Genomic DNA, 144,179 nt, shown 5'->3' on the forward strand with positions numbered 1-144,179 from the left:
ATTATATCTACGTCATGCATAAAATAAGATTCAGTTGTACAGTTGGGATATAACTGAAATGATTCAGTGAGGAGTTTTTCGATGGCAAGTGAACAGCAAATCCGTGTCAAACTGACTTAAACACAAAGGGAAATGTTTAGGCTGACACGTGAAAAGCCCAGTGGGAGATTTGGTTTTGGGCATGGCGGGATTCAGGGCTCAGAGACGACTATGAAGTTTCTGCTTCTTTTCTTCGCTCTCTGCTCTGCCTTTGGCTGCTTTGGTGCTACTCACGTGTTGCACATAGAGGCAGCATCTCCAGAGAACATGCATCCAAATTCTTGATTGGCGGAAGGAAACAAAGCTCTGTTCCAGTGCTCACCATGAAACTCTCGTTGGCCTAGTCTCATAGCAACTGCTGGTCCTTGACTACAGCTTATGCCTAGGTCATGAAAGACTCTTGGAATCTCAAGTGTTTCACTAGAATAACATAGACTGAGAGTGAGGGAGCAAGGGAAAGAAGAAAGGATGCGTCTTCAGAAGGAAGGAGAAGGATGGTTACCAGAAGAGAACGGATGAATAATATGTGGCCAAAAGAACAGTCCCATAATTCATACACCTTAACATTTAGAACTCACCTGTATTGTTTCCTGGGGCTTTTGTCACAAAGTACCACAGACTGGATGCCTCAAACAGAACGTTGTGTTCTCACAGTTGCGGAGGCTGGAACCTGAAGATCAAAGCAGGGTTGGTCTCTTCTGAGTGTTGTGAAAGAGAATCCGTTCCTTGACTCTCTCCTAGCTCCTGGTGGTTTGCGGGCAATCTTTGGCTTGTATGGAGATGCACCACCCTGATCTCTGCCTTCATTTTCACTTGGTGTTCTGTGTCCAAATATCCCCTTTGTGTAAGGATACGTCATATTAGATTAGGGATCCAGCACCTCAGTATGACCTCACCTTAATAATTATATCTGCAATGATTCTATTTCCAGATACCATCGCATTTTGAGGTACTGGAGGGTTGGGACTTCAACATGTGAATTGTGTGCGTGGGTGGGGGGGTTAGTTCAACGTATAATAGGTTTTCCCACACTTAATGTTTCTGGCCTCATCTAAGACCCATCTAGTCTGAGTTTGAATGATGAATCTGGCTGCCTCTTTCTTTCCAGTGTATGGGTTAGGAGGTTGGATGAGGTGACCTCTAGGGTCCCTTCATGAAAGTGTTTGGGGGGCTAGGGATCCATCCTGCTGCCTGAATGTATACCACAGAGCCCCACCACTGACTAGTCACTTGGGCAAGTGACTTAACCTCTGCAAACCTCTACTAGACTTAACCAGTAAAATGAGGATAACAGTCCTTTACTCATTGGGTTGTTGTCAGCCAGGCTCATAGCACTCAGTAAATGTTAGGGACTCGTCCATCTCTTCAAACATGTGAGGACCGAAGAGTCAGAAGAACCTGCTGTGACCTCAGTGTTCTCACCTTTTGTGATGATTCAAACTCAACGACCTCTCTCGGAGTTTGTCCCAGAAGTTTCAAAGGGGGAGGGGTGCCTTTTTCTCCAGCAAACCGGAACTCAAATCCAGTCCAGGGAACACCAAGTATTTCTCTTTCTCCTCCAAAGCCAGATGCTGTAAATTCTGAGCAGACTCCTCCCAGACGATGTGATTACGAAATACCTGTTTCTTTTATGTCCCATTTATCTGTCTCTCTGACATTTCCTTTTTTCTCTTACAACTTGATCTTTGCCACCATCTATCAGATGTGGTCTGGAAGCAGTCATTTTATTTACAATCTCTCTCTTTTTGGCTCTAGAAATTTGGGGAAATGGAACAGCTGTCTGCTGCCTTTCAAGGCTCCACATCTTTTAGTTCTTTCATACTTTTTCTACAGGGCCTGATTTAGCTTGTCTAAATGCTTATTGAATAAGAACCAGAACTTTAAGTTCTTACAGGCAGCAGAAGCTATTTGATATAGGGGTATTAGGTCTTCCCTGAAGGTCAAAGCAACCAGTATAGATCACCTTTTAAAAACGTGGTCACTTTCACTTAGCAAATATTTCCTAAGTGCTGACTCTGTGCCAGGTGCTGTTCTGAGCACCAGGGTCCCTTACCCTTGAGGACTGTACATTCTAGGGACATTCATTCATGCAGAAAATAGACAATGAGAACCTACTACATGTCAGGGATTGTCATTCATTAAACAATACAGATACCGTCCCTGCATTGATGGCTATGTTGTGTGTGTGTGTGCACTTTTGTGTGTGGAAAAGAGGGGACAGAAGACAATACACACAAGTACATTTTTATTGTAGTAAAAGGTAATAAGCACTATGAAAAAAATATAGCAGAGTAAGGGGGATTAGGAGTGGTGGGGGGGTTGCTTTTAGTTTTTAATTTTTAATTTTATTAAAAACATTTTAATATAATTTATTGTCAAATTGGCTTACATACAAGACCCAGTGCTCATCCCAACAAGTGCATTTTTCAGTAGGGTGGTCAGAGTATGTTTCTTTGAGAGGATGCTACCTAAGCAAAGACTTGAAGGCAAGGTGAGAGAAAGGTGAGGAAGAGAGCCGAAACGTTTGGAGGGAGAGCAAGGCCAAAGGCATGAGTGTGGCCAGCTTTTTCAAGGGTAGCAAGGAGGCTAGTTTAGCTGGAGCAGAGCAAGCAAGATGAGAACAGAAGGAAGTGAGGTTAGGGGCAAATCAAGCAGAGCTTTTAGCTTGAGTGACACGAGGAACCATCAGAAAGTGCTAAGCAGAGTAGCAAACCGATCTCAGACTTCAAAGGATTGAAACGCTGGCTGCAGTGTTTCCGCTGGACTGTGCAGGTGCTGGGTGGCAGCAGGGAGGCCCGTGTGATCAATCACACAAGTGCGTCAGACCAGAGCAGGGACAGGTGGGGTGGGATCAGAGATTTATTTTGAAGACAGGCCAACACGATTTTTTGACCGACTGGATGTGGCGTTTGAACGGAGAAGGCAGGGATGACTCCACGGTGTTGTCCTGAGCACGTGAAAGAATGGAGTAGCCACTGAGATGGCCAAGACTGATGGAGCACAGTTTTTGTTTTGGTGAGTTGGGCCGGGAGCGTGGTTCAGATATGTTAAGTTTGAGGTGCCCGTTGCTCTTCAGGTGGAGTGGCTAGGTGGATTTTGAAGTTGCCCGAAGAAGCGATTTTGGGGGACATCTCTAAAGGCTCAGCGAGACCCCGCAGCGGTACTATCGGAACTGACCTCGTTTCCCCTCCTCTCTGCCTTCCTAAGGGCAGGAACATCCCTGGAGGGTAGTTCTTCGCGCCCCAGCCCCTTTAGCCTGCAAAGCCCCCTTTTTTTCCTCTTTGGGAAAAGGCGAGAAAAACCAACAGAAATGATGCTCCGTGGCACGGCCCCCACCCCTTAACCCGCCGCAGGGGAAGAGGCAAGGCCTGCTGGGGTGGAAACCCGGCCACACTTCCTGCTTCCCGCCTCCCTGACAGCAAGCCTTGGAGCGGCAGGCTTGTGGGCGGGGCCCTCGGGCGGGCGGGGCCGCGGCGCGAGCGCACGCCACAGAAGGGGGCGTGGCCCCTCGGCTCGCGCGCTTGCAGCCGGCGCGCCTGCCTCGCTCCTTCCTGCTCTTCCCAGGGTGATCAGCTGGTCTGCGCTCCCCTGACGTGGGCCGGGGCACGTCACCGCCGAATGGCAGCCTCCAGAAAGGCACCGCGAGTAAGGTGAGGGACTCTGCCGGGGAGCCGGCGTCTGGGCAGCGCGTGATTCCGGGCGCCGGGCGCGCATGTGGCACCCCGGAGGGCTGGAACTAGAGGGTGAGAAGCGGCAGGCGGCCCATCACAGTCCGGCGAGGGCCCTGGCTTTCGGGAGACCCCCAAGCGGGAGCAGGGGGAGGGAGCCATGCAACCGGGCAAGTTCCGTTTCGTTTCAGGAGGGCTGCGGGCACCCTCGGGCAGCCTGGTCCCGGTTCCCGGATGAGCGTGTCCGCGGAGCGGCATCGCTGGGTCGGAGGGGCGGTGGCCGTGTCCCACCTCTCCCCCTGGCCCAGCGGGAAGGCCTAGGCTGTTGCAGGAACTTGGCCCCTCCAGGCGCCTCCAGGTGTCCTGGGAAGTGGAAGAGCCCCTGCTCTCGCCCTCTTCCCGGGGAATATAATTCTCAAATTACAACCCTTGCAATACTGATACCGGCAATTCGCCTTACTGATCGCAGCCGCCACGAAGATGGGGAGCCGCAGGCCCATCCCCACCCAATTGGTTTCAGAGACTGTGTAAGGGAATACTTCGGCATAATCTCTAGAAAGATCCCACCAGTAACCTGCCCTGGGCCCTCCCTGGGCACAGGGAGGTGAGAAGGATAATCTCCTGGTCTCAAACACATTTCAGTTATACTCCCCCCCCCCCCCCCCCCAACCAGGGTATACTTATTGCAGCAGCTAACAAAGTGGGAGACTGAGAAACGTTCAGAGATCACAAAGGCCGGAAGCCAAATTCCCTGCCATGCACATGGGATCAGCCATCCTCAGACCAGTTGAGACTTGACTAAATACACCTGGCAGCATGGCCGGGCCCACTTGCTGAACGCGGACCATGGCTTGTACTTGTGATTGTGAGTGGACAGATCCAGAGCTGACCTTGACCTGGCCTTGGGCTTTCTATGGCATGCTTGGGATGAGTAGAAAAGCAGACCTGGCTTGTGGAAGGATGTGGGGCCTTGTGGCAAACCTGGTGTGGAAGGAGTTGCCAGTATGTTAAGTGTTGGAAATGGGGTTAGGTTAATGTGAGTTAGGTCCTAGACCCATAAGTAGCTTTGAGGACCAAGATTAGATTATAGAATCACAACATTTTAGGGGCAGAAGGGTCTTTTGGCATCAGTTGGCAAAGCCTCCACACACAGAAGGCAACTGAGAGACTGAGAAGGGACATTTGCCCCAGGCCCCTCCCCTAGTGGCAGAATTTGAGTGCTATTCAGTATAAAAATGAGAACTTGCATTTCAGGTAAAATTGATTTAGGTAAAAAAGGGGTTGAGCTGACTTCTAGTGCAGCTCAGTCCAGGAGACCCACACTGGCATGAGACTTGGCCTCTTTTTTTTGTATCTCTTGACTCTGTTTTTTTTTTTTTTTTTCGTAGTTTTATTTTTTATTTTTTTAAATTTACATCCAAATTAGTTAGCATATAGTGCAACAATGATTTCAGGAGTAGATTCCTTAGTGCCTCTTACCCATTTAGCCCATCCTCCCTCCCACAACCCCTCCAGTAACCCTGTTCTCCATATTTATGAGTCTCTTCTGTTTTGTCCACCTCCCTGTTTTTATATTATTTTTATTTCCCTTCCCTTATGTTCATCTTTTTTTTTCTCTTAAAGTCCTCATATGAGTGAAGGCATGTGAGTTAAGGCATATGAGTTTTGTCTTTCTCTAATTTCACTTAGCATAATACCCTCCAGTTCCATCCATGTAGTTGCAAATGGCAAGATTTCATTCTTTTTGATTACCGAGTAATACTCCATTGTATGTATATACCACATCTTCTTTATTCATTCATCCATCGATGGACATTCGGGCTCTTTCCACACTTTGGCTATTGTTGATAGTGCTGCTATAAACATCGGGGTGCATGTGTCCCTTCGAAACAGCACACCTGTATCCCTTGGATAAATGCCTAGTAGTGCAATTGCTGGTCGTAGGGTAGTTCTATTTTTAGTTTTTCGAGGAACCTCCATACTGTTTTCCAGAGTGGCTGCACCAGCTTGCATTCCCATCTTGGCTCTGTTTTCTTAAGTGTTGGCTTCGTTCTCAGGCAGACTTTGTCCTTATGGAAGGTATGATGGTTCTAAGCTGGCAGCCCCAGCAGAAATAGAGACTTCTTTCCTAATGGCTAAAGCACAAATCCCAGATCTGATTTCCAGTAGGCTGACTTGACCTAATGTTTATCCCTGAACTAGTCGTTGTGATCACAGGGATAGATTGCCCAGGCGTGGGTCCCAGAAGTTGGTGGGTGAGGGGATGAGATTCATACCAATTCTGTGGACTGAAAATGGACATGAGACTGTCTTAGATGGAAACCATTGTGCTTTGACCAAAGGAAGGAGGGAGGGATGGATTTGGGGTAGGAAAAGGCCACATTTCCCACTTCTGCATCTTAAAATTTATTTCAGTCTACCCTTACCTTATTAGACGTGATTGAGCATCTTTTTTTTTTTAAGTTTATTTTATTTATTTTGAGAGAGAGAGAGAGAGGAAGAGAGAGAGAGAGAGAGAGAGAGAGAGCGAAGGCACGGAGGCGGGGCAGAGAGAGAGAGAGAGAGAGAGAGAGAGATTGATTCTCCAAGCAGGCCCCGCACCATTAGCACAGAGCCTGACATGGGGCTTGAACCCACGAACCGTGACATCATGACCTGAACTGTAACCAAGAGCTGGATGCTTAACTGACTGAGCCACCCAGGTGCCCCATGTTGTGATTGAGGATCTTGATCCTTGTTTTGTCCCATCCTGAATGATAATTGTGCGTGATTCTCATCACCGACCCGGGAAAGGGGGAGAGTAAGCGCAACCCTGCTGGCGTTTCTTTATAAAATGGGAGAAAGATGTGCCCCTCCCATCTTATGCGAAGATTGAACAGGAAGTTCTCTGCACGCTTTTCCCCCTTACCCACCTCTTGGCACATCACGATATTGAGAACGTATAGGTCGAGGAAGCTCTGTGTTGGAAGTTGGGAGGCCTGGACTGTAGTTCTAGACTAGCTCTGTCACCCAGCTAGCTGTGAGGCTTTGAGCAAGTCATTTGGTCTCTGTTTCTCAGTTCCTTTGTCTAGAGGAGGAAGCTGAGTTGGATGGTCCCTGAAGTGCATTGTACCTCTAACATTTAAGGGTAGCCCTGTTTCAACTGAGAGCCTGAGAATGTATCTGTCCAGGTAAGTGAAGGGTGGCTGGATCTTGGATCCTGCAGACATCAGGGTGTGACAGGAACAGAACAACTGTAATGTTTAGCTGCTTTGTGGCCCCTTTGATCCTGCCAGGAAGGTGGAGGTAGTGATGCTCAGAGAGCGAGCTTGAATTGAAAATCTGTGAGCTTTGCCCGTCAGACCCGACTTCTTGTCTTGGCTTCGCAGCTACTGAGTATGTGGCCTGTGGCAAGTTATCTTTGTGCCTTCTCTTGTAAAAAGTGAAAGAATAGAGCTACTTCTGAGTCACTTCCCTCCAGCCCTCTTGTCCTGTGCCCTGATTAACTTCGAATGTATAGAGAAACTGACTTCCTTGGCTCACCATCTGCTAAATGGGTATATGAAGTCAAGGGGAATCAGGTGAGACTGTGACATAGATCTCTGTCCAAGAAAAAGAGGTTTCTTACCTTGTAAAATACTATAGCAGCTTTATTGAGATATAATTCATGTACCACATTATTCACCTATTTAAGACATACATTTTGGGGCACCTGGGTGGCTCAGTTCGTTAAGCGTCTGACTTCGACTCAGGTCACGATCTCGCGGTTCATGAGTTCGAGCCCCGCGTCGGGCTCTCTGCGACAGCACAGAGCCTGCTTCAGATTCTGTGTCTCCCTCTTTCTCTGTCCCTCCCCGCCGCTCGCTCTGTCTGTCTCTCTCAAAGATAAAATAAAACACTAAAAAAATAAAATAAAACATACATTTCAGTGATTTTTTGAATAATCCTAGAGTTGTATAACCAACACTGCACTCAGTTTTAGAACATCCTTACCCCCTGCCAGAGGAAACCCTGTACACATTGGTAGGTGCTCCTCATTTTCTCCAACTTCACCCCACTGGTAGGCAGTTGCCAATCTACTTTCTGTCTCTATGGATTTGCCTATTCTGGACATACAACATACGGTCTTCTGTGACCAGCTTTTTTCACTTAGCATAAAATGTTTTCAGAGTTTACTATGCTGTACCAAGTCATCAGTACTTGATTCCTTTTTATTGCCAAATAATATTCCATTGTATGGATAGACCAGGTATTTATCCTTTCATCAGTTGATGGACATTTCGGTTGTTTCTACTTTGTGGCTATTATGAACATGCCGCTATGAAGATTCATATACAAGATTTTATGTGGGCTTGTGTTTTTAATTTTTCATACCTAGGAGTGGAATTGCTGGGTCATAGGATAATAATAATAATTATTATTTACTAAATGTTTATTTATTAATTTTGAGAGAGAGTGTTGAGAGAGCACATGTATATGTGAGTGGGGGAGAGGAGAGAGAGAGGGAGAGGGGATCCCAGCAGGTTCTGAGCTGTCAGTGCAGAGCCCTATGTGGGGGCTCTAGCCCAGGAACCATGAGATCATGACCTGAGCTGAGATCAGGGGTCAGACCCTCAACTGACTGAGCCACCAGGCGCCCCATTATAGGATAATTCTATATTTCACCTTTTGAGGAATGCTGGACTGTTTTCCAAAGTCACTACACCATTTTATATTCCCACCAGCAATGTCTGAGGGTTCCAATTTTTTCACATCCTTTCCTACACTTGTTATTTCTGTTCTTTTTGATTATAACCTTCCTAGTGGATGTGAACTTATATCTCATTGTGATTTTGATTGGCATTTCTCTAACGGATAAAGATACTGAAAATCTTTTCATGTGCTCATTCACTCTTTGAATATCTTCTTAGGAAAAATGTGTGTTTGAAAATGTCTGTTCAGATGCCGTTGACCATTTTAAAATTGGGTTGTCATGGGGTGGCTGGGTGGCTCAATTGGGTCAGCATCCAACTCGTGATTTAGGCTCAGGTTGTGATCTCACTGTTGTGGGATCGAGCCCCACATTGGGCTCTGTGATGGATGTGAAGCTTGCTTGGGATTCTCTCCCTCTGCTCCTTTCATGTATGTTCTCTTTCTCTCTCTCTCTCTCTCTCTCTCTCAAAAAAAAAAAAAATTGGGTTGTCTTTTTTTGTTTTAATTTTTTAAAATGTTTATTTATTTTTGAGAGAGAGAGAGAGAGAGAGAGAGAAAGAGCAAGCAGGGGAGGGTCAGAGAGAGAGGCAGACACAGAATCCAAAGCAGGCTTCAGGGTTTGAACTGTCAGCACAGAGCCCCACTCAGCACAGAGCCCGACGTGGGGCTCAAACTCACAAACTATGAGATCGTGACCCGAGCCGATGTTGGCTGCTTAACCGACTGAGCCACCCAGGCGCCCCTGGGGTGGCCTTTTTATTGTTGAGTTGCAATAGTTCTTTTTTAAAATTTATTTTATTTTAATTTGTTATTATTATTATATCTTAGAGAGAGTGTGAGTAGGGGAGAGGGGCACAGGGAGAGTGCGAAAGAAACTCTTAAATAGGCTCCACACTCGGTGTGGAGCCTGACACGGGGCTCTATCCCACGCCCTGAGCAGAAATCAAGAGTTGGGTGTTCCACCGACTGAGGCACCCAGGTGTCTCGCAATACTCTGGATGTTAGCCTCTTATCAGATATGAGTTGCAAATATTTTCTCTCATTTTATCAGTTGTCTTTTCACTCTCTCTCTCTCTCTCTCTCTCTCTCTCTCTCTTTTTAACCATTTTATTTTAAGTAGCCTTCATACCCAATGTGGGGCTCAACTCATGACCCTGAGGTCAAGAGTCTCATGCTGTACCCACTGAGCCAGCCAGGTGCCCTGTCTTTTCACTTTCTTGATGGTATCCTCTGAAGTAAAAAAGTCTTTAATAAAGTCCAGTGTATCTTTTTCCTTCGGTTGCTTATACTTTTGATGTCGTATCTAAGAAATCATTGCCTAATCCAAGGTCAGGCAGATTTGTGCTTGTGTATTCTTCCAAGAAAACATTTATGTCTGTGATCCATTTTAAGTTAATTTTCATTTTTGGTGTGAGGGTAGGGGTTCAGTTTCGTTCTTTTGCATGTGGATTCCCCGTTGTCCTAGCATTATTTGTTGAAGACACTCTTTTTTTTTTTTTTCCCCTCCATTGAATAGTTTTGGCACTGTTGTCAAAAACTGGCAATAAGTGTGAGAGTTTATTTCTGAACTAATTCTGTCTCATTGATCTATATGCCAGTACCTTATGCCAATACCACACTGTCTTGATTACTGTAGTTTTATTAGTTTTGAAATCAGGAAGGATGAATCCTCCAGTGTTGTTCTTTTTCAAGATTGATGTGGCTATTCTGGATTCCATGCATTTCCATATGAATTTTAGGATTTGCTTGTCAATTTCTGCACATACAAGCTAGCTGAAATTTGATAGGGATTTACCTCTAGATTATTTTGGGGGAGGATTGCAATTTTAACAATACTGAGTCTTCCAATCCGTGAACATAGAATGTCTTTCCATTTATTTAGGTTTATTTTAATTTCTTTCACAATGTTTTGTAGTTTTCAGAGTATAAGCTTTGCATCTGTTTTGTTAAATATATTCCTAGGTACTCATTCTTTTGATGCTGTTGTAAATGAACTTTTCTTAGTTTTATTTTTGGATTGTTCATTGCAAGTATATAGAAATACAATTGGGGCGCCTGGGTGGCGCAGTCGGTTAAGCGTCCGACTTCGGCCAGGTCACGATCTCGCGGTCTGTGAGTTCGAGCCCCGCGTCAGGCTCTGGGCTGATGGCTCGGAGCCTGGAGCCTGTTTCTGATTCTGTGTCTCCCTCTCTCTCTGCCCCTCCCCCGTTCATGCTCTGTCTCTCTCTGTCCCAAAAATAAATAAAAAACGTTGAAAAAAAAATTTAAAAAAAAAAAAAAAAAAAAAGAAATACAATTGATTGCTGTATATTGATTTGGTATCCTGCAGTCTTGATTGCAGTCTTCTTTGTTCTAATTCTTTTGTGTAGGTTCTTCAAGATTTTCTATATTGAAGATACTGCTATTTGCAAGTAGAGATAATTTTACTTCTTTTCTAATCTTGATGCCTTCTATTTCGCTTTTTGCCTAATTGCCCTGGATAGAACCTCCAGTATAGTGTTGACTAAAGTAGCAAGATTGGACATCTTTGTCCTGTTCTTTATCTTAGAAAGTGTTCAATCTTTTAACATTAAAGATGATGTTAGCTGTTGGGGCGCCTGGGTGGCTCAGTCGATTAAGTGTCCAACTTTGGCTCAGGTCATGATCTCGCGGTTCATGGGTTCAAGCCCCGCGTTAGGCTCTGTGCTGAACACTTGCTCAGGGCCTGGAGCCTGCTTCAGATTGTGTGTCTCCCTCTCTCTCCGCCCCTTCCCTACTCGTACTCTGTCTCTGTCTCTGTCTCTTTCTTTCCCCAAAATAAGTAAACATTAAAAAATTAAAAAAAAAAAAAAAAGAAAGATGATGTTAGCTGTGGATTTTTGTAATATTCTTGATCAGGTTGAAGAATTTCTCTTCTAGTTTACTGAGTACTTTTATCATGAAGAGGTGTTGGCTTTTGTCAAAATGCTTTTTCTGTGTCTTCTGATGTCATCATGCAGTTTTTATTCTTTATTGATACTGTGTATTACATTAATTTTTGTATGTTGAACCCATCTTGCATTTATGGGATAAATCCCACTTGGTGATGGTATATGATCTTTTTTATATGTTAATGTATTCAGTTTCGCTAGTATTTTGCTGAGGATATTTGCACTTAGATTTATAAGAAATATTGACGTCTTTTTAATGAAAGAATATATGATCCTCAATAAAGAACATCTCATTCTGTCCAACAAGATTAAAGTAGCAGCCATCAGAGAGTAGGCCTGGAAAGATTGGTGAAAATGTCTGGTCTTCTTGTTCTGGCTATGTGGTGAATTGAGCTAATGTGGGCTCCTGTCCCTCTACTAATACATAAAAATGTAAAATTATGACAAAATTACCTTTAAGTTTAAAACTGAATAAAATCCAAACCCTTTGTATGACCTACAGCAGGCTCCTTGTTGCCTCTGTTCTTGTCTCCTAACCACTTACCTCCCCACCTGCCAGCACACACGGTCACACCACACTGGCCTCCTTGCTTTCTCCGATGTATACCAGGCATACTCCTGCCTTAGGGATTTTGCACTTACTAGTCCCCTTCTCTAGAATGTTCTCAGACATTCACATGGCTTGATCTGTCACTTTTTTTTTTTTAGGACTGCTAAAATGTCATCTGTTAGCAGAGAGACCTTGCCTAGCAACCCCGTATAAAATCACCTTTCCCTTTCCCTCTCTGACACTCTTCCCCTTGCCCCGCTTTACTTTTCTTCACAGAACTCCCTGACAGACTGTGTTCTTGTTTTGTGTCTAATGCTTCTCCTCCTGGATCCTCTTCGTTCTGCATCCTCGAGCCCCTATCCCCCTACCCATGTAAACCTCCTGAGGTCAGAGATGTTGTCTGTTTTGTTCATTGTTGTGTCTAGAGTAGGGCCTCAATTATAGAAAAGTCTTGAAAGAAAGAGAAATTGTCAGGTGCCAGAAATTTAGGGGAACTTAAAGCTTGAATGGTATCTGGTAAGCCGAGCCTGGGGAGGTTATCAGACTCTATAGGCCTTCTTACCTGGGGTCCAGGGCATCAGACTATCCCTATATGGGGATAGGAGATTTGTGTGTAAATCTCCCAGCTAAGAAATTAAAGTGGAGATTAATCTCATAAGCAAACAACAGTGACAGTGGTGCTGGTACCACCAGGACATTTCACAGATAAAATAGTTTCTACTGAAGATAAGCTCTTAATAAAAGATTACAAAACACACAAGGAATAACTTACTAAGAGGGAGCCAGCAGGCCCAGCAAACTTGAAGTTTACTATCCCAAGACCTTCTTTTTTTAATTTAATTTTTAATTTTTTAAAATTTACCTCCAAGTTAGTTAGCATGTAGCGTAATAATGGTTTCAGAATCATTATATAGAATTTAGTGATTCATTACTTACATATAACACCCAGTGCTCATCCCAGCAAGTGTCCTCCTTAATGCCCCTTGCCCATTTAGCTCATCCCCCCACCCAAGATGCCTCCAGCAATCCTCAGTTTGTTCTATTAAAGAGTCTCTTATGGTTTATCTCCCTCCCTGTTTTTAATATTATTTTTGCTTCCCTTCCTTGATGTTCGTCTGTTTGTATCTTAAATTTCACACATGAGAAGTCATATGTTATTTGTCTTTCTCTGACTGACCAATTTCGCTTAGCATAATACACTCTAGTTCCATCCATGTTGTTGCAAATGGCAAGATTTCATTCTTTTTGATTGCCTAGTAATACTCCATTGTATATATATACCACATCTTATTTATCCATTCATCCATCGATGGGCATTTGGGCTCTTTCCATACTTTGGCTATTGTCGATAGTGCTGCTATAAACATTGATATGTATGTGCCTCTTTGAAACAGCACTCCTGTGTCCTTTGGGTAAATACCTAGTAGTGCAGTTGCTGGGTCGTAGGGTAGTTCTATTTTTAACTTTTTGAGAAACCTCCACACTGTTTTCCAGAGTGGCTGGACCAGTTTGCATTCCCACCAGCAGTGCAAAAGAGATCCTCTTTCTCTGCATCCTCGCCAACATCTGAGTTGTTGCCTGAGTTGTTAATGTTAGCCATTCTGACAGGTGTGAAGTGGTATCTCATTGTGGGTTTGATTTGTAATTCCCTGATGATGAGTAATGTTGAGCATTTTTTCATGTGTTGGTTGGCCATCTGGATGTCTTCTTTGGAGAAGTGTCTGTTCCTGTCTTTTGCCCATTTCTTCACTGGATGATTTGTTTTTTGGGTGTTGAGTTTGAGAAGTTCTTTACAGATTTTGGATACTAACCCTTTGTCTGACATGTCATTTGCAAATAATCTTCTTCCATTCTGTTGGTTGCTTTTTAGTTTTGCTGATTGTTTCCTTGGCTGTGCAGAAGCTTTTTATCTTGATGAGGTCCCAGTAGTTCATTTTTGCTTTTGTTTCCCTTGCCTCCAGAGACGTGTTGAGTAAGAAGTTGCTGCAGCTGAGGTCAAAGAGGTTTTTTGCCTGCTTTCTCCTCTAGGATTTTGATGGTTTCCTGTCTTACGTTTAGGTCTCTCATCCGTTTTGAGTTTATTTTTGTGTGTGGTGTAAGAAAGGGGTCCAGGTTCATTCTTCTGCATGTCGCTGTCCAGTTTTCCCAACACTATTTGCTGAAGAGACTGTATTTTTTCCATTGGATATTATTTCCTGCTTTGTCAAAGATTAGTTGGTTCTAAGACCTTCTACGTCTGAAATGAATTCTAAAGTAAGGGCCCCAAATAATTGAAGTTAAGAGAAGGAATAGAAACCATAGTGAAAGAATGGGACACCATGAAGAAAGAGCAGGCAAATTAAAAAACAAAAGAAAACAAAAACCAGGAGTGCCTGGGTGGCTCAGTCATTGAGTGTCTGACTCTTGATTTCGGCTCAGGTCATGATCCTAGGGTCATGGGATTGGGCTCCATGGTGAGCGTGGAGCCTGCTTAAGATTCTCTTTCTCTCCTTCTGTTCTCTCCTGCCCTCTCTCTCTCTAAAAACAAACAAACAAACAAAACCCCAAACAAACCAAATAGAATTTGTACATGTGAAAAATATAGTTGTTGCCAATAAAATCTTTTTAGACTAGTTAGGAGATTAGACATAACTGAAGAGAATTCATGAATTAAGAGGTTAGATCTGACAAGGTTTGCCTGCTATGGTGCTGTTCTAGCTGCAGGTTTTATCTGAAACTTTTACTTAATTTCGTTTTGATATCGGGGTGAGAGTCCTTCTGACTCATGAAGGAAAATTGCTAAGTCAAGTAGATATCCTCTCTAAATAAGCCTTGCCACATATCCTATGGTCAAAGTCTGCAATATCCTGTTCTTTCTCTTCTTAAGGGCGAATCACCAGGATTTTCAGCTGAAAAATTTAAGAATAATTGAGCCTAACGAGGTGGCATACTCTGGTGACCCAGGCACCGAAACAGGTAATAATTTTGCCTATTAATTAGATGGAACATCTCAAAAGAATTAAATTTTTTTTTTTTTTTTACATTTATTTATTTTTTGAGAGACATAGAGCACAAGTTGGGGAGGGGCAGAGAGAGAAGGAGACACAGAATCCGAAGCAGGCTCCAGGCTCTGAGCTGTCAGCACAGAGCCTGACGCGGGGTTCGAACTCACAAACTGTGAGATCATGACCTGAGCTGAAGTCGGACGCCCAACTGACTGAGCCACCCAGGCACCCCTCAAAAGAATTTTAGGTCCCCATACTCTAACTCCAAGTGGGAGAGAAGAGGGGGTAAAGGATTAATAATTGCTCATGGTTGGGACTAATTGGGTAGATATATATGTGGAAATTAAAAACCATTTTGTCTTTTGGCTTCTGGATAGTTGGTTACTATTTCTGTCTATATTTACCACTTTTTTAGGTAACACATTAGAGAATTTTAGTTTTTGTATTTCCTGTTTCTGGGGATTGGGTGGTGGTGGAAGAGGAGATAGGTTATTTTTTGGAAATGGCCTCTTCTGGTTTTTCTACTCTCTATTGTAAACTTTTATTGACTACCTTAGAGAGTGGCCTCCAATTTTTGTCTTAAGATTATGAAATGAGAAAAGTTTATAGTATAGTACTCTACTGTATACATTGAATGTACATTCAGGAAAATCTTTTTGGGAGAAATTTCTGGAACCATACTGTTTTCCCAAAACTGGCTGATTATATTGTTGGGTTGCCAGAATCCTGAATTCTGAAAACTGGTATTTAAGTGCATTTCTATCCCTTGAAAGCTAACGCTTTTCTGAGGACCACCCAGGAGAACCACAGCATTTCCTTTTAGTTGACTGAAAAAAATTGATCACCTGAAGCACATAAGCCGTGACTGGTCTCTTTTTGGAAGAGCAGTGCTATAATTGCATGCAGTTAGGTCCCTTTTCTTTAAAAATATAGATAAATGTATCCAACACATTTTGGGTCACATTCAGAAGGAGGGGAGGAAGAAGGAAGAAGGAATGAGAAATAAGTAAGTAAAGGGAAAAAGTGATCGAATGATCCAATTTAGAGTTTAAAGAGAACTTCTCTTTATTATGTATGAAGAAAGAGAGGTCCAGGGAACATCAGTTGTCTGAGGTTGCTGATCCCAGCTGGAAACTAGAACCCACTTGTTTGACTCCATTGGTGTTAGAATACTTTGAAGAGAGCCTCTATTACGTCCCCTAGATAATATGTTATAGTAGAGCATAGACTTGGGAATTAGATAGATATTGGGTGTTGGTGCCTGATGATCCAGTTGTCTGGGGCAAGTATTTAACTCCTGTTCCTTTATAAAATGGGAATAGCGAAACCTCCCTTGGAGGGTTATTGTGAGAACTAACCACTAATGTGTGTAAAGCCCTAACCACTAATGTGTGTAAAGCCCTAACCACTAATGTGTGTAAAGCCCTCAGTCCTCACTCCGCAGTGAGACAGAGAAGGAAGCCACTGCCTCTAAAGCTGTTGATGCTGGAAGAGCAGCCTGGCATCTTTGCATGTGTTAAGATGCTGAAATCGGAGTAAACCAGCTCCTTCTATTCTTACAACAAGGCATGTAGGAAACCCAGCTGGTGCTTCAGATCCAGACTCAAATAATATTTCTTGAGCTTTTATAATGTACTAGATGCTGTGCATGGTGCTCTAACACATGATGTCAAGTTAAATTCTTCTAGCCACCCAGTGAGGTAAATATGGTGTGCTTTTCATGTACTTCTAAGCAGTGAAGTTTTGTTTATGATAAAGGCTGAAGGTTTAGAAACTTATTTCTAAAAGCAGGCCCGCATGTACAAGAGACTTTTAAGTGAGTCATTCTCTTTAAAGCATGATTTAAAAATACCTGGCAGCGTATGGGCTAATGTTACATCATGGTCTAGGCTTGTTGCTCTTGGCTTCTTTCTTCCCTGCACACCCTGATTAACTCTTGGCTGCTTCTAAATTTCTAAAAGTAATGGAATGTGGAGTGAGCAGATGCTGTAATATGACATCTAAGATCCTAGCTTTCTTCTTTCACTGAAGATTCATTGCTGTTGGTTATACTGAGTCTGGTTGATAAAAGATCATGACATAAAGTTGTGACCTTGACTCAGCCATCTTTGAGTGAGCATATGTACGTGTTAGGTGGTGGGCTAGATACATGGATTCGGGAATGAGGATGGCATGGTCCCTCTCTTAGGGAGAAGCAATATATATGCCTGTTGCGCTATTTATCACATTGCCTTCGTAGTTAGTTAATGTGTATCTCTCTCTATTAATTGCACACACATAACATTTACTGTGTGTGCGACACTGTTTCTAAGTGCTTTGTATATAGTAACCTATCTAACCCTCATAAAAGTCACCTGGCGAGGGTAACCAGCCGAGGCTCTCATCTCCTCCATCTTGGCCGCGTTTTCAAGTGCTGCCACCTCCATGGCTGGGTCTTGTAATTCTATAAGCTTCGTCCCCTCCTCGGCTAGCTGCACACCCATTCAGTTGCTTTCAGGGCCTGTTGTGCTTGCGGCCACAGCTGCTCCAGCCATCTTGGTGCCTGGAAGCCGCCTCCAATGCCCCAGCCCATCGCTTTAAGTCATTGCCTATCACTATCTTCTTCACCTTTGCTGTGGCTGCCGCTGCCACTTACCATGTCCTGACTGTGGGTTGCGGTCTGGGGAGCGCTTTCTTTGTGTCTGATATGGGTGACAAAGAAGTGGCTGCATCTGACCAAGGACACCAACCAAATGTGAAGGAAGAGGAGAAGGGAGCAGGGAAGGTGGTGACGGCAGGTGGCATTGTGTAGGGAAGTGCGGGGTGTGGAGTAGAGAAAGGCCTGTGGTGCTGATGTTTCCGAGGAGGCCGGTCAAGAGGGGAAAGGTGAGGATGAGGCAGAGATGGTGATGAAGGTCAGAATCTGGTGGTGAGGAGGCAGGTTATGGTGACCATGAGGCAGAGGATGTCCTTGGCCAGTTCCATTTTGCCTGTGATGATTTTCAGTTTGGAATTGAGGATTTTGTGCTTGCCGTTAGTTCTGTTGACTTTATTGATGAAGTCAGTGACTGATAAGGTTGATATGTACTCTGGTCTGTGCTATAAACTCCCAGTCAGTGCCATCAAAATCTTTAAGTCAGAATGTGCCCAAATAGAAGCCAAATCCTATAAGGAAATTGAAGATCTTGACAGAAAATACATTGGCTGCTATCATGTATTTGCTTTTTTTAGAATTCCAGATGCCCAGGCTGTACTCCAGACTAATTAAATTAGAAGTCCCCCAGGTAGTTCTGTTGTGCGGCCAAGGTGGAAATACTGCTCCGAGGAAGTCTGCATTTTGACTTGACTCTTTTTAATGTCAACTTGCTCAGAAATATGGTTTGAAGCCCCTGAAAGATGTCACAGTAAAGTTTCAGATGCTGGGAAGCTTACAAGGTTGCAGTAGGCTTCATTTTGAACTCAATGGAGGTGTTGACATATAAACTTAGGTCGGATCAGATAATTATGATCCTTCTTAGATAGAAGAGAAATTACAGGTTAAACAGATTAGACCAAAGGAAAGGATGACTCTCTGAAAAGTATTCAGAGGCAGCTATAATGCAAGGAACATGGGAATGTTTGAATTGTGAATAGGACTGTTTCCAGTGACTCTGTCATTAAGTACTTGCTGTCCTGTGGAGACTCCTGAGATGGAGCCCTGGTGCCGGTGGTCGATGCTACCCTGGCAAATTAAGAATGGAGCACTTCTTCAGTGAGTCCCAAGATCAACATGGTACCTCACAGGGGAGTCTATTGGAGGTAACTGTAATGACTGAGACTTCTGTAGCCCCAGATGCTGGTGATGATGGAGAAGAAGCAGATAAAAATGTGGAAGACAAACCTAAACAGATCCACATCTAGCAGAGTTCAAGCCACACTGAGTCAGGCTGTCAGTCCTTGACCATACTGGTCGTATAATGGCTCCAATGTCACTCTTCATTACTTCCAACATTGTATGTTAGGACATGTATAGTTAAGTAAAATATTTTTTATGTGTTTAAAAAATGGGTCGGCAAAATACGGAACACTGGAGACACCAAATGTTGGTGAGGGAGTAGAGCAGCAGGAACTTTCATTCATTAATGGTGGGAGTGCAAAATGGTATAGCCACTTTGAAGACAAGTTTGGCAGTTTCTTACAAAACCAAATGTATTCTTACCTTAGGATCCAGTGGTCATTCTCCTTGGTATTTACCCAAAGGAGTTGGAAACTTAAGTCCATGCAAAAACCTGTACATGGATGTTTATGGCAGCTTCGTACACAACAGCCACAACTTGGAAGCAGCCATGACGACCTTCGGTAGCTGGATGTATACATAACCTGCGGTACATCCAGACAATGGGATATTATTCATCACTAAAAAGAAATGAGCTATCAAGAAAAGATGTGGAAGAACCTTAAATATATATTGCTAAGTGAAAGAAGCCAATCTGAAAAGGCTATGTGTTGTGTGATTCCAGCCGTCTGAATTTCTGGAAATGTTAAAACTGTGCAGACAGTAAAAAGATTGGTCACTGCCGGGGATTGGGGGGCAGTGAGGCAGAGGGATAAAAAGACCGAGCAGAGAGGATTTTTAGGGCAATGAAAAGTATTAAGCGGTTTCGTATTATGCTATAATGCTAGATACGTGACATGCATTTGTCAAAACCTGTAGAATGTACCACACCAAGAGTGAATCCTAAAATGAACTGTGGGCTTAGGGGGATAATAATGTGTCTTTGTAGGTTTATCAGTGGTAACCAATGTACCACTCTGGTGGGTGATCTTTTTTTGTTTTTTAAATTCAATTTATTTTATTTTTTTTCCCAAGTTTTTATTTAAGTTCCAGTGAGGTACCATACAGTGTAATTTTAGTTTCAGATGTACGGTTTAGTGATTCAACACTTACTTACAGTACCCAGTGCTCATCATGAGTGCCCTCCTTAATCCCCATCACTTATTTAACCTATGATCCCACCCTGCCTTCCCCCGGCCTCCCCTCTGGTCACCATCAGTTTTTTCTCTATAGTTAGGAGTCTGTTTCTTGGTATTCCTCTTTTCTCCACTATGTACGTTTGTTTTGTTTCTTAAATTCCACATATGAGTGAAATCATATGGTTGTTGTCTTTCTCTGACTGACTTAATTCACTTAGCATAATGCTTTCTGGCTCCATTGGTGGGGAATCTTGGTTGTGGGGGAGGCTGTGTGTATGTTGGAAAAGAGAGGTATATGGGAACTCTCTGTGTTTTCTGCTCAGTTTTGCTGTGAATCTGTAACTGTTCTAAAAAAGTAAAATCTATTTTAAAAATGAGCTGGAAAAACTCATTATTCTACTTGAATTCTAATAGTGTGGTTTTGTGCCAGTATATGGGGTGTGGAAAAATATGTATGGTCCCTGTTTTATAATTGACTTTTTGTGAAGTTGTTTTGTTATATGCCCATGGGACTATAACTATATGACTAGTCATTATCTAGTCATATATCTATAGTTATCTTATGTATGAGTTATCAGAACCGTTCGCTGATGTCAGTAGTGTTTGAGAAAAGTTTTTTGAAAAACCAGCTGAAATGATTTGAAAGTTTGCATTATGTCCTTTATCACATAGAAATTGTCTCTTGTACTCATCAGGAGGCAAGAATACATTTTTGATTTGAGTATTTCTTTTGATGATTTCTTTACTAGAAATTAGTGAAAGTATGAAGTGTAAGAATTTCTAGTAAGACTACATTTAACATTTTCTTTTTAAAATGATTTTCATATTTGTTTCAGTTTTGTATTTTCTTGAGCTGGTGACTCCAGCTCTAGTCTTATTGGGATAGACTGTTAGGGACCCCTGGGACTTTTTCAGGGCTCGTTTGGAAAACCCTGGGTCTACTGTGCAACCACCATATTTTAGAGAGGTGAACACAGACACTGAGACCCCACTCCCCTTCTCTCTGAGGTTGCACACCCAGTTGACAGTAGGTATTCACTAGATCACGTGACTTAGACTTTTAACTTGTAGTGGACTGATCTCCTAATCTGTGGTTGGCTAACAAAAATATTGTAATATGATATTTTAAGTTTATTTATTTATTTTGAGAGAGAGAGAGAGAGCACGAGTTGGGTAGGAGCAGGGAGAGGGAGAGAGAATTCCAAGCAGGCTCCGTGCTGTCAGCGCAGAGCCTGATTTCACAAACCATGAGATCATGACCTGAGCTGAGATCAAGAATCAGACGCTTAACCGACTGAGCCACCCAGGCGCCCCTAAAATGTACTTCTTTTAATGTGGTCAAGCTTAAGCAGTAAAACATCAGAAAAAGAAAAGAAAAATCACTCCAAGTCCCTCTCTCCAAAGGTAGCCACTAATTAACACTTGGGTGACTGGCCTTCTAGAAACTTCTCTCTGAATATACACATACAGATTTCCAGATAAGAACAATCTGTACATCTTTTTTTGTAATTTGTTTTTAATCAACCACCAGTGGTTTTGGTGTCTTTGCCAGTTAAATATAGGTCAGTGTAATTTTTTTTTGGTCTGTAATTTTTAACGATTTTGTAGTGTCCTGTTGTATATATTATAGTTCATTTACCCAATTGTGTATTTTCCTCCACATTTTTTTTTTTTTATTATCAACAAAGATAGACAGGTATCTTTGTGCATCTGTTTATCTCTTTAGAATATAGTCCTGGAAGTGGAAGAGGTAACTGGTCAATTTGGAAATGAGTATCAGTAGCTCAACTTTCCATGCCGCAAATGGCTATTGGGAAGTGGTATTTAAGAACTGTACACTGTAGAGTTCCTGGGACCTTTGGTGTTGGTGTGGTGGGGGGTGGTCAGTTTGAAAATGCAGCTAGGGTGGGGCAGCTGGCAGGCCCATCCCTAGGGCTGCCTTTGAACTAGTCACTGAGTTGCCCGGGGCAAGCTGGTTTTGGAACAAACTCTCCTGTTGTTGCAGACGGCAGAATGGCTCCAAAGGTAACCTCAGAGCTGCTTCGGCAGCTGAGACAAGCCATGAGGAACACGGAGTATGTGACAGAACCGATCCAGGCCTACATCATCCCATCAGGAGACGCCCACCAGGTACTAAGTGGAGATGGGCCAGGGTTGGATCTCATCAGCCTGTCCTCTGTTGTCATTCTTTTCCTCCACCCCCAGTGTGTTTGTAGGATTCTAGCTGTCAGTCCACAACCGAGTGTGTCCTCCAGGGCTTGGCACCAGGGACCTGTGTCTAGTAGGGTCTCACTGAATGCTTGTTGCTTTGGCCCTGGCTTCCTTATTTCCAGTGAATATAGCCAGCTTTTAATAACTTGTGGAAGCATTAATGGACAAATGAAGGGGCAGAGATCTGGACCTTTCTTTTGCTGACACACCTAACCTCCTCTCCTCTGCCACACCCTATCCCTAGCAGAATTGTCTGTTCTGCCTCCCTTCTCCTCTCCCCATGCAGACTGTCCTGTCCCTCTGACATGGCCAGAAGAGCAGCCAGAAAGTTGTCACGGATCTCTACCCTAGCAGGTTTTAAGGGTAGTTCTGAATAACACCCTCCTTCCCCCCGCAACCACTACCTTTGATGGAAGTAACTCAGTAAGTGACCTTTACCTCTGAAAACACTGGTGAGCTAAATATGGGAGAATCGGGTTTGGAGAGGTGGAGATTGCATGTGGTGGGGCTGAAGGGCAGGGGGTGAAAGCATTCTAGTATCTACTCTTTTAGGTCATTCAGTCAGCAAGTGTTGGAATGCCTGTACCATGGTCATGGTCCTGCAGGGTTACAGAGATGAATTTAATATTGAATTCCTGCCCTCACTACGCTGATGGTTTAGTAGAGAGATGAGACAGTATACAAAGTACTGTTCTGCCATAGAGTCATCTATACATATATATTTTTTATAACCTTTGCTTACGTGCGAGGCACTGCCTTAGGTGTGGTATGTGACACAAAGATTAGAATGGTCCTGCTCCCAAGAACATACGGTTGAGTAATGGAGTAAAGATACATACACATGTGTCTGTATTACAAGGTGGAATGTGGAAATGCCATCAAGAAAATATGGGCAAGGCGCTTTGCAAGTTTAGGGTTGAGAGGGAAAGATGACTGAGGGCTTTATGAGCAGGGAAGGCATTTGAACTGGATGTTGAAGGATGGGTAGAGTTGGATAAATAGAGGAAGGACGGAGAGGGTTCTAGGCAGGAAGATTAGTGGGAGCAAAGGCCGAGGAGCAGGGCAGGGAAGGTTGGAGTGCTTTTGAGAAACAACATGGCAAGTGCCCCTGGCAGAAGCCCAGGCAGGTAATAAGCGATAGTGGGAATACAGCTGGTGTTCTCTGATCCCTCAGGGGCAGGTAACAGAAACCGCCCTGAGGTCCTTTGAGCAATAAAAGGCTTTATAAGGGTTTATGGGCAGGGCCACTGCGCTGGCAGAACTCTAGGTTGTGAACGGTGGTCTCTGGAGTTGTGCGATGTCAGGGCCTCAGATGGGGCGGCTCGTGGAACCTGAGGGCAGGAATGCAGCTGGCCAAGAACAACCGAGATGGGAAGGGTTTCAGTTCTTGCCATAGATCAGTTTCTCCCTTTCTTAGGGAACATGGTAGACAGTAAACAGGGACCAACCAATAGTTCCCACATTTATATCTTTTGATCTTTTACTTTCAAGATACCAGATTGAGCTAGAACCTTAATCCCAAGTCCAGAGTCCTGGTTGAGAACTTGATTAGCATAGTAGCTTGGTGTTTATCATTGGGGTGTGTGTGTGTGTGTGTGTGTGTGTGTGTGTGTGTGTGTGTACACACACGTGTGGTATGGCATGTGGTACAGACATGACTGATGATGACTGATAAGGGTCTATCATGATGGAGGGGTGGCACAAAAGAGTATTACTGTAAGTTGAGCAAAGTTCTCAAAAGATGTTCACTTTAACTGGCCGCTTTTCTGCCCCTCCTCAAGGGTGCCAGACCACATGGTTGTGACAATATCAGGCCAGTGTTAACCTGGGACAGCATGAAGATTGGACCCCTGCCTGGAAACATAAGATTTCCTGGCCTCAGGAACCAATGAAGGGCTGAAGTAAATAACCAAAGGGATTGGATAATTAGAGGCAACAGCATGCAGTTCGGTGTACTTTGATGTTTAGAGCGGTATTCCCCAAACAGTATTCTGTAGTATTCCTGTTGTGTCTCATAAGGTGTTCTGCAAAAAGTGTATTCAGTGGTTAAGAATATAGTGAAATGAGCTAAACAGTTTCTATCTTTACGATAACAAAGTTCAACATAAAATTTATCATCCTATTTTCAAGTATGCAGTACAGTGGGTTAACTATATGCACATTGTTGTGTAATAGATCTCTAGAACTTTTTCATCTTACAGAACTGAAACTCTATACCCATTGAACAACCCCCCAGTCCCACCTCCCACTACTCACACTTACCACTCTCCACTCTACTTTCTAAGAGATGACTACTTTATATACCTCCCGTAAGTGGAATCATACAGTATTGTCTTTTTGTGACTGGCTTATTTCACTTTGCATAATGTTTTTTAGGTTCATCCATGGTGTAGCTTATGATAGGATTTCCTTTCTAAAGGCTGAATGATAATTCATTGTATGTATATACCACCTTATTTTTAAAGTTTATTTTTATTTTGAGGGAGCAGAGAGAGAGAGAGAGAGAGAGAGAGAAAGAGAGTGAGTGAGAGAGCACACACGAACAAGTGGAGGAGGAGCAGAGAGAAGGAAAGACAGAATCCCAAGCAGGTTCGACACTGTCTGCACAAAGCCCAGTGTGGCGTTTGAACCTAGGGACCGCGAGATCATGACCTCAGCCAAGATCAAGAGTTGGACGCTTAACTGATTTAGCCACCCAGGTGTCCCTATACCACATTTTGTTTTTATATGCCACATTTGAAAAAAATCTTTTCATCTGTTCGTGAACATTTGGGTTGCATCCAGTTCTTGGCTTTTGTGAATGATGCAGGGAACATGGGTGTGTAAATGTCTCTTTGGGATACAGTTTCAGGTCTTTTGGATATATACCCAGAAGTGGGATCTCTGGATCATATAGTAATTCTATTTATTTTTTGTTTTTTATAATTTTTTTAATCTTTATTTTTGAGAGAGAGAGAGAGGATGAGTGGGGGAGTGGGAACAGAGAGAGAGAGAGAGAGAGAGAAAGAGAGAGACACAGAATCCAAAGCAGGCTCCAGGCTCTGACCTGTCAGCACAGAACCCAACACAAGGCTCAAACTCACGATCCGTGAGTTAGTGACCTGAGCTGAAGTCAGGTGCCCCTAGTTTTTTTTTTTTTTTTTTTTTTTTTAAGTAAACTCTTAACTTCTTAACCCCAATGTGGGATTGAAGTCATGACCCCAAGATCAAGGGTGACATGCTCTACAGACTGAGCAAGCCAGGTGCCCCAGTAATTCTCATTTTTTGAGGAGCCTCCATACTGCTTTCCATGGTGGCTGTGCCATTTTACATTTTCACCAACAGTGCACAAGGGTTGCCAACACTTATTTTCTGTTTTTTTCCCCCCATAGTGGAATCCTAACAGATACGAGGTAATATTGCATTTTTTTTTCATTGTGGTTTTGATTTGCATTTTCCTGATGGTTAGTGATGTTGAGCATCTTTTCATATGTTTCTTGGCCCTCTGTATGTCTCTTTTGGAGAAACGTCTGTTTGAGTCCTTTGCCCATTTGACCAGTTTCTTAACTGCAGGACTTCTCGGGGCCTTTAGATGCTAATGTGCACTGTAAAGTTGCACTTTAATGTGCAACTCTAAGGAGAGGAAGAAGTATTCAGCATTTCCTAGACTTAAATTAAATGTCCATGGATTTCCCACAGTCATCTTAGGGGTAGGGTAAGGGACTCAGTGTTCCATGGAATTCCTTGCTCCATTGATCCACAACAACACTTTTCATGCCATGATGGGTTAGAACTGGATTGAAGAGGTGAGGGGAAAGGGAGATCCTTGTGTCGAGAGAGGAAGCCACTGAAGACTAGGGTTCTGCCTGCAAAAGTGGATGAAGAGGGAGGCGAGAGAGTGCGAGATGTGAGTATAGGAGAAGTAGAAGATTCAGTCGGAACGGGGGTGGCATGTGAGGAAGCCAGGGTGGCGGGTATGTTACTGTTAGATTTAGTAGACGTTGGGGGGGGCAGGGGAGGTGGGTGCAGTTTAGGGTGGGGGTTGGTGACAATTCTTCCTTTCACCTGTGTCCTCTAGAATGGACTAACAAGATTCACCACCTTCGTGGGAACCAAAGTTTCCTGTTGGCTAAGGGCTAGATGAGTAAGTAGTTTGGCCCCACACAACCTGAGCCTGAGTCCTGGTAGGAGATACGGGTAGCAGGCACCCCAGCATTTAGGAAGGGCAGACTCTAGCCTTGTCCCTGAGGAGGTCCTTTCTTTCCCCTCCTGTCCAGGCTCCTCTGATGGGTCTTCCCTGTCTCCAGTCAGTCCCAGGCTCTAGCCTCTGGACTTGGGCTTCACGTCACATGGATTCCGTGCCGACGCACCAGTGATATTTTTCATTTTCTGCATCTCAAGCATCAGGCAGTTGCCCTGGACTGATTTGGTTGCTGCTCTTGTATCTCCATATTGAGCAGGATGCTGGTTCCTGCGGTGGGAGCACATTATATGGCAGTTGGTGTGGGGTCTTCTGTGAGTTCCTGGATCAGTCTGGCTTCTCCAGACAGAACCAGTAAAATTATATAGAGATGTCCGTGTGTGTAGAGGGACGTATCATGAGGGAGGGCTCCCACAGTAGTTCCCCTGGTTCTCAGACCTTTGGGTTTGAGCTGGAACCACACCACTGGCGTTCTGCTTCCCCCAGCTTGTGGTTACCCAGTGCTGGATGTCCCTGTCTGAGTTAAAGGCCCGAGAATCAGGAATGCTGATGTCCGAGGGCGGGAGAAGATGAATGCCTCCGCTCAAACGAGGGAGCAAATTTGACTTTCCTCTACTCTTTTGATCTCTTCAGACCCTCAGTGGATTGGATGATGATTGCATTGGTAGGATGATCTTTAGTCCGTCTACCGATGCAAAATTTTTTTTTTAAGTTTATTTATTTTAAGAGAGAGAGAGAGAGAGAGGATCCCAAGCAGGCTCCATGCTCTCAGCCTGGAGCCCGATGTGGGGCTCAGTCTCATGAACTGTGAGATCATGACCTGAGCCGAAACCAAGAGTCGGACATTCAACCAGCTGAGCTACCCAGGTGCTGCATACTGGCGCAAATGTTATCTCTTCCAGGAACCACCTTACAGACACAGCCAGAAATAATGTCTTGCCAGCTAGCTATCTGGAGATGGTCTGAAGTCAAGTGGCTCATAAAATTAACCATCACAGTCCCCTAGCACTGTTGTCTGAAATTGGGTCTCTCCTCTGAGAGAGTCTCACAGGCCGTCATAGAGCCCCAGCCAAAGATTCCTAACAGTTTGGGGCGCCTGGGTGGCCCAGCTGGTTAAGCGTCTGACTCTTGCTCTCACCTTGGGTCTTGATCTCAGGGTCAAGAGTTCAAGCCCCATATTGGGCTCTGCACTGGGTGTGAAGCCTGCTTAAAAAAGAAAAAAAAAAAAAAAAAAAAAAAGAAAAAAAAAGAAAGGACTCCTTACAGTTCACCTCAGGGAGGGGCCTCAGGTGTGTGAAAGACTGGATCCATGAGTGTTATTTGAATTAAAAGTTGAAAGTTTCTGGGTAAGGGGTGTGGCAAGCTTTGCACTGTTGGTATTTCAGTTTGTTTTATTCTGCCTGGAGTTAGAATATAATCTATCTGTTTACTAGCAGGGGATTTTCTTGTAGCCAAGACAGGCCAAGTTTATCTTGATAACCTTGGTTCTGGGTGCTGTTCGTCAGCCAGTTTGGGTTTTTGATTTTTGGTTTTGGTCATTATAAAGCTGTTTCTGGTCCAATGGCCTGATAAACTTGTCTTCGTTGCTAAACTTTGGGAATGGCAGTGAGGTTGGCCAAACGGCAGGTGATGTAACAGGCTCTCATCAGCCCTTCATCTCCTGCTAATGGTCCCGGAATATCAGAATTGGATGGCTTCTCCCTGGATGAGTAACTGAGAGTCAGGAATTGAGGCTTCTGTCAGACAAGTCGGGACCCATTGAGGGATTCTGAACAAGAGAATGGCGGGATTTTGAACAAGAGAAGGACCAGGGGTTAGTATGGATTGGAGAAGGGAGATACTGGAGACTGAGAAGCCATTGGGAGGCCATTGCAGGATCCCAGAGTCAGGATACAGAGGGCTGGGACGTGATGCCGGCCTTAGGAGCAGAGAAGAGGGGAAGGATTGGAGGAGAAGCCATAGAACACAGACTGAGTGTGGACCTGACAGGCAGATGGCAGAGGGGTTTGGGAAGGTTGGAACCTGAGAGGGTTTGTGATGCTGTCCAGAGAAGCAAATGAGAAGTCCCGAGTGCCTTTCTCGGTTCCTGTGGAGAGGTGGGGCAGAGTTGGGGTGACTGCTAAGTGGGACTCTGGGGCCTTGCCAGGACTGTGAGGACAAGAAGGAAGGCTCGGCTTTGTGTGTGACCTGCTGCAGCAGCCTTCTCGGTAATAGAGAGGCTGCTGTTCTCTGTGGCTCTTGTTCCTAATTGTTTCATTTCAGGCTAGATTCAGAGTTGATGGAATTTCTCCTACGGGTGGGGAAGGGAGGGTGTTGGAGAATGAAGGAAAATCTTGAATTCTGTCCTTTGTGTACTTTCCAAAACACAAATACACACACCCACGCACTGTTCCGTGCTAGAGAGAAAATGCACCCCAAATGCGTAATTACACGGGGACCTGGCACTCCAGGGGTCTGGTCCTCACTGTCCTCTGCAACTCTGAGGGGTTCTTTCTCTGTAAATCCAGAATAAGGGTTGCAGTATCATGAGTTTGGGCCCAGGGAGACTTTTGAGGTGAGGAATTGTCCATTCTTTCTGGTAATCTGGATGCTTTCATGTACCATCTAAGTCAAACATTGGGATTTGTTGGCGCCATTGGCCCCACGTCAGGAGAATCATTGGTTGGGGCCAGAGCTGTGCCAGCTCTGCCTTTAAGAAATCCAAATTCTTTATCCTTCCCATCTGTAAGGCTTTATATTCTGTTCCTGGGGGTAGTTTAATCGAAGGGTCATGTTCTGTCAGAGGTGACTGTGCCAACTTGAGTTTTTGGCTATTTTTATGGTTCTTCCTTCTGGAAGACTTGAATCAGATTTTCCTAAACTCTGTCCTACTCCCCTTCTTCCTGGAGTTGGCTTCCTGTTTTGTATTTCTTAAACAGACTCTCTCCTAGGGTGGAGCAGTGATTTTTATCACAGAGTGATTTTATCCACTGTATTAATTAGAGTAATGCTAGCTATGGTAACAGATCTCAACGTTTCAGTGGCCGGGTACTGTGGAACCTTAACGCTTGTTTATGTAGCAGTCTGGAATGGGTGTTCTTGGTTGGTGGCTGACTTTCTTCCACTAGTAAGAGAGCGATTCGGAGCTCCAGGCTCTTTCCATCCTCTGATGCCACCATTCCGGCTGGTGGAAGGGGGAGGAGTGTGGAGAGGGCACACCCAGTTTTTACTCTCCTGACCCAGACATCACCTCGACCCCACATTCCATTTATGAGAACTACTCACGTGAGCCCACTTAGATGCAAGGGGGCATGGGAAATGAAGTCCTAGATGGAAATACAGTTGTTGGCAATATAGTAGGGGTTTAGTAAATGTAGCTGCTAGTATCTGTTATCACCCAAGGCAGGGCATGGACAAATGTCAGTGTGGATGCTTCTGTAAAATTCTGATGTGGGAGGTCTCTGAGTGGAGTGGGTCAGAAAACTTTGTGGAAGAGGGCATATTTGAGCTGGATTTTGAGAGATGGCTAAGGCTTTTTTTTTTTTTTTCTTCTTCTTCTTTTCTGGTTTACAGATGTGCCTTATTTGGCTGTGTATTATTTACATTGTTTGAATTAGATGTCAACACTTAAAAGTTGGGTGATCTCTCATGAACACATATATTTAGCCTCTCCTGAATTACTGAGGGTTGGCAACATGTGGCCTGCATTCCGGCATAACAGAATTCAGAGCTGAGAAGAGCTGCTCTCTCTGGAAGAGTCACTTCCTTGTCCTGCTTTACTTGTTTAGTTTACTTGCCTGTACCCTAACACATTTAATGAGTTTGAAACCCCAGTTAATGATCCCTCCGTCTTGATAATGTATTAGTTTCCTGCTGCCGCTGTAACAAATTACCACAAACTTAGTGTCTTACAATAATACAAATCTATTATCTTTCAGTTCTGGAGGTCTGGAGTCTACAGTGGGTCAGTAGGGCTATGTTTTTTTTCTGGAGGCTCCAGAGGAAGATCTTATTTCCTTGCCTTTTCCAGTTTCTAGAGGCTATCTGCATTTCTTGGGTTGTGTCCCTTCTTACATCTTCAAAGAGATGGCTAAGGTTTTAACTAGGTTGAAGGACAAAGGTTCATGTTTCCTTCTGCTTGTTCATTTATTCAGCACATGTTGGTTAAGGACCTACTGTGTGTTACCTATACCATGATAGGTTACCTATACCTATACCATGATAGGGACAGGGACAGTGATGAACAAAGACAAATACCCCCATCTCATGCAACTTGTATTTTGGGGCAAGATAATACCGTAATGGTATAAAAAAAGCTCAAGAAGAGAAGCATCTAGAAAAACGTGGTATACAGAGAGGTAAAGGCCAGGTGGCCACTTTGGATAGTCCAGGCAAGCCCCTCTGCGGAGGTGACATCTGATCTGCAGTGTAATGGTGAGAAGGAGCTGGCCATGCCACGATCAGAAAGGGACTTTGATAGGCACAAGGAAAAGCATGTGCAAAGGCCCTGAAGTAGGAATGAGCTTTGGAAGTACAAAATACAGAAAGCAGGCGATGTGGCTTGAACATCTCGGGTGGCTGGGAGAGTGGAGGGGAGTTCTGAGAGGACAGCAGCGTCCGATCAAGCAGTGCATTGGGGATGGGCTGCGGTTTGGGTTCTATCCTAAGTATGACGGGAAGCTATGGTGAGTTTTGAGCAGGGTGCTAACATGGTGCATACAGACATTTTGGAAGGCTCACTCTGTGTGTGTGAAGAATGGATTGTAGGGTTCGTGGTCCACGGGGAGATGGTGGAGGCTTGGATTGAATGCTGGTCTCAGGTGGAGAGAAATGGTGGTTTTGGAGAGAAAGCTGATAGCTGTGCTTCCTTGTGCCTTTTCCCCCGTATGCTAAGGCTTTGGCTTGTTTTAGACCTTTTGCTGTTCTCTGGGGAGAGTGTTCTTGGGTTTTGCCAGCTTCATTGCTGGGGGAAGAGTGGGAGGCCCAGGCCCAGTGCTTGTCTGGCCTCTCTGCCTAGCCTGTTGGTGTGGAGGTGACAGCTTTGGTCAGTGACGGCTTTCTGGCATGTTGACTACTTAGGTCATGTCTAGACATTTTTGCCCAGACCTCATCTTGATCCCAAACCAAACATGTCCACCTGCCGTTAATTCCACCTCCTTTTGGAGAAACCTGCCTCCTGCCTTTGCCAATGGGCAGCTGCTTTGAGAGGCCCTGTCCCTCCTCTCGGGCTTGCCCCAGTAGGGGTGGGACATTCCTTGAGAGCTGATCCCTGAGTGGAGACTAGCCGGGCCGAGATGAGCAATACCTTCTCTGCCAGCCCTTTGCTGGCAATCTCGCTGTGTGTCACAGGTGGATGAGCCTCAAGCAGGGGACCCTCCTCATCCATCAGGAGCATCTCCTGTGTCTTCTCCATTGTGTACTGTGATTTTTAGTATAAGAGTTATTTTTGTTTACTTAGTTTTCCCGGCCTCTTGGATGCTTTTTCAGCATTTAGGAAGAAACTGATACTATCTGTTCCATTGCATATATGCAGCACTCTCAGGTTTCTGGTGAGTTTTCTGTTTTAAACATTAACTTACTGTTCCTCACAGCAATCCTAGGAGAAGGGTGGGAACTCCTCCCTACCCTCCGTTTTTGCTTTACTTCCCTTTAGTTTTGCACCCAGTGATTGCTGGGTTTATAATCAAATGAGAAGTCTCCAGTTCATAAATGCTGCTGGCGGCCGTTTCCTTCTGCATTCTTCGTGCTGCCTGTTAAGTGTTCCTCTATGGCTTGGGGATAAAACATGCGCCTGGTGTTGCTTTCAGCGGTGTGAAGGGACCTGTTTTAGAAATGAACAACTGAGCCTGAGAGACACAGTGAGACTTGTTGCAGAGAGCTGGGCCTGCTGGAGGCCAGGTGTGACCTAGACCTGTCACGGCTCTCTGCACTGGCCCTCCGGCATCTCCGTGGGTAGTGTGCCTGTGCCTGGTTTGAGGCTGTGACTGCAGCTGCCCTGGTGAAAGGGGCAGGAGCAGAACATCGACGGCTTCTCACCCCTTCATCGTGTTGACCTAAAAACGCCTTGGTCCGGCAGCCCCGTTCTCCATCCTCAGCATTCTGAGCCCTGCCGGGTCCTTTAGCTCGGGAGAAACCTGCTAATGGTACAAGGAGCAGCAGCTGTGGAGGTGCGTGTGCCAGATCCGGGCCGTGCTGTTGGCCTGTGAGTGGGCAAGCTGCTTAGAGAGTCTGTCTTCACACTTCGCTATGTCCTGGAGAGGGAGAATGTGTCCCGTGGGAGCAGCATGGCCTGGCGCTTCAGAGCCCAAGTTCAAATCCTGCCTCTGCTACTTGCGTGACCTTGGGGAGATTCCTTCGTTCTCTGTGTGTCATGCATGGGCTGTCACCAGAAGTGGCATGCCACGGCCCTGTGCCCTCTGCACAGGAATGAGAACCTTCTGTGTTCCGCAGTCTCTAACCCCTTCCGCTTAGAGGCAGGGGGATGGGCAAGACCTGGTTTGGGACATGACGTTTTCTTTTGCTGAAGCCTCCTGGATATGAGGAAGCATTTCCATTTATTCCCCAACAGGAAGGGACGGGGTCTGCGTGGGAGCGATTGGGGCTGCTACCTTGGAGAAGAACACACACTTCAGGAAGTTCAGAAACAAGCCAATGCCAAAGAGATCTAAGTGAGAGAACTATTGGCGCCTAAAACAGAAATTCAGCCTTTCTTTTCAGAAAAATAACAGATGCCTAAATGCCAGTGGCAAGGAAGGGAGAAGGCTACTGGTTTGTTTTTCAAGATCTCAGTGAGGAAAGAGCAGTTTTGATCTGTTTCATCCTGACTCTGTTTGTTCTGCAGAAGAAGAAATGGAGGCTGGCAGGAGCAGCTCTTTTAGCCCTTAATTAATTGGGGTCTTCTGGATGGTGCGCTAATTTTTTTCATGTTCAGCTTGACTTTTCAGCTAGACTGTTCCTCGAAGGTCCGCCAGCCTTCGTGTCCCTGCGGGGCCTCGCACATAGCTGAGCACATGGAGCGCAGTTGGCCCGTGACTGGTTGAGGTCCAGTCCGCCCTCCCTTTTGTTTTCCAGAGCGAGTACATTGCTCCGTGTGACTGTCGGCGGGCCTTCGTCTCTGGATTTGATGGCTCTGCGGGTGAGTTGCTAACTTCTCTGTCTGTTCTTTCTGTACTCTTGTTCACTTCCCAAAAATGACGGGGCCAGGCTTCAGCCTGTGATAGGACCCAAAAGAGAATGCAAGCCGGACACTCGCCCTTGAACCTCTGCAGAAAGGTGTGAATTCCCAGCATCCCCCAGTTCCCTGAGGTCAGCCTTTAGTGGCCCTTTTCTCTACGCTTTTGCTATTAAAGTTTTATTGTATTTATTTATTTATTTGCTATTACAGTTTTAAATAATTTTCGTTTAAAAAAGGTTTTTGAACTTTTCATTGAAAATAATATACGTACAGAAAACTGTATTAATTAAACTGAAGATACCTGTGTCAACGGCACTCTGTAAGTAATGGTCACTAACTGTACCCCAGAACCCTCACCTTAGCTTGCTGGTCCTGTGTAATTCTCCAAGTGCTTGCTTGGCTTCTGGGTAATTTCACTTTCAGTGTAAATAATAAAGGTGGGGACACCTGGGTGGCTCAGTCAGTTAAGTGTCCGACTTCGGCTCAGGTCATTATCTCACGGTTCATGGGTTTGTGCCCCGTGTCAGGCTTTGTGCTGACAGCTCAGAGCCTGGAGCCTGCTTGGGATTCTGTGTCTGCCTCTCTCTCTGGCCCTCCCCCACTTAGGCTCTCTCTCCCTCTCAAAAATAAATAAACATTAAAAAACTTAAATAATAAAGGTGAACATTGAGCTACATTGGTGCCCTGCCCTAACTTTTCCAAAACTGCCCTGTCCTTGAGTTTTAGGGTGATTTTTCCCCCTTCAGACTCCCATCATTAGGCTAGTTAGACTTGGCAAGAACCACTTCCTTTTGTGTATGTGCTTGTGTTGGCTGGCCCCTTAGGATTGCTTTTGGCTGGCACCTCTGCTGAAAGCCTTGAGTTCTGCCAGGCCTGTAGGAACTGAGGGCAGGTAGGGGTGGGAGATGTCAACCCCTGCTGGTGACCAGTGAGTCACCGTGAATATGTAGAGTCCAGTGGGTTTCTCAGAAAAGGTGAGACCATTCCTCTGGAGTAGAGCAGATCACTGTGCTGGAATCGTTTTCACCTCCGTGTTGTTGATTATGAGGCCATTTTGACCATAGGTGCACAGTCCTCTGTTCCGTTGGCCTTGACTCGAGCTGTGCAAATGGGGTACTGTGCAGGGACCAGGCCTCAGGCAGCCTTCAGAGCTTGGCCCACAGCTTGTTCTCAGTGGCTTTGTGTTCTTTTGCCTGGAGCTTTCTCTGGAGTCAAAGGCCCATCTGCGCCGCTGGAGTGAGGGGTGGTGGGAGGCTGGGCCCCAGGGCTCACTGTGCTTGCCTGCCTTCCACCACCGTGTGCAGCTTCTGCGTGGTTGTCAGAAACGTTTCTCTTTTGTTTGTTTACTCCCCTGCTGCAGGCACAGCCATCATTACGGAAGAGCATGCGGCCATGTGGACCGACGGACGTTACTTTCTCCAGGCTGCCAAGCAGATGGACAGCAACTGGACGCTCATGAAGATGGGTGTGTAGAGACATGGCCAGCCCAACTTCAGTTGGCCAGCTTTGGGAAGGGACCCTAGGGTTTTATGAGGTCATGGACCCTTTTGAGGGTATCTTAGTCAGCTTTGGCTGCCATAACAAAATACCAGAGACGAGGTGGCCTAAACAGCACAAGTTTGTTTTCTCAGTTCCGAAGGCTGGAAGTCTAAGATCAGGGTGTCAGTATAGTCAGGTTCTGGTGTCAGCCCTCCTCCTGATTTGCAGACGGCTGCCTTCTCACTGTGTCCTCACACGGCAGAGAGATAGATCTCTTTTCTTCTTTTTAAAGGGCCACCAATCCTATCAGATTAGAATTCCACCTTTTTGACTTCATTTAATCTTAATTACCTCCTAAAATCCTTCTGTCCAGATACAGTCACATTGAGGTTGGGGCTTCAACATGTGAATTTGGGGGACACCATCCATGTCATGGCACCAGAAAACCCTCTTTCTCTCACATTTACATGCACATACACACACACAAGCATGCATTCGGGGCTGTGGGGCTGTTATAAATGAACAGGCTAGTGACCTTTAAACTTTCTGATCGCATGCCTCCGTTAATGGCTCATGCACCCTCAACATATATGTATACTTGTTTATGTGTTTAGATATACGTGCTGCTGTCCATCTCATTTCAAATGTGAACAAAAATTAATTTCTTTGTTTTTTAGAAAAAATGAATACAAATAGACCTCCTAAAATTTTCTGTTTGCACCCTGGTGGATCAGTCAGTGTACCCCTGGGGTATGGGCATCTCTCCTTGGAGCCCACATCTCCAGCTGTCAGGTCTGTTAGCACTTTGCGGGGGGCACAGTGTCAGAAGAGCAAATTCTGCTCATTCCTTCAAGTAGGTATTTGGTTTCCCCGGGGAATGAATCTTCCTTCTTTCCAAGTCTGTCTCTAGTTTGCCGGAGCCCCTCTTTCCTCAGGCATTTCTCCTGCATAGGGAAATTCTGGTGGGTTTGGTTGGGGAGTGATTCATCCCTGGGGTTTTGCCAGATATCTGTCTGCTAGGAAATAGCATGACTTCATCCTATAAAAGTCATACGAGGGGCATTAAAAGAAACTTCGTTAGTAAGTGGCTTTTTAGTGGTTTGGGAAAAAAATAGCCAAGAATCAAATAGCAAAATAACAGCTTAGTGCCAGCTTTTAGGCAGTTTTTGGAATTGAAGTTCGTGAGCTCATTTCTTTATAAATCTTTGAACTTCCCCTCTGTGGTTATGTGGTTATCAGCAGTCCGTAGGGAAAATAGTGAAGATAAGTACTGGTTTAGAATATATGAACTTTCACTCTAAATATACATGTATTTCACCAAGCTGTTAAGTTTTTAGTAAAAATCTCATCAGTTAAGAAGCACGCATCCAAACATAGAAGGTATTGGCTTGGATTAAAGAAAAACTGGAATATCAAAAATAACTTCAGTTCCTTTCTTGGAGCTTGTTTGGTGTCCTATGACGAATCGCTCGGAAGAAATGGGAAGGGCTGTTTGCTCTTGGGAGTTGGAAAGCCAGGGAGCCATTGTAAAGATGATGGTGACGGGTACCTGTGTGTTCCTGTCTTAATCTTTGGAAAGATTTCTTTGCTGCAAAGGCTTGTGTTCAGCCCTCCAGTCAGGCCTGGTTGAGGGGCAGGAGCCTTCTCTCTGCCACCCTGCCTTCCAGTGAGGGGAGAGTACCATGGCGTGTGTTTCTCTTACCTGGTGTGGGATGTGAGGGAGGCCCCCAGCTCCCAGCCTTCACCAGTCACCACCCAAGTGCTCTTCAAGTGACCACTGGTGGTAAAGTGACTGATGGCGGAGAAGATGTTGTTTGCAGTGACACGTGTACCTATGTTGCAGTGATTCCCCGGGTGCTGTTTTGACCAGGAGTCGAATGAAAATCTTGCCTTTTCTTTTTGTTGTCTTCTTATTTTATCGTATGCTTCCGTCTTAATAGACCTGGGTGTTAAGGGGCACCTGGGTGACTCAGTTAAGCGTCTGAGTCTTGATTTCGGCTCAGGTCCCGATTTTGCGGTTCATGAGATCGAGCCCCGCATTGGGCTCTGCGCCAACAGCACAGACCCTGCTTGGGACTCTCGCTCTCCCTGTCTGCCCCTCCCCCCGCTTGTGCATTCCCTCCTCTCTCTCTCTCTCTCTCTCTTTCTCAAAAAAAAAAAAAAAGAAAAAGAAAAACACACCATCTTATACTTCTTGCAGCCTTCCAGGATTAAGGGAAGTTCAGATTTTTTCACGTGCCACCCATCTACCTTAGAGAAGGTGCTTAATAAAGGCCCTGTTATCATGATGTTGGTGAATTGCTTCCTTCTGGGTAGGACCGTGAGCTTGGTTCCACTGGGAATTGTTTCTTCTCTGTTCTTCCCTCTGTAGGTCTGAAGGACACACCCACTCAGGAAGACTGGCTGGTGAGTGTACTTCCTGAAGGATCCAGGGTTGGTGTGGACCCACTGATCATTCCTACTGGTGAGTGAGCTGGGGTCCTTCCAGCTTGGGTGAGGAAGTGGGTTCTAGATGCCTCTCCATTGTCCTTCTTTGTTTGTGGGACGTGGATCCTCTGGGGGCTCGGCGTGACTTGACGTCATGGTAAAGATCAAGGTGAGGAGAGGAGTTCTGGCAGAGAGGCAGGGGAAGGCGGTTGGTGGTGAAGATCACCTCTTTGCTGTTCTGCGTCCTACGCACCCAGCGCTAGGCCACGGGAGGATCGCCTTTCAGAAGGCGCTGGCTCTCAAGGCTCTGCTGCCTGCCTTGGCCGAGATGGCGTTCAGTTCATGCATGGCTGGGCCACGTGTATTTCTCCCCAGATTACTGGAAGAAGATGGCCAAGGTTCTGAGAAGTGCAGGCCACCACCTCATTCCTGTCAAAGAGAACCTTGTGGACAAAATCTGGACAGACCGTCCTGAGCGCCCGTGCAAGCCCCTCCTCACCCTGGGCCTCGATTACACAGGTCAGAACTGTGCTGCATGCAGCAGGGCCCCCAGCCATCGTCCCTTCCACCTGTCACCTTTGTCTTCATCGCTGTCCTGAATCAGAGTTGAGCTTGAGCTCACGGGAGGATTCTGCCCCATGCTGGCACTGGCACTGGTGGGGTATTTCATGAAGGCAGGAGCTTTATTTGTTTCCAGGGTTGGCACCTACTTACCACCTACTTTGCATAATTTATTCTTGCCCTGCTCTTCTGGGCAGACCTTTGGCTGCTGCTAAGATGGCTTTTTTTACTACGCTGTTGCTCGCTGCCTCTCATGTGTCTGATATTGGAAACAGGGCTGAGGGGTTTCTAGCTTCCATTTCCTTTTCTTTTGCCCACGTTTGTAGATTTACTTCCTCAGGCCCCCCACCCCCCACCCCATCTCGTACCTTCTGCTTTAGCGGCTTGGGGGCATGGGTTTCTTAGGCCTGTATGATAGTGGTCGGTGTGGAGCAAGTTCTGCGAACCATTTGTGGGAGCTGAAAGTGTGGATTTATGAGTGAGGGATACACAGAGAGGCCAGGGAGGTGGGGCTGAAGGGGAGGGAGTCGTGTGGTAGAAACAGCAGAGTAGAGGTGGATGGGGGATGTCTGGAATGTAGGCAGATTGCCCAGAGGGGTCCTGGGAAGAAAGCATTACAGCCCAGACTCTTGCCAAGTTTTAAACAGCATTCCCGAGCTGATCTTCAAAGCGTTGTTGGTTGTGGGGGCAGCCCCCAGCTTGCTCTCCTTGTGATGCCCTCACTGGAGGGTAGCTCAGATTCAGGGGGATAGGTCCAGGGAGTGGCCCAGGGTCAGCTAGACATTTTCCATTCGCATGTTTTGAGTTTTTTAGAAGCTGAATCAGAGGCGCTGACCTATTACTTGTAGGAGAGGGGAGAGCAGACGTTGGGGGTAAGATTTGTGTTCAACAAACACGAGTACCTACTATGTGCAGGACACTGTGCCAGGTGCTGGGTGAATAAGACAGAGGGTCGTCCTGTTCCCAGGTGGCTGTAACCGGAGTTGAAAGTACCGTTTCGTGGTGGGGATGGTGGTGGTCGTGGTGGTGATGGGGTGAGCTTCCCCAGGGCTACCATTCCATCTGGAGAGCCACAGGGAGGCCCTGGCTATGACAGGGCAAGTGTGATTTAGAAGTAGTGGTCCCAGTGAGTCAGATTGCAGGGAGTACCTAGGTCTTAGCACCAAAGGGCGAGTCTCTCGGCTCCAAGAATGTAAAGTGGGTGGTATTCCCCCGGCCTGTAAGACTGGGTGAGTTTTCCCTCCTGGGCAGTATGTTCTCGTAGCTCCCTGTGCCTCTGCTGTTGTGCCAGTTCTTACACGGAAGTGTAACTGTTGCTGGTTTAATTATTTGCCTTCCCATCTAGGTTGTAAGCCCCCTGAGGGCAGGGACTGGGTATAACTCAGAGCTGTAGCCACGGTGACCAGCACAGTGCCTGGCAGATACCTATGCCTGGGAAGTCTAGGTGCTTCATAGACATTTGTTGGATGAACAAATGTATTAATTTTGTCGGTGAGGCAGTCAGGGCTCTTGAAAGTCAACAGGTTTGGACAGAGGCTTAAATCCAGGCCTCCTGTTTGCTCAACCAACATGCTCCCTATAACAGGTGGTGCTGGCTCAGAATGTTTGGGATGGGTTCTTTCAGTTGGCTCCCGTGGGTCCCTGGAACCAGGGCCAGAGCCGCAAGCACGTTTGTTTCTTGCAGGCATCTCCTGGAAGGACAAGGTTGCAGACCTTCGGTTGAAAATGGCCGAGAGGAACGTCGTGTGGTTTGTGGTCACTGCCCTGGATGAGATTGCGTGTGAGTGCTCTGGCTTTACTGTTTGGGCATGTTACCCGGTCTCTCCCTTGGTTCTCTGGGAATCTGTGTGTTCATGCAGATCAGCTTTCTGAGTGGCCAGGGAATAAACAAAAGACTTAAGTCATCAATGGGTATATGATGCACCAAGTAGGATGGAGAAAGAATTATAGAGATGGGAGAGGGGAATGTAGCTTTGCCCAAAGTGTTTTTACAGCCAGGGGCTGATGTTAAATCTATGGTGGATGTCCACCTCTGACCAGTCTCTTCAGGACTGGGACACCTCTGAGGAAGGACATTCCTTCCTAACACTTAATGTCTGTGAGTATTTGTGTGTCTGTCAATATTCATGTCTCTTTATAGCTGTAGAAGTGGCACCATAGGAGATTATTTTTTTCTCTATACTTTTTCTTTAGGCCCCTGTGTTCTTCACAGTGAGAATGTTCTAGAAATATTTCTCTTTTAAAAAAATTTTTGTTTTTATTTACTTATTTAGAAAGAGAGAGAGAGAGAGAGCAAGCAAGGGAAGGGCAGAGAGAGAGGGATAGAATCCCAAGCAGGCTCCACACTGTCAGCGCACAGCCTGATATGGGGCTTGAACTCATGAACCATGAGAACATGACCTGAGCCAAGATCAAGAGTTGGAAGCTTATGGGGTACCTGGGTGGCTCAGTTGGTTAAGTGTTGACTTTAGCTCAGGTCATGACCCTGTGGTTTGTGAGTTCGAGCCCCATGTCGGGCTCTGTGCTGACAGCTCGGAGCCTGGAGACTGCTTCAGATTGTGTGTCTCTCTCTGCCCCTCCCCTACTCGTGTTCTGTTTCTCTCTGTCTCTGTCTCTCTCAAAAATAAATAAACATAAAAAAAATACAAATAAATTAAAAGAGTTGGGGGGCGCCTGGGTGGCTCAGTCGGTTAAGCGGCCGACTTCGGCTCAGGTCACGATCTCGCGGTCCGTGAGTTCGAGCCCCGCGTCGGGCTCTGGGCTGATGGCTCGGAGCCTGGAGCCTGCTTCCGATTCTGTGTCTCCCACTCTCTCTGACCCTCCCCCGTTCATGCTCTGTCTCTCTCTGTCTCAAAAATAAATAAACGTTAAAAAAAAAAAATTTTAAAAGAGTTGGATACTTAATTGACTGAGCCACCCAGGCGCCCCATGTTCTAGAAATATTTGTACCTCAGAAAACTCAGGAACTATAAATATTTTTCACCAGCTTTTTTGATACAATAGCAGTTTCTGAATCTTTAGACCTTAAACAACCTGCATGCAATTGTTTAGTACCTGTCATCCTCTAGAACCTGAAGGAATCTTGGTGAATCTTCCTGTTCTGTCTTCCTTTTCTGACTGGGTTTGACCCAGGGTGACTGAGAAGAGGCACTACCTCATTTTTTAATTTTCTCATTAGAGAAAGAGACCCTACTACACAGTGTCCTATGTCTCCAGTCCCCAGCCCCAAAACTTTGTCAGATTATCAGTGATACTTGACATGTATCAGTGACTTATATCCTTAATTAATTAATAACCTTGACATCAGGGAAAATAACATATATAAAGTTAATTTCTCCCTTTGATTTTAAGAAAACACATTCCCATTGTGGAAAACCTGGAAAATGTAGAGGAAGTAAAAAGAAAAAGAAAAAAAAGCACCTATAATTTTGTTACCCAGAGATCATCACTGTTAATATTTGGTGCATATATAATTTTGAAGCTTGATTTTTTTCCAAAGTATCAGCATACTTTAAGCATATATAATTGTAACTTAAGTAAATATAAATATCCCATCATATGGTTGGTTATACCATAATTTACTTTACCCATTCCCTTAAGGATGACCTTAGGTTATTTTTGATTTTCTCACGATTTTATTATGATGCCGCCATCAAAATCTTAGTGCATCAAAATCTGTGTCTTGGTTTCTGATGATTTTCTTCTATTTCTGGTTGCTTTCAGGGGTGGTATTATGGGTTAGAGGGTGTGCACGTGGTAGGCCTTTGGACCCATCTTGCCATTTACCTGCTAGAATTGTTTACAGTGGATAGGAATATGCCTGTCTTGCCACACCCTTCCCAGTCCCAAGTACTGGCATTTTTATTTTTTAAAATTTTATCAAAAAAATTTTTGTAATGTTTGTTTATTTTTTGAGAGAGAGAGAGAGACAGAGACAGAGAGAGAGAGAGACATAGTGTGAGCAGCAAAGGGGCAGAGAGGTAGAGGGGGACAGAGGATCTGAAGCAGGCTCTGTGCTGACAGCAGAGAGCCCGAAGCAGGGCTCGAACTCAGAAACCCTGAGATCATGACCTGAGCCGAAGTCAGACAGACACTTAACCGACTGAATCACCCAGGTGCCCTGGTACTGTCATTTTTAAACTGCTTGTCTGATAGGTAAAGCTTCATTGCTTTGTTGTGAGAAGCCATTATTTTAAAATAGACGTAGAGCTTTTCTCACTAGGAGTTTTTAAAATACTGTATTCTTCAGGAGAGCAAGCATTAGACATCTGGAAGCTTTGAGACCCTAGCTATTCTCTCTGCTGGCCACTTTAGTTTCTTAAACATACAATGATCTCCCCAGACTTTAAACATACAGTGATCTGCCCCAAACTCCTTCAAACATACAGTGATCTCCCCAAACACCTTTAACACTGGCTGTAGGTGGGGCCTCCACTCCAGTTCGGTATCATAGCTGACCCTTGGGTGGGCTCCGATACGGGTTTCATTCTTGGGCTTAAAGGCCACCACCACTCACTCCCTGCTTTTGTTCCTCTGCTGGGAAGCCCCGCCTCCTCGGGGCTCCTTGACTCTTAGCCGGAGGGCCTTGTTGGGCTCCCTCACCATCCTGGGTGGGTCTCAGTCTTTCTACCCGAGGACGTTGTTTGCTTCAGAAGGGAGAGAGTGCTTGGCTCCTTTCCCTTTACTTGGGAATGCCAGTTTGCTGCAGCAAGGCCAGGTCTGGCAGGTCACCACCAGGGGGACAATTTCAACTCTTTGGAGGGTAATCCTCCTGTTTTTTGACTAACTTCCATTCTGTTCCCGGGACAGCAATATGGTAGCATAAGAAACAGTTTTGGTGCCATCATTTGGCGGGCATGAGCGACTGCAGCTCCAAGTGGAACCAGGAAGTGAGGTTTCCGGCTTTTCTGAGAGATGCCACGGAATCCTTCCATGGAAGCCTGCCATGGATGTTGAAGCGTTTCCCTCCCCCTACAGGCTCTCTCTTGTAGTCTCAAGTCAGGCAAGTGACGGGGCTTTTATTTTTTTTTTTTAAGGGCTGTTCAATCTCCGAGGATCAGATGTGGAGCACAATCCGGTGTTTTTCTCCTATGCAATCATAGGATTGGAGACGATCATGTGAGTGTTGGGCCACACTGGAAGGTCCTTCCTTCCTCACAGCTCCTCAGATTCCCCGTCTCCCTTGCTGGTCGACCCCATCACTACCTGACGTCCTGCTGATGCACTGCTTTTCTTCTGCTTTCTCCCTTTCCCGCTCCTCTTTCCTTTCCCTTCTTGTCTTCCTTAACAGCAGGTATTTCTTTTACATCCTGCCTCTCTCTTAATCTCCCAAATATCTTGAAATCTATGAAAGTCTCTCCAGTACTAGAAGATAGGAAAAAAACCAAACAAACTAGGCAGGACATCAGAACAAAACCAGAATGAAGCTATTTCACAAAATTCCTGCTGCAAAGTCTTGGTCAGGCCACACACTTGATTCTAAATTTTGTAGCAGCCAGTTGCAAAGGGATGTACAGGCTCAGTTATACAGTCTTGGGTCCATAGTTCAAATAAACCCAGGCATCTGGAAGGTCAGAAATGACACCGGAAGCCCACGCCCCCCCCCCCTCCCCCCGTCAAACTTTATGCATTAAAGCATTGCTTGTGGCCTTCCTGCAGTTGTTCTTTTATTTGGATGGCTCTTTATTCAGATAACATTTATTAAGTTGATAGGGTCTCTATTGGGTGCTAGGGTGAATGAGACAGGGTGCTGGGCTGGAGCTGGGGGATGAATGTCTCTTCAGGGGCTTCAGGGCATGTAAGTGGGCACTGACTTGTCAGTGGGATGCGTATGGATGTTACAGGAGGGGCCTGACCTAAACTTGGGCATCAGAGGAGACTCTTGGGGAAAATAATATCGAAGCAGAGATCGAGGGCGCATGTGCGTTGGCTAGGTGAGCGGGGAGTGAGGAGAATGGTGGTCTAAGCAGAGGGCATGACATTTTCAGTGGCTCTGGGCAGGAGAGAGCACGCTGCCTGAGGAGGGCCTGGAGTGGTTCAGTGTGGTGGGAACATAGAGTGTGAGGCTGGAAGGTGAGCAGGGGCCACCTAAAGGAAGGCCGGTGAGCGGTGTCCAGGAGCTCGGACCTTTATCCTGAGGACACTGGGGAGCTATTGAACGACTTTTTCACAGGGAACCACATGATACTTTTTCACAGGGAACCACATGAATACTGTGGCTGGGAAAACTGTGCTGGCTGGAGCAAGACTGGATGCAGAGACCAGTTAGGAGGCTCTGGTGCTAATCCAGCAGAGAGATGGGGGCAGCCTGAACCTGGCTGGTGACTAGGCAAGGCCACGGCCAAAGCTGGACAGATTTGATCAGGATTTACACTATAGGCCCAAAGATCTTAGTGGCGGGAAGGGACAGTGTCCACGTCCCGGCTGGGGGAATGGAGTGGATGGTGATAACATACATGGGGATAGGGACACAGTTTGGGGAGCAGGATTTGAGAAGGGAATGGGGAGGAAGGGGAACTGCTTGGTTTCGGTTGCTAGAAGGTGGAGCCTGTTGTGTATGTGTGGGTGTGTACTTCTCCCCCCTCACTCACGTGTCCTCCTTTTTCTGTCACCTCACCCCTGGCCCCTCTGCAGGCTCTTCATTGATGGTGACCGCATAGATGCCCCCAGTGTGAAGGAGCATCTGCTTTTTGACTTGGGCCTAGAAGCCGAATACAGAATCCAGGTGCTTCCCTACAAGTCCATCCTGGGCGAGCTCAAGGCTCTGTGTGCCAATCTCTCCCCAAGGGAGAAGGTGTGGGTCAGCGACAAGGCCAGCTACGCCGTAAGCGAGACCATCCCCAAGGTTGGTAGCCCTGCTGAGGCCCATCCAAAGTCGGCCACATTCCAGCTGCCAGCCCCTTCCCAGTTCTGGCATCATGCAGCTTTGTCTTTGAAACAGAGGTTGTTTTGGAAGATCTCGGGGACTGATTGTCAGATCAGAGATGTCCTCTCCCTAGATGAGCCCTTTGGGCTAGAGCCATGTTGAGAGTCTGAGGGCCCTTAGGACTCATTGAGTCCTGTGTTGTCCAGAGTGTGGCATGAGAGATGATTTTAGGTGGTATATACTAATACTTAGGTTTATTTAAATATTCTCTGTTTTAAAAGCAATTCAGCATATACTAGAAAAAATATTTCTAGTATTTGAGACCATGATGATATAAAAATTGTTTCTTAAGACAGAATTTAACAAACTAAGTTGATTTGAAGATGGTCTAAAGAGGGGCGCCTCCTGGGTAGCTCAGTCGGTTGAGTGTCCAACTTTGGCTCAGGTCATGATCTCGCCGTTCGTGAGTTTGAGCCCCATGACAGCTCAGAGCCTGGAGCCTGCTTCAGATTCTGTGTCTCCCTCTTTCTCTGCCCCTCCTCTGCTTGTGCTTTGTCTCTCTCTCGAAAAATAAATAAACATTTAAAAAAATATTTTTTAAATAAAGATGGTCTAAAGAAAAGAAGTAAAGGTCTAGAGGGCTGGCAGCCGGTGTAAGAGCTGTGTAGGTGGTAGGAGAACTCTGGGAAACACTACTCTGCGTGTGCTCCTCCCTCACCACGTTTTACAGCTAAGGAGACGAGGCCCAGAGAGGCTTGGGAAGTTGGGGACTTGTTGAAAGTCAAATGATAGTGATACCCTTAACCTTTACTCAGCCCCTGTTGGGTTATTCTAAGCAGTGAACACCTGTCCTCTCATTTTAACTAGGGCCCAGGGCATGACTGGAATCCAAGCCACCTTGGATTGTAGCCTTTTCGAACATCCTGTCTGGAGCCTCTGGCTGCCAAGTGCCCTTTAGCAAGCCCAGGGGTCTCCTCTCTTCTCCATCCTGGAAAGAGCCCAGGCCTGGCCCACTGAGACCTGGCTTGCCAGTACGCCCTGCCACTCTCACACTGTGTGACACTCATCTGCTCAGAGATTTGTTTCCTTGACCTAAGTTAGGGGATCATGCCTGCCTTCTCTGTTTCATGAGGGCTATGCACGTAGGAGTGAGGGGATAAGAAGCCTAGAAGGAATGAAAGCCTTTCAACAAGCTCTGTGCGAGTGCAAGGTGATCCTAAACCCCCCTCCCGGAGTGCAGGGCTGGCCTCTGACTCGTTCTCATTGGGAAGGGTCTTCCCCAGCCCTTTACGATCAGATCGTGAACAGTAGGTGATTTGTGATCCCTGAGCAAGATGGGAAGGAGCAGGAGCCCTCCCTCAGTCGTGTGTGTCCCCAGTGGGAAAAAGCCTCCTTTGTGCTTTTTCAAGAAAGGGGTTATTTCAGTCAAGCTTTGATCTGTTAATGGACTCTGACCATGACCATGGAAGCTTGAAAAGCAGTGTCTTCCTGATGGCTGGCAGCCAGCAGTGCCAGAGAGCTGAAGATGTGGGGGACAGAAGAAAAATAATCTTGTTTGATGTACTTTACCTTTTGGAAGTGTTCGAGCCCCTCTTGTCATGCTCAGAGTCATCAACCAAAAGGGGCAGGACTTCGATCCCCAGGCACAGCTCCATGGGTCCTGAATGGGAGCTCTTCACATGACCTGTCTTGATGTGCTGGGTGAAGAGGTGATTGCCTTGGTCTTGGGTGAGTGGAGCCAGACTCAGTTTCTCATACTATGCCTTTTGCCCCTAGGATCATCGATGCTGTATGCCTTACACCCCCATCTGCATCGCCAAAGCTGTGAAGAATTCTGCCGAATCAGAAGGCATGAGGCGAGCTCACGTGAGTAAAGCAGCCCGTGCAAAGGGGGTGTGTATGGTGGTTGGAAGGCCCAGTCCCTCATCTGCTGTGTGGCTTTGAGCCTGGCACAAGGCCGGAAATTTTTTGAGCCTTCCAGCGTTAGTGAGAAAATGAAGTAGAATACTCAGTGGGCTAGATCTTTATAAAGTACAATGTATAACACAAAAAAGGCGACGACGATGATGATGATGATGATGGAGAAGAAGAAGAATAAGAAAGTGATGCCTCTTAAAAGGCCCAAGGTATGTTTCAAGGCCAGTGGTGGGTCTAGAAAGATTTGAGGCCCACAGATGGCATTTGCCAGTGGCTTGTCTTTCCTGCCTCTGGAGGGCAGGAGTGAATCCACTGAGGGATGTGCCTTTGCTCTCGGCAGGCCCTTCCCTGGTTGTGCCTGATGGGTCCGGCTTTCTCAGAACCACGTTAGGGCTGGGCATTGAATTTGCCCAGCTGATTTTCAGTAATAACTTAAAAAAAATTGTCTCTATTCTTTGCACAGATTAAAGATGCTGTTGCCCTCTGTGAACTCTTTAACTGGCTGGAGAAAGAGGTTGGTTCTTCGTCTTGTTTTAACACATGGATGTAGATTATTCAGAAGTTCTCAACATGTGATTCAAACCGTGGCACCTCCATGCTCTGGTGACCACGAGGTGTAAGGTCTTGATCTAATTTTAGTCCTTACTTTTGGTAGTTCTTTCTGGAAATTTGGTGTGTGTGTATTTAGAAGTTTTTTTAATTGTAGAAAATAGTAACACAGATGAAGACAGAATTTCCTTCACAGAGAGGATCCTTTTTGGGTCAAGGCATTGTCTTATAACTGAGTGGAATTTCATTATGAGGAAAAATGACTCACAATAATATTCTAGGCAAGCTGATGATATTAAGAGAAAAAGATCTTTGTATACTTCAATTTAAGACTTAAAACTTTTTATTTGATAGTAAATTGACTCTTGGCCATTAGTTTGTTGCCCTTTCATTCCTTATGGTTGACAGCAGGAGGATTTCTTTGTGTCATTACTAAACGATCACATGTTCCCTTTAAATATTATATAAACAATTCTTTAAAAGTAGCTTAAACTGGAAGAAGGGTATCACCCTGTGTGTAACTATTTTATTCTCTCTGGCTATTTTCCTTCTGCGTAAATAAGTTTTACACATCTCTCAGTGTATATGTACGATTTTGTATTTTATTTTATTCCGTTAGCACCACGGCGTGAGCATTTTCCATGTGCTTTGAGGCCTTAAAAAAAGGATCCAAATCGTAAAAGCATTGTGAGGTGACAGATGGTAGCTACACTTGTGGCGAGCATAGCATAAATAGAGATGACGAATCACTGTGTTGTGCACCTGAAACTAACATAACACTGTGTGTCAACTATACTCGAATAAAAAAGAAGGATCCAAGCAGAGAGGTTGCGTTTAGTGGTTAGACCAATTTGCCATTGCTCCTATTTTCAGGTGTTTAGATCCTTTTTAATTTTCTTGCCGTTATTAATCACCCTGTAATAATATCTTTCATTTATCTTCTTTACGTATTTAGGATGACTTTCGCAAGACAATATCCTAGCAGGAGATGGTTTTGAATTTTTCAACTTAGATGGATTAAGTTTGGGGAGGTTTTAGGGTATAACACTGGGGCAGAGAGTTAAGTGAAAAATTGAAAGGATAGAAACCCTTCTACTTTAATTTTTTTTTTAATATTTTATTTATTTTTGAGATAGAGACAGAACACAAGTGGGGAGAGGCAGAGAGAGGGTGAGACACAGAATCTGAAGCAGGCTTCAGGCTGCTGTCAGCACAGACCCCGACATGGGGTTTGAACTCACAAACCGTGAGATCATGACCTGAGCTGAAGTTGGATGTTTAACTGACTGAGCCACCAAGGTGCCCCTAAACCCTTCTACTTTAGATTGCTTTGGTAAGAGTCTTAGAAGGTTCCCTCCTTGTTGAAGACGAGACCTCAGCTGTGTCCCATAGGTTGGACAGCCGGGACATGGGAATTGAGGAAAAAATAAGCTTTTAATGCATCCCTTTTAACATGTAATAAACACGTGAATTTATCACTCCTGATGACTTATGAGCAACTTCCTTGTAGGTGCCCAAAGGTGGTGTGTCGGAGATCTCAGCTGCCGACAAGGCTGAGGAATTTCGCAGGTACGGATCCGTGTGCGCAGGAACCTTGTGGTCATTTCTTTGGCAACTTAAATGAGGCTGAGAGGGCCCTGATTGCTGGCACAATAAGATTCTGGAAGCCGCTGTGCTCTCTGTGTCTTTCTGTTCCAGACAACAGGCTGACTTTGTGGACCTGAGCTTCCCAACGATTTCCAGTACGGGACCCAATGGCGCCATCATTCACTACGCGTAAGGCATGCGGAGGAGCACGGTGCCTGGCTTTGCTGCTGCTTCTGCACAGGAGCCTGAGCAGGGGAGAGACATTATTTTACCAGAGGCCCCAGTGCCCACCCCCATGTTGTCTGTTGAGACTGTTCTTATATGGGAAATAAGGTCTTGTTTTCTCTCAATCTCCCACTCTCTGCCTTTTGGGAGCCTCCACTTAGGCTCAGGTGTATGGCACTGACATTCTTCACGATGTAGTCAAATGGGTTGTCCCCATTTCCTTTCTGTGTCTACAGAAGCTGTATTCATAGCTCTTGATCATGGTGATCGGTGTTTGTCTTTCTTGATAATGGCAGCCATCTTGATGCAGGAGTCCAGACATCTTTGTGAGCTCCATCACTCCATACCAAAAAACTTATCATGAGGTTGTTGAGCATACTATTATGGTTAGGGAGATAATCAGCACCCTTTCTTCCCTCCTTGTGGGCTTGGCACCCAGCCTACGAGGCATTTTAGCAGATGACCTATAAGAGCCTGTGGACTCACAGAGCTGAGCATTCCCTGCACTGTGAGATGGGAGGGGCACTGATAAGTTTAGGGCTGATCTGTCTGTGGAGATGGTGGGAAATGGAACTTGGCTTGATTATCGGGCTTCAGCTTTCAGAATTGCCCAGTTGAATGTATTTGCCTTGTGTCGGGCATTCTGAGTTCTTTGCTCCATGTCTGAGGTACACAGTCTGGGGGAAGATCACTTGGTCTGTCTCACTGGGCTGTACTTGGGCAGAGATTCACCCCCACCCCCTTTTAATAGTTGCTTTTAGAGCTTTTAGTCTTGGGGCAGATTTTGAAGCTGTGTGGGAGACAGTCACAGCTGTGATTGTGCAGCTCTCTCATATTAATGCTTCTGTTCCAAAATTAAAATATCAAAAGGACTCCAGTTTTTGTCTTATGTTTAATTCAGGTGATGAATTTCTTGGCTGGATACTATCCTAGAATTTTACATGTAATTAACACATTAAAAAGAACTCCGATCAAATGGGGGAGAAGCCTGCTTCTACTTTGGCATGTTTTCACAATGGGCTGCTGGAAGCCTGTTGAGAAGCAGGACGTTGCTTCCATGTCTGGTTGTCTTTTTCAGTCGTTCGGCCCAAGTAGCCACTGATGCCCGTAGTGCTGGAGAGGGGGTGGTGCCTGGAAATGAAGGAGTCCTTCTCTCAGCGGCAGGGCAGAGACTTGCAGTGCTCTTATTCGTTGTAGCATTTCCCAGTGCAGTGACACTGTCTGGAAGTGGCCTGGGGAAATCAGATCACTTTTTAAAAGTGCTTCGTGTTCATTTGGAAAAAGTGCTTTCGTGTAAGAACATTGTGATCTACTTCACTTCCCAGTAAAAATCCCTTTAGTTTTCCTCCCAAATTGAGGAATTTACCTCCTGCCTGTCTGGTGGCCTAGGAAGCAAGTGGGGAGGCTCCTGACGGGGTCAGGACTGAGGGAGTCACATGGAGGCTGAGGCCGGGGCCTGGGACCCCCACACCCAGAGACAAGTGACTCCTGGCTGCTATATTGCCAGTTCTGAGGACTCTAGCTTGGTCCTGCTGCATCTAATGATTATTATTTTTGTAACTTTTACAATTATTTCACGAACATCTTTTTTGTTCCAAGCACACATGGAGCTAGATATAAAGAGATACGTTGTTCTTCCTTCTCTTGATCTCTTTATCCAGTTGGGGAGATAGGTCGACTGGGTCTTTGACTAGTTCTAGAAGATTAAATTATTTGGAATAATTAATTAGTTGGTAACTTTTAATTTTGATATAATTTCAGACTTAACCTAAGTTGTAAGAATAGTATAAGGAACTCTTATTTGTCCCCCTCCCAGATTCAGGAAGTGTTTACATTTGTGGACTAATTATTTTTTAATTAACTTTCTTAGGCCAGTCCCTGAGACGAATAGGACCTTGTCGCTAGATGAGGTGTACCTGATTGACTCGGGAGCTCAATACAAGTAAGTAAACTAGGGCTGCCGTAGAACTTGACGATGTTGGGTCAAAGCAGTTGAATAGGGGGCAAGCCAGGCTCCAGCTGAGAGCACTCAGCTGAGACTCTCACTCTGCACCTGCTGCTAATGGACTCGTTCTCGTGTCTTGTCCTTTTTTTCCACCCGTGGTTGAAAGAGCCCAGTGGTGACTCTTCCCACAAAAGACTGTTTGATAGGAATGTTTAGTTCTTGGCCGAGTGTTGTTAAATACTAAATAAATAACTGAAAGCAAGCTTTCAAAACCACTGGAAAGGCTTCTGCTCTAGCTCATAAACTGCCTGCTAGCTCTCTGGACTTGTAGTGGCCTCAGGGCTTGGGAGGTAAGGGATTAATTTGGAATGAATGAATGAGAAACTAGGTTGCCCCTGAATTTCTGAATTTTCGTCTTCACATCTTGCTCCTTTTCACACTCATCCTCTAGAAAGTTTCTCAGAGGAGAACCCAAGAGTTCGTTGGGTCTCGATGTGGAAGCCATGAGAGGGAGCTGGAACAGGTGTTGTCTGCATGAAGAGGGCACGAGCAAGGCCTTTTAAATGCTCCTTTCCCACTGCAGTTGGGACCATGGCTGAGGGGGAGCCTGATCTTTAAGTGAGCTCCGCCCCGTGCATGGAAACCACAGCCTAGCCTTGGGACACATGGGTTGGTATTCATGATAACAGCCTGGAACTGAGGGTGTTGAGATTATTTGGCTACTGGTGTAAATTTTGGTTCACTTCTAAATTTTAGCAGGATTCTAGAAGTTATCCTTTCTGTGTCACAGGTATGGATTAGTGTGTTCTAAGAGATACCTTTGGGTATTTTTAGGGTTCAGTCCTTTGTTGTCCTGATGGGAGGAATTGGAGGTTGGCTCTCTTTTCTTTTTCATGTTTATTTTTGAGAAAGAGAGAGAGGAGCATAAATGGGGGAGGGGCCGAGACAAAGGGGGGATGGAGGATCCTAGACAGGCTCTGTGCTGACAGCAGAGAGCCAGATGCGGGCTCAAACTCACAAACTGTGAGCCAAAGTTGGACGTTTAACTGACTGAGCCACCCAGGCGCCCCGGCCCTCTTTTGATAGAAGCAGGCTCCTGTTTACTTTGTCCTCTTCCCCCTCGTTTATGACCCCAGTGACAGCGTCTCCCATGAAACAGTCCTCGCATTGTGCGTGTCAGGGCCTGACGAGTTTAGTCTCAGTACATGAGGCCATTCTTGCATTCCTACTTTGTCTCATTTAGTTTTTTTAAGCGACTTTATTGAGATATACTTCACATACCATACAGTTTACTCACGTTAAGTATACAATCAATGGTTTTTAGTATATTCACAGAATTGTGCAACCATCACCACCAGCAATTTTGAAACATTTTCATCACCCTTAGAAAGAAACCCCATTCCCATTAGCAGTCACTTCCCATTTTCTCCTACCTAGGAAACCATTACTATACTTTCTCTCTACGGGTTTGCCTATTCTGGGCATTTCCTATAAATGGAATTATATATAATGCATGGCTTTTCTCTGTCTGGCTTCTGTCTTCAAGGTTCATTCGTGACCTAGTGTGTGTCAGTACTTTATTCCTTGTAATTACTAAGTAATATTCATTGTATAGATACCACATTTTGTTTATCCATTGATAGCCATTCAAGTTGTTTCTACCTTTTGGGTTTTATGAATAATGCTACTATGAACGTTTGTATACAGGTTTTCTTATTTTATTTTAATTTATTTTTTAATTTACATCCAAGTTAGTTAGCATATAGTGCTGTAAGGATTTCAGGTGTAGATTCCAGTGATTCATCCCCTACGTGTAACACCCAGTGCTCATCCTAACAAGTGTCCTCCCTAATGCCCCTTACCCATTTAGCCCATCCCCCCACCTACAACCCCTCCAGCAACCTTCAGTTTGTTCTCTGTATTTAAGAGTCTCTTATGTTTTGTCTCCCTCCTTGTGATTTTTGCTTCCCTTCCCTTATGTTCATCTGTATACAGGTTTTTAGATTTTCACTTCTCTTGGGCATTTACCTAGGAGTGGAATTGCTGGGTCATGTGGTAACTCCATATTTATAACCTTTTAAGGAGCTGAAGATTACTTTCCAAAGTGGCTGCACTATTTTACGTGGCCACCAGCAGTGGCCTCACCTACCCCATATTTGAGCAAAAGCTTATTTGGAGTGAAAACTAATTTGTCCTTTCTTCTGGAAAGGGACGGAACCACAGATGTGACACGGACCATGCATTTTGGGACCCCTACGGCCTATGAGAAGGTAAGGTAGAGCAGAAAACTTGAGAGGGCCTCTCTGCTTTCGTAAGAGCATTGCTTTTATGAAAAGGAATTGTGTAACTAAGTAAAATTTGTATGTGGGATAGTAAAATAGCTCATTACTGTGGAGTCAGGCTTATCTGCTTTATGATGTCCATTTAATTAATTACTGGAGACATTTTAAAAGCATTCTGTCTGCTAAGGTCAAGGAACTCAGATTCAAGTTTAACAGCGTCAGTAGTATTCTCTTGAGTCAGGAAATCTCTAGGGATAGGAATGGGGTAGTGAAATGTACGTTTTTTACAAACAGCATCTAGATTTGGTTCTGAAAGCCACCCCCTTCTTTTTTCAAGTTCAGCATTTCCATTTATAGGCTTAGCTGTAGGAACCCTCTGAAATGATATACACTGCTCAGTTTTGGGTCTGTCTGGCCTGGAAAGGAGGAGATAGCAGTGAGGTAGAGAGATGTGCACCAGGAGTCTAGAGTCTGCACTTGAGGTCTTCTCTGCTGTTTACTGGCTCTGTGACCCTGAGTAAAGCACACAGACACATCCGCAGAAATGGGGATAAGAGTACCTGCCTCCAGGGCTGGTTGTAAAGGTTCCATGAACCTTGCAAGTTCCCGGATCAGTCACTACCTAGTGAATGTTGGTTGATTCTCAGTGAATCTTTTTCTGGGAACTTCTGCAGGAAGTTTATCCAAGGAAGAGAGTTTTAGGCAGTGCAGCAGAGCAAGCTTCATACTTCAGGTCCTGTGGCTCATCTATTTGTAGGCATGAGCACCTCAGAGGAGTTTGACCTTGGGTCCATAGACCTTTGGTGTGACTCTTTTTGTTCTGGAGAAAGAATTCCAGACCAGACTGAAGAGTATGGGTTTAGTCCTAACTCTGCACCTTACCAGCAAACCGCTAACCTTCCCAGCAGCAATTTCTTCATCCAGGCAGTTAGGGATAACCCCTGAGTATAACATTGGTCAGGGCACAGAGGCCGAAGCAGGACCGCCTGGCTTCAAGGCCAGATGCTGCTGCTTATGAAGTGAGCCACCCAGCATGCTGGTTAATCTCTCTGTCAAGTGAGGATGACCACAGCATCTCCATCATGAAGTGTGGGATTAAATGATCAGTGTTTACTATCATGCCTGGCACAGAGGAGTCGCTCGGGAAATGTTAGCTGGCTTCACCAGTACCTTCTCCTACTTTCCCAGTCTTTCTCGTGCTCAGAGGATATTGGAATGTTCATTACCAGGGAAGGATCTGTGGGATCATGTCTCTGACAGTTCTCTTTTACTCAATTTAATTTCAAGATTTTCTGGAAAATTGGTCCTATGACCAAGCTTTTTTTCCACCAGATTTCTTTTTCTTTTCACTCTGATTTTCTCTGTGGTATTGCTAAAAGCCTTCAGAAGCAAGGTTTTCTGAACTGCTGGAAAACTACAGGACTAACACCTCTGTCCCGGTTCTGCAACACGCCCCCTGGGTTTTCTTTGGCAGGAATGCTTCACATATGTCCTCAAGGGCCACATAGCTGTGAGCGCAGCCGTTTTTCCAACTGGAACCAAAGGTAGGTGTTTCCTTCTGTCATATGACAGGCTGGTTCTTGTTCAGACACCAAACGTGTCTAAATGTGAGTGGAAGAACATGTCCTTTCTTGTCGTGTCAGCCCCAGTCCCTTCAGGCCCGTCCAGGGCAGGTGGGTGTGCCGCAGGAAGTGAGTCTCCTGGACCCGCTGACTGAGCTCAGAGGGTCTCCCAGGGAGCAGGCTGAGGTTTGGGCTTGATGTCGGCTGTATACCTCTCTCCTGACCACTTCAGGTGTCGGATGACACATAAAGGTGGCTCCCAGGAGAGTGCAGCCGGGCGTGAAGGCCTCAGGGCCCAAGCGGAAGTTGGTGCAGCCTCCTTCTGCCCTGCAGTGCTGGGCCAGGGCCTCCTGGTTGGGATCCTTGTCGGGATTTATTTTACTGGGAACCTGACTTCAGATATATACCAGTTTGCTTGAGGACTGATGGATGGGGCACTGGACAGGGAGTTGACAACACCTGGACCTTGAATCTTAGATGGAGCCTGCACTCATCTCCCTGGGCATCCCTTTTATTGCAGTCTGGTTTTAATCCTGAAACCTCCGGGTCCCAGAACTGGGAAGGGAATGTCCCTATCGCCAACACCCTTAGCTGCTGCCGGCGGCCGTCCCCTTGCTGGCTTCGTGGACAAACAATCCTCTGGCTTCAGACTGAGCTCTGATTGGCTGGGGAGCGGCCCTCCTCGGGAGCTCTGATTGTTAGCTCTTCCTTATGCCAGGTTGAAATCAGAACCCTCCAGTAACTTTTACACGCTGGTTTCTGTTTCACCTTCTAGAGCCAAACATAATAAATCTAATCTCTAAAGTGCTTTGCAAATTGAAAAAGTACTGGACAAATATCATCAAGTGGTTCTTATGTGTCTTTCAGGACACCTTCTTGACTCGTTTGCCCGCTCAGCTTTATGGGATTCTGGCCTGGATTACTTGCACGGAACAGGACACGGTGTTGGGTCTTTCCTGAATGTTCATGAGGGTCCTTGTGGCATCAGTTATAAAACGTTCTCTGATGAGCCGTTGGAAGCAGGCATGATCGTCACTGACGGTATGTGTCCCTCTCACCCAGTGCATGTGTGGATCTCTGAGCCTGTTTGAACACTCTCTGTTGTTTCTTATACTTAATTATTTTAAAGTAAATTAGATATACTTTCCCCCTCTTGTCTCCTTGAATTAAGAACAACTTTTTATGATTATAAAAGTGACACGTGTTCATTTTAGAAAAAGTGAGATGGGGAGCACCTGGGTGGCTCAGTCGGTTAAGCATCTGACTTCAGCTCAGGTCATGATCTCGTGGTTCGTGAGTTCAAGCCCTGCGTCAGGCTCTGTGCTGACAGCTTGGAGCCTGGAGCCTGCTTTGGATTCTGTGTTTCCTTCTCTCTCTGCCCCTCCCCTGCTCACACTCTGTCTCTCTCTCTCTCTCTCTCTCTCTCTCAAAAATAAATAAACGTTAAAAAAAAAAATTAGAAAAAGTGAGACAGTAGAACAGCATATGGAAGAAAATGAAAATCACTTGTAATCCAGCCATCCATAGGAAATGCTATTTAATATTTTGATGTATTAGCTTTTGGTCTTTCATATGTGTATATATCTTTTTTCTAATCATTCAGATTATACTGGACATAGTGTTTGTATTCTGCTTTCTTAATGTACTTCCTTTCCCCACGTCATTAACAGATCTCTGTGAATATATTGTAATGCGTGCATCATTATGGCTTATGAATATGCGCTGTGATCTCTGTGGTGGATCCTGTTATTGTACTCAGGGATTTCAGAACCTTCCTTTCTGTTCCTCGAAGACCTATTGAAAGCGGCCATGTGGGAGGAGGAGGCATCTCTGGGCTCTTGCGGCTGGATTGAGGGGACTGTTCACCTGTTTCTCCTCCCCCTCCAGGGTGGGGCTGTCATCCCAGGAGTGGTCATGTGCACGTTCATCATGGGCTGCTTCTCATTTCTGGATTTGGTGTCTTTTAGAGCCAGGGTATTATGAAGATGGGGCTTTTGGAATTCGCATTGAAAATGTTGTCCTGGTGGTCCCTGTGAAGACCAAGGTAGGTAGTTATGTATTTATTTATTGTAAAATTTTCATTATTTCCTAATGAGGGAAGATAAAGATGTTTGTTTTTGGAGCCAAGAGTGTGCCATTTTGGAGCTGAAATGGAGCTTCCTTCCCATAGTGGAGAGTTTCCTAGAAATCACTCTCCTCTGCAAAGCCAAAAAGAAAATTCTTCATGAACTGGGACCCAGAACTGGAATGCATGGAGCCCCAGGCAGGCCCCTGCTGGATGTGATTTGGGTCTGAGTTTGCTAGAGGCAGCTTCTTGTCATGATGCTTCCTCTACAGGGGCAGGGGGTGGGGGAGGTGCTTGTTTAAAGGCCCCTCCCAGACCCCAGACCCAGAGCTGGGGCTGGGAAACTATATTTTCAACAAATTACCTAGATGATTTTTATTGGGTAAACCTGAGGAGCCATGAGTTATACTGTGGGTCAGGCCCCACAGGCTGGCGAGAAGATAGGTCCGGTGCCCTGCAGAGGACAGGGGCTCCTCCTTCTCCCCATCACTGTTACAAGAGGATGCAGGGCGTCAGGTGCTAGGCTTTACCTAGAAGACCTGCTTACTCCTCTTCTGTGAGTGACTGGAAATCAAACAGTTGGAGAGAAGTGGCTTCTTAAGCCTGCAGGGATCTGCATGTTGAAGTCACTGTCTGTGAGAGTGACCTCTCTTCTCACTCCCAGAGGCCTTGCCAGGATCAGAGACCCAGCATGCCCTCAGGTGCCATGGCCATCCCATACTATGTAGGATGGACAAACCTGTTATGTGTCACCTGATGAGACTAGCAGGTCAGGACAGGCCACGCGGTTAACTGTTAAATAAAAGTGGTGTCGGGCACTTATATGCCGTAGAGTCTTGAGAACCAAAACCAGTGATGCCCCTCATCCAGACACCGCCATGTTGTTTCCTTACTTCTTCTCCATTACCGTGGATATTAGCCTGTGGACCTGCTGCTGAGAGCCCCTCGGCTTCTGATGGCTGCTGTTTGCACAGCGGAGCAGCTTTTGGACAGTCCCGTCAGCTGGGTTCATCGTGCCTCCTGGGCCGATTGAAAAAGCTCTGACCCCTTCTTGGTTCCCAGTCACACCTGGCCCTGAGGGGTGGTCCTGGCTGGTGGGAATGACCTCATGGTGGTTCATTGTGAGAGGGAGAAGTAAAAGCTTCTGTTTTCTTCTTTTTCCAACAGTACAACTTCAATAACCGGGGAAGCCTGACCTTTGAACCTTTAACTTTGGTTCCGATACAGACCAAAATGATAGATGTGGATTCTCTTACAGACAAAGAGGTAATGAGGGTGGCTTGGAGGTGACAGAGTGGAAGTGGGGGTGGGGAGCTACCTTATGCTCTCTAGTCTGTTCTCACTTTTTAATTTAGAGGTCTGTGCCACCTGGGTCTGAAGATTCTAAGTCTCCTGTGGTCTGTAGGTGCTTTTCCTGTATTTGTTGGCTCTCCAGGTAGGGGTCCTCCCTGCACTATTGTGGGGCTGTAAGGTTTCGTGAGTGGGAATAATTTGCCATTGCTTTCCATGAGGGCAGGAGCCATATCTGCGCTGAGGCGTGTTTAGCAAACCATGGGCCATGTGTCTCCCCTATGAGAAGCCAGATGGGTGGAAGGGCCTGTTGGCCATTGCGCATACCAGATTGTTTTCTAATGTTGAATGAAACATTAAGGGCATGAAAAGCAAAATCTATTATCATATGCCCAGTTTCCACACAGAAAGGAGAGAGGTGGTAGCTACTAGTCTGGTCACTCTGGGCTGTGAAACTCTTCACAAAGCTAGGAGCACAATAGTGCTCACCTATCAAGCTCAGAAGGAAACAGGTCTTGAAACCCCTTCAAGTCCTCTGGTGGGTCCCCAGGCCCACACGGCCAGGTGAGGTGACAGGCACCAGGACCTGGAGTAAGCCTTGAGGGATCAGGCCAGGTGATCAACATCAGAGCAGAGAGGGGTCAGAGACAGGGCAGGAATGGTCAACACTGGACAGACAAAACTGCTCCCAAGCCAGGAAGACAGAAGTCAGAAGGACACAAGTTCCAGAGCAGGGTAGGTGGTCAGAAGTCCCTGCAAAGGCAGATGATTGATGGGAGCCAAAGTCAGGACAGGTGTGGTAGGTTCTATAGGAATATGTTTTTATCACTCAAAGCAGCCACTGACCCCACTCCAGGGACCTTGAAGTGCCTCTTTAGGCATCCTCAGTGGCGCACACCTAGGCCTCATGCTCGGCCCTGGAGAAAAGTGCCTCAGGCTTAAGGAGGCCCCTTCTATTGGACTGTGGGATGGAATTCCTGCAGCTAGAAGTCTCTTCTGCCTCATCCAGCTCACAGATGGGTGACAGAAAATGTCATCTACCCCCTGCTTAGTGTGGACACTGTGCTTAACTGTCAGTGCCCTTGACCCGCCAGACATTCCCACTCGCAGCACCTAAACGAGTCCTACTGATGTGGTTGTAGAGGGTGCTGGACAGGACACAGCCTGTTAACAGTGATGTCAGCTGTGTCTATGGCGGGAAGAGTCCCTCCAGCATTGCAGGGGTCTTTTCCAGCCTCTGTAGGGGATGGCTAACGTGAAAGGGGACAAGAACACTAGGTGGGCATGGAAGCCACCCTGCTTAAATCCTTTGTGACCATAGGAGCCACTGTCTCTTACCGTGGCCTTGGGTACCGCTTCCAGGGTCTTAGCGAGGGACTGTTCAGTAATAAGTCACTTTACTCTCTTGGAAGACCAAGGCCGTGGCTTCCTACCCTGTACCCAGGGTTTGCAATCCTTGCCGTCTAGATAAAATGAACTAATCAGGAGGCATTTCTCCCAATGACATTCTGCTTTATCCAGGGAAATAGTGCATGAGGAAGGTTGAGTGAGACCATTCTTCTTTGAGGGAGAAAGAGTTTTGTTAACCTCACAGTCCACCCCATGACATTGGACGTAGACCAGTGGGTTTTTTTTTTTTAATGTTTATTTATTTATTAGAGTGCATGCGCGTGTGCACATGAGCGGGGCAGGGGCAGAAAGAGAGGGAGAGAGAGAATGCCAAGCAGGCTTCACGCTGTCAGCTCAGAGCCTGATCTGGTGCTTGATCTCACAAACCGTGAGATCCTGACCTGAGCCGAAATCAAGAGTCGGACATATAACCGACTGAGCCACTCAGGCGCCCCCAGTGGCTCTGTCTTAATCTGTGGTTCATTACCATACCTTGCATAGCCAATTCACTGAACTGTTCCTTCTGTCAATTTTTATAGGGCAGATAATATCTTCTTACCCTTAGATCATAAGCAAGTTTCTACAGATAACAGTAGATGTACTTAACATACCAGGCAGAGTACATTTATTATCTCTTTCGGCCAAAGAATGTCTTTCCATATACCACTTAATGAATCTGGGGCTTCGTTCTGTCTGAAGCCACAGTAGTACCCACAACCAGATTCTATCCATTTGGCTTTTAAAATACTTGGTCACGCCCTTTCCTGTCTCCCAAACAGACTGTCTTAACAATTACTTTAGGGGCTTTTTGGGTTCAGTCTTGCATTCCCATCACTTGTCACCAGATGGCAGCTGAGGACTTTGCTTGTGAACGTGGGCAGCGGCAGGTTTTCAGGGCCTTAGGGAAGTTGGTCAGGCCTCACGGAGGCTCTGTGTACAAACTGAAAGGGTTTTGGGAGTTTCCTCCTGGCCCCGGGGTTGGCCGCTTTGGACTGCGGGCTGTCTTGTAGCCCTGCCCGGCCTCACTGCTGACCCATAGCAGTTGGCTGGCTGTTGACACCTCCCCCGCTCCCCAGCTCCAGCAGGAGCTAGTGAGTTCTTATCGGTGGGGAGTGGAGCGCTGGCGGGGTCAAAGCCAGGTGGCGATACCACTGCATCTGTGTGCCCATCTCGACCCTGAGCTGGTGTTTGGTACCTGGTGCAGACTGTAGTCCCTGAGGCCTGTGCTTCTGTAACACCACTGCCTCCCCGGGTGGTGTTTGGCTCGTTACAACAACTGCGTGGTGGTGGTGGTAGTCTCTCCAGCCTTGCTGCGGCTGAGCGTCTGGTCAGACCCACTTCCTGGACAGTGGAGAGAATGGGTGGCTGTCCTCTGGGTAGAACTTGCTTCCCTCCAGCCTTCGCACCGCCCTGCCCCAGAGGGGAGACTTCACCCTTGTGTGGCTGCAGAACTTTGGCCCTCAGGTCTTGTGGATCAGACCTCCTTCCTCCTTCCCTCTTTTAAAAAATCTCCTGAGGCGGTGGCCACATTCAGTTGAGTGTTTGAAAGTTGAGCTCCCCACCCCACCCTGTGGCACCACAGTCCTTGGCCACCCAAGGTTTTGGGTTCATCTAGACAGCCACGCTCACAAGACCCACGTGGGCTCAGCTGATTCTAGTTTATTCAGCTTTGTCAGTGGATTTAGGACAGGAAAGCCCGTGTGTCGGTGGGACACCTTCACGTGTGTCTCTTAGCAGGAATCTTAGCAGCCGTCTAGGGTAAGCACCCTTCTCCTCCGCTGCCACCCAGAGATGGCCCAGGTGTACGGGAATGAGGCCACATGGGTGAGTGAAGGACCCACCAGACCCCCCTGCCCATCCCTCTTATGATGTCCTGCGCGTATGGCTTCCAGGGGTCCTGTTGAGAGGATACCTGGTTACAGGTTACTCTACACTCAGGGAAGCCAAGGCCGTGATTTGCTCTCAGGTGTTTACCGCTCCTTCGGTCATTGTCCACCTGCTGTATGTAGACTGTTCTAGGAGCATTTTACCACAAGCGATGTGGCCTTGTCCTGTCGGTTTCCAGGGAAATAGAGCACAAAGAAGTCACTTGTCCCTGAAAGGGGTGGGGGGGAGTTTTGTGCATCTCTGCTCTCAACTTGTGATCTCCGCACTTGGGCCATGCCTCTCCGTTTGCCCGTTTAGCCTCTGGGAGAGGTGTGATGGTGAATACCACATTCTTCTTTCTCCCCTCTTGCAGTGCGACTGGCTCAACAACTACCACCTGACCTGCAGGGATGTGATCGGGAAGGAATTGCAGAAACAGGACCGCCAGGAAGCCCTCGAGTGGCTCATCAGAGAGACGCAACCCATCTCCAAACAGCGTTAATGCCTCCCTGGTTTTTGTTTTTGTAAAATGCTCTGAGGAAGGGAAGAAACCTGGCGGATCCCTGCCATCTGTCCCCTTCCCTCTCCTTCCTTAGTTCCCCTTTTTACTTTGAGATTCTAAGAAGAACTGAAAATCTTCTGATCCTCTTTGATATTTTCTTGCAAACACTCAATCTTTTATGATTTTTTAAATTGTTGAGAACGAGCCGAGAATAAAATTGCTGCACCAGAAGGAGGATCCCCACAAAGCCAAACGCCGATGCGGGGAGATGCCCTGATCAGCCGCAGTGAGTTGTCTGGCCAGTGATGGTGAAGCACTGAGCGCTTGCTCTGGGGTGGCCAAGTTTCAGGTGCTAGTACATTATTCATGATCACCTTGATTCATGAGACTGTATTTATGATCAGTGAATAAAATGTCAAAATGTGCTTTGTCTCGGCTGGCTCTTTCCTCACAGCACTGTCCACGCTGCGTGTTAGGCGAGCTCATCTCCAGGGCTCCTGGCCTTTGGGGCAGGCGTTTTCCAGATAGACGGTCCCCTTTGAGGAGTGATCCCTGGCCTCCGCACATATTGTCTGACTTAATTGTAAGCCTCTCTTGCTTTTCTCTAGGAAATACAGTGTTTTGGTGAGTATACTGTCGAAAGTGAGTCTTCCATGGTCTACCCTGTAGCATACGTTGTGTGGTGTCTCCCCCATAGCGCCTCAGTCCTCATGTCTCGTCACAGTGTTCTGTGGCAAGTGCCTGCAACTCCCTGTCCTTGGGCTTTCTCTCTCTCTCTTTTTTCAAAAAAATTTTTATTTATTTTTGAGAGAGAGGGAGAGACAGAGTGCAAGCAGAGGAGGGACAGAGAGAGAGGGAAACACAGCATCTGAAGCAGGCTCCAGGCTCCGAGCTGTCAGCACAGAGCCCCACATGGGGCTCGAACCCACGAACCGTGAAATCACGACCTGAGCTGAAGTCTGATGCTCAACCGACAGAGCCACCCTGGTGCCCCAGTGGGGCTTTCTCCTCCGTGGGGCAAGCTTCCCAAAGTCTGCAGAGCTAATACCCCCAGGGCCTCAGACCATCGTGGTTGGGCATGGGAGGACAGACCTCTTCAACCCTTGGCTGGGATGTCTGGGGTGTCGTCTATACTGTCTTATGGGGTTGCTCAGCGGGATGAAGCCCTACTTCCCACCATGGTAACTTGTTCTAGGACCCTTTATTTTCTTCCTTTCCTTTTGTTTGATTTTCCCTTTCTCCCACCAGCATTTCCTGGGGCCATCCCCCAATAAACCATTGACATGCATGTCCTTGTCTTAGGGCCTGCTGTTTGAAGGAACAACCTAAGACATAGGCTGGAGATACAGCTACTAATCTGCTCTATATTTCCTCCAACTTCTTTCTTTGTGCTCAGTACTCAGTAACATGTAGGATGAATATATGTGTATGTAAGAATATGTATGCAGAAACTAACATAACTGCGTGTCAATTATACTTCATTTAAAAACAAGTGAAAAAAAGAGATAACCGTTTCCAGTCTGAATTTAACACTGAACATTAGAAATGGAAACCTTTTGGGGCGCCTGGGTGGCTCAGTCGGTTAAGCCGCCGACTTCGGCTCAGGTCATGATCTCGTGGTCCATGAGTTCAATGCCCGCGTCGGGCTCTGTGCTGACAGCTCAGAGCCTGGAGCCTGTTTCAGATTCTGTGTCTCCCTCTCTCTGACCCTCCCCCGTTCATGCTCTGTCTCTCTCTGTCTCAAAAATAAATAAACGTTAAAAAAAAAAAATTAAAAAAAAAAAAAAAAAGAATGGAAACCTTTTGAATTGACAGTGTTGTGTACATACAACCTAAATGTAGTTTTTAATCTGTTAGAAAATTGAAGTTGTGTTTGTTTTGATGGATTAATTAGTAACTTCCAAAAGTACGTCTTCCTCTTCTCTACTATCAAGATGAGATTATCAATTCGAAACTCGAATTTAAGTTCTCTGAAACTGAGGAAAGTTTTTTTAATATGTGAATATTTTCTGCTTATGAATTTATGATTTTAATATCTGAGAAATGTTATAATTAACCTCCTTCATCATAAAAAAGAAAATGTATATGCACGCATATGCACACATACACACATCATGCACAAACATTGGGTCATTCTATACCTATTATACAATTTGCTTTTTTAACTTGGGAGTATATCCAAATTGTTTTTCCATATTAGTGCACATACATCTGATTAGTTTTGATTATGTCATTGTATGGCTGGTTCTTCTTAAAACTAGTTTCATTAAATCTTAAACCATATCTTGGATTTGGATGGCTTTGAAAGATGAATAAATATAAGCATATTTCGGACATTTCACCAAAGCGTGGTTGGCAATGTCTGTTACTTTCTCCAGCTGGGGAAACAGAAAATGAAATGAGCTAATCTATTTTTACCATTCAGAACCAGGGTGCCAGCCTAGGAAGTTTCACTGATAGGGTGGGCCGAAATTGACAGAATGTCTGAAAACACTTGCCAACATTTCCAGTGTCCCTTCTCCCGTCTTTTCTCTCGAGGACCATTGATTCCAACGTGCTATGTGGGAAAAAGCAAGATACACGGCTAGTTCTCAGGTTGTATTTGTGATGTGGCTTCCCAGTAACAGGATGTATTTTGATCCACCAAAGATCAACTCTTAATTGTGTTTGTTTCACACATACAAACTCATATTTCTATGTCCCATAGGATTGGACTTGGAAGAAGTTTCTCCTTAAACGATAGGATGTATTAATCATGTTTCTCCTCCATCACCCCTGTAAAAGTCAGAAGACCTCCCCTTTAGGACTCAGACTGTCGTCTCCTCCGAGACCCCGAAGGTTTCCCTCTCTCAAGAAGTGGGAGCTGTGAATTGCAGTTGAATTGGAGTTTAAACGGACCGTAACTCAAGTGTGACGGCAACTCCACTGTTTGTTCATGGGGCTGTTAAGCCTGTCACTTCCCAAGGCAGCCTCAGAGCAAAGTTTGATTTAATTGGCTCAAGCCCAAGAAGCAAAGTTTCCTGGTGCTGGGTGCCTGGAGTGTCCTGCCTGGATCTTCATGTCTTGGCATTAAGTTCAGGAGACAAGATGAGGTGAGCTGATCCCAGAAATCTGGAGAATCAGAATAAAACTGCAGTGTGCAAGTGTTCAGAGGGAAGAGGAGCTAAAATGTGGATCGAAGGACTCTTTTTTTTTACTTTCAAATACGTGATAAAAACAAAAAGTTTGGGTGTAAAAACAGGCAGCAGGCTAAATTTATGGAATAATTCCTGGGAAGCTGATTTTCTTTTTCTTGCTCAGTTTATCCCCTGGTGAAGTTTAATGTACAAGGTAGTGAGGATTCCAGGAAGGGAACAGATGTGGAGCCGACGCCATGGACACCCCAGGGGCCGGCTTCCCTCTGATAAAATAAATCCATCCACGTCACTCGAACTGTGTGAGGGGCCTGTCCACCGCCCAGCCCTTAGCGCTTGTGCAACCTGAGGGCCCGTCCTGGCATCCAGCTGCCTGACACTAACATCCTTCATTTCCCATCAGATAGGGGTGAGCAATTGTGCAAGGAGGCGAGGTTGTACCTGCGAGCCACGGAACACGTTTTGCCCTTGGTGTTTCCCCACAGGTGGGGGGTTTATTCTGCAAAGACCAGAAGACTCAGCAGGAAGCACGTTGTGACCCCTTCCATGCAACAGCTTCGGTGCTGTTGGCTCCTAGGGGAGAGGCAGGGGGGCAGTGGGAGGGCTGGGGGCAGGACTTGGCAGTTAGAGCCCATACTGTGGTTGCTGGGTGTGAGAGTAGTTGGGAGTACAGAGTAAGGATTAAATACACAGGATCGGCATTTAAAAACAAAAATGCAGATTTTGGTAAGGTGGCAGTTATGGTATAGGTTTTGGATCTCCCCAAATCACTCCATAAAAACAGAGTTTGGCTGGGATAGCAAAACTAAAACTCCTGGATGAGATCCATGCCAGATCTAGGTGACAAGCCCCACAAACCCTTAGTACGAGCAGGTCGTCTGGTAGACCCAATAACCCCCCAATGATGATCAGGAAGTTGAAATCGCAGTGAGCCAATTCGGGAGCGGCCGCTGGAACCGGGGGTGGTTTGCACACCCCAGTGGGTGAGTGGGAGGGATTTGTGGTGAGGCCTGCAGGGGCTGGAGCAGTCAATGTCCCAGGAACTTCTAGGACAGAGTCCCGCACTGAGGAGAAACTGCTGGGGACAGGATCCCAAAGGAAGCGGTGCAGGTGCAGGAGACACAAAGGAAAGCGAAGGTCCAGTCAGAGGGAACAGAGCCAGGACTTTGAAGGAAGTAAGTGCTGTATTTTTTAACACTTCACAAAATCAACAGGAAAGGAGGCTTTTGAGCCCTGAATGAAACTATCCTAGTTCAAGTCTCTTCCATAAGTTCAGAAAAATGCATTTCAGCTAAAAATGGGCAATAGGGGGGAAAAAAGATTAAGGTAAAGAGTTCTTGCAAACTTGCAATTGAAAAAATTTTTTTAAATGTTTATTTACTTTTTGAAAGAAGGAGAAAGAGAGCGCGAGCATGAGTAGGGGAGGGGCAGAGACAGGGAGACAGAGAATCTGAAGCAGGCTCCAGGCTCTGAGCTGTCAGCATAGAGCCTGATGCGGGGCTCGAACCCACGAACCGTGAGATCATGACCTAAGCCAAAGTTGGAGGCTTAACCGACTGAGCCACCCAGGTGCCCCAAGAGTTCTTGCAAACTTAAAAAGAAAAGTAATCTGCAGGATGACCTGCCTACAGTGATACCACTTTATCACGACATGTTCCTAAAACAGATGAAAACAGAAATGCTTCAAAACATATCTACACATTTAAAAATAACATCCAAGAACAACATAAGACAGAATTAGAAAAGATGAGAAATTGAGAATTCAGGAAAGAAGTAGAAAAAACAGTTGTTTAAATATGAAGGATCACGGGGGCCTGATGGCTCAGTCATTTAAGCATCTGATTCTTGATTTCAGCTCAGGTCATGAGCTCGTGATTTGTGAGATCGAACCCCTCTTTGGGCTCTGCACTGATAACTTTGAGCCTGCTTGAGATTCTCTCTCTCTCTCTCTCTCTCTGCCCCTCCCCTGCTCTCTTTCTCGCTCTCTCTCTCAAGGAATAAATAAGCATTTAAAAAAATGGAGACACCAGAAGGAACATGGCAATGAATAAATGCAGCAATGTTTCAAGATCAATAGAAGATGAGTATGGAAAACAAAAAGCAAAAACAAACAAAAGGATTTAAAAGAAAGTGATAGTTACAAAAGACAGGAAAAATGTAATATTTATGCAATAGGTTTCCCCAAAGAAGAAAACTTAAGAAAACTAGAATTCTAGAAAACATTCCCAAAAAACCTCAAAAAGTTTGAAAGTACACATGGAAGAAGAACACCCTAAAACTGAATAAACAGACCCGGGGTGACCAACAGGACATATTGTAATAAAGTTATTCTACTTTAAAGAAAAAGAATGAATCCTTTATATTCAAACAAATGATCCAGTAACTGAACAGTAGAAAAAAATGTGATATTTCCATCCAGAATTGTTCCCGGTGACACTTGAGGTCAGAAGTAACATGGGGTTGTGGTCCCAAGGCTGTTCATTGTAACTCAAGACTCACCTTTGTTTTATGTGTTTTTGTGTGTGTCAGATGCGAAGGAGGTAGGAGGTTCCCACCTGCATCCTGTGCCCTGTGATGAGGAGGGCTCACAGGAGAAGCGTTAAAATGTGATTTTATTGGAACACAGTGTGGAGGTTCCTCACGAAATTAAAAATAGATCTACCCTATGACTCAGCAATAGCACTGCTAGGAATTGACCCAAGGGATACAGGAGTGCTGATGCATAGGGGCACTCGTACCCCAGTGTTTATAGCAGCACTTTCAACAATAGACAAATTATGGAAAGAGCCTAAATGTCCATCAACTGACAAATGGATAAAGAAATTGTGGTTTATATACACAATGGAATACTACTTGGCAATGAGGAAGAATGAAATCTGGCCATTGGTAGCAACGTGGATGGAACTGGAGAGTATTATGCTAAGTGAAATAAGGCAGAGAAAGATATCATATGTTTTCATTCATATGTGGATCTTGAGAAACTTAAAAGAAGTCCATGGGGAAGGCAAAGGGGGAAAAAGTTACAGAGAGGGAGGGAGGCAAACCATAAGAGACTCTTAAATACTGAGAACAAACAAGGTTGATGGGGGGTGAGGGAGAGGGGAAAAGGGGTGATGGGCATTGAGGAGGGCACCTGTTGGGATGAGCACTGGGTGTTATATGGAAACCAGTTTGACAATAAATTATATTTAATATAAAAATGTGATTTTATTTTATGATTTTATTTTTTAAAGTTTATTTATTTATTTAGAGCAAGGGAGGGGGACAGAGAGAGGGGGGAGAGAGAATCCCAAGCAGGCTCCACACTGTCAGCACAGAGCCCAGTCCAGGGCTCAAACTCACAAATCATGACCTGAGCTGAAATCAAGAGTCTGGCACTTAACTGTCTGAGCCACCCAGGTGCCCCAAAATGTGATTTTATTTTTATTTATTTTTTTATTATTAAAAAAAATTTTTTTTGACATTTATTTATTTTTGAGACAGAGAGAGAGAGAGCATGAACAGGGGAGGGTCAGAGACAGAGGGAGACACAGAATCTGAAACAGGCTCCAGGCTCTGAGCTGTCAGCGCAGAGCCCGACGCGGGGCTCGAACTCACGGGCTGCGAGATCACGACCTGAGCCGAAGTCGGACGCTTAACCGACTGAGCCACCCAGGTGCCCCAAAAATGTGATTTTAAAGAGGAACTGAAACTCGTGTGTGTGTGTGTGTGTGTGTGTGTGTGCGCAACATGCCCCACTTTTTAAACATCCACAGCTGATTTCACATGAAAGAAAAAACAAAAACGTGCATGGGCCTAACAAACACGTGGGTCCTGAATTGAGTTCTTGGGCAGCAGTTATGTCTTCTCATTGGATGCTCAGCTCCAAGACAGGCCAGGTGACTGCTGCCGATCGAGGGGACGGCTGCACCCCGGGTTCGGCTGTGCCCATCCGCTCTCTCCGAGAGGCCATGCTGCAAAAGACACACAGGGTCCCATGGCTGAGAATCTCTTCCTAATTGTTAGTGTGGACATCTTTTTATTTTTATTATTTTATCATTTTTTTGTAAAGAGGTAGACCAGACCATAGGAAGAAACTGAGGTCAGAGCGAAGGCCCAGACGAGAGCCACACCAGTTCCTGGTCTCCTGGCTCTCGGGGCCAGGGCTTCTAACACTGCATCCCCAGTGCCTGCCCTGCCAGCAGGTACGGCTGCCGCTGGCTTCAGCCTCCCTGCCGGAGGCCCCCTCCTGTCCTTCATCCTTCCAATTCTTGCCTTCTTCCGAATCTAGTTCAAGTCCCACATGTCTCTCCACGAAGTGTTTCCTGGCTACTCCAACTGAACGTCCCTGCTCTAAATTTCTTTCGCATTTACTTTCTTCACAAACTGTGATGGACATTTCCTTCTTAAAATCGAACTTTCCCCATGTCTCTCCAACTAGACTTGTAGCTCCTTGGGGTCCAACACCAGCCATTGCCAGGATAGGGCACACAGTAGGTACTCAATCAATATCTATTGATTGGTGGAGTGGTGAAGACATCCTAAACACATTTATAGGAGAGTGAATGACAGGAGTGAGTTGAATTTGGTCCCACTTCTTACTAGCTGGTGTGGGGCAAATTATGTATCTTTTATGTATCCTGATTGTCATCTGTAAGTGGAGATGATATGATATTTACTATTAGCATATTCGTGAGGATTATGTGACAAAATGTGCACAAATCACTTAGCCTAATGCTAGACAGCTAGTAAGTACTCAATTAGCTGGGACATATGTATTTTTAAGCAGAAGGTGAGATACCCATTTTGTTTTAAATTCTCTGTTTATTGTCCCCCTATTTCTTCCTTCTCTAATTTTCTCATATCATTATTATTATTTTTTAACTTTAATTTTTATTTTTTTAAATTTACATCCAAATTAGTTAGCATATAGTGCAACAATGATTTCAGGAGTAGATTCCTTAGTGCCCCTTACCCATTTAGCCCATCCCTCCTCCCACACCCCCTCCAGTAACCCTCAGTTTGTTCTCCATAGTTATGAGTCTCTTCTGTTCTGTCTCCCACCCTGTTTTTATATTATTTTTGTTTCCCTTCCCTTATGTTCATCTGTTTTGTCTCTTAAAGTCCTCATTATGAATGAAGTCATATGATTTTTATCTTTGTCTGACTAATTTCACTTAGCATAATACCCTCCGGTTCCCTCCACATAGTTGCAAATGGCAAGATTTCATTCTTTTGGATTGCCGAGTAATACTCCATTGTATATATATACCACATCTTCTTTATCCATTCATCCATGGATGGACATTTGGGCTCTTTCCATACTTTGGCTGTTGTTGATAGTGCTGCTATAAACATGGGGGTGCATGTGTCCCTTCAAAACAGCACACCTGTGTCCCTTGGATAGATGCCTAGTAGTGCAATTGCTGGGTCATAGGGTAGTTCTATTTTTAGTTTTTTGAGGAACCTCCATACTGTTTTCCAGAGTGGCTGCACCAGCTTGCATTCCCATCATATCATTATTAAAAAAAATAAATAAATAAATGTTACCGTTTAGAACAGTTTTAAATTTACTGTGAAGACAGTATTCCTTTGGTTCCCCTATTATTATTAAATTTTTTTTCATGTTTATTTATTTTTGAGAGAGAGAGAGAGTGTGTGTGTGTGAGCAGGGAAGGAGGAGAGAGAGGGAGACACAGAATCTGAAGCAGGCTCCAGGCTCTGAGCTCTCAGCACAGAGCCCGACGCGGGGCTCAAATTCATAAACTATGAGATCATGACCTGAGCTGAAGTCAGAGGCTTAACCGACTGAGCTGCCCAGGTGCCCCGGTCTCCCCTATTATTAACATCTTACATATTATGCTGCATTTGTCACAATTAATGGAATGATGTTGATGCATTATTAGTAACTAAAGACGACAGTTTATTCAGATTTCCTTAGTTTTTACCCGATGTGCATTTTCTGTTCCGGGATCCCATTCAGGATATCACACTACATTTTGTTGTCGTGTCTCCTTTGGCTCCTCTTAGCTGTGTTTCTAGGACTTTCTTTGTTTTGGAGTGCTCTAGAGTGTCCCTCTCTTGGGATTTTTCTCATGTTTTTCTCACGACTAGACTGCGGCTCTGGGTCTTGGGGAGGAAAACCACAGAGCTAAAGAGTCATTTTTCCTGTTGCTGTTGACTTTGGTCACCTGGCAGAGGTAGTGTTCGTCAGATTTCTCCATTGCAGTTACTCATTTAACCTCCATTCTGGACTGTACTCTTTGGGAGGAAGGCACTATGTGTGGTCCACTAAGCTCTGCGCGGTTTTCTCGAAGGTGGACTATCGACATCACTTATTTAGAATTGTGCACAGACGATTTGTCTCCTTGCTCACATTAATTCATTTTTTCAATTATTTCTTCATATCCGTGTTGACTTGTGCTTTGGTTTATAACTAATACTTCTTTATTTTGTTGCTCAAATTGTTCCAGCTTTGGCCATTGGGAACTCTTTGAGTTGGTTCCTTTGTCTTTTTGATACAGTTCTGTGTGTGTGTGTGTGTGTGTGTGTGTGTGTGCATGTGTGTGCATGCGCGTTAAGCATGTTCTTACTTTCTGGCATTACAAGAAGCTCCAGGCTCATCCGGTATATTTCTCGCCTCAGTTCTAGAATCAGCCGTTTTCCCAAGGAGCCCTTGTTCCTTTTCTTGGAGAAAGCGATTTAAAGCTACCATCTGGGCAGTAAATGGGCTCTTTGCTACTGGACTGTCATTGTAGGCCCTCTCAGCGGGGGGCAAGGAAACCCCGATGTGTGTACGCTAACCCATCTCTCTCTCTCTCTCTCTCTCTCTCTCTCATCTATTTACCTATACATTTCTATATGTAACCATCTGTGTCTCTATTAAGCTAGACATGATTCGTGCTAGGGTCGCTAGTTCTCATCCATGATCACCTCTCCCTGCTTCTCTGGAAGCTTCCTGCTCCACCAGTGAGAAACCCGACTCCCACAGTCCCCGTCCATTTACCTAGTTGTTCGGTTCTGATGCACATGTGTGGCAGTATTAGCACTGTGCGCCTGTGCGGAAATCTCGAACAACTCGGGCACAGTGTTCACATGCAGTTCTTTTAGCTTTGGTTTTGCAGACGTCACTCATTTCCAAAGTGATGTAAGTCAGCGCCCTTTCCTCCTCTCCCTTTAGTGAGCTTGTTTCACATATTTGAATGCCGTTAGAACGCCTGGTCATAGACTGAGTTCCATCCTGGGATTCCCTTGACCTCTTGAATGATTTTTGCCAAAGTGCACACAGTAAGATTCACTCTGTGCTGTATGGTTCCTTGGGTTTTGGTGAATGAATAGTGTCATGTGTCCACACTTACAGTGTCACACAGAATAGCTCCACCGCCGTGAAAAAGTTCCCCGGGCTTCACCCATTCAGGCTTCCCCCTCTGCCCCACTCTGCCGGCACCCACTGATATGTTTACGGTCTCTCTAGTGTTGACTTTTCTAGAAGGTTGTATAATTGGAATCATATACTATGTAAGTTCTTTCAGATCGGCCTCTCTAACTCAGCAATATGTAGCTTTATCCCTGTCTTTTTCTGACTTGATAGCTTATTTCTTTTCATCACCAAATAATATTCCATCTTATAGATACACCAGTTTGTTTATACATTCACCTGGTGGAAGACATCTTGTTTTTTTCCTATCATATTTGTTTAATAAAAGGGAAAGTCTTTTCTCTTTCTAAGGGGATTTTTGTTTTACTTTTCTATTACAGAAGTAGCATGTGAAAGGCAGAGTACTATAGTGATTAAGAACATGGTTCCAAATCACATGGCACCATATAACTAGCTGTGAGTCCTTGGGTGAGAGCACAACTTCTCTGAGCCCCCGTTTCTCCTTCTGCAAAGGGAGATTAGTGGCGGCCTCTCCCTGTCCTTTGGTCGTGAGGATTGAGTGAGGAAGCTCTCATAGAGCATGTCCCTGAACGTGAGCTCAGCGTGGACGCCCATGACTTCCACCCAGCCCGAGAGATTTGTTTTTGAAATTGCAGTTTACTGAGATATAATTCCCACACTATGCGATTCTATAAACTGGGGTTTTGATGCTGGTGATCCCTCGACCTCCCCAGAAGGTATCAAAGAAGGTTTTCACACAGAGGCATTATGACTCTAAGGTACATCCTCATGTTTGAGTTGTTAGAATGGGAAATAAACCTCATTATAGAAAACTTGACCGAGCCTGCTCGGGTGATCTGGGGCTGTGGTGAAGGAGCCCCTTGGAAAAGGGGTGAGTGGGACATGTCTCCTCCACCATCCCATGCTTTCTTTCCTTCCTCCCGGGGTCAGAAGAGTCTGCAATTTGCCCGGGGTCATGGTGGAGGACATACATTTTTGAACAACACAAACATTTCTGAAGAAAAGGAAGAATCCTCCAAGGAGATGCTGGGAGAACTATAAGGGTGGGATCCTGGGGTTTCCACAGTTGAAAGTGTCGCACGCGCCAGGGGTTGGGTGGGCATTACTCTGGGAGGCAAGCATTGCGACTTTCGTTCAAGCCCCTGCAGAGTGGGCCCAGTGACATCCAGGCCCTCCTGTGTGTTCCGCCAGCAGATGGCAGTGTGGTTCTTCAGAGAGAGCAACGATGGCCAGCCTCGGAGGAAGTGCATTGGATTATAGATACTAAGAAAGACCTGAGGAGGACCCTCGTGTTCTCACACAGCTGCCACTCAATGTCCTTTCAGAATTCATTGTACCCAGCCCACGTCTATGCGCAGGAATGCAGGTAGAGTTCACTTAACAAAGATGGACTGAAACGCCAGCTCCGATGGGACCCTTAGCTGGGTGTCATGGGAACAGAAAGATGCCTGCCACGGGGCCCCTCACAGACCATGTACTTTAATGGAGACACATGCCCTAACGTGACTACAGCACAGGGGACTTTATAATGTAAGTAGGACAGGCGGGAGGTTTCTATAGAACCTCTCTAAGGCCTCCCTGGTGCTTGGTCCCATCCGGACATCCTGTTCCTATCTCAGGCTTCCTGGGCAGTGCCAGCCCATCTCGTTAATGTAGCGACCTCTGCTGGCCTCTGCTAAGGTGGCTTACCATACTAGATGCTACAAAATCACCACAGTTTTGCTTTCTGGGCTTTTTTTTTTTTTTTTTTTTTTTTTTTTTTTTTTTTTAAGACTTAACTTTTTTACAGCAGTTTTAGGTTCCCAGCAAAATTCAGAGGATGGTACAGATATCCTGTATACCCCTGCCCTGACACATACACAGCCTCCCCCACTATTAACAACCCCCCCCCCCCCACAAGAGTGGTACATTTGTTACAGTTGATGAACCTATATTGATGCATTATAAAACCAAAATCAATCGTTTATTCCATATCACTCTTAGTGTTGTGCATTCTGGGGGTTTGGACAAACGTGTAATAACATGTATATTCATCATTATGGTTGCGTACAGAACTTTTCACTGCTCCAAAAGTCCTTTGTGCCCCAGCGGTTCTTCTCCCACCCCTCTGTCCCTGGCAACCCCTGGCTTTTTACTGTCTCCATATTTTGCCTTCTCCAGAATGTCACAGAGCTGGAATCACACGGTGATTCTCTGCTACGAAGGAAATTAAATTTGCTATGATCATGGGTCAAGGAACAGCACGTACAGATGCAAATGTAGATGTTCTAGCTGTTCTTTGGCAGAGAGGTGACCAACTGTGAGGTACCAGGGGGTAAAAACACCCACACAGAAAGTGTACATAAAGTGAAAGGAAAGTCATTACCTTCTACCCCCACCCCCCACCCCAGTGGGCGAGTGCAGAATTAGAGGGATATGTATATGAAGTGGACCTGATGCTAATTGGCAGAAATGCGTTCATTGCCTTATGAAGCAAGGTTCATTAACTAAAACATAATGTTCAGTGTGACTTTAAAATTAAATACCTGGGACATAATGTCTCGTGAGGCAGATATGCAGTGGAGTTATTTATATGCTTACACTTCAACATGTTAGCTTATTGTATTATTGAAAACCAAATCCACTCTGGGAGATTCAAAGTGCTTCTATTTGACTTCTTTTCAGAGAACTTCATACTAAGTTCGATACATTCCCTTATGAGGTCATCTAATCCCTTTCTCTTTCTTGTTAGCATCAGTTAGTATCACCCAACCCTGTCGTTGAGCATCTATGGGAAGAAATAATAGAACATGTCTCTACTATTGAAGAATCTGTGATCTGGAGGTAGGGCTTATTGGGCCGATGTAAGGCCCCATTACATATATAGTAGAAAATGTACTCGCTGGGTTCTCATCTGTAAGAATCAGAAATTGACTCCATATTTAGGGGAAAAAAGCAGAGGGAGAAGAGGTTTATGGAGGGTTGTTGGTGGCATGGGTGTTGGGAACAGTTGGCATCAGAAGGATGCACTTCTGTGCTGAATCTGACCTTCAAACATTCTCCCTGAATTAGCACCGCTCGGCCAGCGCTCATGGTACCAGGAACAAGTATCTGACCTGTGAAGCCTGGATTGTCGGCCTGCCTCAGGGGGCGGTGGAGAAACAACACGACCCCTTGACTTCTGTTAATAGAGGAGGGAGTGTGTGGTGGCAGGTGTTGGACTTACCTTCTGCCAAGGCCTTGAAAGGTGGGAAATGTTCCCAAACAGGAGATGGAGGAACAAATGGAACGGTGGGTGTTGAAGGCTGGATAGCCAGCAACAAAACAGAGCTGCCCCTTGTTGACCCGGTAGCAAAAACAACCAACTATGGAGAAATGCTGATATATATTTTGCTTTATGCCATATAGAAGGTGTTTTAAAAAGTTACGTTTGTAAGGAATCCTATGTCACATGCACTAGGATACGACCTACACCAAGGAGCTCTTGGTGCCTCCTTTTACAAACTAGTCATGTGAAACATGGCCTCAGATTGATTTGATGTGAGGGATGATTGCCTTGTAATCGATTGTTCTGAAGGAGATTTAGCTGCATAAGTAACCGCACCACCGGTGGGGAAGGCAGATCTGAGTTTTGCCTTGAAGGCCCCTCCCCTTCAGTAAGTAGATCCTGTTGGAAGATTCCATCACAGGCTCCATAATCTCACCAATTATTCTTTAAGAACTGGGCACTCTGAGATTCCCTTTTTTGTTTTGTATTTTATTTCACGTTTATGCTATTGCCTTCATGGCTCCTTCAGGGCAGTGACTGAGCCTGAATTGTTGTTTTTAAGGATGGATTCAAACGCCATCACAGCTGGTAGTGTTTGCAGCAGCACAGGTGATTTTCTTATTGTCAGTTAGTGTAGCAAGTTTTTTTTTCTTTTTCCTTTAAATTAACTGAGTGCCTGCCATGAGGTCTCGCAGGCTCTTCAAGGTCCCACTTCAGCTCTCAGGGCCTCCTGGGACACAGCCCATGGCCCATCCTCCTCTTTCCTGAATTCCCCGGGGGACTCCGAGGTGAGGACACTCAGACCTGAATTTGCGTGGTCTAGCTCTGTTCTCCGGTCCTGTCCTGTAAGTGGGCTCCCCACCTTCTCCTCGGGTCTAGACTTCTGTGCTGCCTGACTGAACCTCATCTGGTCTGGTTTACAGAGCAGTCGACACTATGGAGTCCCGTCACTGTGTGGACACAGTGTGTGTGGCCTACAGGCCTCCCCTCCCTCTCTCCATTCTCCTCTCAAGAAAAGTAAAGACTTTGAGTTCTGCAGCTTTTCCGGGCACTGCTGAGCGTCTGTGGACTTAGCTCTCTCCTTCCACACTCAGCCGTCAGAGGGGCCTTTAACCAGGACGCTCAGAGTCCTGAAGAGACTCTGCCCAGTAAATCACAGTGCCCAGAACCCTGGAGTTCGTTCACACCAGCAGGGCCCAGACCCGGGGATTTCCTGGCCTAGCCAAATTTCAAGGCCGTGTAATTTAGAGATGGGATTTGCGGCACAGGGGTAAAGACGAGTGTATCAACAATAAAACCAGAAAACCAACCAAACTTCGAGGACAAGATTTTGTCACAAAATAGGTGGAAGAACATTATTTCAGAATAAAGGAGGGTCATTGAACTTAAATGCATTTAATCTGATGAAGGAGTCATGGGATGGCCTTCACTTTTGTCATTTTGGGGGGAACGTATTATTGCCAATGCCCTCATTACACACCGCGCCGTGGGTGGTGCTGAATGGAAGAAACCTGGCCCCAAACAGCGCCCTCTAGGCCTGATGGAGAGACAGGACAAACATGGGTGGGCTCATCTCTGCTGCTGGGGCACGGGCTCCTCTGGGTGGGGGGTTAGTGACTGGAAGTGAGCGCAAGGGGCTTTGGAGCTACTCGTCATGTTGTGTTTCTTCATCTGGGTGTGGGTTTCTTTGCACGCCCAGGGTGTGAATATCCAGAGAACCATACACTTACGAGACATGGATGTATTATATTTGGATTAAGTGTTGCAAACACACACTTCGTCATTGTCCATGCTGGGCCACTAGTCCTTTGAAATCCACGGATCAAGTTCAACCTCTAGATTTGGTAGAGACCAACCGAGCCCCCGAGAGGGGAAGCACCTGTTCTGGGTGACCAAGCAAGTCAGTGGTCAAGCTGGGACTGGGGCCCCTGAGGCTTAGCTTGGAGGCCCGTCCCTGCCTCAGGCATGTTAGTCCTTTAGTGACCTCTTCCCTTTTAGGAAGTGTGCTGGCAACTTTAGGGGCCCTGCTCCGGGATACTTGTTAGGTGACATGTGGAAAGGATGTTGCTGGTATCCTGTCCTCACCTGAGGCTCCTGAGTTCCCTCTGCTGACGAGCACCTTCTGCCCCATGAGTCTTCTGCTCACCACAGCTTCATTTGATTACTTCTCTGGAGGAGAGTTCTCTCCTCCCTTTCAAGGCAAGCTCTTCTCCCACTTGGACCCTTGGGCTCTCCAATCTGATTTATCTCATTACTTCCTCTTGTATTTGCATTTTAATCTCCCCCACCCCCCACCCCCGCCCCACCTAGGGCCTTTTCCTTTTGACTACAAATCTACTCAATATTTTTTCCTCCCGAAAAAACAATCCCTTCCCCGGTTTCAATTAATGAGTCAACAGCTATTTACAAAGAACCGTCCCTGCTCAGGGCAGGGCCGGTCTCACTGCCTCTCTAGAGATAGTCAGCATCTTCAGACTTTGTGAAAACATTGACTCCATATTCATTTTCTCCAGTTCCTCATGTCCTATTTCCCTCCCACCCATGGTTGTCCGGCCCCGTCCTCAGCGCCATTTTACTTTATTTTTATCTCGTTTATTTCAATTATTTCATGGCATGTAATGCAGCAAGTGTCCTTTCAGCAGGATGTACACTTCCTAGGTTGCCTGGGATGGCCCCATCTTCCACTGGTTCTGCCAGTGTGATTACTAATAGTGTTAGTCACTGAGAGAAGTGTTTGGATTGGGAGCTGTATGGTTGTACCTCCTCTTAGCAGCCATAGACAGTGGCCTCTTCTTTTTTCTCATTTGTGTGAATTCTTGTGTCCATTTTGGCAAAGGATGGGTAAGAATTCTGACTTTGATGACAAAAAGACCTGAGTTAATCTCTTTATTTATTTTTTTAAACAGACCTGGGTTGAATCCTAGAACCTCATGCACAAGCTCTGGGCTTCTGTTTCTTCTTTTTTCTTTTTTAAATTTTTTTAACATTTATTTATTTATTTTTTTTTGAGAGAGAGAGAGAGACAGAGTGTGAGCGGGGGAGGGGCAGAGAGAGAGAGCAAGAGAACAGAATCCAAAGCAGGTTCCAGGCTCTGAACTGTCAGCACAGAGCCCGACTTGAGGCTCGAACCCATGAACCATAAGATCATGACCTGAGCCAAAGTCAGATGCTTAAACGACTTAGCCACCCAGATGCCCCTGGGCTTCTGTTTCTTTGTAAATGGAAGGTGAAGGCAATGGTACCTCTCTCACAGCGTGGCTGCTGTGTTCAGGGAGGGAAGCATTTAAAGTGCTTGGTATTCCTTTTTAAAAATTTTTAAACTAACTTATTTTTTCTTTTTCTTTTTGAGAGAGAGACAGAGTACGAATAGGGGAGGGTCAGAGAGAGGGAGACACAGAATCCGAAACAGGCTCCAGGCTCTACGCTGTCAGCACAGAGCCCAACGTGGGGCTCCACTCGGGAACCGCGAGATCATGACCTGAGCTGAAGTCAGATGCTTAACCAACTGAGCCACCCAGGCACCCCAAATTTATTTTTGGGGGGAGAGGGTGCAAGCGGGGAGAGGGACAGAGAGAGAGAGAGGGGCAGAGGATCAGAAGCGGGCTCTGCACTGACAGGCTGACAGCAGTGAGCCAGATGTGAGGCATGAACCATGAGATCATGACCTGAGCCAAAGTCAGACGCTCATCTGACTGAGCCACCCTAGGTGCTCCTAACGTGTCTGGCATTCCTGAAAAAGTTAAAAGTAGAACTACCTACTGTCCAGGAATTGTACTACTAGCATTTACCTAACAAGTATAAAAAACAGTAATTTGAAGAGCTACATTCACCACTGTGTTTATTGCAGCATTATTTGCAATAGCCAAATTATGGGCGTAGCCCAAGTGTCCATTGACTGATGAACCGGTAAAGAACATGTGGTATATATATATACAACGGGATACTACTCACCTATAAAAAAGAATGAAATCCTGCCATCTGCAATGACATGGATGGAGCTAGAGAGCATGGTGCTAAGAGAAATAAGTCAGAGAAAGACAAATACCATATGATCTCACTCATGTGGAATTTAAGAAAGAAAACAAATGAGCAAAGGGAAAAGAAAGCGAGGAGGAGACAAACCAAGAAACAGACTCACAAATATAGAGAACAAACTGATGGTTACCAAAGGGGAGGTGGAGGGGGGGGTTAGTTGAAATGGGTGAAGGGGATTAGGAGTATACTCATCATGATGAGCACTGAGTAAGGTATAGGACCGTTGAATCACTATTGCACACCCGAAACAAATGTAACACTGTACATTAACTATACTGGAGTTAAAATTAAAAACTTAATTAAAAAAAAAGTGCTCGGCTTGGCTGCAGAACAGAGCGGTCAGTGAGGAGTGCTCCCTTCTGAGACCCTCCTCCCCCTTTGCCCCTGGACCACCCCCCCCCTCCCCCCCCACCCGCCATTGTCTCCACCTTGCTTTCCAGTGCTTTCTCGGCAGGCACCTTCTTAGGCTCTTCATGCTTTTCTGCCCTAACCTGCTGGAATTCTGTGATTCAGCCCAGTCTTGTGATGAGGGGTGTGAGCTGTGGCCACAATGGTCTGGTTCAACTCCCCAGCGCTGCCACTTGCCAGCTGTGTGTGTGTGTGGCAAGTTGTTTAACTTCTTGGTGCCTCAGTGACCACACCTGTAAAATGGGGATGCCCACTTCCTGGGGGTGGGTGTGAGGATCTCTAGGGCTAAGATGTGCATCGTTGCTCAGCACAGAGCCTGTAAACATCTGGTAAATGTTACTATTCTCAGCTCCCCAGGTGTCTGTCCTCTCTGATGCCCTCTGTGTGGAATTTCATTCGTTCTACCTCCCAGGGCCCTCACAACCCTCTCTTTCCCTTCCCACACTGCTGCCCCAGTTGTTTCAGAACTTTGATCATTTTGTTGTGACCTCTCATACTGGTATCTCTGCCATAAGTCTCTTCTGTTTCCAATACACTTTCCATGTGAATTACAGCTGAAGATTTTCTGAAGCCCATTTGTGATTGCACCACTCCCCTGCTCTAAAACCTCCTATGACTCCCTACTATCCACAGACTAGATCTCAAATGCCAGTCCTGTGGTTCAAACACCTCCATCCCCCATCTGGACCCCACCCACCTAACCAACTTCATTCCCCTGCTGCACCCTTCCTGCACCAGATGAGGCACTGAATGGATTTGTTCTTTCTCCCTTGTGTCCTCCCTGGGGTCACTCACCTCAGGGCTTTTGCCCTTGCTATCCATCTGGAACTCCCATCCTCTCCCACATCCCCAACTTCTACCATTCGTCAAAGCCCAGGGGAAACGTCACCTTCTCCTTCTAGCCCGCCCTGATTTTTTCCTACACCCCAAATTGGAAGGATTCTCTAGAACTTCGTCTACACCTCTCCAGAGGCTGCTCCATTCTCCACTCTGTATTTTGTCTGAACGTAATTTGTTCGCAACAGGTTACCTGCCACCGTTCCTGTGTCTGCTTGTCTCCGGCCGGCTGTCAGTGGCCTCGGCAGTCTCCCTCAGCCTGAATGGGACGGGAGCTGCCGGGTCGCACTGTGTGCACGTTCCTAGGTGGGCGCTGCGAAAACCAGCCAAGTCTCCTTCTCTGCGGCCACGAACATAAAGCTGACTTGGGGGCGAGAGTGGGCGTATGTGCACACACGTGTGAAGATGACCTAGGAACATTCTCCGAGCAGCACAGCACACAAAATGGGGCAGATTAAGGCGGTGCCACCGGAGAACTGGCAACTTCTCCGAGGCTGCAGAGCAGGAAGGGCTCAGCCTTGTGAGTTAAGGGGGGGGCGGGGAGGCGGCTCCCAAGAAGCAGCGATTTGCACAGAGGCTCGAAGGCTGGGAAGCATGCAGATTGAATAGCAGTAGACAGGGACCTGGGGCAAGGGGCAAGTTGTATCTGTTTCGTCACCGGTCTGAGGGACAATTCCTGTCCCAGTCGCGGGAACTCCGAGTCTCTGGTTCCTGTCTTTCGCACAATCTAGTGACTGAGATCACAGGCTGTGATGGCAGAGCCACGTACTTGGGTTTAAATCCTGGATCGCCTGATTGCTGATCGAGTGGCTTTGGGAAAGTCACCTGAGCTTCAGTTTTCTCATGCTGACAGGACAGCAGGAGGGAGAGTGACACAGCGAGACTGAGTGCCTGGATGTTCATATGTGCTCAGTCCCACTTAGGGTGCAACTCCAGAGCCTCAAGCTGTTTCCCTTCTTTGAGGAATGTCGCATGCTCGCCTCGCCAGGGGCCGGGCCCACAGCGCTCGATGATGGCCCAAGTCACCTCCCAAAGCAAGCTATGTCTGGGTTAATTAAAAACATGGGATATCACTCTATTTAATCAATTATGCTCCTATACTTCTAGAAAGTGTTACGGGATATATTTAAAAAAATAAAGCCAAGACTTTCTTACAAATGTAAAGTGAACATGTGTCAAAGATTTCACTTAACTCATGAATGAGGGAATCCATGCTCTTCCAGTCTCTGCCTTTGTCTCACTGATCATTCCTGATCATTCTAATTCTCTCCCATGGCTCTTACCGCCTACTGTACAGGTTGAAGAATTATGCGTGTGCATGGGGTGGGGGTAGGGAGAAGAATAACCTTGGTTAAGAGGGTACTTTTCCACTTTATAGTGTGTGGCTTTTTAAAGTTATTATTTATTTTGAGAAAGGGAGAGCACAAGCAGGGGAGAGGCAGAGAGAGAGAGAGAGAGAGAGAGAGAGAGAATCCCAAGCAGGCTCTGTGCTGTCAGCACGGGGACTGATGCAGGGCTTGGATTCATGAACTGTAAGATCGTGACCTGAGCTGAAATCAAGAGTTGAATGCTTAACTGACTGAGTCACCCAGGTGCTTGAGTTAGTGTGTTTTGTTGTTGATTTCCTAATAAATGATAAGCCCCAATCGGTCCTAGGAGGGAGGAGTTCATTAAGAGTGAATGCTACAGAGAAAAGATAGACAAAACAGAAAGGAAGAAAAAGCAAGAGAACTTGCCATGGAAATCCAGATGAGCACTACCAACCTAAAGGGAGGCTAACAGCTTCATTCATCAGCATTTATTGAACACTTACTGTATGCTGTGATGCAAGGTGCTCTATCAGGCTGTGAGAGCATAATGCATATTATATACCTAATTGTGACTGTGACCCCATTCTCACAGGATCTGTAGTCTTATTAAAGAGAGAGATAAAGCCACCTTGAGCCAGCCTGTTGAGCACTTTGATTTAGTGGTCAGAGAAGACTGACCAGGATAGTGAAGCAGCTTGGAAATTTGTCTTGGAGAAATTTTAGCAGAAAGGTGAGGGGCTTCATTGTCTAAAAAGGTGGTATGTGGAAGGAGGGAGACTTTCCATGTGGCTCTGAGAAGCAGAGTGAGGACTTATTCATTCATTCATTCACTTGAAAAGTATTGAGTGCTACTCTGTGCCAGGCTCTGTTCTAGACACTGGGGTTTTATATATATATCATATATATATATATATATGATATATATATATATATATTCTCTCTCTTTTATATATATATATATATATATATATATATATATATACATTATATATACATACATACATACATATATATATAAACATATATATACTTATATGTAAACACACACACACACACACACACACAATGGAATACTACTTGGTGATGAAAAAGAATGAAATCCTGTCACTTACAACAATATGGATGGAACTAGAGGGTATTTGCTTAGCAAAATAAGCCAGTCAGAGAAAGATACCACGTGATTTCACTCATAGGTGGAATTTGAAAAAGACAACAGATAACAGAAGGGAAGGGAAGGAAAAATAAGATAAAAACAGAGAGGGAGGCAAACCATAAGAGATGCTTATATACAGAGAACAAACTGAGGGTTGCTGGAGGGTAGAGGTAGGTGGGGAATGGGCTAAAGGTGTGATGGGCATTATGGAGGGCACTTGTTGGGATGAGCACTGGGTTCTACTCCTGAAGCCAAGACTACACTGTATGTTAACTAAGAATTAAACAAAGAAAAAAAGACAAAAATCCCTATCATTAAGGACCTAATTTTTCCTCCAATAGTAGGAAGTTACATGGAAGACAGGCTCAGTATCAGGATAAATTTCTACAGGCAGGGCTGTCAAAGATGGACTTTTTCCTTGACAGGATAAAGAGGTTTAGTGGATTGACCATCTCTTGGTGATGACGTAGGTAAAAAAAGTCAAGTTCACAAGTAACAGAGCCAAATCCTTGTTTTATTGATCCTCTTTTGACTGCTTAGTTCTGGCCCTTTTGGAAGACCTGGACGTGTCTTCTTCAGTGTGGGTGAGAATGTTCTGGCATAGGATAGCCTGGTGCTCAGTAGTGTCCATTCCTGGAGCTGGGATTGGAAGGGGCAATGCCGTGTACTCTCTCCCATCAGCTTTTGAGATTGTGCACATAATATGGTCAGAAATACCAAATCTTTACTGTATTCTTTCTGTCTGCTCACTTCTGTGCCAGGTGACTGACAGATGCATGCACGACTCTGTCCCTGCGGTTGGCAAACTCAAAACAGAGCTGGGAGAGCAGAGAATCTTCTGAGAGGTGAGTGGGCCATCCCATAGCTGTGGTTCAAAGAAGCAGCAGCCAACTTTATTAAAGATGTAGGACAAACTTTATTTTCTGCAGGTGTCCTTTTTAAAATGGAAATATGTCTGGGAAGGGATAACACTGTTATAACGTAGTACTTTCATCATGGTGGCAAAACATACCAGAATCACAAATATTTGTGGGGCTTCTATCAACCAGGCATAGCTCCGGGTACTATGAGTGAGTACAAGGATCAGAGCGGCCCCAATTCCTTAGCAGTACAAAGTTCTGTAGGAAAAGCAAAGAGCTGCTTACATACATAAGTAACTTTTCTGGATACAGTAGCAGATACATACCCGTTACTCTCGTCAGTGATTTTCACACATTTACATGCATGGGATTGCAAACCATTTTTGTAGGTTTGTTTATGATGATCTTGGCAACAAGAAGACCCAGCCTTGCTGATGGAAATAGTAGCTCAAACATGAGAAACCTATTTCCCTGCATTGCTGAGACAGCCTTGGGAGGACTGGGATTAAGTTTGGGGCTCTCGGGGACCATCTGCATGTCAGTTACATTCGACGCATGGAGTGCACTCTGCAAACACCACCAGCAGGCAGTAGATGGTCATTGTTGAAGCCTTTGCCTTCAAACAACTTACAACCTAGGGAGTGTGTGCGTGGGGGCATTAGTCTAAAAGGCAAACTGTGTTCTAAAAGCTTTGGAAGATTTAGAGAAGAAAGTTATCATGGCCTCTTCAGGGGCAGTAATCAGGAAGAGCTCAACAGAAGAGGTATTTTTAGAAATATGGACCTTGATGGCTGGTGGAATTTCAACCAAGGGAGAGGACAAGGGGACTTCTGTAGAGTCGCTCTTGGGTTTGTGGACATAGCAGGTTTGACAATCAGTGAGCCCGCCAGGACCAGACTATTTAGTTTCATTAGGAAGATAGGATTGATGATAAAGGTTCAGGATGTCAGGTAGAATGTCTTTGATATTTAAGGAGTCTTTCTAAATAAACAGTAGTCCCAAATTTAGTTGTATCATCCGCATAAAGATGATTAAATGCACAAGTTGATGGGGTTCTCACTTAAAAAGCTTCCTTGGGGCACCTGGGTGGTGCAGTCGGTTAAGCGTCTCTTGATTTCGGTTCAGGTCATGATCTTGAGGTTTGTGAGATGGAGCCCCTCACTGGGCTCTGTGCTGATGGCATGAAGCCTGCTTGGGATTCTCCTTCTCTCCCCCTCTCTCTCTCTCTCTCAAAAAAAAAAAAAAAAAAAAGGAAAAATCTTCCTCACTTGTCAGACGGTCCCCTATTATGTATTAAGCTCAAGGCTATAGTGAGGAATCATTGTCATTAAAAACACCCTAGAGGGAAAGCAAAGAGAGGGATTGGTTCATATACAAAAGTAATGTGTTGGACCTATAACTTAAAGTCACATGCTCAGAATTCCTGCAAGAGTGAGGTGGCATGCGACTGAGGTCCTCACTCAGTCATGGTCTTCCGGGACAGGAATGCGGTTTGGAGCTGGCTGCACAGTGACACTGTAGTTACCAGAGGCCCAGGGAACTGCATACTCAGGTGGCCTCTGAGCTCATCTCATGCTGAAACCGAGTGAGTTAGTGACTGCCAGCAGGTGCACCACACTTTCTAGGAGCGGGCCACGGAGGATGCTCTTTCTCCCCTCGTTTCCATTAGTACCTCTGAAGGCCGGAAAGTTAATACGGCAGGTTGGGTTGTCAAGGATCTACTTGGAGATGACTTCAAATGGATTGGTTCTCTAAGACTAGATGGTCAATTTAGGACTGAGAGTGGGACACAGCAAAAGCTCACTAATGAAAACATTGTTAATATTAATCTGCTGGTTACTATTTCTTCCCCCTCAATTTGCTGCCCTCTCCTCCTTTTGTATCAGTAATTTTCCCACTGGTTTTGAAACCCAAATCCAATTAGGTCAGCCCTCTGCTTAAAATTCTCCTTTGACTTCTGAGACTCATAGAATAAGGACCCTGGAATGTAGAGCTAAAGGCCTGTATGACTTGACATAGTCCTTCCTCTCTAGGTCTCTCTCTTTCCCCGCTCTCTAACTCTCTTTGCTCTAACCCTACAACCTGACTTTCAGCCCTCATAACTCCCAGACTCCTTCCCACAGGCCCTTTGCACATGCCACTAGCTCTGCCTGGAATGCTCACCTCCACTGTCAGCTCCCACTCACAAGTCAGTTCTCAGCTAGTGCTTCACTATCTCGCGGAAGTGATCCCTGTCCTTCCTGAACAGCTCAGAGCCTCCTGTAAACCCTCTTACCACCTCAACAGTACATGCTGTTCTATGTAGCGCTTACTGCATCTGTAAGCCATTTATTGTGTCATGATTTGACCGACAGCCTGTCTTCACCCACTAGACTGTGAGGTCCACCATGTAAGCGGCCATATTTGTTCTCGTGATTTAATCTCTAGGCATCTAGCACAGTACCTCACACATGGTAACAGAGTTTCACAAATAATCTTCCATTCATTCTAGTGGTCTACTGTACAATGTGAGAGAGGGACAAAAAGCCCTAAAGATACTGGTGGTAGAATTGCTGGAAAAGGCAAAGTGGCAGAGACCACAGGATTTGCAGAAGCAAATGGATAAAATACAGAGGTTCGTAAACCAGTTTCTCAGTCTCTGACAAAGAGAGGCACTTGGCACGCCACACTGTGATTCATGTCTGCTACCTGCTAACTCCCTGAGGTAGCCAGCACTTCCTGAGAGACATCAAAGCAGTGGCGGGGGGTTGATCAGAACTCTGGCAAATTCAATGGAGAATTTTTATTTCATTTAGCAAATGCCTACTTGGACGTAAGGCTTTTAGGGGGCAGCTCTAACCTGCTAGGAACAGCAGGAAGAGCCTCACCTGTGCGGAAGTGATTCGGTCACAGGGCAGAATGTGCTTTGATGACTGTAGGAAAGATCTGTAGCCTAGATTTATGTATGTCACCTGAGACATATCTAAAGAATACCATCTTTCAGAAAGAAAATCAAATTCTGGAGAGGAAGAACTGTTTTTTAAGGGAAGTTTGCGCTGACACGATCCCTTGAGAGCATCGGTTTACGTCTTTGTATCCAGAATTTACTGAACTGTGGGATGAATATACAATACATCATTTGCCTCAGGCAGTGTACTGAAAATATTTCATGACTTTAAATATGTGCTATGATTAGGTATGTGTTTTAGTAGTCAAGTGAATAAGGGTTTAAAGCAATGAAAAGAAAGTATTTCCTTTCAGTTCAGCATGTTTTCGTCTGGGAGCTTTAAAAACCTGTCACAAGGAACATTCTTGAAGGCTAAGGTTCTCCTGGTGATATGGGAAAGAGATCCTGAGTCTTGATCTTTAGTACCTCCTTTTTTTCCCTAGAAAATTGTAGAAGAAAATTCCCTAAAAATATTCATAGAAGTCCATGGCTGTTTTGTAAATTTGTTTTGGTATTACATAATATTACTCCAAAAGCGAGTTGTAAAATAAATTAATGAATAAATATTGAAAAAGAGCTTTAATGTTGAAGTGGCTTTAAAATAAAATGAATAAGTAAAGAAATAACACTTAACAAATATTATTGTGCATTTGCTGTTTAATATCCAAAGTGAGATGGCAATTAAGTACTCTTGGCACCGTAAAGATCAAGATAAGATTGGTTTGAGTCCCTAAGTCCATGTGCTGTGACAATCTGCATTCCTCTAGCCTTAAAGGAATGTACTGTTTAAGAGGGGAGCTGAGCCAAGTTCAGGAATAATTATAGGAAAGAAGTAAAGTATACAGACGAGAAAGGGAGAGACGCCCTTCCATCTGGAAGCATCAGACAATGCCTCTCAGAATTGTGAAGATATGTTTAGATGAAGGCATAGAATCCAATACAGACTGAGGGAATAGTGTGAGCAGGGATATAATGTCAAGAAAGTGTAGGGCAGGTAAAATTGTCCTGTGGTCTGACCAGGGTATGAGGTACCTGAAGGGAATAGTAATGAGGAAAGGCAAGAGTAGGCACTTGGGACTTTGGAATTCAAGAGTTTGCCAATCGAGAAATTATCCAGATGTACTGCCTAAAGTTCTCATCCCCTGGCACTAATGATATCTGTGTTCAAAGATTTGTTTGAAGACATATTTTCAATTCTTTTGAGTATATACTCAGAAGTAGGCAAACTCCATTCTTAATCCTGACCTGATGGACAGCCCCATTCCATTTTATTGTTTGATCCCAGATCCAAATTCTTCCTAAAGAGCTCAAAAGCACTGTTTCCCCGTTTTGCCTGAATGTACCCTTTAAACAAGCCTTATATTCTATTTGTTGAAAGGCAGTGATGGATAGGATAGAGGACGTGTTGTTGGAAGCCAGAGGACCTGTGACCTAGGACCAGAGCTATCAGTTGGTTAGCTAACTGCTCGTCCATCGGTTTAGGTAAAATTCGCTTTACTCAGCTCTACCCTTCGTTCCTCTCAAGGTTGTGATTGGCATCAGGACAACTGGTATTTGGAGAGTATTTTCCAGATGTCACTGATTGCTCCCTATAGGTATGTACTAGGTCCTTAAAATTTCAAGCCAGAAAGGACTTTTAGAAAGAGTGCTCAAAAAATGCTGTTATCTTGCAGATCTAACTGAGGCCTCCAGAGGGCGCTATTGGGGGCGGCTGAATTGGGGAGTAAACTCCAGATCTTCTGACGCAAGTCGGGGCCTTTTTAGACCTCCCCACATCCAGACCTCCCTCTGAGGCTCAGTCAAATCCTTTGTCTTTTCTCTTCTGGCTGAGAAAAAACAACGGCAAAAAACTGTACCGCTGAGTTATTCACGGAGTCCGTTGAGCTTAGATTTATCTCCAAAGTCTGGCTGCTGTGTGACCTTTCCTGAATTTCATTCTCCGGGTGTCGGAGGGAAGCCAGTCCTTCCCCAGGCCCCTGCTTAGTATCCTTGGGAATTCTCTTATTTGTATTCCTGTCACTGCCACTTTTAATGCACCAAAGCTTACGTTTAACGCAATAACCAGCCTGACGTTTATGAAATAAAAGATTGATATCAGCTTCATGAAACTCAGGCAAAAGCAATATCTTTTCTATATCTTGCTATGCCTTTAACTCCAGGAACTTTTATACTCGGTGGCCACTGAAAAATGAAATAACAATAATAATAATGACAATAATAAAAAAAAGCAGTATCTTCCAAGAACCACAGTTTTGAGTAATGTTTTCTTTAATTTCTTTATTGATTTAATGACAAGAGAAGACTAAACTTATTACTTTCTCCAGTGTCCAAGTACATTTTCACTTTTAAAAGAAAGATCATAGTATGTAGCTTAAAGGTTGACGTTTTGTTTGTCACCTGGCTTATTTATGCATTGGTGGCTTGGGCAGCTGATGCATGACCATGGCCACCCTGTTTCCTCACGAGGAAGGTAAGAATCAGAAGGGAGAAAGCTTTGCTTTTCTTATGAACTAAAACATTCTGGAAAATAAGTCAGCTTTATACCTGTTCTTCCAGAAAGTCATTCCATTTTATGGGGTGGACTATTTATTTGCACACAGAAGACACAAGCACCTGAAATAAGTATAGGGTTTGACATCTATGACCCAACATAATTTGGCTTCAGTCAGACTTTCCAGTCTTATCTCCCATTACTTAACTTTTCACACCTGATGACTTGGTCAAACTGGACATTTGCCATTTCCCATGTGATTATTTTCAGTTTTGCTTTTATCCAGTCAGACAATCTTTGTCTTAAAAAAAATTTTTTTTAAATGTTTATTTTTAAAAGAGAGAGAGAGAAACAGAGTGCTAGTAGGGGAGGGGCAAAGAGAGAGGAAGACCCAGAATCTGAAGCAGGCTCTAGGCTCTGAGCTATCAACCCAGAGCCTGATACGGGGCTTGAACTCACAGACTGTGAGATAATGACCTGAGCTGAAGTTGAACGGCGAACCAACTAAGCTACCCAGGAACCCCAATCTTTGTCTTTTAATTGGAGTGTTTATTTACCTTTAACTGGGATCGAGTCTCCCATCTTGCTTTTTGTTTTCCATTTGGGCCATCTGTTCTTCATTCCTTTTTCCTCCTTTCCTGCATTCTTTGAGATTAACTGAGATTTTTTTTAGTTATGTTATCTCCTCTAATGGCTATTTAAAAAAAATTTTTTTTAATGTTTGTTTATTTTTGAGAGAGACAGAGTGCAAGCAGGGGAGGGGTAGAGAGAGAAGGAGACACAGAGTCCAAAGCAGGCTCCAGGCTCTGAGCTGTCAGCACAGAGCCTGACACGGGGATCAAACTCACAAGCTGTCAGATCACCTGCGCCCAAGTCAGAAGCTTAACCGACTGAACCACCCAGGTGCCCCTCTAATGGCTATTTTAAAACTCTTTCTGCTAATCCCATCATCCCTTTCATTTCTGTATCTGTTCCTATTGACTGATTTCTCTCTTGGATTTGGGTCACATTTTCATGCTTTTTCACATAACTAGAAAGTTCTGATTGTATGCCAGATGCCACAGTGTGATTATCTGTATTTCTTCATTTTCCTTGTAAGAAGAGTTAAGTTTTGTCCTGGCGGGTAGTTAATTTACTTGTGCCTCAAAACTTTCAAGTTTGTTTTATGTACGTAGTGAAAAAGAAGGAAAGATTAAAGGTTAGAAAAACATGTGGGTCCAAATCATCTAGGACTTTGTAGACCCCAGTAAAGAGTCTGGATTTTATTAAAAGTAAACAAGAAATCATTAAAAAAAAAAATTTGAGCTAAAGAATGATAAAATCTATCTTCTTAAAAAGACTATTTTCTTAGACCAGCTAAATAAATACTTACCGAAGACCTATAAGAGCCAGGACATGTGATAGACAATGGAAACTAGACCGTGAATGAATATGAATATGTGGGACATTCCTGCCCTTGAAGAGCTCACAGCACAATGGGGGCTGTTATGTGTAAGACTCACGATGGAGGCAAACATGGGGAAGTACTGGGAGACAGACCTGGTGCCTCAGTGATGGTATCCTAGAGGAAGTTACTCTCAGTTGGCTCTTTAGAAATGACGGGACTTGTCCATGTAAAAAGAGGAGAGGTGTCAGAGGCAGGAAGAATACCTTGATTAAAGGTATGGCGATGCGAAAGAGCTGTGTTTGGAGAAGCACAGAGTTCAGTTTCGCTTAGTGTGAAGTGTGGAGCTTTGTTTCTTTGTTTACCCTCTTTCTCCCGTCTCCAATGTGCTTCCCACCCCCAACCTGAGTTCCACGTGTGCATATACTTCCAGCCATTCTTAAGGTTTCATTCAAATGCTACCTCCTCCATGAGGCGTTTCATGATGCCTACAGAGAAATGATTAGTGTCTCTGCTGGTAGTGTGGACATGTCCCATTTGCCTGTGTTTCAACTATAGAGTTTGGCAGCAGTTGGCCTATAGTGCTCACTAAATATTTATTGATTAACAAATGTAGCAAATCTCCCAGGATGCTGATCTCTAGGTTTATTGGTCAATCCCATGATCTTTGTCCAGATTCGTATATCTTTTCACCACATTGGGCTCAGCTTTTCAAATGGTTGCCCCAAATCACGAGTGCATAACTTTTATTTGCATCACACTGTATTCACTGACTCCTTTCAATTCAAACAATGGGCTATCTACTTTATCTTGTTCTATCAAGTGTCTGGTACTTTGAATCTTAAACCTGGAAGAACTCTTAAAAATCACCTAGTTTATTGGGTTTTTAACTTGGCTGCACATTAAAATCACATGGAGGGAGGGTTCCTGAGTGGCTCAATCTGTTAAGCTTCTGACGCTTGGTTTTGGCTCAGGTCATGATCTCACGGTTCATGGGTTCAGGCCCTGAGTTATGCTTTGTGCTGACAGCATGGAGCCTGCTTGGGATTCATATTCTCTCTCTCTCTCGATTTCTCTCTCACCATTTCTCTCTGTCACTCCTCTAAGCGCTGCACTCACACTCTTTTTCTCTTTCAAAATAAATAAATAAACATTAAAAAAAAAAACAAACCACACGGGGAACTTTAAAAAACATCTATGCCTGGGATCCACTCTCCAGAGATTCTGATTTAATTGGCCTGGATAGAGGCCTGGACATCTGATTAAAAAAAAAAAAAAAAAAGCTCTCCTCAAATGTTCTAATGTGTAACCACACATGTGTAAGGCACATTGCTCACATTACATATGACAAAACTCATGATCTGTTGCAAGGGAAGAAACTCAAGTCCAGAGAGGTAAAGTGACTTGTCTGAAGGTCACACAAGCAACGTAATATATAGCAATCTAGAACCAAATCTGCATCCGGAACCAAAGTCTCCTTCCTGTGCTTTTTACTTATTTATTATTTTTATCTATCATTGATATATCATCTATCTTTAATATTTTTATTCACATATTTAATATATTTTATCTATTTTTTAATACAATTTATTGTCAGGTTGGCTAACATACAGTGTATACAGTGTGCTCTTGGTTTTGGGGGTAGATTCCCGTGATTCATTCCTTACATACAACACCCAGTGCTCATCCCAACAAGTGCCCTTCTCATTACCCACTTTCCCCTCTCCCCCAACCCCCATCAACCCTCAGTTTGTTCTCTGTATTTAAGAGTCTATTATGGTTTGCCTCCCTCCCTCTCTGTAGTGATTTTCCCCCCTTCCCTCCCCTCACATTCTTCTGTTAAGTTTCTCAACATCCACATATGAATGAAAACATATGATATCTGTCTTTCTCTGACTGACTTATTTCACTTAGCATAATACCCTCCAGTGCCATCCACATTGCTGCATATGGCATGATTTTATTCTTTCTCATTGCCAAGTAGTATTCCGTTGTAAATGTAAACCATCTCTTCTTTATCAATTCATCAGTTTATGGACATTTATGTTCTTTCCATAATTTGGCTATTGTTGAAAGTGCTGCTATAAATATTGGGAGTAATGTTCCCCTATGCATCAGCATTCCTGTATCCCTTGGGTAAATTCCTAGCAGTGCTATTGCTGGGTCGTAGGGTAGTTCTACTTTTAATTTTTTTGAGGAATCTCCACACTGTTTTCCAGAGTGGCTGTACCAGTTTGCATTCCCACCAACAGTGTAAGAGGGTTCCCATTTCTCCACATCTTCTCCAGCATCTATAGTCTTCTGATTTGTTCATTTTAGCCACTCTGGTGTGAGGTGGTATCTCAGTGTGGCTTTGATTTGTGTTTCCCTAATGATGAGTGACATTGAGCATCGTTTTATGTGTCTGTTGGCCATCTGGATGTCTTCTTTAGAAAAGTGTCTATTCATGTCTTCTGCCCATTTCTTCACTGGATTATTTGTTTTTCGGGTGTAGAGTTTGGTGAGTTCTTTATAGATTTTGGATAGTAGCCCTTTATCTGATGTGTCACTTGCAAATATCTTTTCCCATTCTGTCGGTTGTCTTTTAGTTTTGTTGATTGTTTCCTTTGCAATGCAGAAGATTTTTATGTTGATGAGGTCCCAATAATTCATTTTTGCTTTGAATTCCCTTGCCTTTGGAGATGTGTCGATTAAGAAATTGCTGTGGCTGAGGTCAGAGGTTGTTGCCTGCTTTACCCTCTTGGGTTTTGATGGTTTCCTGTCTCACATTTAGGTCTTTTGTCCATTTTGAGTTTATTTTTGTGAATGGTGTAAGAAAGTGGCCTAGGTTCATTCTTCTACATGTTGCTGTCCAGTTCTCCCAGCATCATTTGCTAAAGAGACTGTCTTTTTTTCCATTGGATACTCTTTCCTGCTTTGTCAAAGATTAGTTGGCCATAACATTTGTGGGTCCAATTCTGAGTTGTCTATTCTATTTTATTGGCCTATGTGTCCGTTTTTGTGTCAATACCATACTGTCTTGATGATTACAACTTTGTAGTAGTGGCTAAAGTCTGGGATTGTGATGCCTCCCACTTTGGTTTTCTTCTTCAGTATTACTGTGGCTATTCGGGGTCTTTTGTGGTTCCATACAAATTTTAGGATTGTTTGTTTGAGTTTTGAGAAGAATGCTGGTTTTCGTAGAGACTTTGGGTTTTCCACGTCGAGTGTCATGTCGTCTGCAAAGAGTGAAAATTTGACTTCTTCTTTGCCAATTTTGATGCCTTTTATTTTATTCTGTTGTCTGATTGCTGATGCTAGGATTTCCAACACTGTTAAACAACAGTGGGGAGGGTGGACATCCCTGTCGTGTTCCTGATCTCAGGGAGAAAGCTCTCAGTTTTTCCCCATTGAGGATGATATTAGCTGTGGGCTTTTCACATATGGCTTTTATGATGTTTGAGTATGTTCCTTCTATCATGAGTTTCTTGAGGGTTTTTATTAAGAAAGGATGCTGTATTTTGTCAAATGCTTTTTCTGCATCTATTGACAGGATCATATGGTTCTTATCCTTTCTTTTATTAATGTGATGTATCACATTGATTGATTTGCGAATATTGAACCAGCCCTGCAGCCCAGAAATGAATCCCACTTGATCATGGTGAATAATTCTTTTTATATGTTGTTGAATTTGATTTGCTAGTATCTTGTTGAGAATTTTTGCATCCATATTCATCAGGGATATTGGCCTGTAGTTCTTCTTTTTTTGTGGGGTCTCTGTCTGGTTTGGGAATCAAAGTAATGCTGGCTTCATACGATGAGTCCAGAAGTTTTCCTTCCATTTCTATTTTTTGGAACAGCTTGAGAAGGATAGGTATTAACTTTGCTTTAATTGTCTGGTAGAATTCCCCAGGGAAGCCATCTGGTCCAGGACTCTTAGTTGTTGGGAAATTTTTGATGACTTATTCAGTTTCTTTACTAGTTATGGGTCTGTTCAAGTTTTCTATTTATTCCTGTTTGAGTTTTGATAGTGTGTGGGTGTTTAGGAATTTGTTCATTTCTTCCAGGTTGTCTAGTTTGTTGGTATATAAGTTTTCATAGTATGCCCTGATAATTGCTTGTATTTCTGAGGGATTGGTTGTAATAAACCCATTTTCATCCATGATTTTATCTGTTTGGATCCTTTCTCTTTTCTTTTTGAGAAGCCTGGCTAGAGGTTTATCAATTTTGTTTATTTTTTCAAAAAACCAACTCTTGGTTTCATTAATCTGTTCTGTTTTTGTTGTTGTTGTTTTGTTTTTTGTATTCTATATTTATATATTTATTTATTTTATTAAATAAATAATAATAATAAAATATAATAATAAAAATATATTTATTTATTCTATATTTATATATTTATATGTTTTGTTTTTTGGATTCTATATTTAATTCTTTAGGATTTCTTTGCTATTCTGTTTCTAGTTCCTTTTGGTGTGCTGTTAGATTTTGTATTTGGGATTTTTCTTGTTTCTTGAGATAGGCCTGGATTGCAATGTATTTTCCTTTGCTGCATCCCAAAGGGTTTGGGTTATTGTGTTTTCATTTTCATTTGTTTACATATATTTTTAAATTTCTTCTCTAATTGCCTGGTTGACCCATTCATTCTTTGGTAGGATGTTCTTTTTTTTTTTTTTTTTAATTTTTTTAACATTTATTTATTTTTGAGACAGAGAACATGAACAGGGGAGGGTCAAAGAAAGAGGGAGACACAGACTCTGAAACAGGCTCCAGGCTCTGAGCTGTCAGCACAGAGCCCAACGCGGGGCTCGAACCCACGGACCGCAAGATCATGACCTGAGCCGAAGTCGGACGCTTAACCGACTAAGCCACCCAGGCGCCCTGGTAGATGTTCTTTATCCTCCATGCTTTTGGAGGTTTTCCAGACTTTTTCTTGTGGTTGATTTCAAGTTTCATAACATTGTGATCTGAAAGTGTGCATGGTATGATCTCAATTCTTGTATATTTTTGAGGACTGTTTTGTGACCCAGTATGTGATATATCTTGGTGAATGTTCCATGTGCACTCGAGGAGAAGGTATATTCTGCTGCTTTAGGATGTAGAGTTCTAAATCTATCTGTCAAGTCCATCTGGTCCAGTGTATCATTCAGGGCCATTGTTTCTTTACTGATTTTCTGTGTAGATGATCTGTCCATTGTTGTAAGTGGAGTATTAATGTCCCCTGCAATTACTACATTCTTACCAATAAGATTGCTTATATTTGTAATTAATTGTTTTATATATTTGGGTGCTTCTGAATTCAGTGCATAGACATTTATAATTTTTAGCTCTTCCTGATGGATAGACCCTATTGTTCTTATATAATGCCCTTATTCGTCTCTTGTTACAGCCTTTAATTTAAAGTCTAGTTTGTCTGATATTAGTATGGCTACTCCAGCTTTCTTTTTGACTTCTGGTAGCATGATAGATGGTTCTCCATCCACTCACTTTCATTTATTTATTTATTTATTTATTTATTTATTTATTTATTTAACGTTTATTTATTTTTGAGACAGAGAGAGACAGAGCATGAACAGGGGAGGGGCAGAGAGAGAGGGAGACACAGAATCTGAAACAGGCTCCAGGCTCTGAGCTGTCAGCATAGAGCCTGACGCGGGGCTTGAACTCACGGACTGTGAGATCATGACCTGAGCCGAAGTCAGATGCTTAACCGACCAAGCCACCCAGGCGCCCCCCCACTCACTTTCAATCTAAAGGTGTCCTCAGGTCTAAAATGGGTCTCTTGTAGACAGAAAATAGATGGGTCTTGTTTTTTTATCTATTCTGATACCCTATGTCTTTTGATTGGAGCATTGAGCCCATTTATATTCAGTGTTATTATTGAAAGATAAGAATTTAGAGTCATTGTGTTATCCATAGGTTTCATGGTTGTAGTGATGTCTCTTGTCCTATGATATGGATATTGTTCCATTTGATTGAGTCACTTAGTTCTCTAATTCTCCCCTTGTGATCCTGGATTTTTTACCTCTCTTTTTCTCACTTCCTCTTTTTCCATAATTTTATCTTCTAATTCACCTATTCTCCCCTCTGCCTCTTCAATCCACACTGTGGTCACCTTTATTTTATTTTGCACCTCATTTATAGCATTTTTAATTCATCATGACTATTTTTTATTTCTTTGATCTCTGCAATAAGATTCTCTGCTGTCTTCTAAGCTTTTTTCAAGCCCAGGGATTTAATCTCATGACTATTATTCTAAATTCTTTTTCAGTTATATTGTTTATATCTGTTTTGATCAATTCTTCAGCTGTCACTTCTTCCTGGAATTTCTTTTGAGGAGAATTCTTCCGTTTCATCATTTTGGCTAGTTTTCCATCCCTTATGTGTTTTTAAAGCTTGTTATGTGCCCTGCACCTGTGAGCACTACTATATTAAAGAGGGGTCATACATTGTCCAGGGCCAGGCCCTTCAGGAGGTGTGTTTTGGAGAGTGTTACTTGCCATCTGTTGTTGTGACTTGTAGTGATGTTTTGGACCCTCCCCCAGGTGTGCTTTGATTTGTTCGTTGAAGTAGCCTTGGAAAGGAAAACAGACAGACAAACAGAAAACAAAAACACACAAACACACAAAACAAAACAACCCCCCCCCCCCCGAAAAAAAGAAAAACAGAAAAACAGAATAACCAGTTACAAGTAAACAACAAGGTGGAGGCAGTGCTGATGGGAGAGGCCTTATCCCATACAAAGAGAGAAATGACAGGAGCAGGGAAAAAGAAAGAAAAAAAAAATTCACCAGAGAAACTACACAGCCTAATCCAGAGAGAGAGAGAAAGGAACATAAAGAAGGAGGTGGGGAAAAAGAAAAAGAAAATAAAGTTATCCAGATAGAGAAACTATATGGCTTAATTGAGAGAGGCAGAATGGAGAATAAAGAAGGAGGTGTGGGACATGTATCAAGAGAATGGATTAAATATATCTGCTTAAACAAACCAACAACCAGAGTAACTAGACTAGAGGAGGGAACAGATAAGAAGGAGAAAAGGAAGGAAGAATATATCTATATAACAAGAATTGTCCAAGAATTAATCTAGGCAATGCAGCAACGCTAGTCTGGAGGAGGGGCCATCTGGTTCCTCAGCATCTATCCCTTTCCAGTAGATATGCAGTTACCACCGAGGGGCGTGGTTTGGTGTGGGCAGGTCTCGCCTCCACTGTGGGCCCACTGTCTGATCCCTGAGGCCCCACCTTGGTCGTGGTGGGGAGAAAAATGGTGACCCCCCCCACCCCAGTGTATCCTCCACAGACCCGGTGTCCCTAACCACTCTGTTTAAGCCATCCTCACTGTGCTGTGGGCATAAACGAGGTGGTTTGGCTCACCCCACTGACTCCCCTGCTTCCTTGGTGCTTGGCTGGGATTCAAACTTCTGCTCTGGGTGCCCCAGTACTGGGGAAGTGCAGCTCCCCTCCCAATATACGGTCTCTGGCTGGTGGGTGCCTCAGGCTTTGTCCTGTTCCACAGCACTCCACGGAGGGGATCTCTTTCTCCTACTGTGGCCTGCACCCCTGACCTACCATTGAGCCTGAGGCTGGCTCCCCTCCTCCCCAGGTGCACCATCCGGGCAGCCAGTACCAGTCCTGAGAAAGTCCTGCAGTTAGAGATTGGATCTTTCTTCGTTCTGGTCCGAGGTTTTTCTCTTGTCTAGATACAGTCCTACACTTCCCCAGTGGCTCTTTCTCTTCCCTTTGTCTCTCTGTGGAAGGGGATCCCTCCCCTCCATTCGTTTTATCTCTCCCAGTTCTCAATCATGCACCTATGGCCTGTCAGGTTGTCCCGGTGGGTCCCTGGAAGCACGACTGTCTTTTTTCCTCCTGGACTCCTGGGGTTCAAAATCCTTTGGCTTCAACACTTCTTTGTTTGGGAGTTGAGGGAAGTTCGGATCCCCCTACTTCTCCATCATGTTGGCCCCTCCTTTAAATAATTATATCCAGAACTGCTCATCTCCTGTTTGTTAGGAATAAACAAACTGAAACTTAAAAGAGATAGGGCTGCAAACAAAGCTTGGTTTTCAAAGAACGTCCTCACCTTCCAACTCTTTTCCTTATGGCTCATGCCTGCTCTCTCCTCTCCAAGTCTGGGCTGGAAACCCATGGGCGAAAGCTCAGTGCCCTGAGTGAGAAATGTGTAGGGGGAGAGAAATGTGTAGGTAGCTCCTGAGCAATCATTACTCTCTCACAGGCTCTGACCCAGTGAGCCTCAGGTATAGGTGGGTGGTTGCAAAACAGCTTGGATACAGGGTTTCAGCTCCACCAAGCTGGGAGGATGGTGAGTGATGGACCACTGGGGGGTCAACAAGGATCACACTGAACTTTCATGATCGCCTGACCACAGCTCTTCAGACCACAGCCTCCTTGGCCACCATCAGCACCGTAATATGCATGCAGAAGCTCTCTTTGTTTTCACTGCTTCTCACACCTTCTGTTCAGGTGGAAAAGTTGCCAGTGTGATATTTATCCTACAAGTTTTAAAATCTAAAAACCTCAAAGGCAATTCTTCCCTTTGGACTTTCTGTCTTCTGTCTCTAGTTTTTCATTTGAGTAGGTCACAAATAAAGAGCAGAAGTGGGGAGAGAGAGCAGGAATCATCTTTATTTGAAGAGACCACTGGCCAATATAGACTGATATATTGAACAAATATGTGTTTATAACACGTATATACTCTCTGCATAAATATATTATTTCTCTCTGTCTCTCTCTCTCTCTCTCTCTCTCTCTCTCGTGCATTTGCTTTTATTCAGTTTGACAGTATTAAACTTTATTTGAGCCCCGTGCTCCTGGAAAACAGTGGCAGTTAAGAAGTCTCCCAACCTTTTGTATTCCAACAAACAGTTTATCACAAAGAACTACCCTTCCCCACATGACTTAGATAAGACTCAAAGTCCACTCTTTCTCACGGCTGTCATAAGACATGGGGGTGGCTCCCTTATTTACCTGTGACAAGGCCAAACGCAGCCCTTCTCCCTTTTGTCTGAACCTGCTGACAAGGCTGGACACAGCCTCTCCCACTTCCTGTTCTTGGTCTCATGACTGATTAGCTGAGATTAGAACTATTTGTCCCCATGAAACTAACTAACCACAGAGAAAAACATTTCCTGGTCTGATAACTGACTGAGACTTGTCCTTCTTGCAAAACAACCCCAACTGTAAACCTCCCCACTTGGAACTTATTTATTCTCCTTTCTGTTCCCATAGAAGTTTAAGGCAAAACCACCCTGTGGAGACATCCTGATCTTTGGATCTGGGGTGCTCTTCTTATTGCAATAGCCTGAGTACAGTCAATCTTCTCATTCATCTGGTGTTTGCCTTTTGCCCCAGCTTTACTGAGATACAATGGACTGGTTTTTGCTGTTGACAAGCTGCCCAGGTTTTATGGAACCTCTACTGGACATGTGGGAGGCAGAGATAACTATGACCCTCTTTCTCCTCTAAGAGCTCAACATAGAATGGAGAAAAGATACACAAAGCTGAGTAATCCTAGGACCTGGCAGCCTGTAATAAGCACTCAGATAGGTGAAGAGCACCAAAGTAACTGTGGAGATGGAGGGCTGGAGTTTTCAGTCCTGTCTGCCTCCCTCTCTTAGGGCTATGTCCCTGGTTGTCAATAAAAGATTTCCTGGCCTCCTGGATGAAAATGCTGCTAGGAAATACGGAATTTAAAATGGGTATGGAAGAACAAAGCAATCTTCCCAATGTGTGGTCCCCTGAAAGTGGTACTGAGGGGTGAGGGCCTGGCATCACCTCTCCCCAAGTCACCTCAAATAAGCACACAGTTGAAGTAGACCCAATGTCCTTGATATGCAAATACAATAGCTTCAAAAAAGTCTTCTGGCCCCCACTTACAAACAACCAGACAGCTTCTGTCAATTTTTTTTTAACGTTTATTTATTTTTGAGACAGAGAGAGACAGAGCATGAACGGGGGAGGGGCAGAGAGAGAGGGAGACACAGACTCTGAAACAGGCTCCAGGCTCTGAGCTGTTATCACAGAGACCCATGTGGGGCTCGAACCCATGGACCACGAGATCATGACCTGAGCCGAAGTCGGAGCTTAACCAACTGAGCCACCCAGGTGCCCCCAGACAGCTTCTTTCTGCAGAGAAAACCAGTGGCAGACACTGTCTGCTTTCAAGAGTCTGAAAATTACAGAGTAGCCAGAATGAGACCAGCAGACATGGGGCAGAAAATGTGGTATCCAGCCAGCCTCAGAAAAGTGATAAAGAGACCAACTTGCTGAACTGATTGCTACACGAAGGTTGTTTACACAAACCCAATCTGGTCCTGTCCCGTAAAAAGTGGATTGAAGGGAATGATCAATTAGTAGTTCATCATGATGTTAGCCTTGCCTTAGTGTATAGGGGCTCAGATTGCAGCAAGTGGGTTGCTTTCCTTCCCTCTCAAAATGGAGGGTGGGGGAAGGGGAAGTAAATTGCCAAACAAAACCAGATTGCAGAGGGGGCAGCCTATTACAGCTCCAGGGAATCATAAAGGGCATCATCTCTATCATAAATCATAAATGTGCATAAACTTAAATGCACATTACAGTAGCTGAAGCCTAGCCTAAATCGGTGCATTTTTGTTTCAAAAGCATTTGATTATTCTTGTGATGTGATTACTATGATCATAACTATTGCAATTTGCCAGTGTATTGAGATAACTTGTCCAAAGAGATGCAGCTTGAAATCAAGAATAACAGAGGTGATTCACTGTGAGCACCTGCTGGGATGGCAACTGGTCAGGCAGAATTCCATTCAGGAAGCTCAGGGTGTTAGGGAGAGCCTGGCCGCCTACAACTGGGGAGAAAGATGTGGTGGAAAGAGAGCTGACCTTGATCCTCAGCCTTGCGGCAGGACCTCAGAGAAGTCACTTTAATGTCACCCCACTATGAAGTTCCATAAACATGCTACAATGCAAATTAAAGCTGCCAGATCTTTGAGCACCCTGTCACCTCTGTGGTGGATGCCCTCTTCTCTTTACTTCAAAAGTCTGTCACTTGGTAAATTGTCTTTCTTCAAGTTTCTGCTAGCATATCACTTCATTAGATCTTCCCCTGCTCTTTCCACGTAGAGCAGATGACAGGACAACCATCAATGTTTATTACTATCATGTATACATGATAGTGTGTGGGTGGCGAGGCTCATCACCGAGTATTGTAAGTATTAAAAATGGGAGATGTGTCTGGCTCAACGTTATATCCACTGCATAATGATGGCACTTGGAGGACATTTAGTAAATATTGGTTAAGTTTCTTCTTCAGTGAGAAATGAGAACTGAGAAAATTCTCACAGAATTGTAGCAAGGATCAGCAAGGAAATTATAAGTATCAAAATACCTGGTCACAGACTATACACAAACCAAACATTTGCATATCAAACTGGACAAGAAGAATCTGTGTGAGAAATCACACGACTGCTCACCAGCAGACCCAGCTGGTGTCTGCCAATGTGTCTCCAAGAATCCAAGTCTCCTGCCTCAGCAGCTCAGTGGAACAAGAAAATCCCATTTTATCACGAGTCCAAAAAGGAAAGATGTTGCCATTTTCTTTTAAGCAGAGTATGGAGTTATGATTTCACTCGTGGAATTTAAGAAATGAAACAGATGAACATATGGGAAGGGGGGGGGAAGAGGAGAGAGGGAGACAAATCACAAGACTCTCTTAAGGACAGGGAACAAACTGAGGGTTGATGGAGGGAGGTGGGTGAGAGATGGGCTAGATGGGTAATGGGTACTAAGGAGGGCACTTGTTGGGATGCGCACTGGGTGTTGTATGTAAGTGATGAATCACTGGATTCTACTCCTGAAACCAATATTGCACTGTAGGTTAACTAACTAAAATTTAAATGGCAAAAAAAGTAGAGGATGGAGAGATGTAGTGAATGGCCAAGTAGAGTGACACTTTGGAACACAGTCTACCTGCCAACAGTTGTATTTGCAAACACGGATTCTGCTGTACTCTCAGACTCTAGGTGGCAGGTTGGCCTCTGACATCCAGAGTCCTCTCCTTAGAAGGTCCAGGGGAAGAGGAGGGTTGCTTGTGGTACTTGCTTCTTCGACAGGATGTAGGGAAACAAGGCATCAGCAAGACCAGAAGAAGGGGTATGGCTCATGGAGGGAGCCAGGGAGGGGAAGCCACTTGGCTGAGGCTCCCTGGGGCCACCCTCTGTTACCATTGGTCAGGGTGGCCAGCCTTAATCTCCATCCTGCCTCACATGGACACAGATGGGAGCCAGAGGGGAGTATACACCACCTAGAAACAAGGGGGAAAATCTTTAGGACACACAAAGCACCCGAGTCTGCGTCTTAGCCCCAGGACTTGTTCTCCCAGAGTTTGCTGGAAGCTTCATTATCGGGAGGCAAATATTTACCCAACTGATGCATTTCTAGAACATCAGTTCCACTGTTTGTGGTGGATATATTTTATTGTACTGGGGGCAGGATTAGAAAGGGACAGTTGCTTTCTCTGGCCAGGGAGACAAGACAGAGAGATCTCAGCTGCTGGGAATGGGCAGAACAAATCATTTTCTTTGCTATTAAATCTCCTACAGGAGTGAGAACTGGGAAGGAGAATACACACTGCGTGTCAAGTGAACATACACCATTCTCCCTACCTTCTTGCTATACTAGACTGTAACCTCCCTGAGGGGAGAGGAAATGGCTGGATTACTCAGCTCTGTATTTCCATCAACATGCAGAGAATAAAAGTGAAGGAATGAATGAAGGAACGAGCTCTCTCAAACACGACCCATGAAGAGAGAAGGGTACTCAGCTCTATTTTAGAGGGGAGAGTATTGCAGGAAGGTAGAAACAGTGTGAGAAGGGATGTGACTGGGCTCCTGGTGGAGGGCCAGGCACTATCACCCAGGGGCTGATTTCTCCAGAGAAAGAGCAGCCAGTGTATCTGTTTTGATCTCAAAGGCCAGAGTGGCACAAGTGGGGTTGGGCATGTTCTCCTCTCCAGGCTCTACCCCATTGCAGGTCAGAGGAAGATCCCTTGGGGAGGAGAAAGGGAAGTTGAGGTCTGGCTGTGTCCATAAATACAGTATGTTCTGGACAAGTCCTTTTTGTTTCCTGGGACCCCTTTTCATCATCACAGGACTGGAGGAAGCAGTCCATTCTGTGCTCCTCTGACATTCCACTGGGTGCACCTGGTGGCAGTGGGGAGAAAAGGCCTGTGGGTTTGGAATAGCGACCATAATCGGTGAAGTTTTTTGATGATGCCTTTAAAAAAAATTCTGGCAAGGGGCGCCTGGGTGGCTCAGTTGGCTGAGCAGTTGAGCAGTTGAGTGTCTGACTCTTGGTGTTGGCTCAGGTCATGATCTCGTGGTTTGCGAGCTTGAGTGAGTTTGAGCCTCCCCATCGGGCTCTGTGCTGACAGTGTGGAGCTTGCTTGGGATTCTCTTTCTCCTCTCTCTGCCCCTCCCATGTGCACACTCTCTCAAAATATACAAAGAAACCAAAAAATTTTCTTAAACAATTCTGGCAAATTGCTCATTTGTGTTTGTTTTAATATGTAATAATGTGTGTCTAGGAAACCTTCTAGGCACACAGAATCTTAGAAGATGAACCATGTTTGCCTTTGATTTTTAGTCTCCGTGGGCATTACCTCTTCATTCCTGAGTGTGGGGAAACTCAGAGCCAGTGACTTCAGGGTCCCATCTAGCTCCCGAACCTCATGAGTTTTAAACAAAGTTGGAACAGATGGCTCCTCTCATGTCCCCCCCAAAAAGCCCACATTCCTGTTCCTTGTTTCACAATATTCTGATCTGAATGTTGTCCTTTGATGAGAAAGTTGAGGATATAACAAACTTTTATGGAATTCTATAGTAAATTGTTGAATTCAGGGACGCATCCTTCTTTGTTTGATATATTTCTTCCTGGCTTTCCTCCTAATATCCCTGATAAATTCATCTGGAAACATCCAGGAAAAAATTACTTTCCAGATGTGTCTCTTCCCTAAAAGCATGCCATAACCCTTTTAGTGGAGGTCAGCTAAGCCAGTTGCTTCTTGATAACAAGTTGGTAAAAAGTCTGCAAGGACAATATTTATTTACTATTTTCTTCTCCTTCTCCATCTTTTCGTTCTCCTTCCCCATCATCTCCCCCTCCTCCTTTTCCCCCTACTCCTTTGGTCTCAGTAATTAGTTTTGTAATTGCTAGGCCTCTACTGGCTCCAGAAACAACTGCTGACCATTTAGAAGCATGCCTGGGTTATAGGGGATTACCAGATGTTGACAAGTGCCAGGATTATGTGGCAACAATAATGTATAATGTCTCTGGGGTCCCTGTGTGTAATTTGCCAGCTTTCCGGGTGCAGCCCTAACAAACTCCGGGAAGCTCTGCTCACTGCGAGGGGCCAAGGAGCAAGTACTCCCTTGGTTGCAGCCACTGGGAGAACACATCCGTTATACTGCCAAGGAAATTACTTGGTCCTTAAATCAGAATGCCATCTTTGTCCCCTGGGACTGGAAGGCAGGAGCTGCCGTCCTTCCAACTTTCATAGCCACGAGGACCTGAGACCCATTTAAAGGACTCTCAAGGACATGTCTCAGGCACTGCTTGTGACAGCTGGCGTCACTAACAGGAAACTTCCAGCCCAGAACACGGGCTTATCAGCACATTCAGCACATAATTTGGGGAGGACCCACACCACACGAGAAGTGGGAATTAATCTGAAGGGGAAAAAGTATTTCTGCTTTTGCGTCTCTCTCTTTTTTTTTTTTTTTTTTTTAGGAAAACCAACTTTATTGAGGTTTAATTTACCTATAATGAAATGTACTCACATAAAGTATACTATTTAATGTTTTGGTAAATATGTATACCCATGTAACCATCGCAGTCAACATACAGAACATTTTTATCATCCTCCATTATGCCTTCATGCCCTTGACATTCCCTGCATGCCCCTTACACCACTGCTTTTTGTCACTATAGATTAGTTTTACCTATTCAGGAATGTTAGATGAATGGAACAATGTGGTATGTACTTTTGTTTCTGGCTTCCTACGCTTAGCGTCTGGTTTCTGAGATTCATCCACATTCTTCTGCGTATCAGTAGTTCTTTTTGTTTCTGAGCGGTATCCCGTTCTATAAATATACCATACTTTGTTATCCATTTACCTATTGATGGGCATTTGGGTTGTTTTCAACTTTGGGTTCATATGAATAAAGTTTTTTATGAGCAGAAGTCTCTGTTGTAGACATACGTGTTCATTTCTCTTCGCTAAGCATCTAGGAATAGAACTGCTGGATTATATGATAAATAGGAATTTAAATTTTTAACAAACTGCCAAATGGTCTCTAAAGTTTGTGTACCATTTACATTCCCACGAGCAATGCATGAGAATTCTTGTTGCTCCCTATCCTCACCCACACATAGTTTGTTAGTCCTTTTGTTGTTGTTGTTGTTGTTGTTGTTGTTGTTGTTAAGATGTTTAATTATTTTAAAATAATCTCTATGCCCAACATAGGGCTCAAATTCACAATCTCGAGATCAAGAGTCACTGCTCTACGGACAGAGCCAGCTAGGTACCCCCGGTATTGTTAGTCTTAATTTTAGTCACTTTAGTGTATGTGGAGTAATGTTTATTGCTTTGTGGTTTTATTTGTATTTTCCTGAAGACTAATAACATTGAGCATCTCTTCATGTGCTTTTGGTCATTTACGTATCTTCTTTTGTGAGGTGTCTGCTGAAGTATTTGGACAATTTTTATTATTTATCTTCATGTTATTTTGTAAGTTTAAAAAAATCTAGATTTGGTCAAATGTATGTAGTATAAATATTTTATCCTGATCTGTTGTTTGCATTTTTAAATTTTTAAATTTTTTTCAAAGTTTCTTTGTTTATTTTGAGACAGAGACCATGAGTGGAGAGGGGCAGAGAGAGAGAGAGAGAGAGGGAGAGAATCCCAAGCAGGCTCTGTGCTAACAGCATGGATGTGGGGCTTGATCTCATGAAGTATGAGATCATGACCTGAGCTGAAACCAAGAGCCAGAGGCTTAACTGACTGAGTCACCCAGGTGCCCCTGTCTTTTTATTTTTAATGACCAGAAGCTTTAAATTTCGATTAAGTTCAATTTTCCTTTTTCTTAAATCCTTGCCCATCTCAGGATCACAAAGATCTTTTTTCTTTATCCTTTTTTTCCTAGAAGTTTTAGAGTTTTAAATTATCCACAGAAGTCTATGATCCATTTAAAGTTAATTTTGATATATGGTATGATGTAAGAGTCAAGGTACATTTCCCCCATATTTATATCTAGCTATTCCAGCAGTATTACTGAAAAGGCTATTATTTCCCCAAGTGAAGAACCTTGACACATTGCCAAAAATCAATTGACTATAAATGTGTGGGTCTATTTCAGAATTTTCTGTTCTAGTCCATTAATTTGTATGTTTATGCTCATACCACATGCTTTAATTACTGTCTGAAATGACATAGTCCAGCCCTTCTGTATTTATTCTTCTTTCTCAAAGTTGTTTAGACTCTACCAGTCTTTTGAAACTGGTTTCTGTTTTTTTAAATACAAACAAGACTCTTTGGGTTTTAATGGAGAATACATTACATCTGTAGATTAGTGCAGGTATATCTTCCATTTATTTAGAGTTCCTTTAATTTCAGCAGTATTTTATAATTTTTTTACAGGTTTTGCACATATTTTGATACATTTATCTCTAAGTATTCCATGATTTTTGATGATATTGTAGGTAGTATGTTTTTTATTACACTTTCCATAGACATAAAATTGATTTATATATGTTGACTTTGTATCCTACAAATGTGTTAGACTTATTTGTCAGTTATGGTAGCTTTTATATAGATTCCTTAGGATTTCTACGTACATAATTATGTCATCTGTGACTAAAGACATTTTTACTTCTTTTTCTAACTGTATGCTGGTTATTTTTTCTTATGTATGTATTTTGTCTTATCTCTTTAGCTAGGACCTCTAGTACAATGTTGAAGAGTAGTGATGACGATGGGCATCCTTGTTTTGTTCCTGATCTTAGGGATGAAAGCATTCAATCTTTCATCAGTCAGTATGATTCACAGATGGTTTTTTAAGATCAGGTTGAGGACATTCTCCTCCATTCTTAGTGTGTTGAGAGTTGCTGTTATGAATGAGTGCTGAATTTGGTAAAACATCTTATGCATCTGAGCAAGTAATATATGCCTTTTCTCCCTTATTCTGCTAATATGATAAATTATATTAATTTTTGAATGTTAACCTAACTGTGCATTCCTGGAAAAATGTCAAATTGTTCACAATTTATTGGCTTTTTTATACATTGCTGGGTAAAATTTCTTAATTAAAAAATAATTTTAAGAATCTATTCACAGGGGATGTTGGCCTGTAGTTTTCTTTTCTTATAATATCTTTGTTTCTGGTATCAGAACAAATTGATATCATAAAATGACTTCAGAAGTGTTCCTCTTGGGGTGCCTGGGTGGCTCAATTGGTTAAGTAGATACTTAACTTCAGTTGGTTAAGTAGATACTGACTCTTGATTTCCACTTAGGTCATGATCTCATAATTTGTGAGTTTGAGCCATGCTGACAGCGCAAAGCCTGCTTGGGAATTTTTTTTTCTCTCTCTCTTCTCTTCCATTCTCTCTCTGTCAAAATAAATAAATAAACATTAAAAAAAGAAGTATTCCTTCATTCTGTATTTTATGAAAGTTTGTTTAATATTATATTACGTTGTTCTTAAATATTTGATAAATTTTATCATGAAACTATTTGGAGCTTGAATTTCCTTTATGGAAATGTTTTAAAATAGGAATTCAATTTCCTTAATATATATAGGATTGTTAACATTTTTTTTTAAGTTTATTTTTAAGAGAGACAGAGACAGAATGTGAGTGGGTTAGGGGCAGAGAAAGAGGGAGACACAGAATCTGAAGCAGGCTCCAGTCTCTGAGCTGTCAGCACAGAGCCTGATGCAGGGATCGAACTCACGAGCTGTGAGATTATGACCTGAGCCAAAGTCGGTCGCTCAACTGACTGAGACACCCAGGAGCCCTGGATTGCTAGCATTTTAATTTCTTGTGATGATTTAGTCTTTTTAGGGATTTTGTCTTCCTAGGAATCTGTTCATTTCATCTAAAGTGTGGAATTTAATGGCATAAAGTTTTCCACATTTCCTTTCTATCCTTTTAATATCTGTAGGATCTGTAGAAATTTCCCCTCTTTCATTCCTGACATCAGTAATTTGTGTCTTCTTTTTTTTCTTGATAAACTTGGAAGTTTATCAACTGCACTGGGCTTTTCAGTGAGCTAACTTTGATTATATTGTATTTCTCAATTAATTCCTTGGCCCTTATCTATGCATTGGTTTCTGCTTGTCTTTATTTATTTATTTATTTATTTATTTTCTTAATTTTATTCACTTTGGGGTTAATTTGCTTCACTTTTCCCGCCTTCCTAAGCTGGAAACTTACAGCGTTGATTTTTATAGCTTTATTCTTTTTTTATGTATATTTTTTAAAGTTTATTTACCTATTTTGAGACAGAGAGAGAGAGTGTAAGCACAGGAAGGACAGAGAGAGAGAGGGAGAGGGGGAGAGAGAGAGAGAGAGAGAGAGAGAGAGAGAGAGAATCCCAAGCAGGCTCTGAGCTGTTAGCATGGAGCTTGATGTGGACTTTGAACCCACATGAGCCGTGAGATCATGACCTGAGCTGAAATCAAGTCGGATGGTCAACCGACTGAGCTACCCAGGTGCTCCTTTATTCCTTTTTTTAACGTGAGCATTCAAAGTTATAACTTTTCCTGAAGTCACTTCTTTAATTGCATCATACATATTTTGATATGTTGTGTTTTAATTTTCATTCGGTTCAACATTTTTCTCATTTTTTTGGTGTGTTTTTTTTCTTTGACACATAGGTTAATTAGAAGCATGTTGTTAAATTTTTAAATATTTAGAGATTTTTAAGATACCTTTTGGTTAATTTCTAATTTACTTATATTTTGGTCAGAGAACATACTCCCTTTAATTTCAGCCTTTTACATTTATTGAGTCTTGTTTTATGGTTTACCGTCTGGTCTGTTGTGGTGAATGTTACATGTGAAATTGAAAACAGTGTGCATTCAGCTGTTTTCAGTGTAATGTTCTATAAATATCTATTAGGTCAGGTTGGCTATAGAACAGAATACAGGATTGGATAAGTCCGTTATTCTACTTTGGCCAGAAGCAACAATGTAAATGTAAATGAAGGAATTTATATTTGACTATACATGCTATAATTAAACCAGGGAGCAAAGCCAGCTTGAATCAAATGTAACACTAATCCAAATTTAGGGATCGTTCTTGATCCAATGCTTCCAGCTCATTCCTTGCTAAAAGGAACGGTTTCTTGGTATCAACATAATTTTTTTTTTTTTATTTTGGCCACTGAAAGCAAGTAAAACAAGAGGTCCAAATTACTTACCGCTGGCTCTGATACTATAGAACTGTTATATTTAAAAATGGCTGGAGAAAGGGGTGCCTGGGTGGCTCAGTTGGTTGAGCATCCGATGTTGGCTCAGGTCATGATCTCACGGTCTATGAGTTGGAGCCCCGCGTCGGGCTCTGTGCTGACAGCTCAGAGCCTGGAGCCTGCTTTGGATTCTGTGTCTCCCTCTCTCTCTGCCCCTCCCCAGCTCATGCTCTGTCTCTCTCTCAAAAATAAATAAACATTAAAAAATTTTTTAAAAATGACTGGAGAAAAAACCTACAACTTTTAGATAATATTACATTTTATATAGAGAATTTCATTTTATTCATGGCCATAATTGAGAAATCATTTATTATATGATAAAGAAATTAAAAATTATGGTCATAATTTTTATGTTATGGACATAACATAAAAGTCCCCCCTTGTATGTTAGGGACTTTTTTTTTCCCTTGCTGCCTTCATGATTCTCTCCTTGCCTGAGTATTTTGTGAATTTGACTATGATATGCCCTGTTGATGGTCGGTTTTTGTTGAATCTAATGGGGGTCCTCTGTGCTTTCTGGATTTTGATGTCTGTGTCTTTCCCCAGGTAAGGAAAGTTTTCCACTATGATTTGCTCACATAACCCTTCTACCCCTATTTCTCTCTCTTCCTCCTCTGGGACCCCTATGGTTCTGATGTTCCTTTTCAATGAGTCACTGATTTCTCTAATTCTTAAATCGTGCTCTTTTGCCTTAATCTCCCTTTTTTCTGCTTCGTTATTCTCTGTAAGTTTGTCCTCTATATCGCTGATTCTCTGTTCTGCCTCGTCCATCCTTGCCGCTGCTGCATCCATCCATGACTGCAGCTCAGTTATAGCATTTTTAATTTCATTCTGGCTATTTTTTACTTCTTTTATCTCTGCAGAAAGGGATTCTAATCTATTTTCGACTCCAGCTAGTATTCTTATTATCGTGATTCTAAATTCTGGTTCAGACAAAAAATTATGGTCAAGGTAAGGAATTTCTTACCTCCATGTGTAGTCTAGAGTCCCATTGAAAATAACTCTATTAGGCACAAACTTCCAGTTATGAATAAATTTTGGGATGTAGTGTAAAGCATGGTGACTATAGTCAATAATATTGTAGTGCATATTTGAAAGTTGCCAAGAGAGTAAATCTTAAAAGTTCTCATCAGAAGAAAGGAACATTTTGTAGCATTTTATGATGATGGATGACAAATTGACCTATCGTAGCAATCATTTCACAGTGTATGCAAATATTGAATCATTATGTTGTACTCCTGAAACTAATATAATGTTATAGGTCAATTGTACCTCAATAAAAAAATAACTCTACTAAAATACAACTTTAGGACATGTCAAATCTGATCTGTGATCAATTTTGTTGACTAAGTAAAATATATTCTGCATTAAATGATAATAGTGGTAATGGTGGCTGAGGAAAAGGAAGGAAGAAGAAAAGTAAGAGAGAGGGAATGAAAATCTACTCAGTCTTTTTTTTTTTTATTTAAGCAATTTTTTGCTTATGTTTAACTACTCCAAATTATACATGCTTATTTAAGGAAAAATAACAACAATATTTGGTAAGTTTATAGCATACACAAAATTAAAATATATGACAATGGTAGCATAAAGGTCAGGAAGGAGTAACTGGAAACATACTATTAAAAAGATCCTTAATAAGTATAGTTCAACTATATTTCCACCTACTCCTTTTATTCTGAATCCTGTGTTGTGTGCATCTTCCCACAAAAAACTTGGATTAAAAATGATAGGCCATTTTGAAGACTGAGAACGTTAGATGTGGATAAACATAAATCCTGCAAAATCTTATATCATCTTAAGTATTTGAAGAGGAAACAGAATTTTTATTGTTGTTTGCGTTGACATTTTAAATGCTTTTATTCCATTTTTCCAAAGACTCAATATTCAGTCTTTCTTGAAGAGGGAGCAGAAAGCAGTGGCCATGGCCAGCTGCAGGCAGATGTCCCATTTAAGTTCTGGGATAATGGCTTACATAAATTGGACAAAATTAAAATTTTTATTAAAAAATTATATATACATACATACGTACATATACATGTGTATCGATACATATACTATATGTATACATGTACATAACATATACCTACATATATGTGTATATATATATCTAGTATATGCATCTGTATACATGTATATATGTATATATAATACATACATACATACATACCTACAGATACTTAAACATGTATATCTGTATGTGTCTGGCACTCTTAAGCACAAATCAATGAATCTTCACACACAGAAACGTCTTGTAACCACACACAGATGCAGAGCACTGCCAGTACCCCAGCTGGACCTTGTGAGAACCTTCCAGGTATCATTCCTTGAAGAGAAAGCACCATCCTGACTTCTAATTACATAACTTTGTTTTGTCTATTTTATATTAAGAGAAACATATAGTTTGTACTCTTTTGTGTTTGGCCTTTTCTACTTAATGTTATGTTTCTGAGGAATTTGTCTATAGTATATATGATTTCAGAGAGTTCATTCTCATTCTGTATAGGTAATAGAATATTAAAATTAAAATATAATTAAACTAAAAATAAAAAATATAATGTTTTATTTAAAAATATGTTTTAAATTATGGGTTTAAAAATTCATATTATACAAATACTATGTATATATTAAATATTTTTTGGAAAAAGTTTGAGGGAATACATCAAAGTATTAGCCCTTAATTCTACATTTAATTATTGTTATTATTTGCCTTTAATTATTTTTAATTGACTTTCTTCTATCTGCGCTTTCCAAATTTCTCTAGTTAACAGCTATTTGTTCAAAACAAACAAACAAAACCTCCTCATAAAATTAAAGACTTAAGCTTTGCCAAAGTAATCTGGCCACAGATTATTGGTGCTTGCTAATATTTGACGACTCACCAAGCCAAGCCCGTACATAGCACAGAGAAAAACCAACTTTTTGAGTTGTTGGAAGCCAGTGAACAAAGGACTTATATGCTGGCCCTTGTAACCAAAGGTTTACTGCTCATTTTGAGTTTAGTTTGCTGAAGAAAAGTGGATCATTAGTCAAATTTTCCTGTCTAGTTATTATAAAAGGAAAATCTGCTCTTAAGATGTCATAATGTAGCATATGGGGAAAAAGCAAAGGCACACTAAACAAACAGCAGATTAAAATTGAGCTTCTGTTACAATGCCAGCAGTCGCTTTTGCTGCCTGAGTGCCATGATCATGGAGTTGCTTCTCTTCAAGAAATGGTACAAAATATTTACATGACTTAATTCCCTAAGCCCTCTTTTTTAAAAATGAGGAATCAGAATATATTTCTTTTCCTTCTATCTCCCTTAATATATACCATTTTACCAGCTTCTCTTTATTCCTAGAGTGTTTATTAACTTTACTCTGAAGCCTTAGTATGGAGGCTATGTCTATACATTGGACAGAAGCCATGACATACACTACTTCTTATGAACCTTTTCTTCTTATGAGCACACAGGCCCTTTAAAATCTATTCCAACAATCTCCAGCTGTCTTCCAAAAACACTCATGTTGATAGTGTTGCCAAGTCTTCTTTGGGAGAAAATTTTCTACAGTCTAATATATTTGAGAAATCCCAGGTTACAACAATTTGAACAGGTTTCTTTCTTGTAGTGTTTCTAGAACCTTAAGTGAATTGTGATGCTCTAAGTGGCTGAGGATTTATTATGAAGCATTTCCTAATGTATGTGACCAAGGAGACACTGTGTGTGTGTGTGTGTGTGTGTGTGTGTGTGTGTTTATGTGAAACATATGTTAGCATAGCATGGATTCTAAGAACATCTTTTTTTAAAAATTTTTTTAATGTTTATTTATTTTTGAGAGAGAGAAAGAGAGAGAGAGAGAGCACGAGTGGGGGAGGAGCAGAGAGGGAGACACAGAATCTGAAACAGGCTCCAGGCTCCGAGCCGTCAGCACAGACAGCCTGAACTCACAAACCATGAGATCATGACCTGAGCCGAAGCTGGACGCTCAACTGACTGAGCCACCCAGGTGCCCCTAAGCACATCGTTTTTACATGTTGATTTGTGTCACAAAACTCCAAAGCCTACAAGACTTGGACAAAAACTACAATTGAGTAGGGTCTGTGACACAAGGGGAAGGTGGGTCTTTCTGAATTGGGCAGACATTTCTCAACTCCAGCTGATTGTTGCAATGCTGGAGTGCAGCTCCAGGAGTTGTGAAGCTTCTGATTTGTCAGGTGAAGAGAGAAACCTAGGTTTTTATATAAAATGTCTTAAGTTTTAGGTGGTTGGAAAATGATTTGAGTGTTTCTTAAAACACGGTGTGGCTCACACAAATGGGCTTGCCAACTAGATTGACCCTATAGGCCGATGATTTACAAATTGTGAAGAGGCAATGCATCCATCACTTTACCACCTGGTGCTTTGTGCTATCGGATATATTTCAGTTTTCATGGGTGATATTTAAATTGTGCATTGTATTACATAGGCTTTCATGTATGTAATGATAATAATACTCATTCATTCATTGAATAATACCTGTTATGGTGTTAAGCACTCAGATCTAAGGTATTTAACTGAGTCTGGGGCATAGGAAGTCATGTATCAACTACATTTTCAGGTGAGGAAATAGAGAAATTAAAGAAATTAGGTGTATCATTCATGGTCAAAAGAAAGTGGTAATAAGTGGGTGGGCTTGACAAGTCTGGATGCTTTATCACTAATTCTGTGTTCATATTTCCTGTCTTCAACTGGGGAATTTATAATAGATAGAATGTAAATTTGTTGAGAATGAAAACCACATCTTCTACTGGACAGCTGACTATTTATTTACAGGAAAGAATCCTACAACTGAACACATATTTGGTTCTCAAAAATCCCTCTCTAATAAATTTTTAATGTATTATTGAAGTAGTGTGGAGTAGTGAAACAAATCACTTTAATTCAAGTCAAGAAATTTGATTTTGATATATAGCTTGTCACTTACTGGGCTTTTCCCCGAAGTGCTGTAGACCTTAATCCATAAAGTAAGTGTGTTGGACTAGAAACTCAATGGGTTCTTTCTAGCCTTAAAAAATCTATAACTCTGATTGATCTATGTTGTTGTGGAGATCAACCTGGGAAACTATACTTTTGGTCTGAGTTTGCCAGTGGCGATGTTTTAGGACAATTCCCAGTTGCGAGTGACAGAAACCAAAACGCCCCCGTCCCCTCAATTATCTTAAGCCAAAAAGAATCGTACTGGTTGAGAACTGCAAAGTCTTGGGCTCTTGTTAGCTTCAGATGCAGCCTGGAACAATGACCCATCTTCCTCCTTCTCTCTGCTCAGTGCTGTGCTCCTCCAAGTGTTGGTTTCATTCTTATGCTTCTGAAGGTCACCGTGTCTCCAAACATTACAGCATGTTAGCTTCACCTCCAGCTGGAAAGAGAGAACTTTGTCTCCTCCTCTTCCCTCTTGCAAAGAGACAAATATTTAGAGTCAGGGTCTCATTATATTAGGTAAGTTTGAATTCCGTTCTCCGAAGCAGTCACTATAGCTAGGAGCATAGGCTGTGTTGATGAGATCAACCAGTAGTTCTATATTCTGGCTTCACAGGTGAGTCACCTAGAGTTGTTAAAGAATACTTATGTTGCTTCCATATCCTAGAATTATGACACAATATCTGGGAATGAAATGCGAGCATTAGCATTTTCTTTTTTTTTCTTTTAAATGTTTACTTATTTTGAGAGAGAGAGAGAGAGTGAGCATGAGTGGGGGAGGGGAAAAGGGAGAGAGAGAGAGAGAATCCCAAGCAGGCTGGATGGTTAGCATGCAGCCTGATGCTCCCATGACCCTGGAATCATGACCTGAGCTGAAATCAAGAGTCACACACTTAACCGACTGAGCACCCCCCCTGCCCCACCAGGTGTCCCTCCAAAAAACCAAAAAAATTTTTAGAAGTTTATTATTTCAAGAGAGGGAGTGCAAACATGGGAGGGGCAGATAGAGGGAGAGAGAGAGGGGGAGAGAGAGAGAGAGAGAGAGAGAGAATCCCAAGCAGGTTTGCTGCTGTCCGTGCAGAACCTGACATGGGGCCCAACCCCACAAACCATGAGAACATAACCTGAGTCCAAATCAAGTGTCGGATGTTTAACCGACTGAGCCACCCAGGTGCACCCACCCCTTTAAAACAAAAATTTCTTTTCTTCTTGAGAAAACATTTAAGTTCTACTCTCGGCAAATTTCAATGACCTAATACAGTGTTATCAGCTATGAATGATCATCATGTTATACATTAGATCCGCACACCTTATTTGTCTTCTAACGGAAAGTTTGTACCTTTTACCAATCTCTCCCTATTTCTTTCAACGCTTAGCCCCTGACAATCACTTTTCTACTCTGTTTTTCCGCTCTGTTAGGTTATAGGTGATCCTATGTGGTGTTTTTCTTTCTCTGCTCTTTTGACCAATTTTGATAAAGGACAGACTCTTCTTCCTACTTTCTGTAGGCAGATTAAAAATGAAGGCTGTGGGGTATGTCTAGACCACTTACCTATTTAATCCAAAGAGATAAAAATTAAACATGAAAGTTAAGAAAGAATCTTGCCAGAGTCCCACACTGGGTCCTTATCCTCTGATCCTTTGGTGACCACTGATCATTGCCCCTGCTCAGGATTGGAAAATTGAGACAGGCTGGCAGGGAAGGAGGTCTGTGGAAAAACACTCTCACCATAAAGTGGGTCAGCATGGTACATTACAGGGGTTCAAGTAACTCTCAGGCACTGTGGTTGCAGACCCTAAGCTTTGCCTCTTGCAAGATTAAATAATACTAACATGTTATAAGACCTAGCAGCTAGGAGACTGTAATATCCTTTTGGTTCACTTATAAATTGTTTTTTTTAATGTCATTTATTTTTTTTTTTTATTTTTATTTTTTATTTTTTTATTTATTTATTTTATTTTTTAATATATGAAATTTACTGTCAAATTGGTTTCCATACAACACCCAGTGCTCATCCCAAAAGGTGCCCTCCTCAATACCCATCACCCACCCTGCCCTCCCTCCCACCCCCCATCAACCCTCAGTTTGTTCTCAGTTTTTAACAGTCTCTTATGCTTTGGCTCTCTCCCACTCTAACCTCTTTTTTTTTTTTTTTTTTTTTTTTTTCCTTCCCCTCCCCCATGGGTTTCTGTTACGTTTCTCAGGATCCACATAAGAGTGAAACCATATGGTATCTGTCTTTCTCTGTATGGCTTATTTCACTTAGCATCACACTCTCCAGTTCCATCCATGTTGCTACAAAAGGCCATATTTCATTTTTTCTCATTGCCACGTAGTATTCCATTGTGTATATAAACCACAATTTCTTTATCCATTCATCAGTTGATGGACATTTAGGCTCTTTCCATAATTTGGCTATTGTTGAGAGTGCCGCTATAAACATTGGGGTACAGGTGCCCCTATGCATCAGTACTCCTGTATCCCTTGGATAAATTCCTAGCAGTGCTATTGCTGGGTCATAGGGTAGGTCTATTTTTAATTTTCTGAGGAACCTCCACACTGCTTTCCAGAGCGGCTGCACCAATTTGCATTCCCACCAACAGTGCAAGAGGGTTCCTGTTTCTCCACATCCTCTCCAGCATCTATAGTCTCCTGATTTCTTCATTTTGGCCACTCTGACTGGCGTGAGGTGGTATCTGAGTGTGGTTTTGATTTGTATTTCCCTGATAAGGAGCGACGTTGAACATCTTTTCATGTGCCTGTTGGCCATCCGGATGTCTTCTTTAGAGAAGTGTCTATTCATGTTTTCTGCCCATTTCTTCACTGGGTTATTTGTTTTTCGGGTGTGGAGTTTGATGAGCTCTTTATAGATTTTGGATACTAGCCCTTTGTCCGATGTGTCATTTGCAAATATCTTTTCCCATTCCGTTGGTTGCCTTTTAGTTTTGTTGGTTGTTTCCTTTGCTGTGCAGAAGCTTTTTATCTTCATAAGGTCCCAGTAATTCACTTTTGCTTTTAATTCCCTTGCCTTTGGGGATGTGCCGAGTAAGAGATTGCTACGGCTGAGGTCAGAGAGGTCTTTTCCTGCTTTCTCCTCTAAGGTTTTGATGGTTTCCTGTCTCACATTCAGGTCCTTTATCCATTTTGAGTTTATTTTTGTGAATGGTGTGAGAAAGTGGTCTAGTTTCAACCTTCTGCATGTTGCTGTCCAGTTCTCCCAGCACCATTTGTTAAAGAGACTGTCTTTTTTCCATTGGATGTTCTTTCCTGCTTTGTCAAAGATGAGTTGGCCATATGTTTGTGGGTCTAGTTCTGGGGTTTCTATTCTATTCCATTGGTCTATGTGTCTGTTTTTATGCCAATACCATGCTGTCTTGATGATGACAGCTTTGTAGTAGAGGCTAAAGTCTGGGATTGTGATGCCTCCTGCTTTGGTCTTCTTCTTCAAAATTACTTTGGCTATTCGGGGCCTTTTGTGGTTCCATATGAATTTTAGGATTGCTTGTTCTAGTTTCGAGAAGAATGCTGGTGCAATTTTGATTGGGATTGCATTGAATGTGTAGATAGCTTTGGGTAGTATTGACATTTTGACAATATTTATTCTTCCAATCCATGAGCACGGAATGTCTTTCCATTTCTTTATATCTTCTTCAATTACCTGCATAAGCTTTCTATAGTTTTCAGCATACAGATCTTTTACATCTTTGGTTAGATTTATTCCTAGGTATTTTATGCTTCTTGGTGCAATTGTGAATGGGATCAGTTTCTTCATTTGTCTTTCTGTTGCTTCATTGTTAGTGTATAAGAATGTAACTGATTTCTGCACATTGATTTTGTATCCTGCAACTTTGCTGAATTCATGTATCAGTTCTAGCAGACTTTTGGTGGAGTCTATCGGATTTTCCATGTATAATATCATGTCATCTGCAAAAAGCGAAAGCTTGACTTCATCTTTGCCAATTTTGATGCCTTTGATTTCCTTTTGTTGTCTGATTGCTGATGCTAGAACTTCCAGCACTATATTAAACAACAGCGGTGACAGTGGGCATCCCTGTCGTGTTCCTGATCTCAGGGAAAAAGCTCTCAGTTTTTCCCCGTTGAGGATGATGTTAGCTGTGGGCTTTTCATAAATGGCTTTTATGATCTTTAAGTATGTTCCTTCTATCCCGATTTTCTCAAGGGTTTTTATTAAGAAAGGGTGCTGGATTTTGTCAAAGGCCTTTTCTGCATCGATTGACAGGATCATATGGTTCTTCTCTTTTTTTTTGTTAATGTGATGTATCACGTTGATCGATTTGCGAATGTTGAACCAGCCCTGCATCCCAGGAATGAATCCCACTTGATCATGGTGAATAATTCTTTTTATATGTTGTTGAATTCGATTTGCTAGTATCTTATTAAGAATTTTTGGGGGCGCCTGGGTGGCGCAGTCGGTTAAGCCTCCGACTTCAGCCAGGTCACGATCTCGCGGTCCGTGAGTTCGAGCCCCGCGTCAGGCTCTGGGCTGATGGCTCAGAGCCTGGAGCCTGTTTCCGATTCTGTGTCTCCCTCTCTCTCTGCCCCTCCCCCTTTCATGCTCTGTCTCTCTCTGTCCCAAAAATAAATAAAAAACATTGAAAAAAAAATTAAAAAAAAAAAAAAAAAAAAAAAGAATTTTTGCATCCATATTCATCAGGGATATTGGCCTGTAGTTCTCTTTTTTTACTGGGTCTCTGTCTGGTTTAGGAATCAAAGTAATACTGGCTTCATAGAATGAGTCTGGAAGTTTTCCTTCCCTTTCTATTTCTTGGAATAGCTTGAGAAGGATAGGTATTATCTCTGCTTTAAATGTCTGGTAGAACTCCCCTGGGAAGCCGTCTGGTCCTGGACTCTTATTTGTTGGGAGATTTTTGATAACCGATTCAATTTCTTCGCTGGTTATGGGTCTGTTCAAGCTTTCTATTTCCTCCTGATTGAGTTTTGGAAGAGTGTGGGTGTTTAGAAATTTGTCCATTTCTTCCAGGTTGTCCAATTTGCTGGCATGTAATTTTTCATAGTATTCCCTGATAATTGTTTGTATCTCTGAGGGATTGGTTGTAATCATTCCATTTTCATTCATGATTTTATCTATTTGGGTCATCTCCCTTTTCTTTTTGAGAAGCCTGGCTAGAGGTTTGTCAATTTTGTTTATTTTTTCAAAAAACCAACTCTTGGTTTCGTTGATCTGCTCTACAGTTTTTTTAGATTCTATATTGTTTATTTCTGCTCTGATCTTTATGATTTCTCTTCTTCTGCTGGGTTTAGGCTGCCTTTGCTGTTCTGCTTCTATTTCCTTTAGGTGTGCTGTTAGATTTTGTATTTGGGATTTTTCTTGTTTCTTGAGATAGGCCTGGACTGCAATGTCTTTTCCTCTCAGGACTGCCTTCGCTGCATCCCAGAGCGTTTGGATTGTTGTATTTTCATTTTCGTTTGTTTCCATATATGTTTTAATTTCTTCTCTAATTGCCTGGTTGACCCACTCATTCGTTAGTAGGGTGTTCTTTAACCTCCATGCTTTTGGAGGTTTTCCAGACTTTTTCCTGTGGTTGATTTCAAGCTTCATAGCATTGTGGTCTGAAAGTATGCATGGTATAATTTCAATTCTTGTAAACTTATGAAGGGCTGTTTTGTGACCCAGTATATGATCTATCTTGGAGAATGTTCCATGTGCACTCGAGAAGAAAGTATATTCTGTTGCTTTGGGATGCAGAGTTCTAAATATATCTGTCAAGTCCATCTGATCCAATGTATCATTCAGGGCCCTTGTTTCTTTATTGACTGTGTGTCTAGATGATCTATCCATTTCTGTAAGTGGGGTGTTAAAGTCCCCTGCAATGACCACATTCTTATCAATAAGGTTGCTTATGTTTATGAGTAATTGTTTTATATATCTGGGGGCTCGGGTATTTGGCGCATAGACATTTATAATAGTTAGCTCTTCCTGGTGGATAGACCCTGTGATTATTATATAATGCCCTTCTTCATCTCTTGTTACAGCCTTTAATTTAAAGTCTAGTTTGTCTGATATAAGTATGGCTACTCCAGCTTTCTTTTGGCTTCCAGGAGCATGATAAATAGTTCTCCATCCCCTCACTCTCAATCTAAAGGTGTCCTCAGATCTAAAATGAGTCTCTTGTAGACAGCAAATAGATGGGTCTTGTTTTTTTATCCATTCTGATACCCTATGTCTTTTAGTTGGCGCATTTAATCCATTTACATTCAGTGTTATTATAGAAAGATATGGGTTTAGAGTCATTGTGATGTCTGTATGTTTTATGCTTGTAGTGATGTCTCTGGTACTTTGTCTCACAGGATCCCCCTTAGGATCTCTTGTAGGGCTGGTTTCGTGGTGACAAATTCCTTCAGTTTTTGTTTGTTTGGGAAGACCTTTATCTCTCCTTCTATTCTAAATGACAGACTTGCTGGATAAAGGATTCTCGGCTGCATATTTTTTCTGTTTAGCACACTGTAGATATCGTGCCAAGCCTTTCTGGCCTGCCAAGTTTCAAAGGAGAGATCAGTCACGAGTCTTATAGGTCTCCCTTTATATGTGAGGGCACGTTTATCCCTTGCTGCTTTCAGAATTTTCTCTTTATCCTTGTATTTTGCCAGTTTCACTATGATATGTCGTGCAGAAGATCGATTCAAGTTACGTCTGAAGGGAGTTCTCTGTGCCTCTTGGATTTCAATGCCTTTTTCCTTCCCCAGTTCAGGGAAGTTCTCAGCTATAATTTGTTCAAGTACCCCTTCAGCACCCTTCCCTCTCTCTTCCTCCTCTGGGATACCAATTATGCGTATATTATTTTTTTTTAGTGTATCACTTAGTTCTCTAATTTTCCCCTCATACTCCTGGATTTTTTTATCTCTCTTTCTTTCAGCTTCCTCTTTCTCCATAACTTTATCTTCTAGTTCACCTATTCTCTCCTCTGCCTCTTCAAGCCGAGCCATCGTGGTTTCCATTTTGTTTTGCATTTCGTTTAAAGCGTTTTTCAACTCCTCGTGACTGTTCCTTAGTCCCTCGATCTTTGTGGCAAGAGATTCTCTGCTGTCCTGTATACTGTTTTCAAGCCCAGCGATTAATTTTATGACTATTATTCTAAATTCACTTTCTGTTATATAATTTAAATCCTTTTTGATCAGTTCATTAGCTGTTGTTATTTCCTGGAGATTCTTCTGAGGGGAATTCTTCCGTTTGGTCATTTTGGAGAGTCCCTGGCGTGGTGAGGACCTGCAGGGCACTTCCCCTGTGCTGTGGTGTATAACTGGAGTTAGTGGGCGGGGCCGCAGTCCGACCCGATGTCTGCCCCCAGCCCACTGCTGGGGCCACAGTCAGACTGGTGTGTGCCTTCTCTTCCCCTCTCTTAGGGGCGGGATTCACTGTGGGGTGGCGTGTCCCGTCTGGGCTACTTGCACACTGCCAGGCTTGTGTTGCTGGGGATCTGGCGTATTAGCTGGGGTGGGTAGGCAAGGTGCACGGGAGCTGGAGGGGCAGGCTTAGCTCGCTTCTCCTTAGGTGATCCACTTCAGGAGGAGCCCTGTGGCAGCGGGAGGGAGTCAGATCCGCTGCCGGAGGTTTGGCTCCGCAGAAGCACAGAGTTGGGTGTTTGTGCGGAGCGAGCAAGTTCCCTGGCAGGAACTGGTTCCCTTTGGGATTTTGGCTGGGGGATGGGCGGGGGAGATGGCGCTGGCGCCTTTGTTCCCCGCCAAGCTGAGCTCTGCCGTCCGGGGGCTCAGCAGCTCTCCCTCCCTTTGTCCTCCAGCCTTCCCGCTTTCCGAGCAGAGCTGTTAACTTATGACCTCCCAGACGCTAAGTCGCGCTTGCTGTCGGAACACAGTCTGTCCGGCCCCTCGGCTTTTGCCAGCCAGACTCGGGGGCTCTGCTTGGCCGGCGAGCCGCCCCTCCGCCCCTGCTCCCTCCCGCCAGTCCGTGGAGCGCGCACCGCCTCGCCGCCCTTCCTACCCTCTTCCGTGGGCCTCTAGTCTGCGCTTGACTCCGGAGACTCCCTTCTGCTAATCCTCTGGCGGTTTTCTGGGTTCTTTAGGCAGGTGTAGGTGGAATCTAAGTGATCAGCAGGACGCGCTGTGAGTCCCGCGTCCTCCTACGCCGCCATGTAATGTCATTTATTTTTGAGAGAGAGAGAGCGAGAGCGAGAGAGCTCACGTGTGCACGCATGTGAACGGAGAAGAGACGGACAGACAGGAAGACAGAGGATTAGAAGTGGGCTCTGCACTGACAGCAGAGACCCCAATGTGGGACTCAAACTCACAAACTGTGAGACCATAACCTGAGCTGAAGTTGGACGCTTAACTGACTGAGCCACCCAGGAACCCCTAAATTGGGTCTTATAAGTACAGAAATCAGTATGTGCTCAAATATAACCTAATTTGGGTGCTGACACCTAATAGAGAGCCACCTGACAATATGTATGAGATATAGATCCTCATCATAAAGATAATAAAAAATTGGTAAAATAATAGTGGCTAAATGAACGTATTAAAAGTTAATGAAAATTGATAAAGTAATATGGCTAAAAGCAAATACGTATTGACACTGATCAGAATGTTTGGACTGCACCTTGCTTGTATTGGACATATAAAATGACCCCCAATGAGTCATGTCCTTTTATTCCTTCCCGTTGTGTGTGTGTGTACAACTAGTGATTTGCTTCTAGCCAATAGAATATGACAAAAATGAAGTGACTTTTGAAGATGTAATTAACATCCCAAATCAGTTGACTTTGAGTTCATCAGAAGGGAGATCATTCTGGGTGGCCTGACTTAATCAGGTGAAATCTCTTAAAAGAGAGACTGGGGCCTCTCCCTGAGATTAGAAACTCTCCTGCTTATCTTGAAGAAGCAAGCCACCATGAGGTCTACAAGTACAAGGAAATGAATTCTGCCAACAACTGAGGGAGCTTGAGGAGATCTTTCCCACTGTGGCCAGCATGTTGACTGCAATCTTGGGAGACCTTGAGTAAAGGACTCAAATAAGCCATTCCCAGATTCCTGCCCCAGAGAAACTGTGAGATAATAAGTGGGTGTGTTGTAAGCCTCTAGTTGGTGTAATTTGTTATGAACAATAGAACACTAATACACTACCCTTTCTCCTGTGAAGATTTCTTACAGTGTAATAATGGGTTGTTTTATTTTGGGTTTGGGGAGGGGGTTGGTGTAGCACTGGTGCTTTCCAGTATTTTCATATCTTTGATATCTGAGGCAGAAGACCATTTAGCATAAGCTTGGTCAACCAGGATATTGCTTGGAAATCTGATCACTACTGACATGGCTAGCTTTAAAAGCCAAAGGAAAGAAGCAAAGACACCTAGGTCATAGGGGGCACTTATGTGATTTACATATACTATCTCACTATATCCTCCAGCAACTTAAGGATACAGTAACCAAGATGTAGAAGGGCAAAGCCACTTAATGAGGGCCATTTAGCTGTTAAGAAAAATTATTGAAAACATAACTGTGTACCGTTTTGATGTCTAACTGGTCCACTCAAGTATTATTTCATTCTTTGGGCAAATGTATCTTTGCATGATGTATTAATTTTCTTTCCTGTGTTGACAAAATTAATTTCCTTGTGGTTGTAGGACTGAAGGTCCCAGCTTCTTGATGGATGTTGATTGGAGGTTGTTCTCAGCTTTTAGAGGCCACTTGCAGTTTCTTATTACATGGGCTTTATGAACATGACTGTTTACTTCGTCAATCCAGTCAGATGGGAATGACGTCCCATCACCTTTGCCATATTCTGTTAGTTAGAAGCAAATATCAGGTCCTGCCTTTCTTCAAAGGGTGATGGTTTGTCTCATTAAAGACTTGATCGAGGCCCCCTTTAGTAAGGCATTAATTCTCTGTTTGCAAGCTTGCTTCCTTTACTCTTTGCCATTCTTAAGGTTAAGTTTCTGCAGTTTTGTTGGTTCCTTGGAATTAGCAGAGAAACAGTCAGCTCTAGAAGTCAGAGAGCTCCTGCTCAAGATGTTGTGTGGGTTTGCATTGCTTGATCTTCCAGCAAAACCTAGTTAACAGTAAGTTATTGATACTCCAATACACTGCTTTCTTGAAGTTCAGGGGCTCACCCCGAGGTACTCTGGACTGGTGGAGTAAAGGGGATTGGGTAGGAGAGGTGGGGAAAAGAGGGTTCTGCAAAGAGATGAGGCAGAATGGATCCAATTTGGGGGAATCAGGTGAATTCCTTCAACTTAGAGACAAAAAGTCCATATTAATTTGCATGATTGTTTCCCTGTGAATGAAAAATACTTGAAAGTAGATAAGCAGCTATTTCATCTGGGCTATTGATTAAAACAGCATTTTTATTAATATATCATTTCTATTTGAGTGCATAGCTTTTTCAGTCTGACATAGATTGAGGATTCAGCATTCAAAACTTGTCATCTGCAGGTTTCTAGGTCAAGGCTCCCCAAATCCCCGAGAAGGGCAAGGTAGTTGAATGGGAAGAATCCTGGGTTTTGTAGACAGATCCGAGGTTGTATTCCAGCCTGCTCTTGCTATCTCTGTGTTATTCACTGAGCAAATTACTTCCCCCCTTTGAGCTTCAGATCCTTAATTTGTCAAATGAGCTCAATAATGCTCAAATTAAAGATCAAAAGAGTGGGTATTTGTAAAAGAGCTTACAAAGTACAAGTGCTCTATGTATGAGGCACTATCAAATGATCAAATTATAGTAGACTTTTCAATGAAGTTTGGGGTAAAGTCAAAGGATGTGGTTATTTGAGCATGCCCTATAGAAAGCCACCACACTTCCTTGGACCCTCGAGTGCTAGACAGTAAGGACGTTGACCTGTCCTAAGACAGCAGTGCTTATATTTTACATGTTTTGATTTTGAAAAAAAATTACTGCAAAGCTCTGCAAGGCTGTAAACAAAAAAATAATCCTTGGACTTCAGAGAAATTACCATAAACATATAGTAGAAAAACAGGTGCTATTTTGGGGGATAAAACTTTACTTGTTGATGGACAAAAATTATCTGCAGACACTGCAGGAAGCTACGTATAATATAGCAGTTTTTGCCATGAAATGTTAGCAGAACTTACCCTCCTGTTTTCAGAGAATTTTTGCTTTGAACACAGAATCATGAGCAGGTGTAGAATGAAAGCCCTGCATTGATTTGCTCCCATGGGACCAGGGTGGTCACTGATAGTCAAAGAAGGGATTCTTTAATATCCCCCTCCTTAGCTTTTGTTCTACTTTCTGATGAATTTGGCCACAGGAAAGCAGTGAATCTTGCTGTCTTTGGATATAACTGATTTCAGTATGAGTTAAAGAATTCAGCCTACAGAAAAAGGGAGACAAGGAGAGAAAAATCTTATTAGGTTCCTTTTCTTCATTCTAGGAGGGCTGAGACTGGGGTCTTCCTGCCAGCACATCCTTGGTGGTTTTGTCCAGTTGATTTTTAAATAACTCGGGTGATTGTCCTCTTATTTCTCCAGGGAACTCATTCTACCAAGTAATGGAACTGACTTTTAGGAAGGTCTTCTTGAGATAATAATATTGTGTACAATTTCCTCATACATTTCCCTTTATTCAATTTTATTCCGTAAAGAAATCACTAAGAATTAAAAAGAGAGAGAGAGAGAGAGAGAGAGAGAGAGAGAGAAGAGTCATGAGGAGATAGACTGGGTGGGTGTGGAGTAGTTGCTGGCTGGTAGAGGAATGAGAGCAAACAAGGGCTGTGCCAGGAAATGCTGACAGAAAGACTAGTTGGGGGGCAATGGCCCCCAGAAGGGATCTGAGGAGGCAGAAGTGGCTCAGGATCAACAAAATTTCCTTCTTAATAATGAGCTCTTACTAAACGAGACTATGCCTCAAGATGTTGATTTCCGTAATCTGTATGGATTTGGTCAATTTTTAGGCTGCTAACTTTAAATCGATGTTTAATCCATTTCAAAACTCCATAGCTATTCATGCTAATCTCATAAACCCAAGTTTTTAACACCCATCCCGGGAGGTCAGGGGAATGAGGGTGAGGAAGATGGCGTTACTTTCCTCCGTGTTGTGACTTAGACGCTGTTTTCCCTACAGACCCAACCCGCCGTCTCCTCCCTCATTCACACTCCCAGTCTGCTCTGTAGTGGAACCGGGCTTACACAGTAGTGGATCTGAAGTAAACACAAGAGGGCAGACAAGTAGCACACAAGTGGTGTGTCTGCTGTCACCAGAGCCAAAACAGAACCAGACTCATCCCCCATCCTGTCGGGGCAGTTAGAAGCACAGATTCCAAATGGAATTCCGGATCCCAGGTGTGGAGAGGATAAAGGCCTCACATGACATTCTTAATTTGTAAAAAGACATGCACAAATTGGAGAGATATTCAAAGCACTGTTTCTTTATATCGGCCAAAGATAAGCGTGATTTAAACATTCAAGCCTTGCTCCATGTTCCATAGTTACCAGACCACAAATCCAGCTGTTTAACACACTCCAGTGACTAGCAATTGTACTTGGAATAGAATTCAAAATTTTTTATATGAGCCACAGGACCTTTCCTGATCTGGTCCATGTTTGGCTCTCCAACCTCATGTATGGCTAATGTTGCCTGTGTCCTAGTCACATTGGCCAGTGTCCATTTCCTCAACTGTGTCACCCTCTCTATGCTAATGGGCCTCCAGATGCTGCCAACCCCTCTGTTTTTCTGATTAATCCCTACTCACCTCTTAAATCATTGCTTAATTGCCCCATCTCCAGAGAAAATTTCTCTGCCCACCTCCCTTCCCAGAGGCTGGGTCTCTGCCATGAACTCTCACAGGACTTGACCTCCAAAGCGGGTATAATGAAACACATAATCACATGGGTTTACATGTAAGCATGTCCACTCCACCGGAGTGTAAACTCCATGAAGACAGAGACCTAGGGCCTGCTAGTGTCTTGTGCATACTGGAAACATACTCTCTTCTGTAGGGAAAATGACTGTGTAGGTTATAGCCCATGCTGTAACAGCAAGCTGTGACCCATCTGGGAGTGGCCAAGGAATAGTCTCCATGATCCAGGGACTTGCAGGTGGTTTTTCAAAGGGATTAGAACAATTAACACTGACTGTTTAAACTGAGTAAAGGAAATATTTTCCAGTTGGAAACTAGCTTGCTGCCAGTTTAAGTCATCCAAGAAACTCTCCAAGGGTCTCACAAGTGCCTTTTGGCGGGTTCCCAGGCTTTAGCCAACATATGCTCAGAAGCATACACCCCTCTGTGCACCTCAAACATCCTTACAACGTAATTACCAATCTCCTTAGTATTTTGTTTCCTCTCCTGTTGTGCTTTCCTTGATATGTGTGTGTGTGTGTGTGTGTGTGTGTGTATACTCTCTAAATACACACACACACATATGCAGAAACTGAAAGAAGTTATGTATAACAAACATACATATGTGCTTTTTTTATGATTTGTTAACTCACTGAGAAGGGAATACATCTCTGTTTCTTCTAGCAGCCAGTTCACTGTTAAATAATGCTAACAATAATACTTAAGGATAACAACCAAAGCATATGTCTTGGGGAAATTAGGAGGCTCCTAGAGAACCTTTTTATTTTTCTTACACTGTGGATAGCTCACTGGGATATTTAAGTCCAAGTTAAATGTGGATAAGAAGAGTGAAGAGACACACAGGTATTACATAGATAAGCACAAATCACTGATATTCCAAAAGCTGTATCATTCAAAGACATAAGTGGAGGGAACTGGTGAATAGAAAGCCCAGTGGCTGTAGGAGTCACTGAAACAGAGGATTATTTTTCAGTCATTGGGGGGGGGGGGGGGTGGGGGAGGGGAGAGAAGACTGTTCCAGAGGCATCATTAGGGAAAGGGATCATGAAAAGTTGAAAAAGTAGGAGTAAATAGTGTTATCTGGGAGAAAGACAGGGGGCCTGAGGAATGTATGAGCAGGACTATGATACCATCAGCAATGTGTTGTGTTAGGGTTGAGTTGGTGAGGAGCTTCCTATATGGCCTCTGCCAGTGTTGGGGCCACAAGAAAGTGGTGGACACAGAAGCAGGAGCTCACATTCCCAACTTTTCTGTAAGTCTTGAGTAGGAACACGAAGAGGTCAGTAGTGGATGATACTATCATGGCCCAAAGTGAATTATCAAGGGTTTAAGACCCATGAGCCCAAGAGGAGGGGATCAGGAAGTACAAATCTGACATTTGGAAACAGTCTTGCTCTGTATCCTCGTCACACGTGTAGTGATCTTTGGGTCCATCCTCTCCTGATATCATTTGGTTTTGTACTGACCTCCCAATGGGGCAGCTCTGTTTTCAGGCTGGGCTGCTTATTGCAGAAATCCTGTGGTGGAACATCAAAGAAATCATAGCACGCCTCTCTTGGAATCAACTACAACAGTGGAGTTTTCTTTACTTTTTCTTCTTTCAATGCTACAGTTGTTTGAACAAACACTGGTTATTGATGATGCAGGTGGCCGGCTTCATTCCCTGCTGTGTGCTTTAATTAGCTTCCTTTCTGGGTCATGTCTTCGGCTTCCTGTTGGGTGTTCCTGAATGCAGGACCGTGTGGGTGGTCTGGGAGGGCTTCTGCTTTTCCTTACTGGACTCTGCAAAGATTATTGTTTTTAAAAAGATGTTTGAGATCCATGGAATTATTTTGCTCTTTCTGCTCTCTGAAGTATATTCATGATCATGCCTGTTCCATTATTTGTTGATTAAAAAACGTAGGTGCATAATGTTGAGCCAGGATTGAGTGGAAGAAAAATCAGATTCTTTCCAGTTTTTTAAAAATTTAGCAGGAAGCTAACCAAGGGAAAATTGTGGTGTCTTCAATTTAGCTGTTAGGTAGGATAACAGAATGGAAGATGGACAAGAATAGATTTGAATCTGTGCTTCGCTACTACCTAACCAAATGACCTTGAACCTGTCATCTTGGCTTTAGTGATCACTGTTTTTTCAACTGCAAAAAGAAAAAAATACATTAAATGGACCAAATCTAAGGCCCTTTTTGGTTCTAACATTCCAGGTGGATATGAGACACAAACTCTAGAGGCTTATAGAGAGAAGGAAGTGTTCTAGTCCAGTGGGGGATTTGATTTTACTAATATAAGGATTATTAAAAATTGGAAAGTCACAAGGTGATATCCTTCATGTTCCCTTATGGAAAGGAGTCTCACCCATGAGGTTCCTGTGTGCAAGAATATTACACAAGGCAAGTAAAAGAGAAAACAGGAGAGACAAAAAGGTACTCTACAGAGTAAGCACAAGTTATTTTATTATAATTTGCTCAACTATGTAAAATAGACAGTCATCTCCACTAGACAGATAAGAAAACAGAGCCCTAGAGGGCTGAATGAGGCTAAGTCGATTGCTCTAGATTACAAGATACACAGCAAGTGAGTTGTGTATTTCTAAATCTTTCTGATTCCGAAGTCTTTGTTCCAAACCTCTATTTAAAATAAGATAAAACACTACAAACAACAAGAACAAACTCCACCCTCCCAAACTTGGATTTATTGCAAACATTAGTGCAAGTGATTCCATAAAGGATTCTGAGTGATGGGCAAGAGGAGAGAAATGTTTCCTCATTTTTGTAGTAGGAAAGATTGCCTTCCTAAAGATTGCCTTTTAAGAGATTTTTCCAAGTATCCATCGTACATTCATTTCATTATTTTTTTAAGTTTATTTATTTATTTTGAAAGAGAGAGAGAGTGTGCGTTGGCAAGCATACACATGAAATGGGAAGGGAAGAGAATGGGAGAGACAATCCCAAGCAGGCTCCACACTGTCAACAAGGAGCCAGATGCGGGGCTAGAACTCATGAACCATGAGATCATGGCCCCAACCGAAACCAAGAGTGGATGCTTAATCAACTGCGCCACCCAGATGTCCCAATTAATCTTGTTGTTGATGAAGCAGATGACTTTTCAGTGGGATAATATCATCATCATCATCATCACCGTCGTCGTCATCATCATTATATGGGAGGTGGAGTATATGAACACAGTTAGTTGACCCTCATCTGTGGAAACTGCCTTCCTTTGCTGCTTAGACAAATGCAGATAAACTGATATTCAACCTGGGACAAGGAGTCGTCAGTGAGGGGAAAAAAACGTTTCCCTTCTTCCCATCTAGATTCTTTGGCTGGTCCAATAATTATATAGACATAAGGCAGATTAATAGGAGAAAATCAAATTTAATTTCATATGTAGGGGAGCCCATAAAAATATGAGACTCAAAGAACTGGCTGAAGTAGGCATCTTTTATACTTTTTAGGCAAGGAAACAAATTTGTGAAGAATTGATGAAAAAAAGGTATTTGGGCTTGAGATAGCTAATTAGTAATGAGGTAACAAGGTTTGTTTATAGAGCCCTCTCAGCCCTGAATTCCTTGTCTCTGGCAATAAGGATGCCTTCCATCCTCTTGATATAGGGAACGTACATTCACATGGGAGATTTATTTCCTGCTTTTAGGAGGACAAAGGAGGTCAGAGTGTCCTTCTTGAATCAGCTGTTTCTCAAGTAACTTTAATTCAAAGTAATCAATATGCCGATGTGGTATATTTTAAGGTGGCTATTCTGCTCTCCTTTACCAGTGGATGATGAAGATTCTGACTGCATAAGGAGGAGTTTGGAAAAGGGCATGTTCTAAAGCCTACTTGTTGTGACTGTGTAGAAGGCACAGATCCCCTTGCTCCCTAGCAAGTTTGCCAGGATGTGCCCTCCAGCTGGCCCTGACTTCTGACTCCTCCACAGGGTCTGGCTTGAATGGAGAGCACATGGAAAGCACACGGTTTGGTCTGTGCCAGCGATGCAGGGAAAATGCCACATCCCCAGAGGTAAGGAGACTTCAGGGGCCACCCCATGCTTCCTACTTAGCTTTTAGGCTTAATGTGATGCGCGGGTTCTTAGTCTTCAGGGAGCATGAGGATGCCCTGGAGGGCTTGTTAAGACAGATTGTTGGCCCCCCTCCCAGAGTTTCTCATTCAGTAGTTCTGGGATGGGGTCCCTATTTTGTATTCTGAGGTGTTCCCAGGTAATGTTGAGAAGCACTGGTATGCTAAGTAAAGGATCCCTGGCTCATTTGGTGTAGGAAGAGAGGTTTCATGTCGGGGTGTGTAAGTAAATTGGAGGCACCAGTTTCCATCCAGAGTAGCTCCAGCTGAGTAGAAAACAATCACGCTCATGTCAAGCATCAAATCTTATGATGGCCTCACTACTGCCGCCTTTCCCTTCCAGGGACCAAGTGCCTCAGCTGCACACCCCAGCATTGTCCCGAGTCCCTCACCTTATTCCTACCCCACCTCCTACCTGCCATCTAAACTAGCTGGATGACTAGTGATAATCTCCCATGATTGCCCTTAGCTGAGCAGAGCTGTCCTGACCTCCCTTTGGGCTATGGCCTATGACCCATGACCCTTTCCCTCTCCCGTGGCCTTTCCATAAATAATTCCCAATGATTCAGGGGCACCTGGGTGGCTCAGTTGGTTAAGTGTCCGTCTTCGGCTCAGGTCATGATCTCGCAGTTCATGAGTTCAAGACCTATGTCGGGCTCTGTGCTGACAGCTCAGAGACTGGAGCCTGCTTCGGATTCTGTGTCTCCCTCTCTGCCCCTCTTCTGCTCACACTCTGTCTCTCTCTCTCAAAAATAAATCGTAGAAAACATTAAAAAATAATTCCCAATGATTCCATAGAAGGCAGAGTTTAAAATGCAAACCTAGAACAGCTCTAGAAATTAAAAGTGAGTGTGGAAAAGTGACTCTGCTTTATTTGTCAAACATATGAAATCCCAGAAAGACAATCCCACAGCATCTTAGCAACTCTCCTCCACGTAGTGTAGATAAAAATAATGCCTGAATCACAGGCCCTTTTCCTGAAGCTTGAATGTGAATAGAGAAAGTGCCAAATATTACATTGTCTGGAAGACATATCACAAAGCCAACTCACAAAGCCTTGGTGACTATAACAAAAGGCAATTGATATGAATAGCAAGAAAGGGGAGTCATTACTACCCAAAATATCTTGACAGGTGAATGCCGCTGACCTTCTGATGCAGAGTCCCAAAAATTATAAAAGGGATGCAGACTCTTGAAAGAATGTGCTGTTGTAGTCAGCCTAAAGCAGCAGCCCTCTTTAGCTTTGACTATGTCACGGGATCCATGGCTCGGTCACCATTGTTCCCTCCGGAGCAACTGATATGTAGAAAGGCCATTGCTCCCAGGAGCCTGCTGAGCAGGACTGTCCAGGGTTTTCTCCAACTGGTCCCCTATCCAAGCTATCTATCTTCCTTTCTCTTGACTCTTCCATTCCCTGGGTACCATTTTCCTCCTATCTTGGTTCATTTCCTAAAAGGCAATGAATGCACCATGCTGTGTGATTCACCCATCTTCTCTGTGGTCAAATCATTGTTTAGGTCCAAAGACACAGAATTTAGTTCTTTAAGTGGAGTAAAGTAATCCTTCGTCTGAGTTCCATTGTGTAAAATTAGAGTTTCTTGGACCACTTTGCATTGCATATAGGATAAAATGCAAAATCTTTCCATGGCTTGCAATGTTCTGAATAATCTACTTTGGCTTCTTTTTCGTGCAGCATCTCATGCAATCCTCCCATGTCTCACAAGTCGCTAGCCACACTGGCTTCTTTCAATTCCTCAAAATCAGGGAAGCCTCAGGGCCTTTGTTTATCCTGTTCTTTCAACTGAAAACAAGTGTTTCCCTATTGTTCATTTGTTCAGTTTCTACTCATCCTTCTGATAGCTTACGGACAGCTAAATGAAGCCTTGCAGAGTGGTTAGTATATGCTACATCGGCTGAATGCCTGGATTTGTATCTAATTTCTACTGCTTACAATATTTTCCCTTAAGAAATTTGCTTATATCTCTAGACTTTAGCTTCCTCGTCTATATAATGGGAATAATAATGGTAAGCACCTCAGAGTGTTGTTAAAAGATAACAGATAAACACATAAACCAAGGGATTCTGGGAAAATGGCAGTGGTGGCATAATATTGTAATTTCTCCACATATACCTCTAAAATTAAACAAAGCAATTAGATAGACCCTCCTCCCCCAGCTCCCCAAATCCATAGCCAACACTGGCACAAAAGCTAATTGACAAAGTATCTTCATGAACCCGCCAACACTCCAAGACTAGAATTGTATCAACATCTGTGCTGGAGAAAGCAAAGGAGAGCAACAGGGCATCTGATGTATGCCATAATCTCCCAAACAAATAGATGGGCACTCACTGGAAATGTACTAGGCCAACTTGAGAATGATGGCTGGAACTGGAGGAGTTTTTAGACTCTGCTAGGCTGTGTGCAAGTGACAAGATCTGAAGGGCCTGGTAGTCAGGGACCCACAAGCCCTCAAAACTAACCAGACAAAACTCCCTTCCAAGACAGGGCCCCACCGTGAGTGGAAACTGCTGGGAATAAGACCCAACATAGCAGCACGGGATCAACAGAGACAAAAAAGAAAGTCCAGGTGAAAGAAGAGGAGAGACGGATTTTTAGACAGGGAAACCTATTGTGAACATTTCACAAAAGCAGCAGAAGAGGGGGCTCTAGAGCCATGACGTTAGGAACGAAAAGCAACCAAATTCCTTATAAAAATGAACAACAAAAAGATTGAGATGGAATTCCATAAAAAGATGTTAAAAAAAAAAAGAAAGAAAGAAACTAAGGAGAAGAATAACATTTCTACAGACAATTGAAACATGCCAGAAAGAACATGTTTACAAAGTGGATGGGAACATATTCTCAAGTATAAAGAGAAAATGGGAGGTGGAGCTCGTCAGGGTAGAGATGGCACCTGCTGGTGGAGGCCTTCCACGGAGGGGGTCGTAGAGGGGGTTGTGGGTGTTTTCTAATCCTGTGCCTCAGGGAGAACCGGGCAGGGCCAGCTGGGGTGCCATGTCAGTCAGAGGCTTAGTGCCACGGAGTTAAATGGAGCAGTGATTGCCATCTGATGGAATCCAGAGCAGAAAGCACGATCTTGCATGGACAGTGGACCCGAGACTCTGGACTAGAGCAAAGAGTGTGGGGGCTGTGCAGAGTAGCGCAGGGTGAGAAATCAAGCAGAGCAGCGACAAGCAGGAAGTGATTTGGGAAGGTGTTCATGAATGCATGTGGAGCCTTTCTAGAACTCATATAATGGTCAATGTGTAGGCGGCCCGCAGGCAAGTTAAACTGGATTAAAGTTGCAGAGTGTGCGACAGCCTCCATGGAAGGAGGGGAACCTAAAAAGCAGAGAAGACATTTTGGAGCAGAGTAACTCCAGCAGCATAGCAGGGGCTTGGGACTGGAATGTGAGGGCTAACCTAAAGAGGTGAGTCCCAAGGTAGAGGTCACTGCCTCCTTAAATACCCTCTGACGACCACCCCCTATCCCTGCACCCCTCCTGCTCTAGGGCTCCCTCTGTGGCAATTACATCACCCTCTGGTGACTTTCACTGCTCCATTCCCCTAGTCCCACTGTTCTCAGGTCCTTCTTTCCCTGCTCACTCAGGCTTTGTGGTTCCATACTGATGCCAACCCTTTCCTTCATTGTACTTGGCCAGTAGCCTTGATCCTGCTAAATCTGCCTATAGGTCGATGATTGCTGGGTATCTTTTCCCAGCTCTGACTTTTCCTAGCAGGACCATCTGCTTTCTTGACATTTCCACTTACATATCTAAAAGAGTTTTCAAGTTTAACTCACCAAGACAACATTGATTTCCCTCCCTTGCCTACTCCTTCCCAGTCTTCCCCATGTTAACAAACAATGCCACATTACTAGTTACTCAAGCCACACACTGATTCTTCTCTTTTCCTCAAACATTCCATTCCATCTAGCAATACACTGGGTGATGTCTTCCTTCAAAATACACACTGAATCAGTCTACTCCTCCTCTACCAAATACCCCTAGCACAACCCCACTATATTCCTAGCCTTGTTCCTACCTCCATCCATTTCCACACAGAAGCTGGAGGAACCATTCATAATATAAATCAGATTGTATCACTCCATTGTTTAAACCCTCCAGCATCTTCTGGTTGCGCTTAGAATAAAATCCTGAATTAAGCTTTTATGGGCCTGACTCATTTGCCTTTTGAACCTACTCATTCCCCCTTTCCACTCTCCCAGCCTCACAGACCCTCTTTAAGTAGCTGGAAGCTGTCAAGCTTGTTGTGACCCTTTAGGGCCTTTATGGCAAAGAAGGAACGAATTATATGTGCTGCAGAGAAGCAGTGCATGATGCTGGGGAGCCTAGAGTAAGGAGGCCTGACTTTGTCTGGGGAAGCAGGGAGTGTGGGGAAATAGATTCTACTTACATAAATGGGTTAGAAAAAAGCTTAGGGCAAAACGCCCAAGGTTAGCTAGCGAGATGTTTTAATGTTAATGGGATCACGAGTAACCTGTTAGATCACCTGCAGGAAATTACTTTCCATCTGGCACCTTGATCACAAACTCCATTTGCACCCCACCCCTGCCAGACCCTTTGCTTCTTACACACACAAGTTAATGATTACTGTCTGATTGTCTTCTCCACATTTACGCATGTAAGATGTTGTTTTCTTCATGTTCACCATGTGGGTAATATCTTGTGAGATCAAGAAATATGGAGACGAAACCCCTCTTCAGGGCTCTTGTCGCCTCCTGGGCATTAGCCCCTCTCTTGTATTCAGTTCTGCATCTGTTCTTTTGCTGGACAAGGAAGAATTCCAGATTCATAGTCTGCAACAAAGGAGGCTTTCCCTGAAGGAATGATATTTTTTCTGGGATGTGAAGGCTAAGCTGGACTATTAACCATGTGAGGAACTGTAGGGGAGAGTTCCAGATAGAAAGAAGGGCATGTGCAAAGACCCTGGGGCTGGTGAGATGGTGGTGTGTTTGAGGGGGAGATGGGCGTCCCAAAGGGTTGGATACGTTAGAGACCTGGGCAGAGACTGGGTCCTTCAGTGTCTTACAAGCCCTATCAAGGGTGATTTCCTGGGGCCCAGCCTACTCATAAGGCTGGCTATTAACTAAAATCCTGCTCTTAGCAATTCATTCTTTTTGACATAGGGATTGGTCCCAATTAAAATGTGAAAACACCGAGGGGAAGAAATTTCAGCGGTATCTTGGTATAAGTGATGTCTCTGAGGTTGTATTAGAGGAGGAGTGGATGCTTTCTTTTATGAGAGCCCTGGGTGAAAGAAATAAGAATACTGGGGCGGGGGGCTGCTTCTCATTTCTGCAAAGGCTCTTATAGTGATGCCTCAGTGGGATCAGAAGAGGGTAATACCCCCCAGTTGTTCCTACTGGCCTTCTTCCTCTCCCGGGGGCAAGGTGCTCATGGACTCATGGAAAGCTCCCGTGGGTCAGGAGGCAGCAGCCCCAGAGCTACCATTGTGTGGTCAGAAGAGCCAGTGGGGCTCAGGTCAGTGTGATTCAGAATGTCTGCTGAGCTTTGCACTTCCATTAATTACGGGGACAGGAAACATACCTCTTTGAGCTCCCGAGCATTTGAAAATAAGAATGACATTAGACTTGGGCCAAGTTTGCCAGACTGCTGAGTAATTACAGACACATTATGATGCTGATTTCAACTTCCTCTGTCTCCCTTGGGTGGGTTGATTAGTAAATATTTTCTTTTTTCTTCTTTGGTTACTTCTGTCCTACTTGCTCTCTTGTTTTCCCTTCAGTCTCCCTTTGCCAAGTGGATTAGATAAACCAATGCTCATTGTATGTCTCTATATCCCCAGCCTGCTCCCCAGGCTTCACCCTCCGGATCTTATTTCTGGCCACAGATGTGAATCTTGCCGATTCATGCACACTCCCCATCACCTGCAGGAATAGCTAAGTTTCTCTCTTTAAGACAGACCTGATGAAGTAGGGCCCTCTTTTCCCCTCTTTTTTCCCCATATGAACTTACTTTGCACACCCCTGGCTTCATAGACCTTGAAGCCTCTGCGGCAATGACAAAGGTCCTGTCTGTGGCCTGAACACCAGTGGAGAGAGAAGCAGTTCCAGGTGTCCTTGGCCCAGACCCTCCTTTTCAGTGGGTTGGGCTAACGAGTCCGGAGGCCGACAGCTCACTTTAATGGGCAGGATGTATTTTCTAGTGATTCATCGCTTCCCCCACAAATTATGGATATGCATTCTCTACTGAGGCCAGTAACTTATTGAGAAGCCTTTTAAGCAGTAAATCCCCTCTCTTTTCCATTCTCTGGAGAGTGGTGACATTGCTCAAGTCACAGAGAAATACAGGGCTGCCCCTTGAGGGATGGTACTTTCTTAAACAAGAATTTTTTTTTTTTTTTAACTTGTTACAGCCTCAGCAGGGAAACTTTTGGGGAAGCTCAGCAACCTCAGTCTGAGCAGCCTTGCTTCCCTCTGCTCTTGTGGAGCAGGGAGACCTGGCTGGGAACGTGGCACCAATTTGCGTGAATCAGAATGCATGACTTTTGTTTTGCTGTTATTATTTTATTTTGGCAAAAGAGCATTTATTTATGGGCTGGCACAGGAGGAGAGAGAGAGAGTAGATATCAGAGGGAAAGGCATGCCTCTCCCCTCATCCCCTGGTCTTGTTTTGGTTTGTAGGAAAGGGTTGGAGGCCATAGTGAGGGAACTGGAAAGGGGGATCTATGGGACTCTGGGCTCAAGCAGTTTCCCTTTGGGACATAGAAGCAGTGATGTTTGGAATTGTGACTGGACCATTCCCCACTTCTGCAGGGCATCCCTCCAGCACCACCAGTACTGGCATCTTAGGCACAGACCCTGGTGTCTTCCTTAGCAAGGGCATGGACAAGAGGGACATGGAGAAGAAGGGGTTTATGCATAAACTTGGCATAAACATGGTGGCTGTGTGGATTAATGGTAAAGAGTGACAATTGTGGCTTCAGATTGCCTAGACCAGTTGTGCATCACTGGCCTAATTTCTTAATTCCTTTATGCCTCAGTTTCTCCATAAAAAAGAAATAATAGTAGTACCTAACTCATAGGGTTGATTTAAGCACTTTGAGAGAATTAGACAGGGCCTGGCACATCATTAGCATTCAATAAACATGAGCCACTTTAAAAGTTATTAGATAAAGATTGGATTCGATGAGGGGCTCAAAATTTAGAGTGTACCCTTAATCACTTGGCATTAACAAATGATCCAGGCTCCAACTATAGAGAATCTGATAGAGTACATCTTAGAGCTAGCCCCAGCATTTGTATTTTTTAAAAAAGAACCTTCCCAGCTGAGTCTACTAAAAATGAATGGGTAAGGATAATTCAATTAGGACAAGTTACCTTATATCTCTGAGAGTCTGTGATTCACAGGTGAATGTGGGATGGCTAGAGAAAACTTTGTAGATCATTCATTCCCAATAGGGTTCAAAAGTTGGTTCTTTTTTTTAAATTTTTAAATGTCTTTTTTTAAGTGTTTATTTTTGAGACAGTGAGAGAGAGACCGAGCGTGAATTGGGGGAGGGACAAAGAGAGAGGGAGACACAAAATCCAAAGCAGGCTTCAGGCTCTGAGCTCTCAGCACAGAGCCTGATGTGGGCCTTGAACTCACAAACCAAGAGATCATGACCAGAGCCAAAGTTGGACACCTAACCAACTGAGCCACCGAGGCGCCCCCCACCCCCAAAATTGTTTCTTGCAGAAGGGGGATGGTGGGAAAAAATTCTCACTCTTTGAATGCACAGATATACTGTTTAACTGTTTATGTATTGTGTTTATATCTGTGATATTAAAATTTCATTGGAGGAGGGCAGTTAGGAAAAATTGTCTAAAAGGGCTCCTTAGGGGGGTTACAATGAAAAAAAAATACTGAGAAACACTTTTATAAAGGAGTGTGTTTGATCTTAAGATTAAAGCAAAGATACACATTTTCCATCTTCCTTTCTGCTTGACTAACTCATACTGATGTTACTCTTAAGTTTTGAATAGGAAAAACAGTTACCTGGCAGTCCAGGGATATAAGAAAAAGAATTTCAAGACATTTGAAGATACCTGTGAGCTAAGATTTAAAGTAGACGTCTCATACTTGAGAGTTGTCTGTTTTGTTTGTTGTTTTTTAAGCCTAATAATTTTTGGAGTCTTTTTGCCCAGCCTGTCTGCTGCCTGGGTGGTCTAGACCTAGGAGGCAAAGAGATCTCAAAACCAGAGAAAACAGCATTTCCTCTGGGGCCATGTATTAGAGTTTGCAGAAATAAGCTGTAAAGAGGTTGGGCATAAGTGATGAAGGAAATACTCATTAATCAAAGCCTGATTGCCTATTTCTCAAACAGCTTAGTGACAATATAGTTGGAATTTTCTATTTCTGCCAAAGTCTCTCACACTAAGCACCTTGAACGAGACTTTATGGGCTTCTCTTCCATAGATTTATTGCTTTTCCTGCAAGAACATCCACCTTTTTAAATGCTGGGCAGAAGGAACTTGGGGTGTGAAACAGGTGTGCCTGCTTGTCAGGGATCGTGTCAAAGACAAAGAATCAAATGCCAGATGTGATCTTCTCTGGAAGCCATTTGCATAAGACTATGCTTCACATCAAAATGTGAACTTTCAATTTTCACATTGCAAATATTTGTTTTAGAAAGAATGGCCCCATCCCTCCCTTCCCACTCCTACGATAAATACATACACAAGCAGACACATCACCTTTCAGTGAAGTAACAAGTAAATAATGAGTGGGAAAATACTCAAAACTTGCATGAGAGGAAATAGTTACTATCCTTGATATTAGAAAAATTATAAATGTTATTATGTACTCGTAAGTCACAAAGAAATGTCAAGACCCATGAAAATGTTCCAAATGTCATTCCTCACTAATAATTTAAGATGTATGAATTTCAAAATGAAAACGTATTCATCGACTCAGTTTCTCAAAAAATTACAAGTAGAATTACCATACAACTCAGCAATTCCACTTCTTGGGAATATAGCCCAAAGAACTGAAAGCAAGGGCTTCAACAGATATACTCATGTTTGTAGTAGCATCAGTCACAATAGCCAAAAGGTGGAAACAACCAAGTGTGCACTGATGGATGAATGGATAATTGTGGTCTATGCATACAATGAATTGTACATATTAAATGTGTGTAGTTCTTTGTATATCAGTGATATTAGATAAAGCTGTAAGAAATCCTTGAAGCATCATTCATTAAAAAAAAAAAAGCCTGATTGCAGACCTTGACCCTGGGCCTGCCCACCTGTGGACCCCAGAACTGGACCCACCAACTCGTAGACCCCATCACCAGCCCCACTCACCTGCAGACCCAGTGAGTGGGTCCAGCCATGGGCCCTCTAGCCTACCTTCTCTGTGGTTCCTACCATCTTGTCTGCTCAGAATCTCTGACTGGACTGATTGGTGAAGGGCTTTCCCTGCTGAAGCCAATTTGTAAAGACTGGAAGAGATGACTGTGTCTTCAAATATGCAGTTTAAACTTACTAATCAAAAGATACAGAGTGGCTGTATGGATATAAAAACATAAGATTCAATTATATGCTGTCTATAAGAGACACCCTTTATTTTTTTTTTAATTTTTAAAAAAATTTTTTTTAACGTTTATTTATTTTTGAGACAGAGAGAGACAGAGCATGAACGGGGGAGGGACAGAGAGAGAGGGAGACACAGAATCGGAAGCAGGCTCCAGGCTCTGAGCCATCAGCCCAGAGCCCGATGCAGGGCTCGAACCCACGGATCGCGAGATCCTGACCTGAGCTGAAGTCGGACGCTTAACTGACTGAGCCACCCAGGTGCCCCAAGAGACACCCTTTAGATTTGAGAACACTCGTAAGCTGAAAATGAAGGGATGAGAAAAGATATTCCATGCAAATGGTAACCAAAAGGAGCAAGAATGGCTCTATTTATATCATTCAAAAACTGTCAAAACAGACAAAGAAGATTGTTACATAATGATAAAATAGTCAATTCAACAGGAAGATATAAAAATGACAAATATACATGCACCCAACATGGAAACACCTGAATGTATAAAGCAAACACTGACAAATGTGAAGGGAGAAATAGATAGCAATACAATAATAGTAGGGGGCCTCAACAATCCTCTTTATTCATTCATTCATTCATTCATTCATTATCACTGGGTTGCAAGGATAGTTCAACAAATACAAATCAATCAACATGATACAACACATTAACACAATGAAGGATAAATAAAAAGGAGACGTGGAATCTATGATATCTCAATAGGTGCAGAAAGGCATTTGACCAAATTGAACACGCTTTATGATGAAAAACTCTCAACAGATTAGGTATAGAAGGAACTTACCTCAACACAATAATGCCATATATGTCAAGCCCACAGCTAACATCTTACCTAATGACATAAAACGGAAACTTTTCCTGTAACGTGAGAATCCCCACTCTCCACTTCTATTTAACATAGTACTAGAAGTCCTAAACAGAGCAATTAGGCAAGGAAAAGAAATAGAAGACATCTGAATTGGAAGAGAAAGAGTAAAATGATCTCTGTTTGTAGATGCGATGAAATTACATGTAGAGAATCCTAAAGATTCCACCAAAAACTGTTAGAACTCATAATCCATGTGGTAAATCTGTATACTGCAAAACATGACACTAATAAAAGAAATTAAAGTGGGCACAAATAAATGTAAAGACATCTCATATTCATGGATTGGAAGAATTCATATTGTTAAAATCCATATCAATATCTCAATGGTATTTTTTTTTACAGAAATAGAGAATACAATCCTAGATTTCTAAATGGAACCACAAAGGAATCTAAATGGCCAAAGCAATTGTGAGCAAGAAGCACAAAGATGGAGGCATTATACTTCCTGACTTCAGAGGATATTACAAAGCTACAATATTCAATACAGTATGGTACTGGCATAAAAAACAGACACCTAGACCAATGGAACAAAACAGGGAGCCTAGAAATAAACTCATACATACACATTCAACTCATCTTTGACAAAGGTATCAAGAATGTAGAATGGGGAAAGGATAGTCTTTTCAATAAATGGTGTTGGAAAGACTGGATATCTACATATAAAAGAATGAAATTTGACCCTTATCATATACCATACATTAAAAATTAATACAAAATGGATTAAATACAAAAAAGTAATATCTGAAATGCTAAAGCTCCTGAAAGAAAACAGGGAAGACCTTTTTGACTTTGGGTTTAGCAATGACTTCTTGGATACGACACCAAAAACACAGGTAAAAAAAATCTAAAATAAACAAGAAACTGAAAAGCTTCTACAAAGCAAAGGGAAAACAATTAACAAAACGAAAAGGTGACCTATGCAATGGGCTAAAAGAAACCACATATCTGATAAAGGGTTAATATCCAAAATATATAAGGAACTCCTATAACTCAATGTCAAAAATATAAATAATCCAATTAAAAAATGGGCAAAGAGGGGCGCCTGGATGACTCAGTCGGTTAAGTGTCTGACTTCCGCTCAGGTCATGATGTTGCGGTTTGTGGGTTCAGGCCCCGTGTCAGTGTCTGTGCTGACAGCTTGAAGCCTGGAGCCTCCTTCAGATTCTGTGTCTCCCTCTCTCTCTGACTCTCCTCTGCTTGTGCTCTGTCTCTCAAAAATGAATAACTGTTTTTTTTGTTTTGTTTTGTTTTGTTTTAAAGTTTATTTATTTTTGAGAGAGAGAGAGAGAGACAGAGCATGAACGGGGGAGGGTCAGAGAGAGAGGGAGACACAGAATCTGAAACAGGCTCCAGGCTCGGAGCGGTCAGCACAGAGCCCGATGCGGGGCTCGAACTCACAGACTGCGAGATCATGACCTTAGCCGAAGTCGGGCGCTTAACCGACTGAGCCACCCAGGCG

The 144,179-nt window shown here is 43.8% G+C and overlaps 1 protein-coding gene across 5 annotated transcripts; it reads left to right on the plus strand.

Annotated features, from left to right (window-relative positions):
* Positions 1-3,554: 3,554 nt before the first annotated feature.
* On the plus strand, positions 3,555-62,233 carry XPNPEP1 (X-prolyl aminopeptidase 1). Of its 5 annotated transcripts, XM_060641548.3 has the most exons (22): positions 3,761-3,782; positions 14,704-14,792; positions 20,669-20,780; positions 21,759-21,883; positions 33,195-33,258; positions 34,658-34,762; positions 37,148-37,240; positions 37,579-37,722; positions 39,449-39,544; positions 42,801-42,882; positions 44,398-44,608; positions 46,406-46,495; positions 47,010-47,060; positions 48,606-48,664; positions 48,794-48,871; positions 50,778-50,849; positions 53,062-53,122; positions 54,609-54,678; positions 55,564-55,737; positions 56,664-56,740; positions 57,929-58,027; positions 61,680-62,233. In XM_060641548.3, the coding sequence occupies exons 4-22, from the start codon at positions 21,767-21,769 to the stop codon at positions 61,806-61,808; spliced, it is 1,872 nt and encodes a 623-aa protein (XP_060497531.3). In that variant the 5' UTR covers positions 3,761-3,782; positions 14,704-14,792; positions 20,669-20,780; positions 21,759-21,766; the 3' UTR covers positions 61,809-62,233. The 5 variants fall into 5 exon arrangements, with proteins under 5 accessions (XP_060497529.3, XP_060497532.3, XP_060497530.3 ...); XM_060641546.3 differs by lacking the exons at positions 3,761-3,782; positions 20,669-20,780 and adding an exon at positions 3,555-3,689; XM_060641547.3 differs by lacking the exon at positions 20,669-20,780 and having other exon boundaries at positions 3,759-3,782.
* Positions 62,234-144,179: the final 81,946 nt, after the last annotated feature.

Source organism: Panthera onca, chromosome D2 (genome assembly GCF_046562875.1).
Source record: "Panthera onca isolate mPanOnc1 chromosome D2, mPanOnc1 haplotype 2, whole genome shotgun sequence".
NCBI classification, from domain to species: domain Eukaryota; kingdom Metazoa; phylum Chordata; class Mammalia; order Carnivora; family Felidae; genus Panthera; species Panthera onca.

Bases quoted from the DNA above. Each gene is read 5' to 3' on its own strand.
- XPNPEP1 (XM_060641546.3), top strand. From the start codon at position 3,658: ATGGCAGCCTCCAGAAAGGCACCGCGAGTAAG. The intron at 37,723-39,448 runs GTCAGAACTGTG...TGTTTCTTGCAG, and splicing joins CCTGGGCCTCGATTACACAG to GCATCTCCTGGAAGGACAAG. The intron at 46,496-47,009 runs GTGAGTAAAGCA...TTCTTTGCACAG, and splicing joins AAGGCATGAGGCGAGCTCAC to ATTAAAGATGCTGTTGCCCT.